Below are 137,430 nucleotides of genomic sequence, written 5' to 3' on the forward strand. Positions count from 1 at the left end.
GTTTAGAGAGTGTGTTTGGGAATTAAAGGACTGTACAGCAAAATCCAGCTTCCCTGGGTAGGTACCAAGGTCTATGTGACTCCCCCTGCCACAAAATCCTCAATGCACAACTCAGTGCAACCTCATGCCCCTGCGATGCTGCTCCCAGAGGGTTCTGCCCAGTGCTGCCCATGACAATTACCCTATGTGCAAGCAGAGCTCCTGGTGCTTCCTGCCACTAGACAGTGGGCATTCATCTTCTGGCTGCCCAGGTTACCAGGTTCCTTCATTTAACTGAAATTGCTTGTTTATTTGTAGCAGAAAGCCTCTGAGAGAGCAGAGAAGATGGAAGTGGAAAAGGGCAGCAAGGATGGGACAGGCCAGGATGGCCCACAAAACGTGTCCTTTTCCCACAAGCCACAAGTCAGCCCTGCTCAGGCCAGGCTAGCTGTTGCTGAAGAGTTATGAGATACCAAAGGCAGGTGAGGCAGCCAGGGACCAGCTGCTGGGAAAGCAGAGAGAGGGTCACACATCTCCACAGCACAGAATATTGTAAGCCTTTTGTGCTTCCACTGCACTCACACCTTGCCTGTGTCTTCTCCTACAAACCAGCTCTTGAGGAATGGAAGATGTAACACATGCACATGAAATATCAGGGTATATTAGTTGCAGGAAAGGGCAGGAGAGCACCATGATATGGTCTGGGATTTCCCTGCGGCTGTTGGAGGACTGGTTTTGCTAGCGGGACCTCTGCTGGGATGAGATGAATGGGAAGCAGGATTAATTTGCAATCCCTCTTACGTCAACACTTGACAGAGGACTTAATGACTGGGATTTCCCTCTGATTATCCTGGGGGAAATGGAGATCATTCTACCGGCTCTCGCCCAGTGTCAGGCAAAGAGCCATTCTCAGGCTGTTTGAGTCTCTTCAGAAGTCAGGAATAAAAAGTGTTTCCTGTGAGCAGCAGCAATGAGTGTCCTGGCACAACTGTGGTCTGAAAAGTATACTTAAACAGGAGCATCTTTTTCCTCAAAGCCTCAGCATATTCCTCTTTCGTAACTGTTCTGTAGCTCAAAATATCCTGTCCTGGCAGCTGGTTTTACTTGCATAAAGAGGAAGCTGAGGCCCTCAATGAGGTCAAAGGGAAGAGCACCCTGTCTAGACCAACATCCCTGGGGATTTCAGCCCCTGCCTCCTGGAAAACCCCCTGGTCCAGAATTGCCCTGGTGAGTCAGAGCCACTTGCACAAAGCCAGCACTGAGACAAACTCCAGAGCTATCCCACCACTCTGACACTTCTTGGGAAGGCTTCTGCAGGGCAAAGAAAATTTCCACTTTGCTCTTACCACTTGATCCTCATCAGCTCTTCATAGCCATGCTGCAGGATGGATGAGAACCTGTGATTACACATCCTATCCATCTTCACTGTCTGTTTTTCCATTCCCTCCAGACAGAATGCGTCCCCTGTGCAGCTCTCAAAAGGCCTGTCTACTGATACTCTCCATATCAGACATCGCAATGGCCAGCCAGGTCTTGGGTGCTCACTGAGACAGGCACGCTGGCAAGGCTCACATGGCCCACTGGCCTTCGTACGATGCTTAGGACTGACTTGTGACCTATGGCCAACAGTGAGTAAAGCAGTATCCCCAAAGTACTTCTTCCCTGGGTTTTGGGGTGCCTCCTGCAGCCCCACCCAGCCCAGCAGCTCAGTTTGCCTTTGCAGAAGGAACTCCTCAATGCAGAAGTTGCCCATCTGCACCTAGTGGCCACGGAGGCTGTGGTTTGGGTGAGCCATCCTGCCCCCAGAAATCTTGCTGTAGAGGAGTTACTAATATTCTATTGCCCACGTGCCATGCTGACTAGCTTCCAGAGATAAGTGTTCTGCTCATGTGCCTGTGGAGAGAGGGGACTTCCCAGGCCTAATTCAATGCTTCCCATTCCTGCTTTCTTACACACCAATCTCTGCCGAGGCTATGAATATATGCTGCTGAATCAGTGTTCATCCAGCCAACTTCCCTTTTTCACAAGGGGAAATATTTATAATCTAACAGTCAAGCCACCACACAGTGCAGCTGGTGGAAGACGTCCAATAAACATCCCATCTAACTGCTGCCTTTGCTGCCAAGCCTCCTCCTGAGAACTGGTGACTTGAGTAGCATTCAGCTGCACTGTTGTTGATATACAAGAGCTAATATTCATTATGCCATTTGTTAGATGCTGGCCATTCTGATGAGTTGCAGGGAGGAATGTTCTTCATGCTAATCTTCAAGTAATCAGCAAGGTTGTTCTGAGTTGAAAAAAATATGTCAGTCTGGAAGAATTAATTAAGTGTTGTCTTCAGTGGAGAACCTGGCCTGGTACTCTCCATTCAATCTAGCATTAAGAAATCTTGGAAATAGATAGTGTTGCTGCACATAGATGTCCTCTTTTTATTCTTACCAGGTGATATGAGGATAATATCATTCAGAAATCATGTCTCCGTAGCTACAGCTGAGATTAGGTTTGTGTTTCAAATAGAGATTTGAGCTCTCTATTGTCTTGGTATTTACTCCCCAGTGTTCTTGCACTTACTCTCTATGTATAAGAAGGAAAGATCTAAGAACAGACAGATATAAATGTTAAATATCTGAGAAGTTAAAAATAATTAAAATTAGCCCTTGAAGAAATATAGCCTCTAGTAACAAAACGTTTTGACGTTTAATCATCACTGTAGTAGAATAATAAAAAGACTTCAGGCTTCCTACACAGTAAAAGCTTCCTGCTCTAATGTGCAAAGCCTACACAAGAGTGTTTATTTTTTAAATTCCTGAGTATTTTTCGCATTACTTTTGACATGTGAAAGTCTCTCTGGATGGTTACATTAAGAATTCAGTTCAGAATTCTTCTTTTAAAAATGCCACTGAAATCACAGCTTGTCTTAACTGGGGATCATTTGGAAGAGTTGCCCTTAGACACACTGATACTCAGTCTTTGCCTGGTACCTAACCTGGTACATTTCCTCATCTATTTCCCTCAGTTGCTGTCTCCTCGCAGCTTAGGCAGCCACTGTCCTTGAGAGTGAAATCGACTATGTTCCCATCAGGTACAACTGGAGGACAGGTTCTGTGACAGGCTTGCAGTTACCAAAATCTGAAACTGATTTTAAGGAAATACCTTTACAGACATTGGACTGCAGATCTGGAAAGCACCTGATTAAAGAGTTCATCAATATTAAAAAGCTTTGAAATTTATATGGCTGGCAGAAAGATCCAGTTTTTTAAAAGTGAGTGTATGTTTTAAAAAGGACAGTGAGTCTTCTTCTGAGGGCCTCTAACTCACAGTCATTTGATGCTGAAGTAAATATGTCCTTTCTGCTATGGACTTCGCCATTGTCCTATGCCATATCCATCTCTAGCCTTTATCAGAGAGAGGACAGTGGAGGAGCTAGTCTGAGTGGTCTGGAAGCTGGCCTGGGTGTCCCCAGCAGTTGGCAGGGATGAAGTGAGTGAGGACTCAAGCTGAGCTGCAGGGAAGTGGACCTGGCCAACCACCTCTTATTTAAGATGCTGTACACTGGGTAAGGAGACAGCTCAGTCAGACTTGTGCAGAGCAACAATGCACAATGTAACTGCTGATTAGAGCTTGATTTCAGCATAAATTCAGTTTGAAGAAACCTGGACTGGGATTTATCTCACCAGATTTAGATATCTCGTTCAGGATGAGAAGACCTCTCTAGGATAATGTCTTTCTCTCCATTGTTTAGAAAGGGGCTGCAGCCCCCAAGGCCCATGAGATGCAGAGATAAGCTTTTAATCAGATGGTTCACAGCTCTGGTCTTTTAAGAAAAAGTAATGATAAAGTTATGCCCCAAACATTAAATGTACTCTCTTTTGTGTTGTTTTGAGCTGGCACTGTGATTCACAACTGAAAGAAAAATAATGGTGTGACTTAACATTGGACAGTTTGCCTGTTGAGACAAGACAATACCCCAAGCTTCTATTTTTTTAGAGTCATGGCTTAGGTAACAAAACCTCTTTTGTAGAGATTCTTGAAAGCCTGTGTAAACAGTAATTTGTTACCCACCCTGAGCAGAGGCATGTTTATCACAAAGGTCAGAGGAGGACAGGGCTGGGAGTTGAGAGGAGGTAACAAGGCAGCTGCTTCTTGCAGAGGTTGGGAGTTTCTAGGTGAACTTTGTATTGGTGTTTGCTGGAAAGTTAATCCCAACACAGCTGTTGGTGAGCAGGAAAGGCCAGCAGGCCTCTGCTGGACAGGGAGCTGGCATGGTGCATGCTGCTGGGGCTGTGGGAGATGCGGGGCTTTGCCTGGAGCCATCTGTTGGGAATGGAAAGGGATATGGGCTTCCCTTGAGTTCCGGGAGGGCAGTAGGTGAAAGTTGCCGGGAAGTGAAGTGGGAGATCACCTCAAAAAGCTGGGAGGCTATTACTTAAAAGCTGAAAACCTGCCTGGCAGTAGGAAAAGCACTGGGGAGAGATGAGAGAAGAACTGCAAATGCTCACTTCCTCAAAGTGGTTTGTGTGTGATTGAATCTGGCTGTCTTTGATGAAGGATGTTTTGTTTCCCTAAATGAACTCCTGTTTTAGATTAAGCCCCATACACTTGATTTCAAGCAATTCACATGCTTGCAGGATTTTGAAGTACTTTGTAGGAATAACTTTAGTCACTGGGTGAAATGGAAGCAGATCTATATAAATATATTTTAACAATAATTTGTCTCCTCAAAGGATTCAACTTAAATGCTTCCTGATATCTAAAGGTTGTTTTGTTCTATGCTTCTTATCCAAACACTATATATTTTAGCTATATGGCCAGTACACAGTACATGGGATCTCTGGGACAGATTACAGGAGAGGTAAAGCAGTGCAACGCTGTTTTATGGCTGTTTAGCCACTGATTTATTTTTAGTTGATTGAAAAACATTTCTGTCTGGATTGTGATCGTGATGGTGACTGTGAGAGTTATATCCCAGCAATGAGTTCAAATATAGCCCCTTAAAATAAGTGGCCTTGCACTTTCCAGAAGTGGTGGATGAACAATTTTGCATGGTTAGAAAAAACACTGATTAGCATAGTAAAGCATATGTAATTTTTATAGAATTTTCTCAGTATCTGGTAGTGGATTGCCAGGTGCAAGGCAGAATGCAAAAGGATTAGAGCATAAAAGTGTAGAATAGTTTTTAAGGGGAACATTGTTTCAACTTTTTATTGTCCAAAAGAAGAAAATGCAAAAATGCCACAGCAGCTGACGCAGAAACAGTAAAAAAAAGGTCTAATTATGTAATTCATACACATTCATACACATTGTTTCACAGAGGGAGCAAATTAGTGTTGTTTTCTGCCATTTACCATAGATAAAAGATACATTTTGGTATGGCAGGAATTGACTACTGCTAACACTCTGTGAAATTTGTCAGTTAGGAAAAATTAGAAATTTAGTGGGAAAAGGCATATTTTCTTCAACGGCCTTTGCTGCCTCAGACTATAGAGATATTCAAAGGTTTTCAGTGCTCTTCTGCTAAAACAGAACTGAAAGCTGAATAATTCATTGATCTCTTTATCATTTTCAAGACAGCAATAAAACTGCATTAGGGATATTTGGAAATATAAAAGATATACACAAACAAAATGGTTTGAATTTTGTCAGTGTGTCGTGATTGGCAGCATTAATATTTACTTTGGGGATACACCCATTCGTCTATGGATTAGTGCCAGCGAGAACGAATACCTGCTTCCAGCTGACTGCCGAGCTCCCACAATGCTTAACACAGCAGATTGAGCTAAAATAGGTCATCGCTTCATCTGGAAAGTTGTGTAACAAGTTATCAATCTCTCCTTCACCTCTGTTCAGTGTTTCTGAATTACAGGAAGCATTTCATTTTGTGAGCCTCCACTATGTGGAAACATTAAGGCATGTCCCTGCAAGACTGCTATTTCCTAACCTGCAGCTGAAAGGATCTTCAAATGCTTTCCCTCTGCTGTAAGTTACTTTGCACACTCAAGGGAGATTGCCCCATTGCAGGCTTAAGTGCTTTAAAGAGCCAAAAACTGGGGATTGTGAAGAGACTCACGGCATCTCTGTACCATTTTCTTTCACAACACACTGAAGCACTGAAGGATCTCTGAGGGGTTTTATAATTAGATCTGAACTTGCCTGTGTGGCAGTTTCTAGAATAATGCCTCCACAGGAGGAGACTACAACAGAAAACAGGGGATAAATTTGTTGGTCATAAGTGTAACTCATCTAAAAATGTACCATGACAAAATGGCCACAATAGGAAGGGACTGTAATCAGTCACATATTTGCTCTTTTATGGTTGAGTTCACACTTTGATTTTAGAAAACAAGGGTACCTTAACATGAATGAGCAGTTTTCTCTGGAAAATAAGGCATTATTGAATGTTTTAAACATGATAGAGGGCTGGGTACCTGTCATTGGTTTGAGGAGTGTTCTGCATGACGAGATTTGTCATGCTGTGCCTATTTCATCAGGAATTTTATGGTACAGCATTTCATATCTTCATATTCTAATAGTCTGTGTTTCTTAAAGTTTGTGAAATAATAGCTATTTCTGCCTTAAGTGCTGCAATGGAAAGAATATTTTCATTATTCAAATATACTTCGACATATTGCAGAAAGAGCAAAATATTTATTTTATTAGGTTACATTTCCAAATAATTTAATTGTCCAAGTAAGGGAAGGTTTGTGAACTGATAAGAGAAATAAAAATGTATTGAAATGTCCATCAAGTGACTGTAAATCCCACTTCAAACAATAAACTAGAGCTTAAAGTAAGGGCAAAGGTCTAGTGCTGGGAGGTTTTTGTTGTTTTGGGGTTTTTTTTGTGAGGGTTCTTTTTATTTCCCTCCAAGCAAGGAGGTCACTCCACCACTGTACATTTGGGCTTAGTGCCATTTCCTGCAGGAGGGCTTCATCGTATTTTCTCAGTAAGTATGAGCACAAGCAGGCAAAAGTGCTGAACTGTTCTTTAAAATGCTCTGCAGGTGAACATCCAGACATGAAATTCACTGCTTAAAGCCTCTTTAGATTGAAGGTTGTACCAACTCCTTGTTATTGCTTGTCATTAAAGACATGTTTTGACCAGAGAGGGAATGCAGCTGGTGATGTTTAAGGAATAAAAGTGGAACAATGGTGTCATTTTTTTTTACTCAAGCTAATAGAAATTTTTAAAATATTTTGCTTTCTAGCAATGTTACTATCAATTTCTTTCTTCCTGCTTTTCCTTGCATCTCAGCACACCCAAATATTTGCAGCTGATCCTAGGAGCCGACTGCAACTGTGGTGATGATAACCACGCACCTGTGCAATTTTCCCCTCCCTGTTCGCCTGTGTGAAGGCAGGTTACGCTGCAGAGCAAGTCACTGCTCCCGCTTGTGCGTGTTCTTCCTGGCAGCCCCACTACCAACACGGGAGGCCGGGAACAGAGGCAATGTGGTGCCAGGGGGAAGCAGCAGCCCAAAGTTGGTCAGTGGTTACTTAGTGCTACCTTCCTAAAGAGTAAGATGTATCAAGAGAAAAAAAAAAAAAAGTAGATCTGAGTACATGCTGGAAAGGGAGAGAAAAAAGTAATGCTCTGTCTTCAAAAATAATCATAATTTTATTTGCTGTCAAAAACACTTGGATACTTCTATCGAATGGCATTCACAAGGCACTGATTCAAAGAAGCAAGACATCTGATAAAACTGAATTTTCTTGTGTGAAGAAATCAAGAGGGAAGTTACTCAGAAATAAAAAAACGCATGCAATAAACAGCAAGTGTCTCTCCCAGCGAAGGACTTCAGCTGCGAGGCAGTCTCAAGGAAATTCAGACTGCTTGTCCATCCTCAGAATGCTCCTCTGCCTCAGAGCAGGGTTTGGTTTTGCTCTAATTTTCCAATTCTTTAACGAGCGAAACCGTTGTTACTCGTTACCCTCCGTTATTACTGGATTAACTCCATTACTCATTTGTTTCATAACGAAACAGCCCCCCCGAAGGGCCACGCCTCGAGGCGCCCAGGCCCGTACCCCGCACCCCTCAGCTCCGTCAGGCCCCGCCCCGGCCCCGCCCCGCCGTGACGCAGCGGCGGCGGCGGCGGCGGCGGTCACGTGCGGCGGAGGCAGGCCCGGCCCGCCGCACCCGGAGCCGCCGCCATGCCGCTGCCGCCGCTGCCGCTGCCCGGCCGCCCCCGCCTCGGGCGGGCCCCGCTCCTGCCGCTGCTCCTGCTGCTCCTGCTGGTGGGCCCGGCGCGGCCCATCTCCTTCCAGCTGCCGGGCAAGGCGCGGAAGTGCCTGCGGGAGGAGATCCACCGCGACACCCTGGTCACGGGCGAGTACGAGATCGGCGCCCCGCCGGGCTCCTCCACCGGACCCTCCGCCAACCTCAAGGTGCGGCCCCGGCCGGCCGGGGGGGCGGGGGTGGCCGGGGCGGGCGGCGCGGCCCCGCCTCCCCTCGCCGGCCGTGCGGGGCGGGGAAGGAAGGAAGGAAGGAAGGGGTGACGTGTTCCACGCGTGACACCGGCCCACGCGGGAGCCGACAGCCGCCCGGCCCCGGCCTGCGCCGCACCGCGGGACTCGTCCTGCGCGAGGGGCCACCAGCCCGCCCAGCAGCTCCGGGTGCTGGGCAGCGACGGACCAGGGCAGCGTTTTACTTGGAGCCAAATACGAGCTTTTTCTCCCCAAAGATCGCGTTGCAGCGGCCCGTCCCGCCATCTGCCATATAATCCGCACACGATGCAGATTATCCGGCGCCTGGCGAGATGGGCCGCTGCGATAAAGCTGTACCGAGGCTGCTGACACCGTGTGAGCAGGAAAGAATTATGGTGACGTGGCCTTCCGAGGGCTCCCTCCATGCGTAGGGCTTGGCACAACGGGATCCTGGCACAGTGGAATGGGGGCTGAGAAACCAGGTTTTGGTACACAAAATGGCTATTCTCATCTTGCTGTGTCGTGGCTTGCATGGATTTTAGGTAGGCAGGTGTTTGCTGCAGGGAAGAAAATGATCCTGAAGGATCTTAAGGAAATACAGGCTTGGCAGAATATACGTGAATAATACACTTGTGTGACAAGTAGCTATCAAAACTTCAACAGCTTCACTTTTAATTCAACAGCTTCACTTTAATTCTGCCCACAACCTGCTTTCCCTAGGCTTTCTTCAAATTCCTACGTAGCTGAATAAGGTCTGTTACTACGTAGTCAGTTCATAACAGCCTTCTGTTCCCTTTTCTATTTCTGTCTACATTCCCAAGGGTTTCAGTAGTAAGCATGCAAACAAACAGAGGCAGAATGGTCTGCTCAGGAGTTTCTGAACTTGGTGTTCTTGAGTATTGTAGACGTTCTGAAGTCAAGTTGCCTTTCCAGCATCTGCCTACCAATGCCCGAAGGCCCTGGGTTATTGGCAGTTGTGCTTGGTTATGGCTGGAGAAGGCTTCTTCCAAAGCCCTGCTTTTTAAAAAACCTTGTTCTTCTGTCCTTGCATAATTTGTAAGAGGAAACTTGTCTGTGTATGGGCAGAGCCAAGCCGCGTGAAGGCTTTAAAGTGTTGATGTAGTATTTGCTGGGTAAGGCACATGTATTTCAGATGGAGTGCCATGTTCCCATCTGTCTCTTACTGCTTGTTAACCAAACCTTCTGGTTCTCAGGTTGCCCACTCTTAGGTCAGTTGACCCCAAGATGTCTTCCAAAACTCACTTTTATCACACAGGACTTATCTCGGGAGGTGATGGTGAACCAGTGAATCCCATGTTTAGGTCTTAATTGGCTTTGCTGATGAAGCTGATATCTGGGTAGTACTACTTATAGAAGTTCTTTCTTGTTCGAACTATAAAATAATTAAAAGAAGCCCTGTATAGTTTGAAAAGCTACAAAGGACAAAAAAATAATGAACGCAATTCTTGCTTTCCTTCTTATGGGTCAGGTATGCTGGGTCCTCCCAATATGATGGGCTTGTTATAAGTGCTGAAACCCCTCTGCTAGGTGCCTGCTTTCTCTGTGGTCTGTGTGGGAAAGGTCAGTTCAGGACATCGTGGCTGTAGGTACTCTCTGTTCTGCACTGGATGGTCTGCTTTGGCCCCTTGGGTTGGGCCACCGAACAGAGGAGGGAGGAGGTTGGTACTTAATTCTGTCCGGGCTCAGTTCGGTTCCTGCCGGTGAGCTGAGATGTGTGTGTGTGTGTGTGATAGCCCAGCGCTAACAGTGGCACCCTCTGTTTTGGAGGAACCCGTGGGCTCTGCCAGCTGGCTGCTGCGGGGGCGTCGGGCGCCTGAGCTCTCACTTGGCAGCCACGTGCCTCTGGCCCATTGTCGAGCCCGACGGTATCGGGCTGTTTGTCAAGGGCAAACAATGCCCTTTCTGTAGGGGATTGCCTTACCGTAAATAACGTTAGAATAGCATGAAAAATCCCTTTCAGGTCGACTCCCCCACAAGCGTTCTGGCTGGGCTATTAGCAGCTTCTCCCGCCCTCGCACACCCGGCTGAATGGGCAGTGTATTTGGCTGATTTGGGTAATGCTATTCAGTTTCATGAAAGCGGATAGCAGAGCTTTTACTCTCTAGAATGCTGTTCATGAGCTGCAAAGGGCAAAAATTGATCAAGCTGCATAAAGAGTAGCTCTGGTGCCTACCAAGCCATGGGGAAATAGTGCTCAAAATAATGGGGGCATCTGAGAGCTATGTTGTTGTGACTGCCTGTTGTGATGGAGGAACAGGTGTGCAGAATGTATGGTGTCACGCTGCTGAGGCATCTTGGTTAATCGGGACCGCTCCACTCAACAGCATGTGCCATGTGGTGGCCAGATCACAGGCTTTTACATGTATTGGCATGGTCAGACACACAGTCCCCTACTGCAGATGGGCCTGCTCACTTGGGCCCAGTGCTTCCCAGTGCCTGGTGGCTTCCAGGCAGGAGGTGGCTGGTGGTTTGTGGCAAGGGGATGGCAGCACAGCTGCCTGTGCCTGACTGCGCAGGCGTGCTTTCATCTGCTTGCTGCTTGCAAACAGGTACAGCGCTGAGCAGGAGCTGCTGCAAGGAGAGCAGTGCTCCTCATTGTTCTCAGATGCTGACAGCATATGGTGCAGGGGCAGCTACAACAAATCCCCTAACAGGCAATTTTGGGATAATCTGTATATACAGGAAGCTTGTTCCTGAAGTCTTGCCTGCTATGGTTTATACCATAAAGTAGATGAAAACTTACATACTTGATCGTTTTTCCTGCCTAATGCAGCAACTCTCATCCATGAGTAGGTTCACATTTGTTTCAAGTCCAGTGACAGAGAGTTTATTAGGTGCTTTAATAAGAATAGAGAGCGTTTCCTTAGAATAGTTCTGAGTACATAGCCCTTTTGCATGGCCTTTGTACAGGGAAAAAAGGGCTGGAGTGAAGTAAAATGTCTGACTTACTTTTTCCGTGCCACAAATTATTTTGTGTACTTTTGTCTTATATACCTTTAAAATTATTCCCAAGCTTTTTAGTCCGTTCATCTCTAAGACTTTCAAAGATCCGCTAGTAATTTTAGTGTCTGTGCTGTTTCAGACATAGCTGTTAAAAATTAGAGTAGAGGGAAAATGGGAAGCATCTCAGTGGAACACACATTGTTCATTTTCATGCAGTGTTGTAACACCTTCCGTTTTTTTTACCCCTCTCCCTGGTCAGAGTGTTTCAGCTGGATGGAGCCTTTAATTGAGCACAATTATTCTCAAGTTTGCGTCATGAAATGTGTGTCCTTTCTTTTTATACTCTTTGTTGAAGCATTTTTGTAGACCTTCCACAGTTTTTGCCTATTCTTGGTAGTTTTATAGACTTAGCTCAAAGCAGTAATTATTCTGTCTGTGTAGTCTGAATTGTCCTCTGAAGTGGCCACTTTTATGGATCTTGGCACCCAAACCTTGTGTAACTCAGGGCCACACTCATAGTTCATTTCTAGAGGAACAGATGTACCCTTCTCCATTTCATCTTCTGGGGAATGTTACCCTTTTGTCCCACAAGTCTTCTCCCTATCTTTGTTGCTATGAGAATTTATTAATTTTGCTTGGAAAATAAAGGCAGTGAATGACAGTTTGGTTCAGCTATAGTTCTTACATGTAGTCTGTAGTTGGGATTCATAGGAGGAAGAGAAATTAGTGTGGGTTTCAGTTTGGGATTTTTTTTGATTTGTTGGTCAATTGCTTTTTCGTGGTGTTTTTTTGGTGGGGGGTGTTGTTTTTTGATTTATTGGTGTTTCTTTTGGATCTAAGAGTCAATAATTACTTATAGTCACTCTGTCAGCTCCTGGTGTGTGGATGATATTGATTTGAATTGATATCAGTTGATGTAGTCACAAAGATGGAGGGAAACTGTTGGAAGGAGAAAGCATCAGATCCAAAGGGGAGGCTAGGATTACTCTTCCTGCACAGGCAGCATGAGCTCACGGCAGCAAAGTACTGTGTTTCTTACCTTCATTGTCTCTCTTACAGATAACTGACTCGGCTGGGCACATCCTGTATGCCAAGGAGGATGCCACCAAGGGCAAGTTTGCCTTCACCACTGAAGACTATGATATGTTTGAGGCCTGCTTTGAGAGCAAGCTTCCTGTGGGTAAGTGAAATGAAAGGTGTGCTGGCTGTTTCTAGCTTCTGATCAAGTTCATGTAGACATGTGGATTAGGAATACGAGTAAAGTGATCCTGAGTGTGGTCCACAGAACACTTTTTGACTTTTAAAGCTGATTTTCAGGAGCTTGTGGCCAGTCTCATTGCAGAACATCTTCTGTCTGTGTTGCATTTGAAGTAGAGTAATCCTCTGTGACTGTTGTGTAGAGCACTTGGGTTTCCTCTGAAAGAGGAATCAGGCATTCCTCCCACAGAGGTCACCACAGTTGCAGCGAGTGGCAATACCAGTGAGCAAACCACACTTCTTTTGCCAGTTTCATGCTTCTCTCCACCTTGCAGTCAAGCCAGGACAGAGCTGGATGCCATCATCTCCAGGACCTGTCTTTCACCCCAGCAGGCCATTTCTTCCCCGTTTGGTAGAATGTGATCTATACACAATGTGTTCTTGGCAGCTATCCTGCGATAGGTTGACGACCATTTTATGAGGTTGGACAGTGTGAGTATAGGGAATGTGTCCTTAATTTGCACCCACAACTGTTCTTGAAGTGGTCCATAAAGGGAAGGGGAAATGAGCAGGACGTCAGCTTTGCATTTGTGCTACAGGGATGGTTGCCTAACGAGTGCTGAGGCTTGTTTCCTGTGAGTGTGACGCATGTACTGCTTTGAATGCCCGTGCTCAGCTTCAGGACAAACGTGCTGAAAGTGGCCAACATGTGGGCTCTAATCTCATCAGTGGTGGTGTAAGCACATGCAAGTTCGTAGGTGCTACAATCCTTTTATGGTTACTGTCAGAGTTCTACTCCTTGGGTTCAGTTTTTCTTAGGTCTTATCCTAAAAGATCCCAGAGTGTTTCACAGAGCATTCACTAGCAGCATTTCTCATGTCAGTTGAAATTCAGCTGCTGTTTTGCTGTTTCTGCTCCATGTATAAGATGCAAACAGTTTGCAAGTTGAAGGGAACTTCACAGAAAGAGAAGGCTATATTCTTTGCTGGGTTTGGGAGGGATCTGGCTTGTAACACCTCTTCTATTTTACAGATAAAATAGTGACCTCAAATGGTCAGGATTACATTTTTATTTTACTCCAAAGGTAGGACTTCCAAATGTTCCTTAACACATTGAGACATGCAGGCACTGATGACTCATCTGGGAGTCACTCATGCTATTTACTTTCCAACACCTGGGTGTTGGAGAAGTCTCCAGACAGTCCTGCAGATCTTTTCATAGCTTTCATGTGATCACACACTGAAGTGGGGAAGGTTTCTTTCTTTAGTTGTGTCTAGACTCTTAGTTGGGTGCTTTTGAGCAGAGGTTTCTTGCCTAGACTGAGCCCCTTACAACTGTTTTGATTGTAGCAAATGTTTGTTCCCTGACTCCCTTGTTGCAAGTTTGTTTTAAAGCTTTCAGTATGGTTGAGGATTAAGTATTTCTAAATGCAGCTTCTACCTTGATGACCTGTGGGGTGCTGAGATGCCAAAATCTAGAGCTCATCAACTGAGCAGCTGGATCCTCTTCTGGAGGCTTTCTTTTTTTGGGCTTTCTTTTTGGACCCAGGTGCCCCAAATTCCACCTAAAGTATCTCCAGATTTTCCATGTCTGTGCTGGAAGTCAAGGAAGTATTAAAGTAAGGGACTTTAAGACACTGTGGGGCTTGATCTTCTGCAGGACTTGGTTAAGGTACTTGGAAAGAAGTAACCACATCACAAGGAAGTACCTTGTTTGCTCTATAGACTCAGCATGGGAGTGGGGGAACTTACCAAGTCTGTTTAATTCCCATGTTTCTCTTTAAAGGTTATGGTTTTTTTCCCAGTCTCATCAAGTAAGTAAGCAGGACTTACGGCAGCCGCCAAGGAGGATGTTTGTGGAGTACTGGAAGAGATAGACTGTTGGTAGGGGAAACCTAGAGCTGTTGGATCTGAGGGGTCCAAGCAACTGGTATTTCTCCATCCCTAACCACAGAAATGAGGAAGAGGAAGTGAGAAGGAGAGCCTGTATTGAGGGTTCACCTTATCAGAGTGGAGGAGTTCTTAGGGTGCTTCTTGGAGCTGTGGGTATTTGCATGATGGGCTTTTTACCTCTTCCAGGCAGAATGGTCCTGTCTTCCTGACCAGTGAGTGCTCTGTTCCCAGGCACATTTACTCTCCCACAATAAGATAATCTCAGATGAACAGCCAGGCCTCACTGCATTCTCCCTCTAGGGCTCTTCTGTGTGCTAATCTTTAACTGTTAATTTCTAAATGCTCCTTCTGTAATCCTTCTCTTCCCAAACTTTCTTAAGTGTTAGGACTCATTTTTTCTGGAATTCCTGTGGGAAAACTTTTTGATGTTCAGTTCAACCGTCCTGCTTTCCCACTGACTCTGCAAATTAAGAGCTCCCCTAGTTTCCCAGAAAACAGTTCAGTGCTTATGTGAGATGGCCTCTTGAAGACCTGAGGAGTGTACGTATCAGTTTAGTTCATGATCTCTGAATCTTGACTGTTTTTCTCTTTGCTGCTGCTCCAGCCTGCTCTGCTGAGCTTTGGCTGCAGGAGAAGCAAGGGGTTTCTGAGGATCTGATGAGTATGAAGGGAGCTGCCTTGGGCTTAGTAAACTTACAGAAGAGCAGCTTGAGTTTTTCCCTGCCAGTTCCTGACAACATTAACCTCTTGCAAAATGTCTCCTCTCCATCCCTTTGCACCTGGCAGCTTTAAGGTTTCTGGTTTCTTACTGCCTCTTGGCAGCTCTCCCTTCCAGTCTAGCAAATTAATTCTTCTAGTTCTGTTCTTCTGTTCACTGGCCTTTTCATCTTTCTCATCTCTTCCTCCAAGCTTCAGCTCTTAACTCAAGTTGCTATAATTTGGGCACCATTAAAAAAACCTCTCACTTCACTGTGTGCTGTGAATTTTTTTCTGCAGCTACTGTTGTCTGTCCTACCTGCCTGTCTCCACCCATGCTGGTAACATGTGTGGCATAAGCAGTCAAAACTTGTGGTTGGGGAAAGGAGTATGGGGGGGTCGTATGCAGCCTGTATGTTAAAGAACAGTGCTGGGACTTCAGGGTGTTCTTACAGTAACCGGTCTTTTGTAAGAAAACAACAAAATTCTATCCTAATTGTAATTAACTGTTGGGCTCTTATATAGTGCATTCCCATAAGGAAACTTAAGAAGCGGTCTGTAGTTGATATGCACCATCTTATCAGTAGATAATTCATTGTCCTGCTAGCAGTAGAAAGCGATTCTACTCTGGTGTTGAAGAGCTGTTCAATGAGTGGGTAGAGAAAAAATTTCGTGTATCGATACTTGGTTGTATCGAAGATCTGGAATATCTTTCTAGCTCCAACTGGAGTGACCCAGCATAACCTGTACATTGAATTTGTTTGTGGACTGAGGGAATGCCCACCTGGCAGCCTTCAGAGACAAAATGTGAGTATTGGACATGGTCCTGCATAGTGACTCTGAAATTCATAGTTTAAGTAAATTCAGACCTTGTGTTTTGCTGTCAGCCAGTTGAGGACAGCTGTATGTCCCAACATGCTGGGATTTGGGAATGTGTTACATACAGGCATTTTCTTGGTGGGTGGTATAATATAGAATGATGCTCAGATAAGCTGATGTGCTGCATGTTTTAGAGTATCTGATGTGACTATCTCATATATATTTTTTTCCTCTTGCGAATGTTCTCAGATGTGAGAGTTTGTAGCAGTTGAAAGAAGCTGTAAGCCACAGGTTTCCCTAGCCTGGGGGTTACAGCCTTGAAAAATACCTACTCTGCGAGTGACTGCAGCCTTATGTGCTGTTTATGGGGCTCCAGCTGGCAGCTCTCTGAGGCAGTGTTTTCCCAGCTTCAGAAGCCTCTTGCTCTCTTGGGGTTTGCATTAGCAGTGTGGTTCTTGGGTATCTGAGATGGTTGATAAAGGGATTGCATTGGCTTCTGCAGATACTCCAGCATGTGAGGGTTCAGTAGTCCTCATTCAGTTCCTCAGTAGGAGAGTTTATCATCTGCTCCTTTGAATGTAAAGTCATTTACAGCCCCAGTAACCTTGACAAGTTGCTGGTTCACTTCCTGTGAATGTGGGCTTCCCAGTTGACTATTTGTCCCTCTGATGACTTGTCTGTCATTAGGCTGTCTCATAGCAGCTGGTGTTCATGTTCTAATCCTCTGCAGTTTTTACAGTGATTTGCATCCTGTAGGCACTCAGTGCTTTTAGTTACAGCTTGTTCTCATTATCTTTGGAAGGCTCTCCTTCAGCCAGGATTCATTGTGAAGTCTCTGTATTTTTAGGCTGGACTGTGCTGCCTCCGCAGTTAGATGCAGACATGGAGGGAGGGGAGGGATTTGAGTTCTTCCTCACTGGTGGGAAGAACTGGTGATTTCCTGGCAGGCTGAATGTTTTACACAAGGAATCCTTTCATTATGCTTCCAGGAACAGGGAGGATGCCGGACCAGCTCGTGACTCTGGATATGAAGCATGGCGTTGAAGCAAAGAACTACGAGGAGGTATGTCCCCTGGCTGCCTGCACTGCAGGCTCCCCTTTCCCAGCACTCACGTGATGCCTTTTGTAGATCTGGGCTCGTGATGGGAAGCTGTTTTCCCAGCGGTGATGAAAGCCTGTCTGCAAACTACAATTGCAGTGAAGCTTTGTGTGTTACAGGATGGAAAAAAAAAAGGCAAACATCAACTAGAATTGATTCTGTACTCTGGGAACTGGAGCCTAATGTGTGAATTTCTTTGCTAGGACAGCATGACACAGCTTCTAGGCATAGGCATTAGAGGCAACAAGACACTGAGAGGTGAAGTTTCCCCAGCCCAAGCAGCAGAGGTTTTTTTAGGTTAATATCAGACCCGCTCTTAAAGGTCAAGTTTCATTGTTACTGTTCTTACCTTCCCGACTATAAGGTGTACTGGCTCAGCAGGCCTGAAATGGTGCTTGTGTGTTTCTAAGAACTAGCAGTGTATCAATGTAAAGGTGTTTGGCATAGTAGTAGCTGCTGTGGAATGGCTATTTGGTTTGAAGGCGTGACATTGGAAATAGGTGTAACAGCCTAAACATTTCCATCTTAAGAGGACATAGCTTGTTTAGACCCAAGAGCCAGCTGTGTAGAGTAGCAGTTGCTTTGTGCTGAGACAGTCCTGGCTGGTTTGGATACTGAATTTTCGTGGCAGCTGTCATGCTTTTGGCTCACTAGAATTTGAGATCAGTCATCCCCCAGTACAGAGCCTGTGCCTGAGAAAATGAGAATTACTGGTGGAGAAAGAGTCCTGCAAATGCTTGCTGTGTCCACTGTGCATAAGAGCATGGGAGATGCCGTAGGGAGGAGAGTGGGTTGCAGAAGAGGCTGTGCATGGGTCCAGTTAGAAAATTAACAAATTTCTGACATGGTCATGCTGGTGTTTTTATATCCTTTTGAACTTTGGGCTATCTGGACTTGCATGGCTTGAGTTGGTTGGGAGCACTTCCTATGTGGAGTGTAAGGAGGTGCTTGGGGTCAGGGAAGAGTGGAGCAATCATGGCTTAAGCAGTCTGGAGCACATCCTACGTGGAAAGTAAAAATGTGCTTGGGATCAGGGAAGAGTGGAGCAGTCATAGGGCCAGCTGTCTGTCAGCCTGCTGCTGAAGGATTGCAAGAAGTTGAAATCTTACGGGGTGAATCCCTGAGAGTGTTAGTGGGGGGATTATGATGGCTATATTTACAGAATCCCTTTAAACCCCACCCCACAGCATAGTCTAGAGTTACATTACTGTAGTGCTACCTAGAAGCACTGTTGCTGTGCAGAAAGGTTCTCGTATGCCTGTGTATCTGCATACTCACTGGTTGTACTGGTAAAACTGTGTTGGAATAAATGCATCTGTTATGCTCACAAATGTAGTTAGATTGAGGAAAAAAGGTCCATGGACAAATACAAGAAAAGAAGAATTTAGACTTTCAGTCCCACTTGATGCCAAATGCAGATCTTGGCAGCCCTGGCAAGCATCCTTGACTTGTGAGGACTTCTAATAGTGGTAGACTGTATTGAGCCTTGTTGAGTGGCATGTCTACAAAGGACTCAGACTGATTTATTATTTGTACAGCTGCTATAGATGTTTAACCACACTGCTTTGCAGTGTGTTTTCTTTTTTTTCACCATCTCTCTTAGTTTGCTGTAGTAGTTGTGAGTTTTGACTTGACAGGTTGCTGTAAGGTGTCAGAGGGCAGGGATGTTGCTCGAGTTTCTCTCCTGGAAATGCAGCCTTTTTGAGCCTTTTGCTTGCGGTGTTCGTTTGTTGATGGGTACCAGTGACCTGTTGTACAGCCCCAGTTCTTCTTGTTGGATTGCTGCAAGGAGACTTAATTCAGGGAGTTTAATGAGGGTCACTGATACTGTCCAAGTCTGGCTTCATAAACTTTCATAGATCCAGACATTCTTGGAGGAAAGCAGCTGGAATAGTGAGCTGGATTAGAAAATCTAACTGTAATGTCATACCTTAGTTATCTGGGTTTGGGAGGAATAACTTTATCCATTCAAGAAGTAGAAATGAAGATAGGGAAAAGTGAAAAGATTTCTGATGGCACTAAGAATGCTTGATGATCTAGGTTCTTTTCCACATCAGCTACTCCTTGACAATTCTTGGCTATAGTGTATCTTCTTCTGTGCTAGGAAGAGAGAAAGGCTTTGACAAATCTTTTAAGTGACCCGTGGGAACCTCATTGCAGTTGTTGTCTTGGTTCTGGTGGTCCAGATGTTCTTTTTAGGATGATGATGTTCCACCATCACAGATGCTTGGTGGGCTTTGTTACAAAATCTCTTGGAGCAGCTGTGCATATTGGCTTCATTAGGGGTAAAAGATTCCAGGACTGCCCAGGGAGGTTGCGGTATTTAAGGAAAGACTGGACATGGTACTTAGTGCCATGGTCTAGTTGTCATGGTGGTGTTAGGTTGGACTGGATCGCAGAGGTCTTTTCCACTCTAATTGATTCTGTGATTCTCTGATTCAGGATACACATTTTGGAATACATGCAGGACTAAAAGTAGCTATTAGATGTTTGTAGCTACGCCTATTAAGAATGGCTGAAGGGATGCAGATGGAGCAGATAAACCTTGTTTTTTCCCAGTGGAACCCTTGTAGCCTTCTGTGAATGAGGAAATGAGCCCTCAAGGAAGATAATGGATCTGGTCAGTGCAAGGCTAGCTTGTCAGTACAGCTGCCCCAAGACCTTGTGTGTGTTACAGACTGGCTGCTCTAGCAGTGTCAGCAGAGTCTGGGCCACAGGCATGCCCAGATGCTGGTGCCAGTTTTTCAGCAAAGCTGTCTGCTGGCAGATATGTGTCCAGGCCACAGGGTTCTGTCATTACAACCTATTGGCTAGAAAGCAGGAGGGGGTTAACCTGCTGCTTCCTACCCCTCCTCTCAAACACACTCCAAACTGACACTGCTGTGCTGGCAGAGCTATAATATACAGCTTGCCTCAGCATAAAAATCCTCAGATGATTGTTTGGTGGCTTGCTGCTTGCCAGGATACGTGTGTCATGTGGAGACCCTTCAGTGGAAGGGCTGATTAGCTAGCACTGGCCTGGTCACGAGCATCTCTTCAGCTCTTGCTCTGATGTCCAGGCAGCTGCCTCTGGAAGTGGCATTTTGGGGATACCTTCATGCTGGGTGCCCTGTTGCCTGCCTGTCAGTGTGGATCACTGAGAGATGCCATCATGCAGCTTATACCTGAGTAATCCTGTGAGGCTGAGACTGGTGGTGAGCTGCAGGTGTTCTGTGTGTTTTCTGTAACTCATCTTTCTTCTGCTGCATTACTTGGGGACGCAGCATCTGGCCTTCATGGCAGGGGCCTGTCACTTGTTGGTAATAGTGACAAATTCTGTGCAAGAACCGCAGTTGCCCAAACCTTGCTCTGGAGAAGTGGCAGGAATTGCAGTTAGCTTCAAGTGTCCTTGTGTCACAGGTTTTATGTAACGTGTGTGTGTCAGGTTACAGCCACAACTGGGGCAGAGACACATGTCTGCACATTCAATTTAAATAGTTGCTGTTGTGTGCTGTGCTTTCTAATTGAATTTTGCTGTGGGTTTTTGTTTTTGGATACCAAGCGTGTGAGCTGTGGGACGGGGGCTGGGTGCCGTGCCCAGAAGCGATGCCTGGCCCAGCGTTCCTGAGGGAAGCGGGTTGCTCCCGAGGGGGGCCGGGCCCGGCAGCGGCCCCGCAGCGCCACCCGGTGGCGCGAGGCGGTCGCAGCGCTTGGTGGCTGCGGGGTCCCTGCCAGGAGCCTGTGCTTCCCGGGAGGCTCCGTTTGAGAGGTAAAAGTCCCGAGCTCTTGTGGGATAATTAAACCGCTGCTGCTGGGAACCGGGCTGCCTGGGCTTTCCGGGGCATTAGCAAAGGGAGTCTCGGTGCTAACAGCCTGTGTGCCTATGGAACTGTATCATACGCATATGTAAGTTAGTCACCTGTATCTCAGTCTGTGATTTATACTCACTGGAGGTTTAGTCATGTGGCAAGATCTTCTACCCACTCCTCAGAAGCCAACTGTGAATAAGTTAACATTAGGCCGAATAAGGAAGAAGTGTGCTTGTGTGCATGCTGTGCTCTTCCATTGTGTAGGAGGAGTAGTAGGAAAGTGTGTTTCTGAAAATAGGTGGGAGAAGTGATAGTGTTTTATGCAATGGTAGTTTCTGGCTTGTAGAGGTATTTCACGAGGGGAAGGATGCCCCAGATCTGTAGTGTGTGGGGAGGAGTGGTTCAAACTGGCAGTAAAAAACCATGTGGGAGTTTTTGGTTTTGGTTCAGTGATTTGACTTTTCTGTTTTCTAGATTGCTAAAGTGGAGAAGTTGAAACCCCTGGAAGTAGAATTGAGGCGCTTGGAAGATCTTTCAGAGTCCATCGTTAACGACTTCGCTTACATGAAGAAACGAGAAGAGGAGATGAGGGACACAAATGGTGAGAGACCATGTGCCCCTTCAGAGGGATGAAAACCCCTTATTTCTGCTAAATGTGTTATTAGGTCAACATTTGGAGATCAAGTCATTATAGTGGTCTCTGCCTGTTCTGTTCCTAGTAAGGGAAACCTGAAGTAGTCCCTGAGTCTTGTTGTTCTGTCTCTAGAAATCATTTCTTTCTGTCTCCATTCATAAAGTGAATTACTCTGTTCCATTCAGTGTTGCCCTTAACCACAGCTTCACCTTGTTCCCTGCTATTTTCCTTCTCATTGTTCCCTCTCCTTTTATTCTCAAGTGCTGCTGGTCCTCGGATGCCCTCGCCTTCATGCTGTCTTGCTTTTGCATGTGGGAGGAGAAGTCGTCCTGGGAACTTTGCCATCTTTGGGTGCATCCTGTGATGCCAGACTCAGGTGCAATGGTTTGTTATCTGTTTCAGAGTCGACAAACACCCGGGTTCTGTACTTCAGCATTTTCTCCATGTGCTGTCTCATCGGACTGGCTACCTGGCAGGTTTTCTACCTGCGTCGCTTCTTCAAGGCCAAGAAGCTGATTGAGTAAAGGAGCAAATCTTCTTCCCCTTCCTCTCAGACCCAGCTGGACACCTCTGGGACCTAGCCATGGCCCCCTGGAGCCATCTCACAGATGATACCCACTGACTGGAGCTTTTCTGGAGGAACTTGGACCCTAAAGGGGGAGGGGAGCCTAAACATCAGAGGCAATGGGGGACTTGTGAAATCCTGTTGGATGTTGAGGGTGGGGGAGGTCGTGATGGGTTTGGGTACTCCTGGGGCAGCGATTAAATAAAAAAAGATGTTTCCATGACAGCTGCAGCAAGTTTTTTGCGCTGTCTATTCTCCTTTTATAATCATGGCTTGATGATGTCTCCCATCTGTCTGTGACTGCAGTGTTACTCAGAACCACTTGACCCTGCTGCACTCTTTAAGTGGCATGCAGGTTGCTCTGGGGCAGAGCAGGGGAATCCTGTCCTCAACAGCAAGGATCTAAGCCTCAAGCAAATGGAGACAGGATTCATCATTCCAGCAGGGCCTGAGGATAGAGGGTCTTCCAAGCTTTGGTCCCTGTCATGGGCCTCTGTGTTTCTCCCTGTGGGAGCTGGTGTCTTTGTGCTGACAGGTCAGAGCGCTTGAGCATACAGTGATTCAGCCTGGAGGAAGGGGAGCCTTCTAAGGCGGGCTTGGAAGTGTGTTTGAGCTTGGAAAGAAGCCTGCTTTGCTCAAATAAGCTATCCAGCCTTGGTCCCACCCTTCCCCCACATGTTTGTCTTGGATTTGCCTCTCTTGTTTTGAAATGGTGCAGCAGCTTTCCTGAAAGCCTTGGTCAGGAACAGCCTTTTATGCAGGAGGCCTTGGTCAGATACAGTCACAGAGCAGATGGGAGCAGGTCATGCTAGGAAACTTGGTCTTACATTGAGCAGGAGACTTCTCATCTATCCAGGCAGCTGGCTGAATGTTACTTTCTGAGACCTCAAAGCAAGGTGAGCTGATGCTCACATGAGGCATGAAGGCCTGTACCCTGCATTGAGGTCTGAGGGTACAGTAGTGCTGTTTAGGGTAGCAGAGGAGTTGGAAGAATGTGGATGAACTGAAAAAAGGCAGTACAGAGTGGGAACAGGCTAATTCTGCATCTGAGGGGGCAGTCTGAATTGTGCCCTCAACGGAACTATTTTCCTATGCAGTACTAGACAGCAAGAACCAGCAGCTTCTCACCATTTCTCAGCTGTCCAGATGGCATGATGTTAAATAAACCAGGCTGGGAAAAAGCAGGCAGGTTAACTTCCTGGACTTAACTTGCTGCAGTTTTTAGGCCATGATTACATTTCTTTCATTGTCTCTGCATTCCTTCAGAGCAAGTGGTTCAGCAGCACAATTTTCTGGTGTCCTGTGTCTAGACACTTCTGGGTAGGGATGGGGTTGTCATGGCCCTGGGCCCAGCCTAGCAGTTTCAAAAAAGCATAGTTTTATAATTTCTGGCGAGTCTGATCTATTGCTGGGAAGGAAACAGTTGTCTGGGGTGAGGCAATGGAAAAGAGGATGTAAAGATGATCTCCTGTCATCTAAATACATTAGTTCTTTGCCATTCCCAAGTTCCTGGAGTTGTTAGTTCCACTGCAAGTACTTTGATTGCTTTTAATTTGTTTGGTTTTTGATAAAGCCATATTAAGATCCTAAGTCCACTCCTCTGCCCTTGCATCCATTTTATCCTTGTACGTCTTTGGAAGCTGTTACAGTGCAGAACAGCAGCAGTGCCACAGGACTGAATTACAGAAGTAATTTGAAGGTAGTTTTAGGTTCTACAGTTTGAAGCCTGTAGATCTGTTAAGGTTTTGCTTTTGATTTTATATAACTTGAAAAGACGGTACAAGAAAGGGGCTTTTCCTGTCTTGTCTGTTTTGATATCCTCTCCTTGTCCTTATCTGAATACAGAGTTATCTTAAAAATGGTGGTGAGGCCTTAAGTTCCCCAGGTGACTGTTACACCCTCATCGTTCTGGTGTTATGTTTTGATCTTCACTGTACTGGTGTGGTTACTGGGGAGGAGGTACAGAGGTGTGGATTTACTTGTAATGATTGGTTGGGGGACTTTTGTCAGCTTTCTCAAATAAAATTGTTTGGGGGAAAAACAACCCACCTCACCTTGTTGCTGTGAGTCTTGTCCTCTCTGTGCTTGTTCCTACAGACTGCTGTTTCCTGAAAGTTGACCTGTCATATGAAGCAGCAAGTAAACAGACTCCCCACAAGCCTTAGGCTTCTCTAGTAACAATTAATTCTAGACTTGGGAAGGGTGCACAGGCTTCTCTGTGTAGTGGGACCAGGACAGCAAGTAAGGTGTCCTAATACAGGTTACCATTTTTTGCCTTTCTCCCTCCCCACCTCCTCATTATATCGCTCTATGTAGAGGAATTTTAAGGCTCGTAGTGAAACAGGGCTGGTGCTCTAGGGTACAAGATCCAGTTTTTCACCATCGGCTCCCATGTAAAATTTAGTTCATTAAGACAAATAGAAGTACTTTCAGTTTTGTATTTTAGAGGAGACTGAAAACTGTTGCAAAGATGAGTTGGTCCTATGTGAGTGGCAGAGACCGAAGAGAGTGGTTAGGTATTTATTGGAATGCTGTCAGATCTCCTCTGCTGACCCTGCAAGCCTTTTGTTAATGCAGTAGCCAAGTGATACATGCTGCTAACAAGACTGGGGACACATAAATGCTAGGTAACTAGTTAGTATTATCGGGGAGAATTTCAGGAAGGGAAATCCGCAGATCTCTAGATAAGGATTAGCCTCTGCAAGTTCTTTCCCGGATGAGTATTTTGAGTATGTGAAATCATACAGCTGCTTGCATGCGGTAGGTTGGTAGTGGAGTCTTGGTTGTTTTACAGCACTGCAGATGCAGGGCTGGTGTCTTCATTCCATTTCACTTCTGGGAAATAGGCTAAAGTTGAGCTGTTGCAGATACTTGGGTCTGAGCCCATCTTTGTGTGTGACAGATGCATCACTGGTGAATCGATGATTGCCTGTAGCAAACTGCATCAGACGTTTCCAGCTTCTCCCACCCACTTGTCAATGTGACTAACGATTTAATTATCACAGTACTTAACACAGCACGTGAGCATTCCTAAATAAGGTTTATCTTTGTGTATTCCCCCTCCTGCTCTGCCAGCGTGGGCTGCACCCTGTACAGGGTGCCCAAAGCAGCTGCTGTTTGCGTGCATGCGTGAAGGGATGAGCATTTTACACACTCATTTTTTGTAAGCTGCTCAGGTTTGTGAGAAGTAAACCAAGTGTACAACATCTGTGTTTCCTTCTAACTGGCAGATGAGAGACATTTGATTCAAACTAGTTTGGCAACTGGTCAAGATCATGAGGGGATTCCCACCCATACATTTCAACAGGTCCTGAGGCAGAGGTTTGGGAAAGTAGCATGGCCTCTCTTTACCTCTGTCATTTCATGTGATGTATTTCTGTCTCCCGTATCTTTAGTTGTGTCCCTCTGCAGTACTTGTCTTTCAGATGCCTGAGATGGCCATGCTTTTAGGGAACAAAGTCTTTGGGAAATGAACTTCCCTTATGTTGAAGGTGGCTTGTTGGGAAAGAGAGACCACAAACCTGAAATGGATAGATCTTTCAGAGGAGAAAAAGAAGGCTGGGTCTGGTGAAGACTACAGGAGTTCAGCATTGGCAGGTTTTTTTTCTGCTGCCCTTTCTCCACCGTGACTTGTGCTTGTTTTTTCTTCCCCCAAATCACTGCATGTGGTGGTGTGGTAGCTCTGGCAGACCAGAGGCAGGTCACCTTTCTCTGAGGAGGTTGGAAAGAGCAGAGGACTTAGAAAAACTGCCAGTTGGCTTTTCTTAAACCTTTTTGTAAACCTGACAGGTGAGCCCAAGCCTTTGCTGCTGCACTAAAACACTTGTATTTGCTCAGTAGTCTTTGTAGGAATCCTATTTTGCTTTGCACTGGAAGGAGTGGCAGGAGGTAGAAGTTTCCCTGTTTCAGCTGCAGCTGAAGTGACTTTCTGCAAAATGGTAGTAAGATTCCTGTTCGCTCCTTCTATTGCCAGAGGTCCGTGTGGTTTTTCAGCTCAAACTCAATGCATTAGCTTCTGCATTTGCAGCTTGCTGACAGCCTGCCAGAGGACCTGTGATATCTTGGTGTCCATCCCAGTGATCTTTGCTATGTTGGTTTAGCTCATGTTTGGAGAAAGCTGCTATGTCCTAAAGGACTCATCTGTCTTGTATTTCAGTTTCTGCAATAAAAAGTACATGTTGAATAACTTCCTTTGAGGGCACATAACCCCCAAAAAAGCAATGACAGGACCATGCTCACGTTGCTTTGTCTCACTTCTGTGGTTTCCTGTCACTTAATTTCCTTTCACAGCTGGTATTCCTGAGGTAGCTTTCCCCTGAGCTTTTAAATCAATTGCATTATGTGATCTCTACATAAACTCTGCACCAAGATGTTCTGTTGGAATTGTAATGGTAAGAACTTGTTTTTCCTTGGTTATTTGGTGGATGCTGTTCCTACAGCTGCCAATAGACGAGGCAAGCAGAGGGGACCAGGTGCTTGTGTTTTCCTGCTATATCCCATTGCAGCTCTGGTCTGACCTGCTGCAGAGTTTTACCCTCTAGCATTTTCTCACCTATACCAGCTGCTTGGGCTTTTATTTCCCCCAAGTGTACTTCGTTTGGACAATCTTCCTTCACACATAAAGTATTTGCTATACATATATAACTACATTTTCATGGTGTTGTCTTCTTAATGATAATCAACCATGTAGATGCCTTGTCACTTCTTTCTCAGCGTGGGCTGATCTTTGCTTGGCTTACTAATATAACCAGTGTACTACCTTGACTCTGCAAACCATGAATGAGATCTTTGAAGTAAGGCAGATGCTTGCCATGATTTGGTTTAAATGGCAGCTTCCTTACCCTTACCCAAATTCATCCTTCAATACTCATTTTGCAAGAGGCAAAATGACACGTTGCCCCTTGATGGGGGCTTGATGGTCTGATTTCTTTAAATGCTTGAGTAAAAAAATACAGTGTAAAGTGAGAAATGCATTCTTCAGTCGTATTCCAATAAACCTGACTGAGTATCGACTGCTACTTACCTTAGGGGCATCTTGCTGGGAGAATTACTGCCTGCTTCTTAAAGGGTAGTAAAGGCAATGCTGTGGGGTGGCTAAACCTGATTGTAGCTACTATTGTAAGCATTTTATGGAAGAATTTGTAAGGTACTGTAGATAATAATGGTCGAGATAGCTCTACTTTTCAAACAGGAAAAATGAAGATTGATTTTTTTAAATTAGTCTTCTGATTTTCTACAACTGTTCCAAATTCCTTAATCCCATTTTCATGAGATTTTTGTCATGCAGATTTTTTTTTTTTTTTTAAATTATTACTATTTGCCAGGTGACATTTTGCCAAGTACTCTCCTTGCAAGGGAGGGAGTAAATGATCCTTAGCAAGACACATCTGAGCTTTTTCATCCATTACTGCAAGCTTCTTTATCCCAAAACTGACATGCTGTCTTTGCTGCTCCTAAGGACATCATCTTTGTAGGGAAATAGTTTCAATGCACAACAAATAGATGTTGATATATAAGTTACTCACAAATAGGTGCGTATAATGCTGAACAGCTCTTTAACCTTCAGCACCTTGCAAGGAGCATTGCTCATTCTTTCAAGCATCTTCCTAAGGTAGTGAAATAAGAGCTAACTGGGCTCCATTGTGCCTGGGTTTAGGGCTTTGTGCTTCAACTCCTGAAGTCTCCTGTAAGCGTTGGATCATCGGTCTTGAAGAGAACATTCTGCATCATTCAACTCCACTTTCCCACCTGTAGCTGAAAATAAAACGTTGAAATGATGATAGTGTGCATCATTTGTGAAGAAAATAAACGACAAACCTAAGATTAGGGTTGCAAACACTTCTTCATGACAGAGAAGTCATTGCAGCTTCAGCTCTAAAATATTTATGAAGCTTATAGTTTATTTCTATATCAGAGAGAGAATCCACGAACTGTGAGTGGCACGGAGAGGGAGATTGCTATGCTTTATTAACAGTGTGAAATGTGTATCCACTGCAAGTGCTCCAAGTGCTCCAGCAGATCTTTGTGCTTGGGGTGCAGTCGTGGTGTTTATCCATGCGTATGTTCTCCCTTGTGTCAATTATTTTCCAATAATACATATTATGTGTAGCATGGCTAAGCAAAAAGAAACATTAGCATCTGTACAATAAGAAGCAGTAATTACTTTTTCGATACAAATCAGTTATTTCAGGCAGTTTTTTATTCTTACAAGCTTTTTAAGAAACTAACGTTGAACGCTTGTCTTCCTGGGAAGTGAATTCGCGCACCGCCGCGGCTCTGTGCGCCCCGAGCCCGCTCCCGGCGGCGGGCGGGGCGGGGGCCGGGCCCGGCGGGGCGGGAGCGCGGAGGTCGCGGCGGCGGCAGCGGCGGGAAGCGGTTCCGGGTCGCCGTCGGGAGCCGACATGGAGCCCGCGGGGCCGCGCTGAGGGAGCGCCGGGCCGAGCGGGGCCGCCATCGCCATGTCGCTGGGCGAGTACGAGCGGCACTGCGACTCCATCAGCTCCGACTTCGGCAACGAGTCCTCGGGCAGGGGCGGCTCCCGCGGCGGCGGCGGCGTGCCCGGCGAGCAGGAGGAGCTGCACTACATCCCCATCCGCACCCTGGGCCGCGGCGCCTTCGGCGAGGCCACCCTGTACCGCCGCACCGAGGTAGGTAGGCGGCCCCGGCGGCGGGAGAGGGGCCCCGCTCCGCCGCCCCCGCCAAGGGGCCCCGGGGCCGCTCCGATGTGGGCGGGGGCCGCCGCCAGGGGCCGGTGCTTGAAGGCGCCGGTGCCTGAGGAGCCGCAGCGGGGTTCGGCCCCTGGGGTGACCGACAGCTGCCAGAGTGACACTGACAGCCCCCAGGATGACATCCCCCGGAACCCTCTGAGAATAGCTCGGACACGAAGTGACAACTTCAGCTCTCAGTGTCCAGGGGTGCAGGGTCTGGGTTTTGGCACGTTTGGGTACTGCCAGTCTCTGGATCCCCTGAAGTTTCGCAGGGAGATGTGGAGATTCTTCTGACGCTAGTAGACTACTCATTTTTCTATGTTTTGTTCCAGTCACAGAGGACATGGGGTCATCTCATACAGGTAACTCGCTCACGTACTCAGCATTTCAATGTAATCAGGGGAGACTGGATGAAAAGCCACTCCTCTCGTTGCTCCCAACTCATTTAATACCATCCAGTTCAATTGTAGTTGTAGTTTTTAGCGGCTGTCAAGGAAAAATAATTGATTTATTTCCAAAGGGAAGTTCTTCAGTTTTTTTTCTGGCCATCTTGAGGTGTTATGGCTTGGGCAATAAGTGAACACTGTTCGCTTGAGAGGTCACTCATAGCATGGCTGACAATGTGTGTGGGCCTAATAAGGGCAAACTAAATTAATTCTTATTTCCTTATTGGTTTGCTTTGCTTTTTGTTTTTTTTTTTTTTTTCTCTATGCTTTTTCCTTTGAATATTTGTAACAGCTTATGGTCTTGTACACTATCCTACAGTTACAGGATTAAAAATACAATGTTGTCCCTTTATTGAACGGGAGTATGTTTAGTCTTTATTGAAATAAAACAGACCCTGTGTTTTTCCCTTGGTTTGGTGTTTTGGTTTTGGTTTTTTTTCCCAAAGTGAGTATTGGCCAGCTAGAAAGATGGCTTCAGGCCGTTGCTATTTTTAATGACAAACAACAAACCTCAAAATGTAAGTTGTTAAGAATATTTGTCTGAAATCTGTAAGAGACAGGAAAGTCTTTTGCTTTTCTTGATATTTTAATTTCCTGCTGTAAAGGCACAGACTGTTTTCTTCATAACAGTGTCTTTTTAATTGAAAGATGTTTTTGTGTTTCAGGATGACTCACTTGTAGTGTGGAAAGAGGTGGACCTGACCCGGCTGTCAGAAAAGGAGCGTCGTGATGCTTTGAACGAAATTGTTATCCTGGCCCTGTTGCAGCATGAAAACATCATCGCATACTACAATCACTTCATGGATAACACCACGCTCCTGATTGAGCTGGAGTACTGTAATGGTGAGATCCCTACTCCCGTTTATAAAGAGGCAGCTGCCATGTGTCCAGGTCACCCTCCTGTAGAACCTGCAGCAAGTATTTCTGGGGTGTCATCTGGAGAGCAGAAGAGTAGAGGTGAATTCTGCTGCGTAGCTCCTGAAGAAGGGACTGAGAACCCTTTTGATTTGTGTCTCAGGTGCTAAAAAAGGAAGCCCAGTAGGGCTAGGTTCACTTCTGCTAGTGGAGGTAGTCTATGCAGTAGACGATTTCTTGAGTTTTCTGAAAGGCTTGTGCACTGGAAGGAGTGGGTTTTTGGTGATAAATGCTTCTAGTGCACCTTGCTGTGTTCTTTTAGGAGGGCAGTGGGAAAAGACCATGAGTACAGAGCTGGGCTGTTTTTTCAATACTGTCACTTAAATAGTTTTATAATTTGGCAGTTATAAATCAAAGCTTAAAAATCTCCTGGTACACTGCAGTTATGGCTTTTTCCTGCCTTCTGCTTTCAGCTTCTACATTTACTATTAAAAAAACACAAACAACAAACCTGGTCCTTCTGGTGGTGGAGAAAATTTTGAAATTCTGTCCAAGAGTAGCTTAGATGGTGGTGTTTGGAGCTTGCAAGGGAAACAGTTGTAGCTCAGATGGAGCAATAGAAGGATTTGGTATGAGCTTCTGACTAGCAGCTGCTCTTAGACAGCAGGAAGAGGAGCCCATATACAGCTTACACTGCTGGAACAGGATACGTGCCTAGAACTTCAGTGTGGTTCCTGTTTGAGTGAGTGGGACAGCTCCCCAGGCTAAGTATGTGGTGTTTGTATAGGGCTTGCATTAAGCCTTGGCTCATTGGTAGAAACATTTTTTGCTGGAAAAGGCTATCATCATGTTGTGATCACCTTATACAACAGATTGCTTCCACTGGAACAGGTTGGAGAGCATAACAGAGTTATGCAAAGTCTTTTTGAAGGGTGTCAGACACCCTGGTTGACAGCTTGACCAAAGCCGTTTTTTCTTCTCTGCTTTTTGTTGTTATGGAGGGTGGAGTCCAGTGTGAGCATAGGGGAATGTTAGCTCTTTGAGGCACCTTTTATTTTAGGGGTTCTCTCTGTGTGTGAGTTACTTACTTGCCCTGGAAAGACTGCATGCTTGAGGCCATTATAAATTTGTTGGAGAGCATAGAGAAAAGCTGCGTAGTATTGATGTCTGTGCACATTTGTAAATGCCTCTGTTGGCTTTGGGATAATAACCAAGAGATGAGTGTATAGCTGGTGTTGCCTGAATGTGTGTGAATGGTACAGAACAAGGGACATGAGAAAGAGGAAATCTTGTTTGGACTTCCATGTAGTGGTTTTGCCAATGCATTAATAGTTGTTTCTTTGGCTTTTTTTTTCAGTGTACAAACCCAAGATAATTTGTGAGTAATTTTTAAAGTAAGACTGGACTAGTCACTGTCAGACATTCCTCAGAATCCAAAGGTTTTACTGTTTAATTGGCTTGTCTCTTCTGAAGATCCAGAAAAGAATTTCAAGTTTCAGTAAATGTTGCCCCTATTTTACAGAAGAAGAAGCCAAGTTATTGATTTTAGTTCCGTGTGTATATCATGGTACTGTAAGACTTGGATTTGCCATGGGATAACATCAGTGAATACAAATGAAATATATTTGGGAAGAAATATCCTATAAAATACTGTAATTGAAAAGAGAATAATCTATGTCAGAAGGTTAGATGTGATTAGATAAAACAAATACTAAATTAATTTTGTTTTCACATGTGTGCATAGACACATGTTATATGTATTGGTTATATGAGTCAAGACCTAACTTGTCTTCTTGTGTAGGATTTTGGTAACTTAGTACCTATCGTTTTGGCTGCTCTTTGGTTCAGAAAAGCTGCAAAAAAGATGGGAAAAAAAGAGAGATGAAGAACACAATTGACTAAAAGCCTGCAAAGTTTGAATGGTTAGAGCAGACATTTATAAGAAGAAGCAGAAGTAAATACTTTGATTAAATTGTGAATGTGAAGAGTGATTTGTAGCTAATTTGTAAATGTGAATGTAAGGCAGAAAAAAAAATGTTGGGAAGTTACAGCAAGGCTGAATGAGAAGAAATTAAGAGAGGGGAATCTCAATTAGAAAAATCTTCCTAACATGGAAGTTTGAATTAAGTCCCTCAAGTAGACAGCAGAGTCATTGCAGCCTGTTTTGGACATTTATCACTTGACAGGCCCATGGAAGTCATACAGCCAAAAGCTGTCTTGCACCATGGGAATGGTCCTGGTGATCCATTACAATTAGGACATAATATATGATAATTGGGAATTGGAATGGCAACAGGAGGTGATCAGAGTTTTGGGATTTACTGTTTGGATACTGATCTGACAGGGAGTATGTCTACCTGCAGCCCTCAGCATCATTTCTTTTAGCTCTCCTTGATTTTCAGTCTGCTGTCTTGAAGTCATGGGGCACCCTGAAGATTCTGCTGATTTCAGGCTTCTGTTAGTGGTACTGCTGTTGTCAGTGCTTTGTGAATTCTGCACCAATGTTTTTGGTAGGGCAGATAAAGGAGAGGCCAGTCAGAGCTGGGCAGTAAGTAGCAAAAGACAGTAAATTGTGCTTTCAGGGACTACTCTGACCTTAAAATTGTTTTCTTTCTCTTTTTTAATGTGTTATCTATATATATAATGCTGAACAGGACAATCTCACGTGATTTGGTGTAAGTTAATGCGTGTTTACATGCCCCAAGAAAAACTTTAAAAAAGTAAGTAAAATGTAGAGACTGCTGGCAGAGCTTACTGATTTGCTTCGCAGAGAGTATTAAAGGGTGCTGTTAAAGATTCATCTCTGCTTAGCCTTGATTACACCACTGAAGTTCTTAGATGGAAGAAGAACTTAGTTTTGTGGATGCATGACCAGTTTAAGTGAAGAATGCTGAGAGAGAGCTGTAGTGATTGATCAGATCTCTTAGGGGATTTGAGTATTCCCAGCAGCACTTGAGCAGAGTAACTGTTGCCATTAACTAAGATGAACCTCTGTTTTTCTCACTCACTTATAATTTCAGGAGGGAACCTCTACGATAAGATTCTGCGACAGAAAGACAAGTTATTTGAAGAAGAGGTAATTTGGACTGGTTTGAGGGAGCAGTAGGGCTGGCTTAATGTTCTGGGGATCTGTAGGGTTATTTGAGTATTTCTTCAAATTTTTTTTCATTGTGATGGTGGGGAATTTCTGTGTTTATCTGGGGGCTGGCATCCTCCTGGTTCAATATTGTAAGCATTTATGGACTATCCAAAACTTATTTTAACTGTCTATAAGCAGTACATAGTTCCAAGGGAGGAATAATGAAAGAGAGCTGGCTTTCTTCACCTTACCATCTTGGCAAACATTTAACTTTTAAACCTCTTTCTGTGTTTCTTCCTAGTGGGCACTCTACTTCTCTCCCTTCTTAATCATTTTGTAGGGGGTTTTTTGAGTAATTTCCTTGAATCTGTCTTACTATTCTCTTTTTCTGTCTTTATTTTATTTAAACGTACTTTCTGCTGTCTGCTTTCACTGCATGCTGAGCTGATTAATGATTACACTTACTTGTCTTATATAGTGACTTCTAAGACTTTCTGGCTTATGGAGAGTATTTAATGGCCACAATTCATATTTTGGAGAGCACAACTGTAGATGTTTCCCAAGTGGTCATTAGTTGTCATTCTTAAGTCTTTTCACTTAAATCTGTGGCACTTGTCAGGACAGACACTACAAATGGCAGTAGAACAATTTACCTATTGGAATATCTTTTTTAGAGATTTCCAAACCAGGAAATTCTAAAATTTTCATACTCCCGAAAGAGCATCTAAATGGTATGGCCAGGCCCTCTTGCTGTGCCTCAGTGTGACAGGGACAGGTAGGGTTTTATGTTTTTTTATTTTTTTCGAGCCTCACGTAATGCTTATATTCCTACCTATGCAGATGGTGGTTTGGTATCTCTTTCAAATTGCATCAGCAGTGAGCTGCATTCATCGAGCAGGAATTCTTCACAGGTAAGTGTGGCATGCAGCAAAGCTGAGGTAACCAGTGCAGGTCATGGGGTGAGTGAGGAACTCCTTTGTTTCTTTGTTTAAAGCAAGCGCCAACCTTCTCTCCAAAGTGTAATAGGATCTCCTAGATGTTAAGTATCCTTTTTTTATTGGGCTAGAAACCATCTTGTGATAAATGTGCAGGAAATCTTGTATTTGAAAATGGAACTGCAGCTGTGTGAACAAAGAGTTTATCCACATAGGAAGGCAGTAAATTTGCCCTTTATTGCTATAGCACATAAATGATGTTTGTTAAAGTGGGTAGGAAGAGCAGTTACCACAGGCCAAAGGTACTTCCGACCTGTTCCACAATTAATAGCTGCAATCCAGTGTGTACATCATTCTGTAATTCCTGGAGGCTAGTAGTGATGAAGACTTTGCATTTGTCCATTGCTGCAATATAACCCATGTGAAGATTTGTCCTGCATTTGTCTGAATCTTATTTCTTTGGCCTGTTGCTTAAGGACCTAGTACAGTCTGTTAACTTGTAGTGGTAATTTTGACAGTTATTCTGAGATTTTAATGTGTAGCTATTTACCTTTTTGTGTTGCCGTTTTCTGTTTGGGAGCAGTAAATTTCATGTCTTACGTGTGTTTCAAGGAGGCTGTGATGTTCTGGGGAGTATTGCACGTGTAGACAGACACTTCCAGCACAGTTGGATCGTGTGCTGCACTAACTTATGTGCATAGCTGGGTGAGGATATTTTCTGTAGGATAGCGTCCTGGCTGCTGCCATTCTGAATCTTTAGTAATTGGCAAGCCTTGCTAATGAGGGGTTGGTAGCCTACACTCAGCAAAGTAGTGCCTAAGTTTTTGGCCTAAAGCAGATGTCATGTCTGTCCTGCTTTGCAGTGATTTCCTACTTATCACTTCTGGACATGTGTGGCCCCAAATCCTTCCACAATAACGAATGGAACAATTATTTAAATGTTTGCAGTGATTTCCTTCTGCTGCAGACATTGTCAGAGTGACCCAGAACTTTGCGATGCCCCAAGTGGATGAGTGCAAAGTGCTGCTTTACTTGATGTTTTCCTGATCTACACTGGGAAGTTGTTGATGGTACGTCAGGAAAAGAGGGTGTTAAGGGTGCTATGAAGTGTTGGCCATGAAAAACATATCATGCTGCAGGGGCTTCCTCTCTGTTTCCAGCCTCTTGTGTTGATCTGTGAAACTACATACAGATTACTCTGTCTGGGAGAGAGTGTTTTCAGTGAGTTTTGGAGTTGGGGGTATTTGTGGCCATCAGCCTTTTGATCTCTTGGGCACAGTATGTCATAGAATCATGGTATCATTAAGGTTGGAAAAGACCTCCAAGATCTGAAGAGTCCAACTGAGCACCACCATGTCAACTAAACCATAGCAGTAAGTGCCATGTCTACTTGTTTCTTGAATGCTTCCAGGGATGGTGGCTCTACCACTTCCCTGGACAGCCCGTTCCAATGCTTAACAACCCTTTCAGTGAAGAAATCCTTCTGATGTCCAACCTGAACCTCCCTTGGTATATCCTGAGGCCATTTCCTCTTGTGACAACTGTCACCTTGGAAAGGAGACTGACCCCCATCTTGCTGCAATCTCCTTTCAGGCAGTGGTAGAGAGTGATAAGGTCTCAGTGGAGCCTCCTTTTCTCCAGGCTAAACAACCACAGCTCCCTCAGCTGCTTCTCATCAGACTTGTGCTCCAGACCTTTCACCAGCTCTGTTCAGAGAATCAGCCGTTCTGCAGCACCTCAATGTCTTTCTTGCAGTGAGGGGCCCAGAACTGAACTTGAAGTGTGGCCTTGCCGGTACTGAGTATAGGGGAACAATACCTGCCCTGGTCCTGCTGGACACGCTTTTTCTGATACAAGCCAGGGTGCCATTGGCCGTCTTGACCACTTGGGCACACCCTGGCTCATGTTCAGCTGCTGTCAAGTGGCACCCCCAGGTCCTTTTCTGCTGGGCAGCTTTCCAGCCATTCTGCCCTCAGCCTGTAGCACTGCCTGGGGTTGTTGTGGCCCAAGTGCGGAACTTGATATTTCACCTTACTGAACCTCTACAGTTGGCCTCAGCCTATCGATCTAGGCTGTCTAGATCCCAGTGTAGAGCCTCTCCTAGCCTTCAGCCCATCAACACTCCTGCCCAGCTTGGTGTTGTCTGCAAACTGACTGAGGGTGCACCCAATCCCCTCGTCCAAAACATCAATAAAGATATTAAACAGGAGTGGCCCCAACACTGAGCCCTGGGGAACCCCACTGGTGATTGACTGCCAACTGGATGTGGCACCCATCACCACTATGCTCTGTACCTGGCCACCCAGGCAGTTTTTAACCCAGCAAAGAGTGCACTTATACAAGCCATGGGCGGCCAGCTTCTCCAGCAGCCTGCTCCTGCATCTCTAACATTTCCTTCTTAAAGTATGTCCAGCCTTCCTAGACCTCTGTGTTTTTAAGAGCCATTTCCCAAGGGACTGTCTGAACCAGTGTCCCAAAAAGACCAAAATTTGCCCGCCAGAACTCCAAGGTGGAGGTTTTGTTGGCCCCCTTACTGACTTCACCAAGAATTGAAAACTCTGTCATTTCATGGTTGCTACCTAAGACAGCCTCCAACCACCACATCTCCCACCAGCCCCTGTCTGTTCAGAAATAGCAGGCACTGCCCCGGTAGCCTTGCTAACCAGCTGTGTCATGAAGTTATCTTCCACACACTCCAGGAACCTCCTAGACAGCCTCCTCTCTGCTGTGTTGAGTTTCCAGCAGACATGCAGCAGGTTAAAGTCTCCCACAAAAACTAGCGATCATGAAACTTCAGCCAGCTGCTTATGGAATCTCATCTAGCTCTTCATCCTGGTTGGGTGGTCCTCCCCCTGATTCTCACCCATAGGTAGTGAACCATATCGTCACTGACCTTGGCCTCTGTGCAGTCAAAACGCTCCCTAAGGTACAGAGCCACCCCCCACTGCCTCTCCTTGCTCACCTGTGCCTTATGAAGAGCTGCATTGGAGCACTCCAATAGTGCAAGTCCACCCACCACATTTCCATGATGGCAGCCGTGTCACAGCTTTCCTGCTGCACAGTGGCTTCCAGCTCCTCCTGTTTGTTACCTGCATTGTGTGCATTGGTGCAGATGCACTTCAGCTGGGCTATTGATTTCACCCCCAACACTGGCATGCAGCCCACAGCCTCATCTCTAGTGAGCCTGGTCTTATCTCCTTCCCCCTTCCAACCTAGACTTAAAGCCTTCTCAATCAGCCCAACCAACTCATGGACTAGAATCCTATGTTGTGTTATAAAGAGTACTTCTTGAGGGGTAAGGACATTATGCTTAAGTTCTAGAGTGACATCTGTTTCACACCCTCTGTGTATGTGTTTATATTTGCAGACGTACATATTCATACTTACACTTACGTTTTTAGTGAGCTCAGGGACTCCTGGCTTGGGTCTATTTATAAAACTAGCAAAAATAAGATCTGCTCAATGACCTTCATATGAGAAGAAACTGAGAGGGGGGGAAAGAACTATCTTTGATCTGCGGCCTTTACATGGGTGTCTGGAGCCTGAGCTTTTGAAACTGTGTTGTGTTTGTGTGGGGAATGTGATAAAACATGGATAACTGCAGTTGCCCCCAGTACTTGGGGCAAAATTGCCTTTGGAGAGCTCTGTGTATGTGCGTGTTACAGAGTGCTGGCAGAGTAGCAAGTAGCTCATTTTGGGGGGAAGGTGTAGTAATGCATGGAAAACTGTGAAATCTGAAAGTGTATTTGAGTGTTTGAATTTCTTTTTCTTGTTTCAGAGATATAAAGACATTAAATATCTTTCTAACGAAGGCAAACCTGATTAAACTGGGAGACTATGGATTGGCAAAGAAGCTGAACTCTGAGTACTCTATGGCTGAGACTGTGAGTATCTGCCATCTTTGTGTGCAAACCGAGTTGTGTTTTTCTTTCATCTTTGCATGTCTTGCAGAAGACCAGGGACGCTGTACATTCTTGCTGCTTGTTTTCTGTTACTTTCCTTTCCCTCACCCCTCCATTTCCCTCGGTGTTATGGTATCATAGCATTAAAGTTGGAAAAGACGTCTAAGGTCATTGAGTCCAACTGTTAACCCAGCACTGCTGTGTTCACCACTAAACCATGTCCCCAAGTGCTGCATCCACGTGTTTTTTTGAACACTTCCAGGGATGGTGACTCAGCTACTTCTTCGAGCATCTTGTTCCAGTGCCTGACCCTTTCACTGAAGAAATTTTTCCTAGTGTTTTATGTAAACCTCCTCTGGTGCAACTTGGGGCCATTTCTTCTTGTCATGTCACTTACTACTTGGAGACCAACACCCACCTCGCTACAACTTTACTTCCTAACTTTGTCTCACTAACTGGCATATTTGCTGATGTGTTGCAGCCTGCAGTTATATTTGCTCCCAGGTTACCTCTTGGAGGTCTGTCTCTCTGGAAAGCAGCAGTAGACTAAAGATAGGTGCCACTGTGGGAATAGAATTGTACTAGAGCTAGCGTAGCCATGCTAGAGAGCGCTACTCTTCTTTCCCTTTGGCATGGAACTGAATCTGTGAATGCGAAGGCAGTGCTAGCTGAAGGACAGAGACAGCATTATAGTCAAATCAGAACAGCGCTCTCCCTCTGGGCTAGTTAAGTCCAGCTTAACATATTAAATTAATTTTGTCATGCTGCTGTGCTAACAGGTAAATTTTACCTCAGGCGGATCTGAGATAGCTTGGATGTGCATGCCTGACATTGCGCTGTGCCATAGGCATGTCTCATATCTCTTTAATATCCAGGCTCTGTGAAGAAGCAAGAAAGGCACTTGTGCTTCTTATGGGAACCAGGTGTATGGTTTATTGGTAATGTTCCTAAAGGGGGGCAAAGCTTTATAGGAGAGATTAATTCTACCAGAAGGCTGTCAAGCTTGGCCTCGTTCCAGACCCTGCCAGAAAGCATTTTCACAGCCAGTTTTGACACAGGGTAAGCTGTATTGCAGGCACCTAAAAGGTTCAGCTTGGATTTCTCAGCTCCATTAATTTCTCTGGTGAGTGTTAGGCTTGGAAAGGGAGACACTGTCTGGGCTTCCTATCTGCTAAAGGCCTTTATTATAGTTTGGTGCACAAGCCAGCTCGCACTTCCCCTTACCAGGCTGTATTATTCGATTAGATGCCAGGTGTTGGTGTTCTGTTAGGATGTGTAGTTAAATATTTGCCACTCCCCTTCCAGAACATGAGCACTATTGTGCAGTTCCTCTGTAAGTGGGAACTCAAGGCTACTGCATAAAGCCATCACTAGGCTGGGCTGCAGCAGAACCACTTCTGTTTTGACACACTTCTCGTGGCCTTCTGGCTTTCAGAGGCAGTTTGCTCTGTGCTATGAATTTCCAGGTTTGTTTTTGCCTGTGTTGTCTGTATTCATCTATACCTACTATACCTGCAAGTATTGTTTTTTCCTTTTTCACATACAAAAAATTTTGAACTACACACCTTCCACCATATTTTGGGGGTTTTTTTGCTGGCTATGCTCTGGTCTAGTTGCTCAATTTGTAACCTAATGACCAGTGGCAGACTGGAAGTCATTTTTTTGGGAAATGAGTGCAAAACATGTTATTGTCAGTATTTGTAATTGTAGCAGTCAAATTGTGATTTTGTAGAATGTTCACATCTTGCTTACTAAACACTGATTTCTTAATTTATCATTCTTTCTCCCATTTACCCAAGAAGATATGGAAAATAATCTGTATCTTACAGAAATCTTACATTATCCTTTGCTTAAAAAAGGTTTAGGTGCAGTGTCCTAGTGCTCCATGTGATACTCCAGTTCTTAGGGCTTCTAAACCTTCCCAGGGCCAGGACTCTGTCACGCTCTGTAACAGAAAATGGGAGGGAGATGGCAGATTCTGAATGCACCCATTTGATATACAGTGTACTAGCAGAGTCTGATGAAGGGCAGGCTTTGTAGTCCTTGGAATTTTGCTGAGAGAGTTGAAAAGAGGTCATCTATAAATATTTCTCCTTTTTCTAAATTCTGTCTCATTTTATTTTGCTGTCTAGTTTCTTTCTAAGGAGTGAGCTCCATTCATCTGGAAGCTCCATTCTTAAATCTTTTATCATGTTTGTTCTGCATCTCCTTGTTGTGACTTTGAGTTAAGCCACTATTTCTGCAGTACCCGGGAGATCTTCTGTATTTACATGCACGGTTTTGGATTTTTTGTGTGGCGGGGATATTTGTTCTACACAAAACAATCGTTCAGGAAAGTCCACTTCTGAAGGGAAAGCCTGTTGGGTGGGACTCAAGCCAGCTTTCTACATACTGACCCAAAAGGAGCCCTTCTTTTCGTTTGAGACAGAGCAGCCTTTGTCCTGGCAGTATCTTGTGATCAGAGTGGCTCCATAGCTAAGGTCTGGCACCTGTATTTGGAAGCTTTGCTAGATCCCTTTTTCTTCAGCCTCGTGGGATGATTTCCATGTCAGTACATAAGGCCCTGATTACCTCTAAATGATGTGTATTTAAGAGAGGGGAAAGTCACTGCTGCGTTTTTGTGACTACTGCTCTATTGAGAAGTATGTACTACATCAGGTACATGAGAAGAGAGGTGTCTAGGATCTTTTAGGAAGCTCAGGGAAAGACAGGTTTGTGGATGAGAGGGGAAGAAGTGTGCTTATTGTTCCCATCCCTCCAGCACATTAGTGAGGTATATCACTTCAAGTGCTGTGTCAGAGCAGTGTCTAGCTCTGTTCTGTATGAACGTAATGGGTACAGAGCTCCTGAATTGAAGGCTGCTGGATCATTTCTGATTTTTAAATGTTATTTTTCCTAGCTGGTGGGAACTCCATATTACATGTCCCCAGAACTCTGCCAGGGTGTGAAATACAACTTCAAATCAGATATTTGGGCTGTGGGCTGTGTCATCTTTGAACTGCTTACTCTGAAGAGGACCTTTGATGCTACTGTAAGTCTGCAAACCATTATGGACTGAATAACCTTATTTTTTTATTGTCCTAAGACTCAGACTTGGCTCATAGATTTCGTCAGCTGTGTTTTTCTTTCAATGTTGTTTAAATCTGCCAGTTAAAAAAAACAGTGGCCTGAGAGTGACAGCTATAGTCAGAGAAGATGCATAATTTCCCTTACCCTTCAAGCAGATTTCCCTTCTGCCTTCATGCAGCAGCCTGTCTGGCTTCTGCCAAACCCACTCTTGTCTTCAGCCCAGGTTTACTAGTTGCAGAATAATAACTGTGCTAATTTGTATCATGATTGTGAATGAAGTATCCTTTTGACTACAAGGAGGAGGTTTGTGACCGTGTAGTCTTTTTGCTCTTTTAGCATTACTAGCTGGGAATTTTCTGTGTAGCAGTTTGTAGCAAAAAGTTCCAGCCTTCAGATTTCATAGGACCTAATCCTTTTGCTCTTTCTCAAAGCTTGGTTGCAAGAGAAGTCTGGTCAAGCTGGCGTAGGGAGGGTGAAAGGAGCATTGCTGGCTGACACATGTGATTTGCCAGCTTGTGCCATGTCATGGGAAAAGCTGCTAGTTGCCATAGGCAAGATTTTGTAACCCTGAAAGACATGATGTGAAAATACCATCCTTGCCTGACTTTCTCTTGTGGTGGCTCTTGAGGACCTAGCAACTTTGCTGCTGTGCTGTGTTTAGTGGCAATATGCAGCATAGGAGATTTCATGCAGAGAGAAGCCTGTTTTCCCTGCACTGTTAGAGAATTTGGTGAAAAGCTGGATGTTGCCACTAAGTCCTAGCTACCAGAGGTACCATTTCTGCAGGAATTGTTATTAGGTTTCTGGAGAACCTGCTAGGCAGGGAAGAAGAGAGATGTGTCCTGATCAGAGATGGAGGAAGAAAATAATGGTGGCCTATAGCATCTCTCCCCATGGGACACATTGTTCTGGTTCCATTATGTCTGGTTTCTGCCTAGAATCCCCTGAACCTTTGTGTGAAGATTGTACAGGGAAATCGTGCCATGGAGGTTGATTCCACTGTCTACTCCTGGGAGCTGATCCAGATGGTAAACTCCTGCCTTGATCAGGTGGGTGAGATACTTTCTAATTTTCAGATACCCTTTCCCAGCTGTCTCAGCTGTGGAACTCAGGGGTGAAGGGGAATGACATGCCTGTTTCAGTATGTGAGCTGTTGATGCAGGGTAATTTTTGTGAGGCCTGAGACATCTCTAAGGATGGACTTTCTCCAGTCCTCTGAAAGCTTTGTCTCAGTCCTGCAGGCTCTGGAGGTGTGCTGGGTTTACTCTGTTCACAAGTATTTAATGGGCTGGCAGAAGCAATTATTTTTTAATGCAGTGCTGTGGAGGTAGGAGCATCACGTCAGTGCAGTCTCTTAAGGCTCTGGCTTTCTGTAGGGAATTGATTTCTTGAAAGCAAACATAGTATTAATACCTTTGGAGCATGCAAGTCCCTCCTGCACATCTGTAGTATTTTATCCCTATTCATTCTAAATATTTGAATTAATTCCTTTCCCTTCTGAAGGGAGTCAGGGAAAGAGGTCCATGCAGGCTTTAATGAGGTCTTCTACCCCAAGATTTTGTTGTAGATGATGAGTATTTCGCAGAGAATTACTTGTTGCTTCCTTCTTTCAGGACCCAGAAAAGAGACCCACTGCAGATGAATTGCTTGAACATCCCCTTCTCAGCAAACGCAGGAGGTAATCAGATGGTCTTGCTCGAAACCTGGATGGCTGACAGGGAAAACAGGAGGGTTTGTGCAGGCTGGTGGTGTTTATGCTTTTATAGCAATGTCCTTAAGTGAATTTAGTCTGATGTGAGGCAGTTATTTAAGTACTTCATTCTCTTTAGGGCAAAAGTGCATTTTTGCAGTCTTGTCTTCTATCTGATGTTCTGTTGGTGCATGGGAAAGGTTTCTGCATCCTTAGAAGCTGTTGTATTGAGAACCTTGAGGTATTCCATTCTGAGACTCTGAGGAATGCTGCTTTCTACTCTTCAAATTTCTGAGAATGAAGAGTCACAGAGATCCTCTTGTAGTCATTGGAAAAAGCCATTTTGAATATATATATTCAAAATATATGGATCATTCAGTATAGAGACCCTCACTTTTTCCTTTTGTTGCCTTCCTCTTTGGGAGAGACTTGCATTGAAAGTGGTCCATTTTTAGCTTAGTTTGACCATCAGCCTGCACGCACTATCTTGTCATGAAAGGTGGATGATAATTCTGGGCTGTTTCTGTCCCATGTTGGTTTCTTTGGGAACAGCAGACTTAGTCCTTTATATCAATACTCTTTTGCATGATGATCAGCAGAGTTTGAGTTTTGTCTTGCTGTATGCATTGGTAAAAGCCCAAATCCTGATAATATTTAGCCATTTAAGGTTATTCTTGTGCAATATGGGTATTGGTTGGCCACATTTTTATACCTACGTAGTTTGTTGTCCTCAGCTCTCCTGGAAGTTTGTTAGCTGTGTGGTACATTACTTCTGCCCTATTTACTTTGTATTGCTGTGAGCTGGTAAACAGCTGCCACATTTCCTCCAAGAGGCAGCAGCATTTTATTGGAAAGGAAAACACTCTGTGTGTGCTGCTTGTCAGTATATTGCATAGAGCAATGTTGCTGTTTCCTAAAATGCTTTTTCTCCCTTGGCAGGGAGATGGAAGAGAAAGTCACGCTGCTTAATGGGCCAAATAAGCGACCAAGGTAATTATTTAGACATGCTTGAAAGGAAGCATGGAGAGAACAGCTCCCCACAGAAGAACTGGGACTGTCAGCCTCTGACAACTTTAATGGAATAGTGTAGTTTAGAAGTTCCCTGAATGCTAGAAATCTGACACAGTTGTTGCATGCTTGTCCTGTGTTTTACTCTGCCTTTTATATCCTACTTATTTGTATGGCTGGAGCTGTACCTCAGCAAGTCCCATCCAGCTCTAATCTGTCCTACTGAGGATGTAGTCTTCACAGCCTACATATCTGAATTGTAAAGTAGATCTCTCCTTTCACACAGATTCCCTTCAGCAGGAGGAATATGACTGTCTGAATGATGAATATTACATTAATATAAATATCTTCTATAAAACTTGGTATAGCAGAGGTTCACCACAGTTCCCAGCAAACCTGTAAGCAGGGTTGCTCTGTGAAGCAGATAGCTTCTGTGAGATGCATAGCTGGTTGTCTGGTATTTATCAGATAGAGTTTGACCAATTTTTCCTCATAAACTTGGAAGTACTAACACTATCTGAGCACCTTATGTGAAGTTGTCCCTGTTCATGGGTTGTTCAGAGTTTGCTGGAAGAACAGTTTTTGAAAACAAAACCCATGAACGGTTGTGAAGAGGAAACTGCTAGACAACAGCAGGAAAATGGATGATGACAGGGAATGCAAACTCAAAAGCATGTGTATTTTGTTTGGGGGGGTCTTGTGCAGGTCAAGTACCATGAACGAGGCTCCCATTGCAGTGGTGACTTCACGCACTAGTGAGGTGTATGTTTGGGGGGGTGGTAAGTCCACCCCCCAGAAGCTGGATGCCATCAAAAGTGGCTGCAGCGCGCGCCAGGTGTGTGCTGGTAACACTCACTTTGCTGTGGTGACAGTGGAGAAGGAGCTCTACACCTGGGTGGTAAGTGAGACAAACTGCAGGAGGCGAGTAAGAGTGGGAAAGGAGGCTTCACATCTACTGCTGACCATTCACGAGCCTGTTTGACTCAGATGGGCAGGAAGCTTGGAAAGGGAGAAATCTGACTGCAGTGGACACTGAGGCTATCTGATTTGGGGCTGACCCAAGTCTCCCAAGGCAAGTGTGTTTCTGGGAGACATTTTCCATTGTGACAGGAAGTATCTTGGAGACTTGCTGTGCCCTTGAGGTTTGTAGATGGTGGTCTTGTAGGCCCAAACACTGAGTCAAACATCTCTCCATTCCCTTCCTGACTACTAGACAGGCAGTGGAGACTTACTGATTCTCTGGCCTTTGTATTTTTGAGGAGGGTTTTTCAAGATCAGAATGGGTGGGATGAGTGACCTTTTTGCAGTACAGTTGTCATCTGCAAGGCAAGTTGTGTCTGAAGGCACAGGCATCTTATGCTAAACAACTCTGCTTTTTATGATGACTGGAAATTCTGGAATAGTTTAAAGTGAATAAAAAATGTCGGCATATAATGCATTTTAAACAATTGAATCCAGTCTTCTCAGGTTTAGATGGTCAGTGGCATGGAGGTGTTCTCCATTTCCAGGCTTCCATGGATTTTTGTATTGATTATACAGACTCTGTTAAGATAGATTAGAAGATAAGTCAGTGAGAAAAGAAAGAGATCCAAATAGGAGAACAACTTGGACTAATTTGCTGGATATTCCTGCAAGAACAGCCACTGAAAACTTTCAGCTGGCAATTAATAGTTTCAGTTTCAACGCTACTTGTTTTGTTTTTCCTGTATAATTGCTATGTCAGGCCACTTCAGTGACGTTTGTTTCAGGTTATGCATTTCTTTGCAGCTGTTAGGATTTACAAAAGTAGCTCAAAAATCTTAAGGATGAATTTCAGTCCTGCAGTAGGGAGCAGGTTCTGTAGCCTGGCAGAAAGGAGCAGGGGTTCCTCACCAGCTGGTGTCCTGAGACTGGATGGCTCCTTGTTAGTGCATCACTGCCAGAAAGCCTGTGCTGCCACTGAGAACATTGCCTGCTGTGTGCACAGAGATAGCAGTCTCTTCCCTAGAGTAGACAGAACATTTCCTCTTGCTCCTTGCAGTCTTCTGTTGTTTGTTTGTGGTGCTGTTAACTATTGACACCATCTCTGGGATTGTGGAAATGTAACCTCACTAGGTGTTTCTGTCTTGCAGAATATGCAGGGGGGCACCAAGTTACATGGGCAGCTGGGACATGGAGACAGAGCTTCCTACCGGCAGCCAAAGCATGTTGAGAAGCTTCAGGGAAAAGCCATTCGTCAGGTGTCCTGTGGAGATGATTTCACAGTGTGCATCACGGGTGAGAGCTGGAAGTCCTTTGGCTCAGACTATTATGGATGTGTAGGCATTGACAAGTCCCTTCACTTTTCTGAGCTGTTGGAGGTGTTTGCCTTCACCATCAGATTAGCAAAGCAGCTTTGTGCACAAAGGAGAAAGCCCCATATGCTACTCATCCCTCAGTTTTGAGGATAGTATCAACATTATTACATTTGGGATAGATTATGTCTCAACATTTGAGATATTTCAACATTATTACACAGAGGAAGATACTGACTCCCAAGAAAGATGGGGTTTTGCTAAGGATGTGCTCCTTTTTGGTGATAAAGCTGGGTGTTGACCACAAATCCACGTGTCTGTGCAGAGTCTCTGCTTTTACCAGTGCATGTGTTGCCTCCAAACATGCTCGTACTAAAGATAAAGACAGTGAAGCCTGAAGTCAAGAATGTAGATGTGTTTGAAACTCTCTTTGGACTGCGTGGGGAAAGAATCACCCAGTGATGAAAAAGAATGTGTATCTTGGATTTGCTGTTTAATTCAGAATGCTTGACACCTGGTAGCTGTCTCTAGTTCTAACCCTGTTCATGCTTTTTAAAAGATGTGTTAGGTGTGGTGTTGTCTATTGCAGAAGAATTTGACTCTCGCTTTACCCATGCAAATGATTCTCAACGAGGTAGTTTCAAGCTTATTTTGCCAGTGCTGAAAAGGCAGAGATTTGACAGAGATAAGCTCAGGTGGTCATTTTGAGGAAGGAGTGACTTAGGGAGCCACAGAATCAATTTGTGGGTTACTGTTAAAGAAAGTGGCAGGTTCAACCAAAGATTTTTTGGCACTGAAGTAGCTGCAGGTTGTCAGGTAAGATCATCCATCTTAACATGAACAAGAAAGGACTCCATAGTCTCCTGATGACATTCTTCTGCACTAAAGAGGGTGACTGCAGAAAAGAAGTTGCTCTGACCATGTCCTAAGAAGTTAATATGCAGCCTAACACAAGCTCTGTGTGCTGACCAAGCTTCCTTTATGTCCTTTAGATGAGGGCCAGGTGTATGCCTTTGGCTCCGACTATTATGGATGCATTGGTGTTGACAAGGCTTATGGCTCTGAAGTGCTTGAGCCCCTGCAGCTGGATTTCTTTCTTACCAATGCTGTGGAGCAAGTCTCATGTGGAGATAACCACGTGGCAGTGCTGACAAGGAACAGAGAAGTCTACACGTGGGGCTGTGGAGAGTACGGTAGGTAGAGTCTCCCTGATCCCTAAGGGCACTGGGGCATGCCTGCCAGAAAGTGGCTTGGTGCAGGTGTGTAATGCAGGGCCTGAGTGAGGGCTGCCTGGTACATACCCTGGGGGCAAAAAACACTGTTTCTTTGGGACTTTATTTACTTGTAAAATTGGGAACTGGAGACTGAAGCCTTAGGACTTTACTCTGGAAGGCTCTAGGCTGCCACTTGGCTTCCCTGTGGGTAGGGCAATGGTTCTGTGAGTGGGGTTGGATTCCCTTGAGGATTGGCAGGCGATGATGGATGTAGGGGAGCAGGGAGATTCTAGTTCTGTAGGGAGATTCTTTTGGGACTATGGAGAGACAATACCAGCTCCTAGATATGGGCACCTGGTGAGGCCATTTTTAACTGCAGTATTTTCACGGATGCAGGACGCTTGGGCTTGGATTCAGAAGAAGATCACTACACCCCTCAGAAGGTAGGGCTATGACTACTCAAAATCCACAAGGGCATAAATCCAAATGAGTTGCTGTTTGGAAATACTATCTCTCTGAGGCTCAGGTGGTTTTTTTGAGACATCATCCAGTTTGCAAGGGTTTTAATTTTGCTTTCTCACTTCATTTTGCTTCATTTCTCTGCTAGAGATCATGGCAGAGTCATACCACTCACGAACCGAACAGCATCATAGCTTAGAGCTTCATTGCTCTGATTTCCATGATGGAACTGGAAATGCTGCCTTAATGTTGTAGAAATCATAGTGAGAACTACCAAATGGCTTACCTTGGGTCTGTAGGGGAAACTCACAGCAGTGCAATTGCTGCGAGTCTTTGAATGTAATATAATGAGTTAAAGATTAAGTTGAAAGTAAAACCCTCTTGAAATACAGTGCTGGGGTAACTGAAAATAGAAACAAATAAGGATGTGCCTGGAAGCCAAATATCCGTGATCACACAGATCACACAGTATCACACCCACACAGCACAACCACAAACCCAGCCCTGCTCACCCAACTGGGTTTGGTGTTTGTAGGCCCCATCTGGCCAGGTTGACCATGCATCATGTTTCAGGTTCCTGTGCTGGTCACTGGTGTCTGCCTTGAATTTCTGCACTGTGACCGGAGTTTCCATATGCTACAGGCTTTATGGTATTCTTACACCTTCATTCAAAATAACTGTGTTGGCTATTGATAGTGTCCAGACTAGCTGTGCTACTGCTCTACCCCCATATGTTTTCCATGTGCCAGCTTCTGTGTAATAGGTGTTGGGATTTTTATTTTCTTAGGATGTGTTTCTTCCACCTAGGTGGATGTTCCGAAGACCTTAAACATTGTGTCTGTTCACTGTGGCTGTGATGGAACTTTCCTGCTCACCCAGACAGGCAAAGTCTTGGCATGTGGACTCAACGAGTTCAACAAGCTGGGCCTGAATCAGTGCACATCAGGGATAATCAATCATGATGTAAGTGCATTTGGATCCCTTTCATCAGCTCCCAGCAATCAGTAGCATATGGGGAAGTGGAAGTCCTGTGACAAAGTGTTCATTAGCTTTGTGCCAATGCTTTAGTTCAGTCAAGACAATGGATACTGGGATTGTGGGAAGAGGCAATTTGTTCCTCTTCCTCAGTTTTCTGTCTGCCCTGTGGGCTTATGTGAGATCTGAGGTAAAACACAGTGAACTGCTCTGTGGTGACTTATCCAATGATAGGGATTCTGGCAGTTCATTACCATGCTTGTGTTAGGACTGTCTAGGTTTAATGTCATGGTCAGACCTGGACCTGCTTGAGTAGGCTTTAGCTGATGAATGTGTGGTTTTTTTCACTCTGTGCTTACCCACGTCTTTTGTCAGACATACTGTGAGGTGCCATACGCCACTTCCCTTACTTTGGCCAAGCAGCTGTCCTTCTACAAGATCCGTACCATTTCTCCAGGGAAGACACACACAGCTTCTATTGATGGTGAGAGCCTTGTGCATTAAGAACTGAATGTTGGTTGCTGAATTACATTACATCAACTTTGCCCTTTCAGCCTGGCCCTTGACACTGGGGGTTTTGCTCTCGGTAGCAAGGTTCATGGCTGCTCCAGGAACTCAGGATTCCTGTTTCTCAGCAGTCTTTGTTTCCTGGCCAGCTGAAGCAGCAATGTCAGCCTTCCTGTTTTATTAAAGAGGAGAAAAAAGTTTTGGGAAGTATCATGCTCTGGGCTAGCAGAGGAATAATTTATGATCAACTTAGGCTTTGCTCAAGCGACATCAGTCAGAGAGCTGTGAGGAGTCCCAGCCCCCAGCATCAGAAAAGGGAAGCAGTGGGAGAAGGAACTGGGGAGGTGTTTCCAGGCTAAACCCCATTCCTTTTGGCTGGTACCGTTCCCTTCCAGCCTGGCTGGCTGCTCAGCAAAGCCCTTCCTGTTCATGGGCTGTTGCTGCTCGTGCTCTGTATGCATGGCTGCTTCCAGAGCTGGGCCCTTGCTGTGACTGTCTCCTCCTTCTTCCTGTCAGAGCGAGGCCGCCTGCTGACCTTCGGCTCCAACAAGTGCGGACAGCTTGGTGTTGGGGACTATAAGAAGCACCTGGGAATAAACCTGCTGGGAGGCCCCTTGGGGGGTAAGCAGGTGATCAGGGTTTCATGTGGAGATGAATTCACCATAGCTGCTACTGACGGTGAGTGGGTCTTTGCCAAGTTGCGGTGGGTTATTTTAAACTTAATCTGCAGAGTGGTTAACTGGCTCGCACTGATCATTTCCTTTACCAGCCCCGCAGCACATTGCCGAAATAAAGAAATCCTCCTAGACTGGGGCTGTCTTGCCCTGGTAATGGCCCCAGTGCAGCCCCAAGTATTTGCTGTCCCTAAGGCTGTAGAGTACTGACTTGGTGGCTGTTGTTAGGTTTGTTATTGGTTTGTTCTCCCACTGTCAAAACTGAGCTGGTGGATTAGATACTTTGGGATGGCAGTTACAGCAGAAAGACTGATCCTTACAGTAATTACAGGCCGAGAAGGAGGGAAGAAATTGAGCCCCTGAATTTCTCTTTCCTCAGACAACCACATCTTTGCTTGGGGTAATGGCGGGAATGGGCGTCTGGCAATGACATCGACTGAGAGAGCTCATGGCTCAGATATTTGTACCTCGTGGCCTCGGCCAATATTTGGATCATTGCATCATGTTCCAGACCTGTCATGCCGTGGCTGGCACACCATCATCATTGTTGGTAAGTGTAAATTTAGGATGAAGTTTTGGGATCTTGTGTATGATGATATATTCCTTGCCAGGACTGAGAGTATAAATCCTGCTTGGGAACAGGCCAAATTTCTGGGAGGAATGTGGCAAGCTGCTCTGAGCCATAGGCCTGCAACACTGGCTTTGTAGGAGTTGTCTTGCTTTCTGTGTGGCACTCAACCTGAAAGCATGCTTCTCTCCTTGCAGAAAAGGTGTTGAACTCTAAAACAATACGATCCAACAGCAGTGGTCTATCCATTGGTACTGGTAAGTAACCTGCCCTGGGGAGCTCTGTTTTAAGTCCATCCAGTGGTTAGCTTGAGTGGATGAAGTTTGGTCTTGCAGCATGCTTTCTCTGTGTTTGAAAGGCCTCACAGAAGAGCTCAAAGGGAAGAAATCTAGTTGGTGCCATGCATGGGAAGGGACGGCCCAAAGCTGAGAAAGCAACAACTGAAACAGAAGAGAAACAACATGGGTGCAGAGAGGCCTTTGTGGTTGAGGAACTTCAATTTGACAAGGAAAAGCTGAGAGGAATTCACTGAAGGGAACTGATGTGGGAAGGGGCTCTATGGGGGTAGTTGCTGGAGAGATGGAGTCCAATTTCTTGGACCTGTGAGAGGGCTGGGGCCAAGAAACTGCAGAAGACTGCTGCACACAAGCCCTCGTGGAGAGGTCTGCAGGGAGTGTTAGGAGCTAAAGTGCTGAGGGAGATAATGCTAGCATGTGCTCTCACCGTGACCATACAGCACAAATTTATGCATCTTCTCTGTTCCATCTGGGGTTTGGCAACAGGAATAGCAGAGGTGGGAAAAGTATAAGGTTTTCACTTCTGTTTGCTAGTGGCTCAGAGCTGCACAACTGGAGGAGGAGAGGAAGAGGATAATGAACAGGAAGCAGAAACCCCCAATCCCAGTGGAGGCTTTCGGGGAACCATGGAAGCAGATCGTGAGCTGGGGGGCTGGATCAGCACTGCGGAAGCTAAGGGAGGCAACAGTGCTGACAGCAGCTCCTGCCCTGGCTGGCTGCGGAAGGTAACGCGGTTTCTCAGAAATGCCTTAAAATGGGGATCGAGGCTGGGAAAATTGGGTGGCCCTTTCCACCTTTGAGGGATGCTCTGATAGGTTCTTAGAGCCGTGTTGTACGGAGCCCTTAAGGCCTCACTGCCTGTTTAACCACAAGAGGGTGTTGGTGCATCGACTGAGAAGATGAAATGAGCTGCAGGAAGTTGGCAGTCCTGACAGTGCTGCTTTTGTGTATCCAGGAGCTGGAGAATGCTGAGTTCATCCCCATGCCTGACAGCCCCTTTCCACTGAGCATGGCTTCTTCAGAGCCTGAGAAGGAGACTCTTCCTTACCAGAAACTTCAGGGACTCAAAGTGGCCTCTGAGGAACCTGTTGGATTAAACAAGCCCAAAACGGAGCCCTGGGTAAAGTTATCCAAGTGAATGCATGGCTAAAAGCTCTTGGGGACCATAAATGGCAATGTTTGAATTGTGGGAGAGCTGAGAAGAGACTGTTGGATTGGCCTAATTCATCTGGATGAGGAAAAGAGGGCTGGTGATAATCAGAGATGATGCTGCAAAGAGAAAAATTCCCAAGGATCTAGAACACAGAGCTGATTCGTGGTCAGATTTAAAGTAATGAGATCAGTTCTGTGGAAAAATGTGCTTAATGCAATTGGAAAAAAGAAGCCAAGGGCTCAGAAGCCTAGCAGAAAATAGAAATTTAGAAAGCAGAATTTTCTGTGAGATAGGAAGAAGAATTGATACAGAAAATTGCTGAAAAATTACAACCTGTGGGACTACCTAGCTCCAGGAGTTTTCTGTCCCAAGAGGGGAGACAGATCCTACGCTTAGGGAAATGGGGGTAAACTAGATGGATTTTGGTGATAGGAGGATGGGAACAAGCTTCCCAGGAAAAGGAGGAAGCTAGCAGCTTTGTACAGAAGACAGAAGGAGAAGTAGCTTGTTGACCCTGGCTGCTAGAAGTTTGGCAAGCGGGGAAACAAGATAACATGCTGAGCATGTTTTTTTCTTGTGGCATATACAACTCCTGGCCTTGCACTCAAACCTGGCCTGACTTCTTTCCATATCTCTGCAGCCTACTTGCCTGAGTCCAACCTTGCCGTGTGGTGAAGGGAAGGATGCATCTCCTGGGACAGGCTGCGTGTGCAGTGCTCTGCAAGTGGAGGTGACACACCTCCGAGGCCTGGTTTTACAGTGTCTGGATGATCAGAAGAAACTGCAGCAGGAAACCATTCGTCTGAGTGCCCAGCTCCAGCGGTTCTGCAGGAGGATGGAGGAAATGCAGCAGGTGAGAATCTGTCACCTGAGTGCACATCATGCTCAGGGCTCACCATGCTCCTGCAGATTGTGGAGGCTGTGCAGAAGGAAGCAGCTCTTAACAGCCATCTCCATCAGAGCAGAATTTGGTGGGACTAAGAATGGTGCCTGTTTCTTGTATAAGCTGCTGATGCAGGCTCTAATAGTAGCAAATTAGGAATGAAGCCAAGAAGAGTTTCTTCTGAGGATAGCCCACTCTTTGCGGGACCTGGGATTTCCCTTTATTTCTCCTGATGAGAAGGGATGGGCAGTCAGATGTTGCGAAGGGCCACAAATGGCTGTGGAGAATACAAACTGGGCACTGTGCAGCTTCTAGCTTTTTTGCAGCTAGTCCTGGCGCTGTTTGGGTAACTGCTGTGTGTTTTGACAGGTGAAGGTTCATTCCAAAGGAACACAGACTACCAAAGAGGAGATGGAAGTGGATCCGAAACCTGATGTGGATTCAGATTCCTGGTGTCTCCTGGGAACGGACTCGTGCCGCTCCAACCTCTAGTCTCCTGAGCCCACTGGGATCCATCTAACTTCACAGCACACTAACTGAATGCAGAGAGCGGCTTTTCTGGCGTCAGGTCACTCGCAGACAAGGAGCGAGGCCGGAGGCTCCAGAGCAGCACCCATGTACGTTTGATATGAACTAGGAGTGAGTTTGAGAGGGGGAGGGCCCTTGAGCTCTAGGCCAGCTCAGTGATTGAAGCAGCAGCAGCTCCTCTTTTTACCTTATCTGTCAGTTCTGCACGTGAGGCAGAACGGCCCCATTATGGCGATGGCTCCAGTAGCAGCTTGTGGCCCTTTCATTGTTTCACTGTTTCCTGGGAGCTGCCTTTGGGACCCCAGTATTCATCACTGCATCTCTAGATGAGAGGAGGAAACATGTTTTGTACTGAAGCTGGCTGAACCCTAAGATTCGCCACCTTCACTTCAGAGGGGTGAAGGACTAGGATCCTCTCCTTACCACATGGTAAGGCCCCGCCGGTGAGGCTGCTTCCCTCTGCTCAGGGGCAGAGGGACCAGCGAGCGTATCATTCTGGAGGCAGTGGAGATGTTCCTCTTAGGGAGATAATGGCAGACAGCATGTCCCTGGCCTTGAGGCATAGCTTCTGGCCATATGGCTGTGTCCACTGGTCTGTAGAGACAGAGTTTGAAGGCTGTATTCTGGGTGCTGAGGGCTTTCCAACTTCCAGGCAATGCACCGAGATGAGTGAATCAGGTGTTTCCCGTAGCAGTAGTGGGAACTGTCTGAGATGAGATCTGTAGTTCTCAGTTTCAGACCACCTGCTTCCCAACCAGATGCCAAGCATCTGGGCCTCAGACTAAGTTACCCGTTTCTTGCTCCAGCTATTCAACTTTGTTTGGGTGCCAGAGTTTCTGGTTTCTTGGCATAAGCCTGTAGCTGCTCCCTGCTTGGCTTCTCTTCTGCTCAGTCCCTGTGCCTACGCTCTTGTGTGGGTGTGGGAAGAATCCGTGTTTTTCCACTCAGTGTTTTGATGAAGCTGGAATGCCATTTCCTACCCAGAATAGGTCACTACTGCTGTGGTCACAGGATGTAGCCTTCCCCAAAGACCATGAATGATCAAATCTCAGTCCGGAATTCACCTTCTTTCAAGAAGTGAGAAGCTTTCCCAAGAAAATTGGAGATGGGAAGAGGCATGGTCCGATGCTCAAGATTTCCTCATTTTCTGTTAGAGAATTAGGTTAATTTTATTCCCCTTAAATTTATTAGCAAACTGACTGTGAAGTAAAGCTTATGGGATTGGTAGAATCCCTGGGAGCAGCTAGCTTCCCCTGCCATACATGGCGCCTCTAAGGAGTCCTGCGTTCCTCTCACCTTTGCTGTGAGAGTGGGGTTGTGATTTCATCAGGCTTAAATGATCCCCATCAATGGCATGTTACTAGAATTGCCTTAGGTCTACTGGAGGTGGATATCGTGTCACCTCTGACAGATCTCTTTTGAGATTGTTCCGGGGCATCCAGCATTCCCCGTTTGTCTCTAGAGGTGGATGCCAAACCATTTGCTTGTAACGTAATGCTCCTAAAATACTTCTTTAGTGCCCATTGCTAGTATCTGGGAGCTGAATCAAGTGCCATCTTCCCAATGCAGTGTCCAGGGCAAGGATCGTTCCAGTGTGCCTGTCCATTGGTACCAAAAGCAGGGCAGGAGAGCCCTCCTGGGAGGGGGTGAGCCTCAGGTACAGCCAGGCTTGTTTGCCCTTGTGACTCTGCTCTCCTTTCCCCCGTGTGTGTTGGAGCCAGTTCTCAGTTCAGGGTCCCGGCTTGAGGGTCGTTGGTCACATTGCAAACAGTGCCTTCGAGGAGTGAAAAGTTGAGCCTGAGCCATGTCCAATAAGCAAGCACCAAGCTGATGAGAGTCGCTCTTCTGCAGTGCACTGCTATCCTCATTTCTCAATGCTCTGCAGTTGGGAAGCTAGGTGCACAGACTGGATTCCCCTTGGATCTAGTGGAGGATTAGGGTTCCTGACAGAAGATGCCCTGTGCTCCACAATCTCATATGTGCCTTAGAGGATTCACGCTATCCAGGTTGTGCCTGTTACAGACCACAGATTTCACACCAGCCAGCTATGCAACAAAAAAAGCAGTTTAAAGGTAGCACCTTTGTCTTGGGCTGAAAATGGAAAGGCAGGTGGGCAGAAGTGCCTTCGAGCAGTTTCAAGCCCTTTTTACTTCTCCCCTTCTTGCAGTGCTAGCTCTATATGTGTTGGTCTCCTGCTAGTATTGCTACTGAGTTGTTGTAGTGGAACACAACTTACGCCTGCTCTGACACTCTAGCTGAAAACTAGTTTGTCGTCATCTTTCATTGAAAGGTTAAAGGGTGGAGTGGTTTGGAATTTCTGTTTAAATAAATGTTTAAACTCATATTTCTGTGTTTGGAGTTTTTTTCTTGTCTTTTTTTTTCCGAGAGGGGAAAGGGAAATATGTATACAGTTATCTGGTTTTGTGGCATTCTGGTTTTGATTATTTTCTTTTGCTTATAGAAAGAGGGTGAAAGGGCTTTTAGGTTCTTTCCTGTGGTAAAAAAAAAAGTCAGTTTCTGTGTCCCTTCATTTAAAAAAGCCAACAACAATCAAACAAAAAACCAATTCTTTTCTCATACTGCTACATCTCCTCCTAGTGACGTCAGGAGCTTTTGTGTGTGTGTGTGTGTGTTTATTTCCACAGTTTGAGTGCCAAGTGGGGAAATGAGTAACAGGAAGAAAGGCTTAAAGGGAAGAAGTACCTGCTTCTCTCAGAAGAGCTTCACTGATCATTAAGGCCTACAGAAGGGAGAACCTGCCTGACACCTGCTCAGCCAACTGCTCCTGCACTATGCTTAAAGCCTGTCACTTTTATCAGGAGTTGTATTAAATTGTGACTTATCTTGAAAGGCGGAGCAGAGTTAAATACTTAAAATTCACTAGAGGTGTGGATGCTGAAAATGCAGCATGTCTCTGAGTGGGGGATTGTACTGCAGGAGTAAAAGAGGAAGCTGAGCTGGCGTGAATGACATGGCTTGAGTAGAGTCAGGGTGACTAAGCATGATAGCAAAGCAGCACCCTAAATCTCTGTGCTGAGCCTGATACTTTGTCTAATATGTTACTAAGTTTTAAACCAGTTATCAGAGACTTTCTGGATACTGAAACAACAGCAAAGAGGGGAGAACTGCCCACAGTTAGCTCCAAAACAGGTAACGAATGAAGCCTGGTGATTTAATATTAATAACTTTTTCTTAATCTACAGTTTCAGTCTTTTCAATCTCAGTGTTAGCTATTTACCTGCCAGTTATGAGAAGTCCCCAACACATGGGCTTATTTTACAGCATCAAATGCTTTTCAGTGTGTATCCACATGTCACCATTTACAATCTGCTGACCTTTAGGGTCCACTAAATATAGTCAATAAAACATAGTGCAAGGGAAACAGTTAATATTAGAAGACAGGCAGTGGTGCTGAATTTTTTAACTAGTGTGTTCAATTCACTTATACCTTTCATGAATTCAGGGAGGCTGGCATAAAGGTTTCAGTTTACCCCTTTCCTACCTCTTGCTATCCTGTTTTTTTGAAACACTGCAGTTAAAGCATTGGCCTTGCTTCTCTGATCAGTTTGGATACAGCAAATTATTTTCCCTTCTTTTGAGTCTGCTTTTTCTCTCAGGTTTGTACACTCATTGTTGGCCGGCACAGTGCAGCAATGATCCTTTCTGGAACCTTCATGCTTTTCCAGGATGTGCCAAGGGATTGATATTTCTGCTCACATATCTATAGGACAGAAGCTCTCCAAGCTCTTTCAGGAGTCAGGTTCACACATTGAAGGCCGGAATATTTCTTCATATTCAGCTTCTGACTATTCCAGCTTAATCTCATTGCTTCAGATCTTTCCCTAGGTTCCCATGAGCTGCTGCTCTGCTACCGGAGGACTTGCAAAAGGAGCCGCTGGAGTTTTTTTGTTCCTTGTTCACTTCTTGTTGCAACTTTCTCATACAAAGTAGTCTTTCTTACTGTGAGAACACTCTGTGACCATTTAAAATAACTTTTACACAAGAGAACTAGTTTAATATATTTAATAATCAGAATCTAGAAAAATCTCGGGAAGAAAACAAAGAAGGGATATGTTTTTGTCATAATTCCCTACCATTGCAGCAACCAAGATGAATATAAGCAGATGACTTAAGGAAGGGTGCAAGCTTTGTTTTTTAGAAGTCCCTAGCAACTTGGCCTGCAGGAAAACTCCATTTTTAAAAATACTAAATCTGAATGTGATGCTTGTTCTGTTACCTCAAGGGCCTGGTTGGTTCAGCGTATCCCTGTTGTTCTATACACATGAATTGACATATGGATTTGAACAGTAAGTGCCTGCTAGTGCTAGGTTTTCTAACCCCTGGAATTTCTGATCCTGAGCTTCTTTTGCTGAGGAAAGGGACATTTCTCGTAGGGCAACTCAGGGCACAGGTCAAAGTATACAAGTTCTGTTATTCAGCTTATACATCCTGAGCTGTTCACTTGCTGTACATAGAAGCTTGCAGCCAGTGCTGAGACTACAGAAAACACAAATGTCTATTGCTGGGAATTGGCAAAAAACAGGTAGGGAATCAGAGCAGCAGGTACAGCTGGGCACTGCCTCATCAGCGCCTCCTCTGTGGTGGAGGTGGGGGCCTATTCTTTATGTTCTTGCATTTGGGAATGTGTCTCTCGGCTGCTCGGGGAGCAAACTTGCGTCCACAGTAGGTGCAGGCAACGTAGTCTGGATTTTCAATGGGAGGCAATGGGGGCAGGTCCTTCCCCCCCTTAGCAAGGATTTGCTGCACCTGGCGGGCCTGTGAGACGATGTGGATGAGAGCCTCGTGCTTCTGCTTCCAGTTGTTCTTTCTGGGTGGTGTTTTACTCTGCAGAAGGGAAAGGCAGTCAGAGCAACTGGGACCACCATCAGCCTCCACTCTCAAACTCACACTCAGAGCCCAACCCATGTCACCTGGTCCTGTGCATTCCCTGTTGACGTAAAACCCAGCCTGACAAGCTCAGTCCCACAAAGGGAATCAAAAAGACCAGCACGAAGGAGGATGTAAAGGAAATACTGATGGAAACACCAGTATTTACAAAGAGCTTGAGGATAACTAGAAAAGCAAGCAGTAGGGCCAAGGAAGCAGAGAGGGTTCCTATATCTGCTTTGCAGGAACAGAGCTGCATGTTTCCACTACCTTCATTTTAACAGACTGTGTTATTATCTGGATTTTCAGTCAGCTCCCTGCAGCCCCTGATGTCACAGAGCTTTACTGCAGCAGAAGTCTGCATCCTAACTACAGCAAAGAAGTGAGCTTTCTCCAGTAGTACACCCTTGACACATTATAAAGCTAAGTCAGGACTCCTGCCTCCATCTATGAGATTGCAAATGGATCTATTAATCCATTTGGCAAGAACCTTTCAGAGGCAATAGCTGGATTTTATCCCTTAGCCTCATGTACATGGGAAGGTGCTTGCGTCTCAGTCAGATGTTGAAGTGGAAGGAGTGTGAGCAGTACATGTGGATCCAGGGAGGCAAGGGACTACACATTACCTGAGGACTCCTTGAGCTCTTCCGCTGCTGATATTGTTCCAGTTCTGTTCCCCTAGCTCTGGCCTTGCTGGAGTCAAACACTTTCCTCTTGGAGTCTTGGTTCTTGCCACAGATACTCATGTGTTTCTCAAGCCTGGTGCAGAGAAACTTACGTTTGCAGAAGCTGCATTGTCCAAACCCCACCTGCTCCGCAGCACTGGCAGACTGCATGGATAGCATCTCTGCAGATGGGTGGTCATCAGAATCTTGGTCTGAGAGGGCAGAGAGAGAAAGGCTATGTTTTGGGGCCAGTTTTGAACAAGAAGCTAAATGCTCCATGGGTATGTTGTCTTGCATTTTGCTGTTGTTTGTTTTGTTGTATTTTGTGGCCACCAGCCACCCCTTGAATTTCCCCACAGCCAGTTCTTGGGGGTGGAGAGTGGTGTCAGGCTTGGGGATAGTGTCCTCTGCAGACTGTGCTCCACTGAAGATCCCGACACCTGGCCTGTCTGCAGCTCTGAAAGTTTTCTCTTCAGGGTGCCTTGTGGCTTTTTGCTCATGGGTCCTTTCCACTTCACTGTCTCTTCTCTCCACTACCTTGATACGCTCCTTCTCTCTTTGAATCCTCCTAAGTGTCTCCACTGTCCTCCTCAGCTTCTCTCCAAGAATGGCCTTTTTCTTTTGAATTGCCTCTTCTAGGTTCCTTCTATCTGCCTCCAGCTTTAGGATATAGGCCAGGTCTGTCCTGTATAGATGGGGGACTGATGGTTCAGGCTTTCCTACCCAAGGGCGGAGCACTGCAGCTAACTGAGACCTCCCTGCTGGAACCATCCCTTTGCTTATTGAGCTTGATCTACTATTTGGAGCTTCCTGCACATACGGGGGACTTCCAGTGCTGAGCAGTGGAGCACTTGCACTCTTGTGGTGAGAAATTGGTTGCAGGGGATATGCACGGTCCACTCCTTCTTTCTGTCTGCCTAGTGATTCAGCTGACAGAGCACAGGCCTGGCGGATGAGATACTTGCTCTCTGGTCTGCCTGAACAGAAGCCTCCATGCCTGGGTCTGTCCTGAGCGCTTTCTGCAGACATTGAATAGGAATATCTTCGGTTCTTTTGGGCACAGAGATCTTTTAAACTTTCCTCTTTGTCAAGTATGAATCCATGCTGAAAGTTGTTCTGCTGGTGTTTTGGCTGGGAACCAGGAGCAAGCTTAGTAGCTGGCGCCACAGGAGCCACCGGTGGAAAAAAAGCCATTCAGCGCCTGAGAAAGAGCCTGAGGTTAGAAGCAAAGCCATTACAGACAATTTTATCCAAAAACTGGACAAATCTTCTCCTAATAGTTTATGCGTGGAGGCTGCAGACAGAGGTTATAATAAGTATTAGTGAAGGTTTTGTAACTTCTCTGCTTTCTATAAATCTTTACATTCCTTCCATTTAGGGAGCTCCCATGCTGCCTCTACTGGTCCCAACGGTTTATACAGCCAGAAATAAGACACACTTTTATTTCTCTTTCCGTCTGAGCCCTGCCTTATCACGGTAGCAGCAGAAATACACTGCAGTGACAGAGGTTTCCCTTAACGTGTCCCTCCAGTTCTGGCAATGTGATCCACCAGTATGTCACACAGATCTGACAAGCAGGAGTCCGACCAAGCTCGGCACAGTCTTCCTGTGGCTCGTTCCACCACATCCCCCGAGGTATGTCGAGTGCTCACGCCGCGGGGCGAGCGGGGTTACCTGCGGGGCTACGCCCGGCGCTCCGCCGGCCTCCCTCCTCGGCAAGCTGCGTCGCCACACGCTGCGCTTATGGCCCAAGAGACCCCTCCGGCTTCCCGCGGCTCCCGGGGCCCGGGCGCGGAGCCGTGCCCGCCGCGCCCCCCGCCGCTGCTGGCGGCTGTTGCCGGGAGACCGGCGCCGCTCCGGCCAGCGCGCGCCCCCGGACCGCTCCCGGCCGCGAGGCCGTTCCACGGCGGAACGAGCGCGGCGGCCGTGGGCGGGCCTAATGCATTATTCATGAGCCGCCCCGTATGCATTATTCATGAGGTGGCGAATGAGGGCCCGGCCCGGCCCCGCTGCGGCTCTTCATTGGCCGCAGCAGGGGGGCCACGCCCCCAGCGGCCGGCAGGCGGCGCAGGCGCAGCGGGGCGCGCGGCGGCTGCAGCCGCAGGCAGGGGAAGCGGGAGGCAGTGGCGGTGCCGCCATGGCGGAGGACGAGGGCTTGGTGTCCGTGGATTACGAGGTGTCCGGCAAGGTGCAGGGCGTGTTCTTCCGCAAGTACACCCAGGTGCGTGCCGCGATCCCTCAGGGCGGGCTGCTCTGCCTGCCGGCGTGCGCCGTGCCCGCTATCAGCCCTCTGCGGGCGCCTTGGAGGGGCCGAGCCGCGGGCGGGCGGGGTCGTGGCCAAGGGCTGAGCGCTGGCATCGCGGTGCTGCTGGCAGCCCGGCCGGGTTATGTAAGCGTGACTGAAGAGTGAGTTTCAGCCGCAGTTTTTCGCGTGAAAGAATATGTTTAGTACTCGAGTGAATCCTCTGCTGCTTTCCTGCTGCCTGAGCCACAGGAACTTCCTCGGAGGTCTGTGTCTTGCCAAAATTGGCTCCTGGATGCGAATGTTGTTTTATTGCTCTTTTGCAGTTTGGATTAACCTCATTTTGCTTTGCATTGTCTTCTCAGGGGGAGGCTAAGAGACTGGGGCTTGTTGGCTGGGTCCAAAATACCAGCCACGGCACTGTCCAAGGGCAAATCCAGGGTCCAACTGCCAGGGTGCGGGAGCTGCAAGAATGGCTCAGAAAGATAGGAAGTCCCCAGTCCCGTATCAGCCGAGCAGAGTTCAGCAATGAGAAGAAGATCAAGGCGCTGGAGCACAAGGAATTCCAGATTTTGAAGTGACTTTGTCCAGGAAGAAGCAAAGTCTGGAGCGTGAGCTGCCCTCACGGAACATTTCCCCTCTTCCTCACTCATCAGTCAGCCAGTGTTCAGTTCTAGAGAACTTTATTTTATTGAATTTCTAATTTATTGTTTTGCTGCGCTGTTAGTTTGATGCTCAGCTTTTCGCAGAATTCTGGTGGGTAGAGGAAGAGCTATGTTGTCTCTGTTGGAGGGGCTGTTCAGGGGCAGAACCTCTGTTTCCAAGTGTATGTGGTTTGGGGAGTTGTACATGAGATAAATCTGAAATATGTAGAGTGTGGTGTTCGTGTGAAGGAAATCACAGGGTCAATGCTGATAGAAAACCCCGCTAAAAACATTATTTTTGTGCACTAAATGCCTCAGAAACAATTTATTGTATTCCAGAACTTCACATTTTCTGTAGAATAAAATTGCTTGGATTTCACCTCCTGTGTGGAATGGGAGTCAGATGGAGGGGCTGAGTGGATGACGGCCCTCGGAGCGGGATCTTGTTGCCAAAGCTGCCCCCTTTCCCCGCTGGGTGCCGCCGTGCGGGAGTGGCCCGGGGGAAAGCGTGCTTCCCGCAGCCGGGCCGAGCTCCGGCCTTTCCCGGCCTCTGTGGGCCGGGTCGGGGCGGGAACTACAACTCCCGGCGTGCATCTGCCCCGGCTCCGCCCGCTCGCGGCTGCGCACGCGCCGTCGCCCCCCGCGAGGAGCCCGGCGGCCCGGCGCCGTTGGTCTCGCGCAGCGGCCGTTGCGGGGCCGCCCCGGTCCGGTGCGTGCTGAGGGGGCGAGGGCGGGACGCGGGAGCGGGGCCCGGGCGGCCGGGAGGAGGAAGCAGTGGGCCCTCCGTCTGTGAGGGGAGGGCGCGAATAGCGTGTGGTGGCGAGCTGAGCCGCGGGTCCGCGCTGCCCTCCTCAGCCCCCGGGGCCAGGGAGCCTCGGGAGACCTGTGATAGCGGCGGCACCGGATCCCCAGGGACGGCAAGCAGCCCCCTTGAATGCCACTAGGAAACCAGTAGGCGCCAAGGATTGGAAACAGTGGGTTCTCTTTCGCATAAACAGGTTCCTCTTTGCCTGACACCCATTCCCAAGCTTGCTTTACTCCTTTCCTGGATAAGTAGCAGCAGATGCTATTTGACCAGGGTGAACCACTGTGAATTTTTATGGGGACGTAGAGGTAAAAACAGGAATAAAGCAGCTTTCTGCCCAGTTCTTGGTGATGCTTACTCTATAATTCTGATGAAAATTTCAGTAGAAACCTTTTGCTTGCAGGTCCTTTGAGTTTTGCCTCATATGGTAGGAGTTTGATTTGGGCATGTTGAGTTTGAGAACACAGTATGTTGTTAGTAAGGAGCTTAGACTCAGGCTCTGGCCATTTACCCTAAAGGCACTGATGGTGTGTAGTCAGAGCCTGAACATGAAAGTAATCACAGAAAAAGCCTCTGAATGCCAAGAAAACTAAGAAAAGTGTATTTATGAGGGTGAATGAAATAAATGAAAGTCTTTTCAGGTTTTTAATTTGAATTTCTTTAATTTCTTTTTTTCCTTTTCTCTCCATGTTTTAAGGAACATGGAGCAGTGAGCTTCCTGCAATTTCCTGTGTTTCTCATCTATCAGATTTTGACATGATCAAACGTTTGGTGGAAGATGTGCGAGCCAGGCTGCGTTCTGGAGTCACTGTTAACTCACTTGGACAGTGTGTTGAGGAGCTTGTTCTCAATAGCATTGATGCCAAAGCAACATGTATAGCTATCAGGGTGGATTTGGAAGCTTTTAAGATCCAGGTGGTGGACAATGGCTCTGGGATGGGGAAAGAGGACTTAAAGGCTATTGGAAAGCGCTACTTCACCAGCAAGTGCAGTTCAGTGAGAGACTTGGAGAACCTGACTTTCTATGGCTTCAGAGGAGAGGCTTTGGCAAGTATAGCCAACATGGCCAGTGTAGTGGAAATCTCATCTAAGACCAGCAGGACAGCAAAAACATTTATGAAACTGTTTCACAATGGGCAAGCACTGGAAGTATGTGAAACTGAATTGAACAGACCAAGTGGTGGAACTACAGTCACTGTGTGCAATCTGTTCCATCAGTTACCGGTGAGGAGAAAGTGTATGGATCCTGCGCTGGAAATTGAGAGAGTGAGACAGAAGGTAGAGGCTGTTTCGCTAATGCATCCTTCTGTTTCCCTTTCTTTAAGAAATGATGTTTCTTGTTCTATGGTGCTTCAGCTCCCTAAGACAAGAGATGTATACTCTCGGTTTTGTCAAATTTATGGACTGGGCAGATCCCAGAAGTTGCGAGAAATAAATCACAAGTCTGGAGGATTTGAGATAAGTGGTTTTATTAGTACTGAGGGACATTACAATAAGAATATGCAGTTCTTGTATGTGAATAGAAGGCTTGTTTTAAAGACAAGACTACATAAACTAATTGATTTTTTATTAAGAAAAGAAAGCGTAATTTGCAAGGCAAAAAGTATCCCTGCAAGCCGACAGGCTAGTTCAAGTCCAGGTTGCCATCGCTGTGGGCCAGAGTTGTACGGGATCTTTATTCTCAACGTGACCTGTGCGTACAGTGACTATGATGTGTGCCTGGAACCTGCAAAGACTCTGATTGAGTTCCAGAACTGGGATGTTCTTCTAACTTGCATAGAGGAAGGAGTGAAAATATTCTTGAAACGAGAGCATTTATTTATTGAACCGTGTAGTGAGGACATCAGAGAATTTAATGAAGATAATGACTTTTCTTTGCATAATGCCCCAGTTCTGAAGCCTTCAATTCTTGATGAGAAGAGCATCCAAGAAAGTTTTAAGAAAGCATGTAATGAAATTGTTGATTCCTATGAAATGTGTACCTTGCAGTCAAAAGATGTCAAGAGGAAATCCATTACTCAAAAAAAAAGTTCAAGTCTTATGGAGTCAAGTAAAAATATACAGGAAACTGCAAATGCCCCAATTCAGAACACTGCTGAGTCATCTGATCCATGTAGAAACAATAAAGCAGAGATTCCATTGCCAAGCAAAGATGACACCGTTTCTAATTTAATTAAATCTAATACCTCAGAACAGGAGCCAAAATACACTAACAGTTCCCAGAAAGTATTTGATACTCATTTAAAACCTTCAGAACATCTTCGTTCCTCTTTCAGTGGAGGGGCCAGATCAGAAATAAGAGATGATTGTGGTGACCTAGGGGATTGTGCAGAGAATAATATAAAAGATGTGGGCAGCCAGCAAGGCCAAGTAATACGGGAAAGCAGTAAGGTCCGTGTGTTAAATAAGGATGTTATTCAGTCACTGCCTGAGAGAGAAGACCCTACTGAAACAGCAGTGGGACCTGAAACTGTCTGTGGAAGTTCATTAATGAGACTGTGTAATGAAAGAAGAAACAGGGAAACAGCTGAAGTGATAGATGATGCCAGACGAGGGGCTGTTAGTTCAATACCATTAAAGTTGTGCCTTACAGGCCTCATAAGAAGTGTCATGCAAAATGAGCCCCCACGTGACTATGAACAAACAGAAACAAGTCTTCAATTAAACACACAATGTAGGCCTGGCCCTGTCAGTGCCAAAGATATTTTTGGCCACAAAGTGAATGTTGTGATTCAGTCTTCAAATGCTAAGGGTATTTCCGGTAATACAAATAAAGAATATACAGCTTCTTTTACCAGAGAAGTATGCATGACTGATGGTAATGAGAACAAACCTTTGTCACATCAGGTGAGGGAGAAGATAGCTATGCCTACTGCTACCAATAAAAGACCTTATGAAACATTGAATGATACGGAATTGCCGCAGGCAACTTCTTCAGGTATTCCTTGCAAGAAAATTGTTATTAAAACCACTAGAAAACAGATAGCTGTGCCAAGACCTCAGCCCTCTAAGAAACTGAGCTTGTCCACACAGCTGGGATCATTAGAAAAGTTCAGGAGATATTATGGGAGAATCAAATCTAGGCTACCAACACCCATGTCAGAGCAAAGTGAATTTCATCTCCCAGTTCTTAGTTCAGAAACTAAGAGTGACTTTTCTAAGAATGAGAATGACAATCATGATAACTTCAGCAGTTGTGAAACTCCACCTGCAGAAGATGCAGATTCTAATAATACTAGCCAAGGTTTTGGTTCCTTGGAAAAGACTTTATTTTGTAATGGAGAACTGTCACAGGACAAACGAGCCCTTTGTCAGAGTCCTTTGACATTGTCTGATTACTCTCTGGTTAGTAACAAAAATACAAGTTGTAAAAGATCTTCAGGATCATTATCATCCAAACTATCCAGAATGAAAACTGATCACAAAGAAGTAGAACAACTTGGTGAACAGTTCCAAACAGACTCAAATAGAAAAGATGACCATTCTTTTGATCTTGAATCCTCAAATGATTTTTTGTATAATGTTTGTCAAACATATAAATCCTCGTTGGAAAAAGTGAGAGAATCTAAGTCCAGCATTTCTAAGGGGCCTGCGTGCTCGCAATCAGATGGTGTGATAGCAGAGTCTATGAAGAGTCCTGTCAACTCATCACCAGTCAGCAGTATAGAAGGAGAGTACACAGTCTCTTCAGGCACTGTTTTATCATTACCTGCTAAAAATGATTGTACTAATATAATCTGTAATGATAAAAGTACATTAGGTGAATCCTCAGAACAAAATATGAAGGATACTGAGGTTCCCCATGAGACCTCACAAAGGAACTTGGAATTCTCTGCCGACAACACAAGCACAGCCAATCCCAGGAATGATTCCTGTTGTTCTGTCTGGCTGCAAGATTTTGATGCTTTATCGGGTAAGACAATATACATCAATAAAGCAACTGGACTGAGCACCTACAACACTCCTCCTAGTGAAGGATTTCAAACTGCATGTGTTCAAGATATAACAACAATGGCTGTGAATGTTGTTTCAGAGAATGGTAAGAGGGGTGGCGGATGTAAAAATGGGATGAGGAAAACTGTTCTGCTAGGTGCATGAAATAATCTTGCTGGCAGCAGCTGAGAGTTTATACTGAAATAGTCGCTGGCTTATGGATAATAGCTGCATGGAAAACAGGAAAGCATTGGGGACTATGGAGACAGTAGAACATTAACAGTAAAGATATTAAAAGATCATTTTTAATGAAATGGTAAAAAAGAAATGTCAGCATCATGTCAGTTAACACATAGCTGGCTAGTTTCCATGGGGCATCCTGACATTTGCTGTGATAACAGTTACATATAATTGTTGTCACATATAAAATGAGAAACATACTTCAAAGTAAGCATACCAGAAAAATACTGTGTTTTTTACCATTTTGTTCTAAATGGTTGTATTTCTAAGAATGTGTTGTTACAGAGAGCCTCATATTAAAATTTTTTCAAACTGCATACAAAATTTAAAGCAACCCTTGAGAGATGAATAAAAAATCTAACTTCATGGAGAATGTGTAGTCTCCTGTCCATGGAGTTTGGAAGGCAGGCTGTTCTTTCACACTTTGTAGCAGATGTTGTGCAGCATTGTTGGTGTTTTGATGGTGGACCTTTTCCGCTAGTGAAAGGACACTGTATTGTATTAGTTTTTCAGGGGCACGGTGTTCATGAGACTTCACTGAACTATCTGTTGGGTTTTGAGTTTCTGTATCTTCCTAATCTAGTTTGTCTGTCTAGTACTGTCTTTGATAATTTTCCCTTCAAGGGATATATCTATGTTTGCAAGTTGTTCTTCATTCTGTCTATAGGCAGATTTTATGAGTGAGGATGTAGCCATTCCTTATGTAGACTCTATTTTCTGCCTCATAATTTGTTTTGGAAAAGTCATTTGGACTTCTTTCTAGATAGTTATCATGCAAAAAATTTGTCTAATCAATTGTCATAGCCTTTGGTTTGTTCCATTTTTGTCTGTTACTTCCTTCTTTGTCAGCAGTCACAGAAACACTGCTGCAGCAGGTGTTTCAGTTGCTGTGCTATTCCCTTTTATGTATAATAATTGATGCCAATAGTTTTTAATATTTATTGTGTTCTCTTGAAGAAAATTTGATGCAAATTTTTGTTAAGTGAAACAACTTGCAAGCGCAAATATACACTCCTTGACTAACATTTTAGTTTCTGTGGTATACCAGTTTTGTTGCCCACAGTACTGTCTAGTAGCCAGCCAAAGCCATGAGATGTAGCACTTGACCTTCTATCTGAAATGTTTGAATAGTGTATTCATGTTTATGGGCATAATACCTCATGTACCCTTATGCTTTCAGATGATGTGTAGTCTGTAGGCTTTGAAGACATATATTGTATTGCATCTTTGTACCTCCCATGGCATTGTTTTTAGCCTTAGCAGTGGTGTTATTCTCCATTGTATCGGTGGTGCCAGTCTTTCTTAACTCTTGTCAGCTCTTTGGGGAGACGTCTGATTTTATTCTTTTCTTAGTTTGAGAGCTGGACCTCCAAAACCTTCACAAGGTGTTTGAACTGTGGCTAGATCCTACAGATCTTAGGTTTTCAAAGTTCCACAAACATGTTCTTTCATATGTTTTTGAAGCAAAGGATGTTTGTTCCTTTCAGCCATAGGAATAAACATAACTGTATCCTAACACAGCATTCATGTCTCTTAATGTTGAGCACTGTTTTGGTCTGTTATTAAGACCCAGGAGCAGAATGATGTCTTTACTTGTATGCTTTCATTTTGCTTTTTAGAATAGTGTCAGTAATCCCATGGTCTTCACTTAGAATTTCATAGCCCCATGATTTATTAAGAATAGTATCTCATACACAATTCTAGGGAAGTTACACTGCTTAGCAGTAAGTGGAAGTAGGTTAAGAATAATCCATATCCTCTTTTTCATGACAGCAGTGGCTGTCTGTCATCTTTTCCAGTCACAAGCCATGTGCTCAACAGAGATGTTAGATTTTGTAGGTTAGACTCAGGCATCTTGGCACTGATTAAATTGATTGCTACGGGAAAATTTATCAAACTTCATTTCACCATTGGAGGCCTTTTTGAACAATGCATTTGTAGTAGGATACTATACTAGCTCAACCTGGTCTTTGTTGTTATGCCAGCTATATTTGCAACTTTTGTTCCTTTCATTATGCTATGTCATTATACTGGTGTATCTTAATGGTCTAACTGAGGCGGGTGAAAATGAATGCTCAAATATGATAATTGTATGGGGTTTGCCTGCATAAAGTATATACATTATTATCCTCAGCACCTTTTCTGATACTACTTGTCAAAAGAATCATATTAATAATGTCGCTGCCAAGTCTGAAGTCTCACCTGCATTGGAGCAAGTCAGTCCTGACTTTATGAACAATGTATATCTTGAACAAGGATTTTCCCTGCAAGAAAAGACAGGGAGGTGACTCTTTGTCTATTACATGTATAAAATACTGGACTTGTGTTGATACAGATGGTAGATTCTTCTGTGAACTTGAAACATAATGTCTTTTCTTGACAATAGTTATAAAAGTTCTGTCAGAGTCTAAGTTAGGCAGCATTCTTCAATTTGCCACAGTTTACCAGGAACTACATAAGGCCATTTTGTCTCCTCTGGGTTTTGTGACAATGGGATGCTGAGTTACTCTGAGTGCTGGGCTGCCAGTTTGGGTTCTCGAAAGGATTCTCAGTCCCCAGGGTCACTAGTCCTCACTGGAATGGAGCCAACAGTCAGGAGTCTATGGACTGGCCTAAGATTTTATAGAGCCTTTTCACACTGAGCTTATCAGCACACAGCTGGTTTTCTTTGGCGTTATCACTCTGTCTCTTTTCCTGAATGCACACCCTTAATTTCTTGGTAGAAAGGAACTTTATTAATTCATTATTATTTCACAAAGAATAGAAGACTGGATTGTACCAAAGGAAGGGTGAAATGTTTACCAATGTGCTGGAAATCTGAGCCACTTTTCTTAATACTCTTGATAACAATACAAGTTTGTAATATTAAATCATTTCTGGATGGGTGGGAACATATTGACATATTGTTGGACTAACTCTGTTATCTCATGTGGGCTCACTGACTTGTAGTTTTCAGTTTTACAAATTCCTGATAACTGTGTCAAGTATTGATGGGAATGGTGCTAGACCGACAGTTTTGCCACTCCTTAACAGAGGGAATTCAACAGTGTTTTGATCTCTGATAGACTGCTATATGTGTCCTTTTTCTTTGGGGAAAACACTTCTGATTGCACTAATTCTGGAAATAATTATTACAAGTTTAAAGCACCAGCCAATTTTTAAATACAGTCCTGCAGAAGCCATGGTAATATTTTTACATTTCCCAAGGCACGTATATCTGATAATTCTCAGCTTTTTACTATGTGTTGTTATTTCTCAATATTAGGTTGCAAAATCTGTGGGATACTAGAAATTTTACAGGGCTAAGCACATGCTCCTTTATAAGAATATAATAATTATATAGCTTTTGTAATTTTGCATGCTGCTGATTATGCAGCAGTAAATTTATTTTTTTGTTTAGGGTTTCAGTTCAGATGCCACCCCTTTAGAAGTGAGATTGTGCTTCCCTTCCTTCCTAGACCTCAAAAAGACAAGACTCAGGCAAGCCAGAATCTGAGAGGTAGGGCCAGCTTTCCAGGACACAGTGTTCTGTGGTAAAAACAAATCAAAGAATTCTCCCAGATGTCCCAACAGGAACCCAGAATTACTCAAGGTCTGTTAACAATGGGGCTGTGTGAGTCATCTTAGATCTAGAACTGGAAACAAACCTTTTCGGGTTGAGGGCAGGTTAGGGGATACTTATTTACAGGATGAAATACCCAGTTCTTTGTTGAATTATGTCATGAGTTTAAAGAATAATTACTTACTCCCTTCTTTGTACTCATTCCAGCCTTGGAATGTGAAAAATAGCTTCAATCCTCACACTTTTTTTTTGCGGTGGAAAGGATGAAATAATCTTTTTGGTATGTAACTTTGTCCAGAGGGAGTGGGTAGCTAAAGAGGTCTTTCTTTCTCTACCATCCCTCCACCCCTTTTACAGGCCTATTGAATTGTGCCTGCAGCATTTTTAGGGGGCAGAAAGATGCACATTGCCCTTCCTAGTTAAAACAGACAGTACAGAAGCCATGTTCCATTATTTATTTGTACACTCTCCCCTTTTTATGAAGGAAACAATGAAATCATATTTGTGTGAGGTAGAGGTACCCAGTGAACCTTTTATTGACAGATGGTCATAGTCCCTGTATAATCTATTTGTTCGTTCCTAGATGCTGAAGGGGAGTCTCTCCAGTCACTGCTTTTGGAATGGGATAATCCTGTTTTTATTCCCTGCCCAGATGTAAGTATTACCTTGCATCTCATGCTGAAATAGGAATAATTTTAGATTTTTGTTATTTTCTGACATTGGGTCCCAAATTGCAAATGTAATGATTGTTGCATATAAGTTATCCAGAGATATATTACACTATAGACCTGACAGTTTTGGTTTTTATAGACTGTTTAGGTGCAAATCATTATTGTGGATTTATTCAAAGAGAAACAGGTATCAGGCTAATCTTTCATTTTATGTAATTTCAAAACCAAAACATTGTAAAGTATCTTTCCCTCTGTGTAGGTAGTCATCTTAAAATTAAAAGTTATCGAATGGCAAAATTGTAATATAGTGTCTCTCTGCTTTGTGGACAGAGAGAAAATAACCCGGATTTGAACAGGTCTTAAAAGTGTATTTTACCATAGCTGTTTTTATAGCCTGGCAGGATTACAGCATGTGAGAGGGAAACAATGTTGGAGCTTTTAGAAAAACTTCCTTTGCTGTCATGAGGTAGCATTATCTTTAATCCTCATGTTGTGTGTGTGTAAACATATGTATGTGACCATTTCCACCTGCAAACAATAGGCATGGAGCTGCAAACCACCTGCTGGTGAGTTTCTGGAAGGGAACAGTTCTGTTCAGTCCTTGAGGTGACATGTGCTCTGACTCATTCTGGGGTAATACATCCTCTGTAATGCAATCCCCTGAGAGCTCACGTAGGCTGATAATTAACTTCAGCTTTTGACAGGTACTTGGAATCAGCTGCATGCATTGAAATTAGCAGGTAATAGCCAGATGGGAAAAATAGATGGGGATAGAAAGAGAGGGATTGCCAGATGATTTTTTTAGTTGGTGTTATCCTTGTGTAGAAAGCTTGGTTTGTGAAATGCGGAGTTATTTCCAGTTTTCATTAAAGCTAGTTTGTTTGGAGTATTCACTGTGTGTGTTACGGAGTTTTTTGCCATATCGTTGGGCCTTTCCCTGATCTGGAATGCTGTTTTTACAGATTGCAGTTGATGTGACCAGTGGTCAGGCTGACAGTCTGGCTGTGAAAATTCACAATATCTTGTATCCTTATCGTTTCACCAAAGACATGGTTCATTCAATGCAGGTACAGTATAATTTATTACTAGTTTTCACCCCCAAATTCCCACTCAGCAGATGGGATTTGCTGATGTTTCTACCTGGTAGGAAAGAGATATCCAGAAAAACATTTCATATTCCTAATTTTCACAAGCACTAACAGAATTCTTGGTCATGTGATACCAGCAGACGTGTGTCATGCCATATCTTAGTATCATCTATCTGCCTGTGACTCTGAAATTACTTGACTAGCATGGTTAAATCAAAATCAAGAGAGAGTCCTGTTACTGCTGCTTAGAAACATTATTAATTAAATGATAGTTCAAAATACAGCTTTTGTATTTGGTGTAGACATTTGCTTAGTTCATATTTCTTTTAAATCTGTGAACTGTATCTTCCATTTTTATTGACCTTAGAAATTTAATGCCTTAGCAGAGTGATTTAAAAAGAAAATCCCAGATTTAATGGAAAAACTTGAAATTTTGCCCTAAGATTTATGTCTGCCCTTAAAAGTGATTTTTGAAAATGGCATAATAACATCAGGTTTTACTGTTGTAGTGCTTTTTTAATCAAATGTTTTGAATGTTAGCTCATAAGCTAATGTAAATATATGTCTTCAGCTTACATATTTGATGGTTTGCCTGGGTAGAAATGCCAGAGTGGATTCTCTCCCTCTCTTGCATTCCAGTGACAAGAGGCTTATTGGCCCAGCTAGCACTAGTCTTATGCAGTCAGGTGGCTGGCTTTGAGATTGCAAGTTCTGACCGTGTGAGGCGTGGTAAGGTTCATCTCCAGGGTAGACAAGGATCCAAATTATTCCCTTACTTATGTTGTGAGTGCATGAATAACAGGAGTAAATAAAGTTACTATAGTGAGTAGGTTATGTTTCACCAAGACAAGAGAGGAAAGATGGAAAATTGAAAGTACCATTTGTCTGTTTACTCATAGTAAGAACTGTTCTTTAAAACTTACTGAATGTTTCTGTGATTAACTTCACCTGTGTAATGTTTTCCTTTCTGTGTTTTTAAGAAGGCAAAAGTAGAGGAAATTACTACTTCCTGTCTCTGAAAAAGCTAAATCCTGCCTTCAGTACCCTATAGCAATTTTGAGAATCTCTCTACAAAAGATTAAAAGCACAAAATGTTGCATCATGCGACAGGAAAATAACAAAAAGAATCATGAGTCTTGCATCTCTGCAAAGAAGTAGAGTCATCCATTAATTTTTACCTACCAGGTGAACAATGCACATGTTGTGAAACAGAGAATTCAGGGTGACCTCTATCTATGTGACATTGGGAGAAATTCCTCCATAACACCCTATTTGAGATCTAACAATAAGATACTGAAAGCATTGTGCACCCATCTCAGTATTGCCTGTTGCTCTGGTTGATTTCTGATGCTTGAGGGGAAGGTGGAATCAAGTCACAGACGCAAATTCTACATCAAAAAATGAAGGGACAAATTGCTTCCTGTCTTCTGCAGTTGATTAGCAGGTTAAAAAAACGTTGTTTTCATTCTCTTTTGGTGATACCAACAAATCAATTACTCAGCGTCACTGTGCACAGCTTTCATTCCCAACTCAAGGAGGTTTCTACATGACCATTTAATTCACCTTAGAACAATTAGTGCTCATGCCCTTATGACTATCTTTGAAAAAGTTTACCCAGATTTTTTTTTTCTGTATTTTGAAACTTTCTCTTGGATCCAGAGTAAGCTGTTTCATGACCACTTAATGGTCATTTGACCTTCTGCCAGTATTATCTTTTATCTTAAATGATTTCTGCCTTTTCCATATTTAGCCCCCACTGTATTTACAAAGAATAACTCTATAGCTTCTCAGTCTAGTTTTGCTAGGCCTTTTGGATTAGGAAAGATGTGGCTTCCACTTGTCTAGTTGTCCTACTAGCTATTTGTTGGTCTTGATCCATTTTGATTGTTGTTTCTTTTGTTTGCCTTCATTTAAAAAATAATTTTACTGCTCTGTAATGAGTTTTCTGAGTATCTTACAGGTTCTTCAGCAAGTGGACAATAAATTTATCGCTTGTTTAATTAACACCAGGAATGAAATGGATGAAAAGGCAGGTAAGACTGGTTAATAGCATGAAGTTGAGGTGGCTGTCAAGTGGACTGCAGAGGGAGCACTGTCCTATTTGTAATCTCTTCTTGCCTTGGTTGATATTGTTAGTAGAGGAAAATCTTAGTCTTTGCTTGAAATTTCTTGGATCTTCTTTATCTTTGTTTTGGACATTGTTGAGTGTTCCTACTGCCTTCAGATTAATGTTATAAAAATAGATTGTACTCAAATTGCTAATATCTTTCAGGATCTGTTCACAGTGTCTGGATGTATTCATTGTTGAAGCTCTCTGAAGCTGTACAAAAAAGGCATTCAAAATCAGTAGTTTTTGTAACATTTTAAAAGACTGTGTCAAACAGAACAGTTTATGGGTGACCTCAGCTCTCATTCTGAAGTTAGATAAAGATGTCGATAGACAAAAGTTTCTGACTCAATTTAATTGCCTAATTTAACCACCATTTTGGACCACTGAATTTCTGTTCTGTAGTAACTTTATGTTCTGCCAACACAGCCTCCTCCTCACTTTGTTTCTGTGAAACAGGCTGATACTTATCTTCTAAATGTGGCCTCTGGGAAGTGGTTATTCTTCCTAACCCATGCGATTGTCTGGTAAAAAGTTGCCTATTTCTCATCTGTTGTGGTACATTTTTAGATGGAAACCTCTTGATTTTGGTGGACCAACATGCAGCTCATGAACGGATCCGCTTGGAGCAGCTGATTGCAGGTGAGGATTCAGGTGATCTAAGAAACAAAGATAATCAGTGCACAGAAAAGTAGGAGTGAGCTATCTGGGATGTACAGAACCAACAGGATATTCATTTGTCATCTTTATCCTGATCCCTAGAAGAGTGCAGACATTCAGTATCTGTAGCAGTCATAATATTGGCAGCTGAAAATTCTTACAGCCTTTCCAAAAATAAAATATATACTCCCTATCCACAGAACTATTGAACTAAAATAGTCCTGACATAATGAAAGAGCAGGAAGACTGATAGGAAAAACAATGAAGAGGAAATAGAACAACATCAATAAGTTTGTGTGGTTATACTGTGAAGAATAAGACATGGGATGCCGAGTAAAGAGCATAGTTCATTTGGTTCCTTTTTAGCTGAATACTGTGCTTAAAGCCTGAAATTTCCACAGTCTGACTGTTTGCAAAGGGATAATAGTCTTCTGTGTAAGCTCATTAGCCATTGGTTTCAGTGTTAAAAAGCACAATAGCCATCCATCAAGTACTTAAAAATCATTGACCTTCTCTTACATCAACAAACACTGCGCAGTTCCTGCAGAGTGTTCCAGGAACTCTGCTCCTTTTGGTCAGGTACTGAAAAAAGGTAAAGACTGAAGGGAGAAATGCTTAATGAATAGTATTTTAACTCCATTTATATCTGACTTTTCTGTGGAAAAATTGTTCTCTCTGAGCTGAACCAAATATATCAGTAGGTTTTTTTGCTATTTAGGGTGACTCTTTTTTGGAACTGGTGGGAAAAAACAAAATGGCATTAACCAACCCTTCCCCAGAGACTGGATGTCTGGTTTGTGACATTCCCAGTCCTCCACAAGTTTCAAGAGAAGGCATTCTGTGGTCACTTTTTAATCCAAGCAGGGGATTACTTGCCAAACCAGAGGGTCATTAAGGGTAATGCCTCCATAAATATTTTAAGAGGGATACTTCTAAATGTTTCATTCACAGATTCCTATGAGAAGGAAGCTGCAGCATGTGGCAAGAAGAAAATACTGTCATCCTCCATCTCTCCCCCTTTTGAGATTGAAGTTCCAGAAGAGCAAAGAAGATTTCTACGGTTAGTAATGACAAATAGTTCTCAGTTTTTGGGGATGGCTCTGTTGACCAGGAAGATCTCTATGTATTGCTGGGTTACCATGAAACTCAGGAGAAAAGCTGTCGATTCTTTCCTGAGCTCAGCCCAATTGGCTCTGTGCTGAGGGAAACAGATATGCTTCTTAGGCACGTTGTTACAACATCTCAAGACAAAACCCTGGGGTGTGCCATTTCTGTGCCTTTGCAATGTGCTCTGATTTCCCTGGGAAAGTAAACCTTCATGTGTGGGCCAGAAGACGGCCCAAGCAGTTTCCAACTGTTCCTCCTGTCTGGGGCTCAAGACTTGGGAGTGCACAAAGGAGTGCAGTGCCCATAGTGTGATCTAGGTACTGATTTTACAGGCACTTTTTGAGAAGAGAAGGATGGGGTATGAAAAGTCTGTATTGTGAATCCTTCAGAAACACATTCCTTTTTCCTAGGTGCCTGCCAAGAGTAACTAATGAACACTGTTTCCCAAATGTTTCAGAATGGTGGCCTAGCTACAATAGGATATTTAACTTTTGTACTTCAAGAGTTTAGATACATATTTATTGTTGGACTATTGCTGACCTGTTGGACACTAATCAAACTTTCTTTTCTCCTAAATCCCTGTCTGTCACCTGCCACATGCATTTGTGGGGTTTTTTCAGTGTATTGTTCTGAATTTTCAGATGAAGTTCTGTCAGTACTACCTCGTTACTGTTGTGGGGGTTTTTTTTGTGATTCCTGTGGCAAGCTCTACAGCTGCTGATTCAGTCCTTATTAAGATTGTTGCCTATTACAGGGATACATTTGCTTAGTGTTGTTCACAGTTCAGTAATATTTGGATGCCTTTGTTGTTCCCACCTCTCAGTTATGTTCTTGCTAACACCACAGTATTTGTAATGCTTCTTAGTCAACTTTGATTTATTTTTGCACTCATCTGTGAATGTCTTCCATTTCTGATAGATCTATTTTAGAGAATGGATGGCTAAAATTGAATACAATATACCAAGTGAGAGAATCCCGTTGATTTGTACAGTAGCTTTGCAGCTGTGCCCATATTTTCTGTTTATTATATCCACACCTGATATTTTGTCTGCTTTTTTGGCTACTGCTGCTTGCATGAGCTGCTTGTCTGTTGATGGTCATGACAAAGAAACACAGAGTAGTGGGGGTTATTTTTTTAATTTGTGCTATTTATGTAGAAGCCAGCCAAAAGTAGAAATAGATTAAGTTACTCCTGATAATTTCTATTTGTGTTTAGGAGCAGTAATTCAATTTTTCTGCCCATTTTCCATTCATCCTACTGATTTCAATCATAATTTTTCTACTTGTTTTAAATTCTGATGGAGTTAAACTTTGTCTCCAGTCTCAGCTGACCTAAATAAGTTTGTGCTTTCTGCAAATTTGCTTGCTTGACCATGCCTCTTCTTTTCCACATCATTAATAAACAATCATGAGGATATAGATCGGGACTTGTGCTGAATGCTGACCATCTGCCAGCATACCTTGCTTCCGTAGTCTCTAAATCATAATAGATGTTGCTTCTCTATCCATGACAACCTTCTGCATTTCCTTTTTAAGCTGCTTTTAAGAGGTGGCATTAATGGCTTTTTGAAAGAGCTAATAAATTCTGAGAGCTACTTTTTTCATCAGGTAAATAACAAATATTCTACAAAAACGAGTAAGGAAGTAAATCAAAAAGGTATGTGTTTCTTCTAAGGACACTGGTTGAATATTCAGCACAGAGGGATGCCAGTTGTGTTTTTCAGCAAGAAGCTTACTGGTCCTGGCTTGCTAGTACTTACTGTGTGACTTTATAATTTTTCAGTCTGTATTAGCAGTTCATCCCTTTGCAATTGCTCTGTGAGAATATAATTACAAAAAAGTTATGATTTAAAAGTATTATGTGAAAATCTAAATTCTGGTGTTATTGTTACTGTCAGACTATAACTGTATTCTGTGGTAAAGTTTGGTGTAATGAAATAAATTAGCTTGTCTAAAAGACCTTTCACTTCAGCTATGCTTACAATTTAATTGTTCAGCTGGACCTCTGGTTCACCTGCAGCTTTGGTTCTGTTATTTGTCTACTAAGCATTGTAGTAATGCATTGTTCTGTTGACTCTCTTGAACTTCCTTCTTTATTTTTTCCCTTAATAATAAATTTAAAAAAAATAGAAAAGCCCAATTGACTTCAATAGCTGCTTGGATTTTGTAATTTCATTTACAATGGGCTTTTTGTCTTCCTGTGCGCTTGCTGAAGGCTATACATGTCTTCTTTTTTTGAGTAAAATTTCACAAGTCATCTTCATATGGAGGTTAATAATGGTATTATTTTCATGACTGATTTTAGTAAGTTTAGATTTGCTTCTTTCTTTTTTTGTTCAAAGAATTTATTTTCTTGAACTAACCTTTACCACCTTTGTTTTAAGTGAATATTCCCTGAATTAATAAAGTATATATTGCTACAGTTGTTTTCATTTGGAAGATAAGTTCTCATCTGTCTGTGAATTCTCAATCTCATTTTCGTGTGTATTTTTCCATCCACAGGCTGACATATGTCATAATTAACTAGAGGTTGTTCTTTCCTGTGTTCTCTTTGCTTAACAGGATATAAAGTTCATTAAACCATCATAAATTTCTTAAAATATTTTTTCCATTTTAAGTATTTTCTAGTACGTGTCAATTGAAATCACAGTTCTTTTAGATTAGACTTAAAGTAGTCTTAATGCTGTGTAATTTCAATATCTGGAATGTTTGCATGGTGAACCAGACATCTCGTGCATCTTCAGAAAAGGCAGATTTATATATTTAGAAATAAAGCCTCTCTCCACATGATACAGGAGCTCCTAAATCTTGTGGTTGTGGAACATGAAAAATGCATGGTTGATTGGAGTGAAAAAACATGTCTGAATGTAGGCTGAAAGGGCAAAATTACTTGGAATCTCATGAGGCATGGATTTTGAGATGGGAAACTGCTACAGGAAGTAACATAAGGAAACCATATATGTGGATTACAGAAATACTTACATGTGCTGTGGAGTCATAGATACAGTGGTTGATGTCTTATTTCTGTTGGGTTTTTTCCTCAGATGCTGCTACAAGAATTTGGAGGACTTGGGTCTTGAATTATCGTTTCCTGAGACAAACAGCTCCTTGATTCTTGTGAGGAAAGTGCCAATGTGTTTTATAGAAAGAGAAGCCAATGAATTACGACGGAAAAGACAACCTATCACTAAAAGTATTGTGGAGGTCAGCTGTGGATATGGGTGAAGTTATGATAGTAGGTCTTGTTCTCTATTCATGGCCCAGGGTATTACAGGATCTCTCTTATGAGCGAGACAATGAAGTCCCCTGGCAAATGTAAGTGCCATCCCTTTTAGTAGCTAAATAGTCCCAAAACTGAAATCACTGAACTATAACTGAAATGATAGGAGACTGTATCAGACTTGGACTAGGGGAGAAGCTAAGAAAAACTGTATATAGCAAAGATACTCCAACAATTTACTGCACATGGATGCTTGAATGGACAGTAAATGCTTGAAGGAACAGAAAAATTATTAAATGAAGGAACAGTAAAACGAATAAATCCTAACAAATAATATTTATGTATCAGCAATATTAAAATTGTTTCCATGAATCTCTACATGGGCAGTGGGGTTTTCTAAAAACCACTGTTCTAGATGTTCTGCAGTTTGAGGGAGAAATTCCTGAGGTGATTACTTGCAGTTTCCACTGTAAACAGTTCTCCACAATCATAACTGCTCATAAACTCCTTTAAAATTGTTTCTGGAGCACCATACTCAGACATTAGGCTGAGTTCTGAATCAGTCCAGTCTTGCCATACATCTCTTTTGATATGAAAATAAGAAACAGAGAAGACGATTAATTTGATTAAATTTTCTCTTCCAAACTTGCTATAATTGGGAAGCACTCAAAATGCACCATCCTCATGTGTTTTGGGAGCCAAGAGCACTCAGAGTGGTGGAGGAGGGTTCAGATCTGTGGGTCACAAACACTCATTCTTTGCAGATGCCTCAAGATCTCATGATCATTTTGGCATATCTATTCTGCAGTCCTTTTTATTTTAATTAGATCTGGTAGCACCTATTCGGGATTGATTATGAATTAAAATTAAATCCACATGAACTAGTTATTATCTGAAGAAGGGCAGCTTTTCAAAGATAAAAGGCATTCATGGTAGTCTGAGGTATGAGTTCTGTTATGCCCATTCTGTAGGTTGGAAATGTGGGACTTCCACCTAGATCTTTCACACTGTGGTCAGTGTACTACCAACAGCATCACTTTTTCTGATTCTGGCAGTCACACAGTAAATTATACACAGATGTGAACAAAGTAGGGTGGGGGATAGAAGGGAGAAATAGCAACTGATGACATTACCTTTTTTCTTTCTAGGAGCTTATTCAAGAACAAGTTGAGGTGAGTTGCTGTCTACTTCTAAAGTTGACTATTACAATCCAAAGCTTACTGTGTGAATCAAAGGGTGCGTGTTGAGCTTCAAATGAGAGAGTGGACTAGATAATCCCCCAGCTTTTCCTCATTTTTAGTTTCCTTTCTGTTACAGTTACTTTTTCTCATATTAGATGAAAAGTAACATGATGTTCCCTTACTGCTTTTAGCTAGTGCAGACCACAAGAGGAGGAGCACGAGGGACACTGCCTCTGACGTTTCTGAAGGTGTTAGCTTCCCAGGCCTGTCATGGTAGGGAAATTGTACTTTTCTTTCATTCTTTCTCTATTTTCAAACCTTTCTCTCTATACAACACCCTCCCTGGGGCAGTGTTTGGATGGTTTGCAGCTATTGCAGGGTTAAAGACTGTGCCTTTCTTAGGGATGAGGAGATAATGTTCATGGACAGCACCAAAGGATAAGCAGTACTCTACCAATTTTTTAATGTATGGGCCTAACATACTTTCCAGCCTTCATGTGATTCATACAGTTCTGAGATGCATTCATCTGTGTGAACTCTAAACCATTCAAATAACAGCCCTATGATGGGCCCAGGGGGAAAAGTGCTGGAATCTGCTTGAAAGCGTGCAGGAAATAACACTTAGCCACTCTCCCCAGATTTTTAATTTCCTTTAAGTATCACAAGTGGTAGTTTAGGTGTGCCTGCAACATTTCAAGTATTTTTGGAAGGAATGCGGTAAAAATTTGCATTTCAGGGAACTGTTGCTTTCCAGCACCTGGCAGTGAGCAGGCCTTAACTGGTGTAGACTGCAGTAGCTCCAGCCTCTTGTTGCAGTTCCTGTGCCATATACAGTACCAACAATATCACACTGAAAGGGCAAATGTGAACCAGAAGTATCTGTTTTCTCAAGAGTGTCACTGCATTTACAGTTGGCAGTCAATGTTTTGCGTTTTTGTATCTAAAAAAGTCCCGCAGCTGAAAGGCAGATTGCAGGTGGTCTTGTGCATCTGTGAAGGCTAAAGTTTGCAAACACCTCTGAAATAACTCCCTAATGTTCTGCTTGAATATCCTCTGGATGCCTTTAAGTGCTCACTTGAGAGAAAGGACTTAGTGGCAGGGCTAGCACTTGATCTCGGAAGTGGTACCTGTCAGTGGGAGCCACAAAGAACCACTAAAGCCTACGAAAATGTTATTAACCATTGTCTTGGTTTAATGCTTTTTGATTTGTGATTTTTTTGCATCTTCAGCTGTAACACATACACACAGAAAAGCAAAAAAGCCTATTTGCCTCTTGCAACATTACCTGAAACACCAAAGCCTAATAATCTTACCATCCATCAGACTTGGGCTACCAGAAAGTTTAAGCTATGGAAAGCTGATCTCCTTATACAACAGGCTGTTTAATTGAGCTAAGCCCTAAGTCTGCCACACTGCAGCATTTGGGTTGCCTTTACAGCCTGTCAGCTTATCTTTGGGAGATGCCTTGTTTTCACTGGAAACCACAGCTGTAGAGGGAAGTGGAATCCTCTTTGGCAGCATGTGCAAGAATGCGTATCTCTTTTTCAGGAGCTATTAAGTTTAATGAGCATTTGACTTTAGAGGAGAGCTGCAGGCTTATTGAAGCTTTGTCATCTTGTAAGCTGCCCTTCCAGTGTGCTCATGGGAGACCTTCAATGCTGCCTCTTGCAGACATAGACCATCTACAGCAGGAAAAACAGGTACTGTGTGAGACACACCTCTGGTAATCTGTGTTCTGGGTTACCAGAGGCACATCATGTGTGTGTGTTAGAACTAGGATCGTCCGGTTTGAAACCATCACCATTGGCCTTATATTACTTGACTTTTTACATATTGTTACCAATAAAATGAAACTTTAGGACATAAACCATCTGTCCTGTAAACACTTCAGCAAGGATCTTACCATATATTATTTGAATGGTCACATTGACTTGATTAATGTCCTTAAGGTTAAGCATACATTTAAAGTGTTTGCAGTTTTTAAGTGTAAAACTTGGAAAACATGGAAATTCTGCTAGTGGCAAAGATGCTAATTAAACAAATGCTTACTTTCCCAAAGTTTAAGATGCTATAAAATGGGGATAAAGCACAGGAATAGCAACATTTCTTGTAAAATCATAGAATGGTTTGGGTTGGAAGGGACCTTAAAGATCATCCAGTTTGAACCCCTCCTGCCATGAGCAGGAACGCCTTCCACTAGACAAGGTTACACTTAAATTACATTTAAATCAGGTTACATTTAAATTTAAAACAAAATCCTTACTCCCCCGTTTTGCTGTTACTGTGCTTTATTGTTCTTAAATTGGATTCTGTTGAAAGTCAGGCGGGACTTTGAATTAGATATTAAAAGAACCTGGGAATGACTGTATTAGGGGAAAGAGTATGGAAGCATTGAAACTTATTTACTCAGTTATGACTTATGCTTCTTAATTTTTCTCCTTCCAGCCAAAACCTAATTTGACTAGATTGAGGAAGATGGCACGAGCATGGCAGCTATTTGGAAAAAAAAAAGAACCTATTTAAAAAAAGTTAAGACTGTAGACTGCAACCACTAGAAGCATTGGTATGATCCATAAGCCCTGTTGTTAAACTACAGTACCCTGTATGGAGCCAAGTTCTGAGCCAGTGCAGTCACCAGAGAAGCAGAGACCAGCCAGGAGAACATGGCAGGAGGAGCCCACCCTTGGAGCCTGGAGAAGCATCTTCAACATTAAGGAATTGTGCTGTAAGTCTGGGCCCTATATCAGTGCTGGACTGTTGGGTGCAAGGAATTGCAGCCACTTGCAGTTACTAAAGCAAAGCACTTTTTTCCTGCCAGCACAGCATAATATCATAGAAAGGGGAGTTTTAATTACTGTATTTTATAGTACTTTGAAAATTGGAAGGTATTTCTTAATAAAGTTCACACTAAACTCACTCCTTGGGCTCATGGCAGTGAGGATCATGGAATGAGGATCAACCAGCTTCATAATGTATATATAGGCCAACTTAGAATCAAGAAACATTTAACTTGGCAATGAATGACACACCCAGCTGCTTTCTCCAGCTCCTTGCAGTTTGTGTTCTTGAGTGAGAGATTTCTAAATCCCCACACAGCCCCACAGAAATAACTAAATAGTTAAATATCCATTTTGAAGACAACTGTTGATGGATTCCGACTCCTATCACATTTGCATGTGAAAGCACACTGTAAAGCCTGCTACTGCATCATGTAGTGAGTGCAGGCAACTCACTACACTGGTAAAACTCCTGCTAGTTAAAGAAACAAAACAACTGCATAGGGAAAATGTGCTTAACAGTGAGATCACTGTAAACAGCCTTTATTGCAGCGTACTTGGAAGTAACAGCTTAGCTGCCCCAGAGTTACATATATATGCCTTGCTATTTCAAAGTGGGTTAGCAGCTCCACATGCTTTCTGACACAGCACAGAGATAAAAACCTGTACAAGGGCTGTGCCTTCTTTTGCTTTTGGTTAGGAAAGACATTGCTGAGCAAATTCCCCACTGGCTCCCCACAGCAACCTGTCTTTGCAACATAGACTTTGATTAGCTGTTGTATCTTTCTAAAGAGAAAGATGGGAAGAGTCTCAATAGCGATGTGCTTCGCAGTATTAGAGTTCATAGTCATCTGGATGGTAGAGCTCGCTCATGAGGCGGTAGATGTAGGAAGGTGCATTACCCCCAATGTTAGAAATGAAGAGAGTAATGAGCTCTGGAGGGACGTAGTCAAACACTGGGCAGTGAACGTTGATCTTTGCCAGGATCTCCCCTGTAAAGTGAATAGCAGCAATATCAGTCAAAGCAACTCAAAGTACATTTAGCCTTCTGCACAACTTCCTGCGTCCCTAAACAAACTGGCTATGCACATGCCACCCTGAAGTCAGTACTTCAACATCCTGAATACTTTACAACTTCTTCACTGATGTCATTGAATTACAGGTATACAGCAATCTTGAATGAATGGCAAAACTCTATTCTGGTCATTTTTTCTGGTAGAAACCCCAGACTCCCTCTGATGTAGACTGACTAATTGCCAAAAACCCTACCAATATATAATACAAGAATCCTCATACTGCCAAAGTTATTTAAAGAAATGCTCTGAAGGCCAATCTAAAAACTGGTGCCAAGCCTGCTCTCTTCATTTCAAAAGTCTTCGTCACATAGAAATGGGCCTTTGAAAGAGACTGCTAACTAAAAATGGGCTTGGGCGCTGATGCCTTTCTAAAGATGGTGCTTGTGTAGGAAGCCCATGGCAGAGATACTGTTATTTCAATGGCTGTATCATGTAACAAAGTTTCAAGAAGTTGTAGGAAAGAAGGGAAGCTGCCCTTGGTGTTGGGCATCTGTCCGGCCCCCCAGGAAGCTGCTACCCCACCTGGCATCATTATCACCATCCTGTAATAAAACACTGATTGTTTCAGAGCAGAAGCAAAACTGCAAAGACAGTGTTCAAAAGAAATTCTTTTTCTGTACTTTACATAGTATACAGTTATAAAACTGGATGGTTCACAGCACTCTTTTCTGCCAAAGACAGTAAAAAAGGATTTTCTGTCTTGGGTTATAACATAGCCTGATGTTTAATTTTTTATGTGAGTTATAAAAAAAAAAAAATTGTGGTCTGAACCGGCTTGACCAGATGTATAAAGAATAACCAGTACCTTCTGTGAATGGCAGCACTTCCTGTGGTGACACAAACTTGTGGAATGAATCTTCTTCATTAGGGAACTAAATGAGAAAGAGTACAGGAAGATCAGGAAAAAACCCTTACCTGATTATCCTAGTGTAAACAGATCCTGTCAACTAATGCAGAGGAAGATGACTTGCCAGGTGATACTACCTCTGTTTACAATAATTACATAGTGCCTGCGTCTAGAACCTCTCTAACATTTATAGATGAAAGGTTTTCCTCAAAGCTTTTAGAGCCTTCTGTGCACGGCTGCCCTTGCCAAAGCCTAGGGAACTGGAGAAGTGACTTCCTCAGTCTGCAACTTCATCTGAAAATACTGAAAAAGTACTGAGTGTAAGAAAGAGTTTTGAGTGTCTTATTCTACATTCTCTGCCTTTCAACACTAATGGTACAAATTGGTATCTGTCATGGTTGAGGAAAAATAAGTATGGCAATGCCAGTCTCATCAGCCTAGCCAGTGGTCTACATCCTTACACCCACTGTACTGCTTTGCACATGTGGCAGAGGACGGTGCTTCAAGGAGATCCTGAGGTGTGCCAGATTTGGGTGAGGATCTCCTATCTGAAGTAACAGCACTAGATGGGGGAGATGGCTCATTGACCGACCTTGCCTTGTGACCGATGGTGCTCTCCACCCTAAGCTCCCACAAGTAAAAGCCCCTGCAGGTACAGTCCTGAAGAGCTGCTGTACTTACCTGTGGTGAAAGCTTGAACATGGGGGCACACACGATGAGTGGAGTGGAGTGGTGCTTAGCTGCCAGCGCCAGAGTGTGAGTCCCACTCACAGCAATCAGGGCGCCATTGGCCAGGATTGTCTTCGTACCAATGATGACCTTAAAAGGGCAAATCAGAATTGGATAGCATGTTCCACAGCAAACTGGGGAAGGAACACTTCCTGCCTCGGACCCTGACAGATGAGCTGGAGGACTGTGTCAGTATAGCCAGCCAGCCAAAGGCTGGAGTTATAGGACAGCTGAATGCCTGATCTGTTTCATCTGGCACTGGCTCTGCACTGAGACGTTCCTCTCTAACAAGAGCATGACTCCAGCATGGAGAGGCCAGCACAGAGAATTTCAGAAGACAAACGTATGCTCTATTGCAGGGAACACCAAGCAGAAACTGGGCTGTGGTTCCTGTTGTTCTACAGACCTACAAAGTAAGCTTTGTACAAGTAACTTGACTGCTCACTGCAAAAATTCCCTTGCAGTAAAATAAGAATAATGTAAAGCAACTTAAAATATATAGATAAGAATTGATGTGGCTGGATTTTAATATGTTACAAGTACTTTTTTTTTTCCCCCACTTTGGGGTGCCAAAGTTTGCAGTTTTCATCTCTATAAAGTACAGAACAGGTCTGTTTAAAAAAGGCAAACCTTGGTGATTCCCTTCAACAGTCATCTTCTGTTTCAGGCAAAGGGGTGTTTCTTCCCTTTGGAAACACTGCTTTTTGTTCCACGTCCTTTGAAAGCTGAGGTTAATCCTTTGAGGCTGTCTGGCAACTGTAGCCACTAAGCCAGAAAAACCTATTGCCATGCAATCCGTCATCATACTGACTTGGAGTTCCACACTAAATCTCCGCCCCAGCAGTGAACAGGGACTATTACAATTTTGAGTCTTCAGTGAAGAAACACATCCATCACTGCTGGGACTTGCAGCTGATTTGAGAGGCCTAAGCACCCAACCAGCCATGAACTCCCTCCTCCAGTGGAGCCCTCCTTACCTTGTTGACTCGAGACATGACAGCAAAAATAGCTGCATCACTCATGACAGTAGTTTCAATATTCTCTTTAGACAGTCGGACAGCCATTTCATGACCCTAAAAAGAGGGAGAATCCAATTGGTTCCCTGTGACATAGCTCCTGCAGTGCAATTGCAGAGCTATCAGCACTCAATTCTTGTCTGAACTGCAAAAATACCAAGCGACGAAACCCGAACACAGCCCTTCATCTCAGGGATACTGGGGTAGGATAATGAGCTGTCTCCTGTCTCTTAACTGCAGAGGAATTTCCGTAATGTTCATCTTGATTCCAGTCCGAAGATTTCAGTAAGAATGTGCAGGACAACATGGTACCGGGAGAAGACAGCCAGCCTAGGCCTTACCTGGCAGAATGGCGCACACTCTGCCACGATGACCTGGAACTTCCGCTTGCGAGCAGCTTCCTTCAGGAAGGCCTCAACAGTGCGTGAGTAGCCAATGGTCATGATCACCTCATTGGAGTGAATGTGCTCCAGTGCCTGCATAGCGATGTTGTCAGTGGTACCCTCTGTAACAGAAGGAAGACATGAGTGTAAAAGCAGCCAGCAAAAGCAACATTTGTGCTGCTAGGACTGTCCTCCAAGAAGATAATTTTTCACTAAAGCAATGTTATGAGCACTGGTAGAGCAGGAGCAGCTTTTCTCCCCATTCTTTTTGCCAGTGTAGTGGGACCAAGAAGCTGGCCCTTGAATGCCCCATGCTCCCTAGCTATACCCTCCCCTATATACAGAAATAGCTGTACTGAAAACTCCATTGTGAGGGGAGTGGATTGTGTCAGCACAATTCCAGATAACCACCAGGCCCACAAAACTTCAGCAGTTTTGTACTTCAATAGCGGGGCAACTTGGGCCTCAGAAGGTGCATTGGATACCTGATTTGTCACAAGTATCACAGAAAAAGAAAATTGTATCACGATTCTTTGTGACAAGGGTCAGGTTATATGTGCACAGAGATTATGGTCCAACCTTGGCATATTTTTTACACTCTTCTTCAGAGGACTCAAGACTTCCCAGAAGACCAAGAGCACAGGCCAACAGTCCCCCATATCGCTCCTTCCACAATCTACCCATCTCCTTGTAAGCCAAAGAGGACTCATTTTAAGTCCTGGGAGCAGCAGGGCTTCAGTCCCTTAGTTCCTTCAGATTAAGCCTCCCAGATCCTTATTGTTTCCTTTTCACCTAGAGAAGAAGGAATTATCTGTCCCATCCCATAAGAATCTTCACTCAGGAGCAATTCAGACCCATCCATACCTAGCTCAATTAGCATCTCATTAATAGCTTCAATAACATTAGCTCTGAGGGAGGGGTAAGGGGTTCTGAAATCTTCGCTCAGTCCTCCAGAAGTCAGGAGTTTGTGCAGGGATTCTTGCTGGTCACTTTCCTCACTGCGCCCATGAAGCCTGTGGAGAGAAGTGGCCTCTTCAGCCTCAGGAAAGAGCACAGGGTGACAGCCAGGCTGAGCACCGTCCCCACAGTGTGCCACGCCTGGATGTGAAGAGACAGGAAGGAAAGCCACACACAGGAGGCACACCATGCCACACCAAAGAGCTTCCCTAGCTGTCTCAGCAGAAAAGCACCCAAATCTCTGCCAAAAAGTGCCTTCTTAAGTCACGTGCAAACACTGCTGTCCACAGACAAGGAGCAGGCTTGCCGCTACTGCTCCAGTAGGATGGACCCCCTGGGTAGAGAGAGAGAAAACAGCCCAAGGACAGAGCACTGTTCTCATGCACCCACAACACCTTCACCAAGTGGTTTCTAAAGAGACAATGTCATCACCCACGGTGAAAACAACAGGGTTTCCTTCGATGTTAAACTCCCTGAATCCCTCTCTAGGAGAGGTGGGAAAAGGGGGTGATGGAAACTAAAGGGGTTTCACCAAAGAAACTTAAAAGCGAGGTTCTGGGCTTTCAGAGAGATACAAGGAGCAAGAGGGGCACTTTACCTGCCATATTCCTCACGAATGACCTTCAATACTCTTCGCACCATATTGCCCACTGTTGTCTCCGACGGCTGGGCTGCTGTCATCCTCTGGCCCTCTGTCCGGATCAGATCCATGAGCTCCCCTGAAAGAGGGGAGGGCCTTGGTTATTGCTGCCCAGAGCAAGCCCATGTGTGCATCAAAACAGTGCACCCCCCCTCAACATCCCAGGGCCAGCAGCTGCTCCAGCACAAGGACCACAGCACCAAGAAACAACAGGAAGGGGCGAGCAGAGAGCCCCTCACAAAGCAGCCCGTTCCACTGGTGGGTTTTGCAGTCGGAAACGCTTGGTCATAACACAGACTTAGGGAAGACCTCATCAGTGCATTTGGTCTTTCCTTTGAAAGAGGAAACCACGTGCTGCTGAAAGGTCCGTGCTCGGACTGACGCCGCTGAGGGAAGAGCAAGGCTGGAACAGGGCAGCTCCTCAGTAATGCCGCCCGTGACCACAGCAGGCTGGGAAGGGCTCCGCCGCGGCAGGACAAGCACTGGGAACCCGCTGGTCTCTGCTAGCGAGGCCCCAGCTCCCGCGGGCCACAGCGCCAGCGGCGCCGCATCGGGCCCGCCCCGGCCTTGCGGATCCCTCCGCACTCGACAGCCGCGATCGGGGCGCAACTGCCCTCCCGCGGCTCCCGCCGCCGCCTCGCGCCCGGCGCTGGGGGAGCCGCACCCGCCCGGGGAAAGCGCTGCGTCCGCCCGCCGCCGCCCGGCCCTCACCGGCCCGGCTCCATCGCCCGTGCCCGACGATCTTCCGCAGCAGCGACAGTGTCTGCCGCGCCGTGTCCTCGGAGCGCGGCCGCTCCCCGCCGCGCCGCAGCCGCGCCGCGAAGGCCTCGATCTGCTCGGAGAGCTCCGAGCCGCGCTCCGCGGCGCCCGGCATGGCAGCGGAACTTCCGCTTCCGCCGCCCCGCCGTCCCATTGGTGCAGACTGCCGAACTCTGCCCGCCCCCCGGCGGCCGCTCAGCCAATGAGAGGTGCGTCCGGCGGGTGGGCGGGAGCCGCTCCCGTATCCCGGGAGACGGGCGGTGCCCCGGAGCGCCAGGGAGAGCGCGCATGGACGGGTTTACTTTGGACCGGGCGGTGCGCTGCGTGTAGAGAGCCAAAGCAAATGGGTTGGGAAAGGCGCAGTTCCTGGCAGTCCAATTGTTCTTGCTGGCAGAGCCAGAACCGGCCCTGGATAAGGCAGGAATGTAGCTCCTTTGTGTCTAGTTCCTGGAGCAACGTGTCCAGGGAACAGGCAGGAGCCATGGAATAATTCTCATTGCTGTACTGCTTTACTGTATCTCTCTGCTCTGTGTCCTGTTGTTTCAGATTAGGAAATCAAAGCAAACAGGTTTATGCTGGGAGCTTTCCGTGGCTGCTTCATGCAGAGGCCTGTAGGGCCTTGGATGTTCATGGCATCTTCTTTGCATTCATCTGGTTACCTTACGACTTGCCCTGCAGCCAGCTCCTGTCCAGGGTCTGTTGGGTCCCCAGCAAGATACCAACAGCTGGTGTGTTCTGAGAACTTAATGCAGGTGATTTGTCACCCAAAGCCTGCAGGGGACTGAGCGTCCTTCCATACCTCTCTCTTCCTCCTGCTTCCTCAAGTGTCCCTGTGTGCCTGGAAGCCACAGAGCCCAGCAGCCTGGGGAAGGAAGCTCACTGTATCCCTCCAGTGCCTGGCAAAAGGCAACGCATCTGGATTTGGCTGTATGTGCCTGTGGGGTGCTGCAGCCCTGGATGGAATTCAGAGTTTTGCTCCATGATGAGCTTGTCCCATCCTTTGCCCCTGGAGAAAGTCAGTAGAGGGTGACAGGGTTTGCCCAGCTATTGGCTCCACTGTGCTGGGCCCCACTGTGCCAACTGGGCATGTCCTGGTTCTCTGCTGCCTTGTCTCCTCCTTCTCCTCTGATTTAGGTGTGTGTTTTTTTCCACAATGCATAAATCGGAGTCTCCCTGGAGCAAGGCCTGCATTTGTGCAGGGAAACCCCATTTCCCCTTTGCCCCTCTGCACAGCCACTTGCAGGCAGGGCTGTTGACGCTGCCTGTGCCCATTGGCTGCCTGCTGCTGCCCATGCAGTGCTGTGTGCCAGCTGCCTTGGTGTGCAGAAACAGCTCCCACACATGCACCCAGGGACCAGGACATGTGGATTGGCCAGAAAAATAAAAATCATTGTGTTGGAGCATTCCTTTGTTTGTTTACTTATCTTGCTAGTAAACAGAGCAGCTTTTAGAGATTAGGCAGGATGGAGAAGAGGAAGGGAAACCAGGCTCTGAGGTTATGACCTCCTTGTGGATGCTGGGCTGTTTACATTCCCTACTTTGGTCCCAGTAACTACTGCAGGACAGTTTTTTCCCAGAGCTTTGCCAGGCTGCAGAGCTTTTCCCGTTTGTGCTGTTTCTGTCCTTTTCCCTACAGCACTTTCTGCTGGGCACTGCTGCCACAGCTAGTTCAGGCGGCTGGCAGTCTGGTGTCCCTTGAGGGACAGAGTCCTGCTCTTGGTCTGCTGCCTTGTGTTTCATGAATGAGAGCCTCTGAATGGGGATTTTGGGAGCTGTTAGCTCTGTGTAGCTGAGCTGAGCCAAAACCTGTGGCTCTCTGGAGAGCTGCAAGGCAAACCCCAGGCTGCTGAGAGGGACCATGGTTACGAGACATCTAACTGTCACTAGCCAGCAGCTGCTGTCAGGACCCAGTGAGTTAGACAAGGAGTGCCCAGCAGGACTGAAAAGGAGGGATTGAGGAGGAGGAGTGGCAGCAAAGGCAGCACAGGCAGTGTAGCGCAAGTGGGGAAGGAAAGATGCATGTTGGTGCTCTGGGGTACTCCGCTAAAATCCCACTGCCTTGCAGGCTGTGGCACTTCGGCAGAAGCGATGGGGGGTGGGGAGGTGCATCCCTGAGTAGCTGGATGGAGTCTCACCTGGTGGTCCACAGCTGCTGGGTGTTATGGAGCAGGACCCTCCTCTGTTGCCACAGGCACAGGCAATTGTCTCCTGCCCAGTCCACCCTCCTTCCTTTCCCGGGTGTACCCCGGGTGTACCCTGGGGCAGAGTTGGTGGCTGCAGCTTCCCAGCTGGTGCATAAGCAAGCAAGGAGGCTGACACAACTGCAGACAGTGCTGGTGATGTGGACAAAAGAGCTGAGCAGGGAATGAGCTGGCCAGCCGAGCATGGCAGTACGGTTTACGGGCCTGCAGAGGAGATGAAAACTGTCTCATCCTTGGAGAGCTGCCGGTCTAGCCAGGATGGCATCCTGTTCCGTACCATCAGGGCTGACTGCTGGAGACACTGCTTCCCTCCGCCCAGGGAATTCTGCATCCCTGGGGGCTGAATGTCATCCCCCAAGTGGTCATGTGAGGGAGGACGAGGCAGGACAGAGGCTGGGTAGAGCCTGGGAGCACTGGAACATCGTGTGCTGGGAGGCTGTTTGGATTAGAAACTCTCAGCGGATAAGTGGGCTGGATAAAATGCCAGGGAGGGGAATCAGTTTGCTGAACTCTAGTCATTGGACTTATCTGCAAGAGTCGGGTAAGCAAAGTGAGCTGCTCATGCTCAGCACAGGCAAAGAAAAGGATCCAGCAGAGGAGAGCCAGCTGAGCCATGGCCCTGCAGGAGCAGCAGGGCAGGCTGTCAGCATGGCATGGACTGTGAAGACTGCGTGGGAGACATGGGAAGAAGCGGCATTACTGCTGGATGCCTAAGCCACTTGCTGAGCACAAGTGACTGAGTTAGGGAGGTCATAGTGCATGGGTGTGGGGGGAACACAAAGCATGGTCTAAAGGGACAGATGCGGTAATGTATCTTTGATGTGACATGACTGCTCTTTGGAAAACCCATGCTCAAAGGCCTGAGACAAAAACAAGACCAAAGCTCTTGCAGTCTCAGATGTAGAGGCAGGAATGAATCTGCTGAAGGGAGCCCAAAGCAGTGTTTTCTGTTTGCTACAGGGGAGAAAGTAGGTCACTTAGTAAGTGAAGGGGATAGAAATGATGAGCTGAACTGAGTGTGGAATTCATGTTTAAAACTCAAGCTCCCAGGGAAAGAAAACAAAAAGACCAAACAGCTGGTGATCAAATGCAGGTATGTGAATAGCTGGAAAGCTGAGCTCTGTGGCTTTGCAGGCGCACGCACACGTTGTCTGAGTCATCGGCAGTTTTGGCATGCTTGAAATTTGCGTCTGACGATGCAGGTACCAGGGCACGTTTTCTGCTGGTCTTTGCTGATGACTCTGGTAACAACTGTCTCCTGAACTGGTGATCCTCAGGAAAGCCTGGCTGCCATAACTGCCTGGGTGGCCCAGGGGAAACAGGCAGGGCTTGCTAAGGGGAATAACAGGATGGATTCAGTACCTCAGGTTAGCAAAGGAGTTGGTGCAGCTCCTGGCCTGGCCAGCTGTGTGTACGTGCGCTTGTCTCTGCCTGGAAAATGGCTGCTGTCTCATCCTCACGTCAGCACAGCACACACAGGCAGGCCAAGCCCATAGCCAGACCCTTGCCGTACCAATGGAGTCCACAATCCCTACAGAAAATGAGTAGGCGGTTCTGAATCTGGCCCAGGGACCGTCTCTCCTGCCAGAAAGTTTGTAATTTGTGCCCCACTCCTTTTAGGGGCCTTAAAAATAGAGACCAAGGCTGGGAAGCATGGCTTTTCTAGGACTTGTAGAAGCAGCCCAGGCTGGGCTGCCTCTTGCTCTTCCCAGCCCCTGGGAGAGGCATGGGAATCTGGTGTCTGAATGCCTGCCCTGGATGTGGAGCTTCACTCGTCGGCTCATTCATCTATGGCAGTTGCCCAGGTCTCCCCTTGTGATCCAGGCAGCTGGAGGCAGCTGGTTCAAAGGCCAGGCTGCTCAGGAAGAGGTGAGGGAAGTGTGGGAAGTCACTGCATGTCATGTACGAAAACAAGTTCTAGCAAGGGATGAGGGAACACGATGCAGAGCTGGGTGGGAGCTGTTGTCCTCAGCACTGTTATTAGCGTCCTGGACCTTCATACCCTGAAAAGGCATTGACTTTTTTCGGTGACACCAAAGGCACAAGTGCTCAGAAAGCTCAGTGGCACCATGCAGGTGTTGGCTGTGACCCTGCCACCACTTCGAGGGTGCATGGCAGACTGGCTGGGCCACAGAGGAGGTGCTGCTGGGGGCTCATCCCTCCGGGCTGGCTTCAGAGAAGCCCCGGAGCAAATCTGGTGTGGCTGCAGGAAGCCAGGCCCTTGGAGTGAGACAAAGTGCGGCCCGGACCCTTTGTGGTCACCAAGGGGTCCGTGACACCAGCAGTCTGGGCTGCTTCCTGGTCACCAGCCAGCTCCCTGCAGTTCCTCTGCTCACGCGCTCCCGGCGCTGCAGCTGGCCCCGGGCTTGCTTTGCTCATTGTCTGCTGCGGGTGATGGCAGCTATTCAGCGGCTGCCAGGTTTCAGGGAAAGGGAGAGATGAGCCACTCCTCCACCCACATTCTGGGAAAGCCTCTAGGATGAAGCCCTGCCGATACACACGTTCACTCTCCTCAGCAGGGAGAGTGTGCTGTGGAGCTTAGGTCCCCCTCCGCCCGCATCCCACATCCCCCCCTTATCAGCAGGAGTGATGCTGAGGAGCAGAGCTTGGAAGCAGCCGTGGCTGCTGCCGTGTCCCACACAATAGTGGAGTCTGCTACACTCCATCTCCTTGCCAGAGCCAGGCAGAGTCTTGCCATCACTATTATTTTGCTTTGTGTCAATATTATGACAACTAAAAGCAGGAGAACTGCATCCACATGATAAGCAGCCAGACGCTCTGGGCTGGGTGTGGATCGGGCTCCAGTTTGGCAGGGGAGAAAAGCGCCTGGCAGCCCCTGCCCACCGACCGACTGGGCTGGGAAAGCTGGGAGGTGAGGGGCAGCAGCAGCAGAGCAGCAGCCAGTTTGTGCCTGTGCGCCTCTCTTTTCTGATCAGTGCTCACTGCCCTTTCCCCAGGGTAGATGAAACGTGATAAATGTGCAGAATTTGCTTGATTCTCTAGTGGAAAAGTAACCTCTGCCTCTTTCCTGAGGAGAGGGCTGCTCTGCTCCTGCTGGGAGAGTCTCACCCCTCCCACGGTTGCCATACCCTGTGCCTCCAGCCGGTGTGGGCCCAGGGTGCTCCATCTCTGCTGGTGGCAGAAGGTCATGCACACTGCTGCACCAGTCTGTGCTGGCCTCAGCCTTGTTTTTCCCATGCACAGCACTTTACTGCTGCTGGAGAGAAATTCCTGCAGGCTTTCTGGGACTTGAAAATGCAGCTGCTACTCAGGGCTTCAGGAGAGGAACTTGGACGGAGCAGGGTGAGCTGTGCTGTGGTTACTATGTCCCTGCTTCCTGCTCTGGTTTCTCGGCACCTCGCACGCGTGGGGCTGTTGTTTTGGCACGGTAACTGTGCTTGCTGTTGGGGCTGCTGACAGAACGCTTACCTGTAGGCACCCACGTATGCTTGGGGCTGTGGTGTGGCTCTCCAGTGCCTCACCCTGCTCCAGGGCTGTGCTTTTCTGCAAACACCCGTGGCCTGACCAGTCCCTGCAGTGTGGGGCTGCCCAGTCACTGGCCATTGAGCACTAAGCTGAGTGACACTAGTCTGCTAATGCTGATCTGCTCCCGGAGCATTGGCTGGATGAGGGCCGTGGCTTCCCAGGGCTTAGGTCTGGCAGTCTCAGGGACATCCTTCTTGGTAGCATCGTCCCTGCCCCCATGGGGGATTTACGTCTGAAAGCAGTACCCAGGCTTGCCTGGGTCCTCTGCCTGGAGCACTCTCAGGCAGTCCTGGTGCTCATCCCATGCCCCTCCAAAACTCATGTCTGACCTAGGCCAGGCCCCAGTGCTCGTGACCCATGGGGACCAAACCCTGATGTCCCCAGGCACAGGGCTAGACTGTCAGGTGCTTGCAGTTTTGGTTGTGGGTCCTCAGGGAGGCTGAGCTCCTCTCCTCAGGAACCAAAACAAACACCAGAGTTCCTGCCACGTGCGGCCGGGGCTGACTAAGGCCGGACGCTTCCGCCTGCAGTGGTGGCCGGGGCTGTGAGCCACCACCATCGGACTGCACGGCCCGGCCCATTTCCCCCTATTGTCAGCCTCCCCCTCAGCAAACACATCCCCCTGCGCACCTGGGCTGGGAGAGGCACTGACGCCGCCACTGCTCACCATCATGGACAAGGGATGTACTGTTGAGGGCATCTCGGAGTTGGAGCTGCTGCAGCACAGCTCTAAGGAGTCCTTCAGGGCCCAGGTGCCCAGGCAAGTTGTTTGCAAGCTGTTTCCTTGAGGAGCAGCACTGACCATTCAGGGGTTGCTGGTGCAGCTCTGCTCTGCCAGCAAGGGCACTGGAGAGCCCTGCATTTCTCAGAAGTTGGCAGCGGTCTCCTGAGAAAGAGGCCTGGGTTCCCTGTGCCAAGAGGCTGGAGCTGGGGAAGCCCCAGCCAGACCATTCCCGTCCTCACTCTCACTGTGGAGACACAAACTGCAGATGATTGACTTGGTTTATCTCAGTGCTAGCCGTGGACTGGCTCACTGATAGTGGAGCTTAGGAGACTCTCTTAGAAGAGATCACAGGACCAGGGAAAGCAATCAAATGAAACAGCGAGGGTGAGACGGGGGCTCTGGGATGATGGGCAGGTGTGAGGAGCCCAGTGCCTCACATCCTCATGCTGCTTTGACCTCGGGAGTCCCATCATAGTGCAGGACATAGGGAGCTGCTGGCGGGGTTCTTGCCTACAGGGGTCGAACACAAGAGGGTGACGGTGCCAGGCACAGTTTGACCCTTCCCTTGGTAGAAGCCTATAGCTTTGAAGAGACTGACTTCTGTGTCCTAAATAGCACCAGAACAGAAATAATACTCTGAGGATTTCAGAGGTGTTCTCTGAGGGCTTCGGGGGTGACACAGGAGGCCCTGGCTACAGTCAGCTTAAGAATGATGCGGGGACAAGTTTTTGTTGGGTTCTTTACATGGGAGATGCCAAAGGTGAGATTTTGCAGGGGATAAGATTCCTGTGAGAGAACTCTGATGCTGAAATTGGGCTGTTTTATTAAAAAGATGACTTAGAGGGACCTTGCCTGCAATGAGAAAGGTGGGGGTTTGCAGCAAAGAGCAGCTGCTTGCTCTGGGCTCCTTCAGCACTCATGGGCAGCCAGGGGCCCTGCTCTTGCCCCTCACCCAGAAGGTGTAGGACGCATGGAGGTGACCCTGTTCCCAGGTAGGGCTGTGCCACGGCATGCTTGCAGCTGGGAGCCAAGGCTGGCCTTCCCCACCTGGCAGCCAGGGCTCACCTGCAGCAAGGACACATATTTCCCCACCTGCCTCCTTCCCCAGCTCTGTGAGCAGGGCAGGGAGGTGGCACAGGCAGGCAGTGGCACATTCGAGGTGATGCTCTCAGTCAGCAGCCACTGCACGGGGCTCCCTGCAGGGGAGACATCTGCTCTTTAAGGAAATGTCTCTATTTGCCTTATGTCCCCGGCTGGTTTCTTGAGCTTCCTCTGTCCCTTGTTCCCAAAGTGTATAACTCTGCTTCCCAGAGCTGAGTGGGAGGCAGTGTGAGGGATATGCTGCTGCATTTATAGCATCGACCTCCAGTCCTATCCTGGCAGCTGGGGAAGGGGAGATTTGGCCCCCTGGGAAGGAGCATGGCAGAGAGGAAAGCAAGCAACTGTGGCTCCAGCCAGCTTGATGTTTCTCCCATATGCAGGGAGGATGTTGCTGATCACAGGTTACCGGTGTCCAAATATTATTTCTCTTCTCCTGTCTCTGTTCCATGCTGCCTAGAAAGTGGATGCTCATCCCAGGAATGTAAACTCTGCCCAAGGCCTCTGAGGAAATAGCTTCAGACCAGGAACAGGACTGCACTCGGCAATTAAGGGCTGGTCTCCCCAGCCACACAGCTCCTGGGGGGAGAGCCCTTTGCTCCAGTGCCAGAGGCTGGCCTTGTGTCTGAGAGGTGGCCCCAAGGGACCTTCCTGCAAGGACAGGCATGAAGCCCTGTGTGGTCATGGTCTTTGCAATAACAGGATTCTCTCTGTCCAGTGAGCTGGCAGCAGCTGCTGCTCAGGGCGGCCTCTGCTCTGGGGTGGGAGGAAATGCTCTCTTCACCCCCATCTCACAGCCATCCCTGGGGAAGTGGGGAGGGGGTCTCCTTGGCCCAGGAGGGTCTGTAGGGTGGCAGAGAGAGAGCACAGGCATGCTCCAGTCACCACATTAAGGATGTTACCTGCTCTTTGCTGCCCAACCAGGAGCAAGAGTATGAACAGGCACTGAACACTGCCACAGCAGCCCCCGGCAGCTGCTGAGTAGGTGCTGTGCTGCTGAGTGATGAACTGCAGCACACCCGCTCCGTGGTGGGGCTGGGATTTGTGTGCTTATCTCTGCAGCATCTCCATGCTAATTTGCCATGCCTTGCTCCAGCAGCTTTGTCACATACTCCGTAGTACCAATACCTAGAAGCTCCTGATAGAGCCCAGCTCCTGCTGATGCCTGAGTCACTGTCACTTGCATGGCCCAACGGGGCTGAGGACAGGCAGCTGGCATGTCCTGCATCCCCTGGGGACAGATCCCACAGGGTTGGGAGCAGGCCACTGGCATCCTCATGCCACAGGGACAGACCTCACACAGTGTTGGGTAGGGAAGCCCTGAAGCAGCCTCCTCACACTCCCAGGAGGACAGAAACGTGAATCATGGCACGGACACAGAGCCCGTTATTTCCCTGGGACCTGCCTCCCACGGGGGATCGTGTTGCCTGTTGGCATCTCATCACACCTCCCATAGTTCCATCTTTCCTGGCCTCTGGGGCTTAAAAATAGAACAGAAAAGGCCACAGAGCTCCTTTGGGTTGGCAGCAGGGTTTGACCCCAGACCTGCTGTGCCCCCTCCCCTTCTGAGCTGCAGACCAGAACGGGGATGCTGTCCTTGAGGCAAGGGGGGCTGGAAACCCTCTGATGGGTGCAACGGCAGGGGCTGATGGAACAGGCACGGGGCAGCTTGAGGGGGAAGGGGGTAGGTGGACAGTCATGGGATGTCTGAGTGGGGGAATCAGTAGGGGAATGGAGAGGATGGGTGGGAAAGGGGCTGTTGTATGGGTGCAGGGGAGCCGAGTGGGCACAGAATGGCTGGATGGGCGTGGGGCAGCGAAAACAGCAAGCCGAGAAGCCCACCACAGCCCCGGTGGTTCCCGCCGGCCGGGGATTCACCGGGCACGGGCCGGTGAATAGAAGCGCCGGGGCAGCCCGATGGAGAAATGGCCGGAGGCGGTGCGGGGGCGCTGGAGGAGGGGGCTCCGCTGTGTCCGGGAGCACCGGCCATCCCCGCGGCCGCCGGGGCCGGGCACCTGCTCCCGCCCCGCGGCGGGGCCGGGGCGGAGCAGCGGCGGGGCGGTGGCGGTGAAATACGGCGGCGGAGCGGGGCGCGCTCCCATGGCCCGGCGGCGGCGGAGGCGGCACGGCGGGGCCGGTGGCCCGGCGGCGAGGCGGCATGCCGGGAGCGGCACGTCGGTAGTGGCGGCGCCGAGTCGGTGCCGGGGAGGCGGGAGCGGCGATGCGGCTGCTCGGCGCCTTCCTGCGGTTGCTGGTGGCCGGGACGCTGGGGGCACCGCCCGCCCCGGTGAGAGCCGAGGGGTGGAAGGGGGGTCGGAGCGGGGGTAGCCCGGTCTCCCGGTGCCGCTGCCCGGGGTGGCCGGGACAGCTCCTCCCGGCGCTGGGTGGGGGGCGGCGACAGGTCGCCCTGTGCCGCCCCGCCAGCGCTCGCCTTTCCCTCCCTGCAGGCCCTAGAGGAGCGGGGGACTGCCAGCACGGAGTCGCCCGGTGAGTTGGCAGGGGGCGGCTGCCGGTGCCCCGGCTGGGAGGGGGCAGCAACCCAGGGAAGGCTTTGCGCAAGGCCGGGGCGCGCTCGGTAGCACCCGGCGCTGTGTTACCTCCGGAGTCCCGCAGTGACAGCCGGGGAGACAGCGAGGAGCTGTGCCGAGGCTCCGAGCAACCTGATTCCCCCAGCCCGCCTGGCGCATCGGGCACCGCCGCGGGCCGGAGCGGAGCGCAGCCCTATCCCTAGACTGCCGCCCCTCCGGTGCCAGCGTGCGAGGTCCCGGGTGGGAGCACTCCGCTCCAGCTCTGCCTGCTGGAAAGCCGCAGGGGACGGCTGTCTGGCCGAGGGGGGTTCGAGGAGCGGGTGAGCCCCTTCGCGGCGCGGCAGGGGATGACTAGAGTGCCTGGGCGGGAGACGGAGCTGGCGGATAGAGGGAGAAAGTGCCTATCGGGGTGGCTGTGTGAGCCCCTGAGCAGTGATGTGCACAGTAGGGTGACGGACTTACTGGGAACACAAGGGGGTCCCTTGCGTCTCTGTGCCCTGTGGTGGCTGCGGGACCCCACCGCAGCTGCTGCACCTGCCCCGGCAGCAGCCCGGCTGGGCTCTGCCTCTCTGGGCGCCTCCTTATAGTCCCTGTCCCTGTCTCTTGCAGTCCTGACCTTTCGGGAGATCTGGAATCGTAGCTTCTGCCGGCCTCTGGAGCAGCTAGTGGACGTCATTACCGAGTTCCCCAACGAGGTGGAGTACATTTTCAGACCCTCCTGCGTCTCCCTGCAGCGCTGTGGAGGCTGTTGTGGGGACGAGGGTCTCCGCTGCGTCCCCGTGGAGACAAGCACAGTCACCATGCAGGTACGTGCTGCTGCTGCGGGGCCGTGGCTGTGCCAGAGAGGTGGTGGGCTGCTCACCAAGCGCCGGGAAGGTGAACTTGCAGCTTTGCATCCTCTAGATATTGTAGCAGTGTGGCTAGCAAGAGAGAGGAGTCACAACTGCTCAAATGCATGCCAAGCCAGTAGGGTCCCTCTGCCTGCTCTCTCGGCTTGCCCCTGAGGCCAGGTGTCACCCCTGGTGGTACTGGCCTCACTCCCTGCTTCCCGGACTTCCCTCTGTGTGGTCTCTCTTGCTCATTGCTGTCATCTTTCGGACCTTCCCTGTCCTGCAGAGGGGCTGGGGGGTGTTCCAGTTGCCCACGACTGCCTGCTGGGACAAAGTAGGTACTGCCCTTGAATCAAAGGGAGGAGTGAGGCTCTTCTGTATCAGGTGATGCTTGGGGTGGTGCTGACAGTGAATGCCCCCACGCTGGGGCATGGTGAGTACGAAAGATTGAGCCAACCGTGTTTTCAGTCGCCACTGTGTGAGCTGGGAGATGTGAGGTGGGAGAACCTGGGCCGTTGGACTCTTCCCCATGTTTCAGGCAGCAGTTGTCCTCACACTGCAGCCCTTGCACTGAGCTGCCAGGGATCAACTTATTTGATCAATCTGCTGATGCTGCAGGGACCAGGGAAAAGCTCTGCTTTGTCATGGATGATGGACTAGGGAGTGCCTGCAATAAATCACCAGTGATTTTGGTCTCTCCGGAGTTGAAAGTGTGTTGGAAGGCAGGATGGCATTTTCCAAAAGCTCTTGGCTGAGGTGGATTAAAAGCCTGGCATGAACAGGAGGCAGCTCCCCAAGCACAGGTCTCCCTGTATGGGAGGGATCCTGCTGCTGTGTACAGGGTGGCAATGCCAGACACTTCTGCAGGGGCTAGTGTGGATCACCAACGATGAACATACTCTGTAAGGCCTTTGAATGTCCAACCTGAACTTCAGGCTGGGCTGTGGAGTGACATGTGACAGGGCAAATCCTGTACCCCTGGACTGGGGAGGCACTGAGGTACTGACTCCAGTCAATTCCAACTCAGTGCTGTAGAAAAGGGATCCAGGAGGAGGCATCAGCAATGGGATTGGTCTGGAAAATATGACTGGGGGGATATTTCTGTCAGAGAAGGGAGATGTGCAAAGGGGTCAAATATGTGAAAGCTCTCCAGAAAGGCAGAGGCTGAAAAATCTTTTCTAAGGCTGGGAAATCCCAAGACCATGGGACTTAAATTAAAGCCCTGAAGACATGGGGCAGCACCAGCCGGGGCAGCTGGGCCTGGCCAGTGCTGCCTACGTGTGGAGGTGGAATCTCTGTTGTTGGAGGTCCTGAGGAACAGGTTAGACATGCGTCTTCCCAAGAGGCTGGGGTGGCAAGGCAGTGGCGCAGGAGCCCTTCCAGCCCCCTCCTGCTGCTGCCTGGGAAGTAACCTTTGCTCCTCTTTCAGCTCCTGAAGATAAAGCCAAACGGGGAGGCACCCTATGTGGAGATGGCGTTCACCGAGCACAAGCAGTGCGAGTGCAGGTAGGGACTCCTGGGCTCCAGCAAGAGTAACCCTGCCAGATCACCCTGTGTGTGGAACAGGGATGCCCTGTAGGCACCCTGACTGTGCTGGGACCCCTTCTTGCTGTCTTTGCACTAAGGTTTGCTGGTGCTTATAACCTTTGTTCAGCTGGAGGCTGCACCACATCTGTACCTCCTCCCCACAGCCAAGGGATTGTGTGGCATTGTGAAGACGGGTCAGGCACCATGCACCATCTGCAGGGCTGTGCTCCCCATCCCTGCAGCTGCCTTGGCATGCCTGGCATATGCCAGGCATATATCTGCCTGTGGGTAGTGAAGGAAGGCTGGTGGCTCTGAGGCAGGTGTTTGGTGTGTGACAGCATGTCCAAGGTGGTGGCTCAGTGGGGATCTCCGTGGCTTAGCATGCCTGAGTGTGACTGTGGCCCGAAGAGAAAGCTTGACAGCTGGGTCTTGGGCAACCATTTAAGGGAAGATGCCCCATAAAGACCTGGGAAGCAGAGGTTTACATCCAAGCCAACAAATGAAAGCTTAAAACATGCAGTGCCAACCTGGCCCGGATACGCAGAGCTGGCCTGGAACGGATGTCCAGCACCAACCTGCCACAGACTTCTAGCACCTAGTCAGCCCCTTGGGGTGCTCACCATGTCCCAAAAGTGGTGAATGCCTGCGCAAGATGGGGCCTGTGCAGTGCTGTGGGAGCAGGACTGCAATGCTGTGGGAGCAGCTCCAGTGCTGCCTGCAGCTGGTCCTTGCAGTAGACTCCAGCATTGCCTGCATGAGGGGTCCTGGTAATCACTCTTCGTCATGGTGCAAGGGTGATTTAGTATTGCGAAAACTGGGGGATGAGTGTGCTGCTGGGCAGCCAGTAGACATGATCCTTGCCTGGAAGAAGATCCTGAGGATCCCTGGATTGGTATTCCCCTGCAGCTGTATGAGCAGCTGTACTGGAGCAGACCCAGCTCCACACTGTCTCTGTCTGGAGCATCTGTCAGTGGATGCAGAAGGGGGAGTGGGAAGAAGCAGATGTGTTACTTGCCTCCTTCTCTGCTTCCAGCTATTTTCCACGCAGGGAATTTCCTAATCGTTTTGTGGTTTCCCTACCTACGGTAACTCCCAGGGGATCTCCAATGAGCATGTGTGCAGGCTGCCTTCTGCAGTAGTTTTTGGCTTCTTTCTAAACCGCTTTCCACACCTGTACATCGCTCGCTTTTGTAGTTTAGTGCAGGCGTGGTAATGTCCTGGCTGTGACCCCTACGGGGGGGGTGTGTCATGGCTGAGAGCCACTGCTGAGACTTTGCAGCAGATCCCCCATGTTTGTTACCCAGGATGTTGCATCTTGTTTAATTACAAGCTCTGTCACAGAGAGCAGCTAAGACTGAACTTGCCCTCCCCAGCCTCATTGACAAAATGCCATATCCCCAGGGTTGTCACCCAAGCTGACCAGCCCCTTTACTGTCTCTGCCTTCTCTCAGCCTGCTGCAATCAGCTCCTGACTGAGGGGTTGATAAGGTCAAGAGAAAAGATATTGGGTCTGTTTTAGACGTGAATGATAACAGGTAGATTGGGCTGTGCACTGGGGCGTGTTAATGGACCACCTCCTGCAGCTCAACATGCAGCACTGCCCAATAACCACTTCACTCTGTCTTTTTCCCACTCTGCAGGCCTCGGCAGGACCTGATGAGGTTGGGAAGGTAAGTGAAATCAGGGGCATTGTTACTGACTGGGATTGTGGGTCTCATCTCCCACACATCAGCACTTCTTGTGGTACTTTCCTTTTGAAGGAGGAGGTCCAAGGGCCGAGGTAAGAGAAGACAAGACAAGAAGGAACGGAAAGACTGTGAACTGTAAGTGAGCAGGGGCAGGTATGGGTGGTGTCTTCTGGGTTAATTTCCTGGGGATGAGAGTCTTCATTAAGCATTTAGATCTTTACTGACACTGTAAGAAGTGAAGGGTTTGTGCAGAGCAGACACAGAAGAAAGCAGGAGGGGACAGTGGGTGGCTGTGGGGAAACACACCTTTTACTGAAGACTCAGTAGGTACTTGGTAGTCTCCAGGCTCAGCAGCTCAAAGCTGGGCAGAATGGGGATGGATGGGCTGGATGACTTGATGGTGCTTAGCTCTATTGCCATCACAGACCATGCTGGGTTTCCTGGATCCATGAATTTCCAGTTTCAGCCTCCTCTTGCTGCCAGCTGCTGTCCTTACTGCTGTCCTTGACTGATTGTTGTTTCGGTTACTCTACTCCTTCCGTCCTTTATCTCACTTTCTCAAACTGCTTGCTGTAACAGCACAGGCTGGACTCATTGTGGGCACTTTTGAGGTATGACACCTGTGGCTAGCACTTTCCTCCTAGCATTTCCCTCTTTTGTCTGGAGCCTGCTGTAGGGGGCTCAGCCTGCACCAGCCCCACCGCCCTCACTACTCCCCATGAAGAGGCTGCCTGCAGTCCCTGCCCCTGCAGTTCCGTGTCAGAGGGACCAGGCACAAAGAAGGGGATCCAGGGCAGGGCAGGTGAGCCTGGAGGTCCAAGTGTCCCTTCCATCCTGGCAGTGCTCACCCCGTGCCATGCTCTCTTTGCAGATGTGGCACACCACGCAGGTAGCCTCTGCCTTGCCCCCAGCCTCGCTCCCGCCACCTGGGTTTGAGCCAGCTGCCTTTCCCCCAACATAGGGGACTTGTGGAGTCATGTCCCTCCAAGCTGCAGTGGGGAGCAGGACTCCGGCACGGAAGAGCTGACTGTACTCTTGGTTGGCCCTGGTGGGAACACAGCCTGGAACCAAGGACTCCCTTGCCCCATCTGCCCCACTGGCACCAAGAAAAAGGGACTCGTGACCAGGCCTGGGGCTGAAGATGAGGAGCTCAAGCAGTGTGTTGGTGTTTGAGGACATACTGGGGGCAGTGAGGAGCAGAGCGGGTGGATGTGCTGCTGGAACCGGCTGGGGAGGACAGAATGATGTGGGAGTAGAGATGGCTCACAGGGCTGCACCTGCAAAACCTCTCTGTCCTGCCAGCACTCTGCAGCTGGGGAGGAAGGAAATCTGGGGCAGGCAAGGCTGTAGGGCTGCATCCGTCCCAGCTTTGGCACAGGGCAGCCCAGGCAGGTGCCAGGGAGCTTGCCTGGGAAGCTATTCTGGTGGGGAACAGAAGGGAACTGGGCTCCTCGTGTATTCACAGCCACATCCCAGCTTTGCCCTGCTCAATAAAAGCTGGTCAGACATGGGAGCTGGCAGCTCCTGTCTGCTTTCCAGCAACTGCAGGCAGGTAACTTCCCCATGGGCACCGACTCAGGCTGGAGGAGGGCAGTGACCCAGAGCATGTTCCCATCACCTATCCTCCAGCACCCAAGGGACTGGCCTTGGTGTGATGCTGGAGATGGGCAACCAGCAGGTTGCTCCCTGGGCTGGGGGCTATCCATGTGCTGGAGGTCAGGTGGGTACTGGGAGATCCTTGGGGGAACTGCCCTTCCCCTCCGCACCACAGTGTGGGACTGGTACCTCTCCCTGTTCACCATCCCCATCCTGTTCTCACCCCAGTCCAAATGTCTGGCTCAGTGTCCTGTCCTCCCTGGCAGGGCTGATGCAAAGTTTAGGGCAGTGGAGGGTAGGCTGCCCATGGGCCTTCCCACTCAGGAAATGCCCCACCAGGGGTCATTTACCTGACATCGGGACAGGCTGGCCTGGGGCTCCCATCCCTTACTGGGAATACCCTCAGGGTATAAGGAGCTGGTGCTCTCATCAAGGTGGCTGTGGGTACTGCTGTTTCCTGCTTTCCTCACTCAGCCAACTCTCTGCCCGGGTCCAGGGGGAAGCCACGGCCCCCATTTTTCCATGCTTTAAGCACTTCTCCAGGACTCTTCCTGTCCTCCTCATCCTGCTGCAGGGGGTCTGGGGCTGCCTGCAAAATGCATCCCATGCTGGTCTGTGCAAGCCATATCCTGGAGCAGTGTGTATAGCTGGAAACCCTAGGGTAGAGTTGGGCACCCACATGTTTGTGGGGCACCCCTGGCACTGGGTTAAAACAAAATCAAGGGTCATTCTTGAAAGCTTCAAACAAAAGACTGAAGGGCAAGATCTGCAAATGCCTCAAGGTTACCCTTAAATGATGGAACCTGTGGTTTATTCTGCTCTGAGGAACAAGGTGGAGCCTAACGTAGCAGGAGCTGGGGTCCGAGGCGGCTCCTTCCCACATCCAACAGGGCTGCCTGTAACAGGGGTTACATTGCAACTCTCTAAGCCATAATGCTGGTGTTGCCTGAGGCTGGCACAAGGAGATGGGCACAGGGCAGATCCCTGTCAGGGAGAGCTGGCGGTGGGTGTTGAGGTGATGTGAACCTCCATACTGCCACCATGTAGCAGGGAATGGACCAGGTGACTTGCACCTGTGCAGCTGGGCATATCCTTCAGGAGCTTGCTGGATCCCTTTTGGATCCCATTTCCAGTTCTGGCATCCACAGTATCCTGGAGCACAGCCTACATGGGCTTTGCCTTGAAAATGGCCCATGAAGTTCCTCCTTCACTACCTCATGGATGAGGGGAACTCGCTGCTCCCCTTCCCACATCACTCAGAGTCTGTGTGGAACATGTGGTGTCCTGTCCTGGTCCACACAGGCTTTCCCTATCACTGTGTGTCATTTCTGCCTGGCTGGTTGTGCTCTGAGGCCAAGGAGAACCATGTGCAGCACTTGAGGATGTATGTGATGGTTTCTGCATTGTTTTTAATACCCCAGTAGTGTTAAACCTTTAAAAAAGGACGTTACATAAATCCAAGTATGTTAATTAATAAAAGTAAGTTTATCAAGACTGATGATTAGGATTAAACCAAATTCAAACACACGAACACACAGTGGCTTTTCCAAACAATTCCTGGTGTCTGGTGTCTGGTGTCATCTCTTTGGTGGCTGCCTGGCACTGAGATATTCCAGGCAGCTCTGCCCATCAGATGTGGCAGGGCCAGGCATCTGCCTTGCACAGCCCCCCTCTGTTGCTTCTTGCCCTGCATCACCCAAGCCGCCTGGGTAGTGTGTGTGGCTTTGTCCCCTGCTCCTCTTGTGGCATGGGGTGTTGGACAGCAGGAATGTGGGTGCTGGGAGGGATGTGGCTGTCCCACTGCAGCAGTGATGAGCAGAATAGTTGGGGCAGGGCAGGAGCAGGGGAAAGTATCACACAAGAGGTTTGGGAGCTGCATCTCCAGCTGTCAGGGCTCCCTCCAGCTCCACGGAGGTAAAAGGAACCCAGTGAGCCCTAGCATGAAGTTACCATGACTACTGCAGGCATCACATGCCCAACCGAAGTGTTAACTCCATTCCCTATCCCTGCCAGAGGGGAGAGTGGCAGGGACTTGAGCAGGACATCACACCCAATGGAGGTATGAGAGTGGGGACTGCTGCTCTGAAGGGGAGAGCAGGGCTCCTGGCTTCAAGGCTTGTGTCTAACACCCATGTTTCCTCTCAAGGGGACCAACCACTGTCCCCACTGCCTGTCCCTGCTCTGTGTGCTCCCAGCTGTAGCTTTTTTATACCACTAGCTGCTGGCAGCCTTCCTTGGGCACAGCAGATGTGTGAGCACTCTGGCAAGGTCAGCTTCATCTGCAGAACTCCATACCCCCAGGCACTGCAGAGCAGGGCTGTAGGAGGAAACTGGTGCCCTTGTAAAGGGGCCCTGAGAGACCCCAGCTCCAAAGCCAGCAGCATTCTCCATGGACAGGCAGAAAACCTGCTCCAGCCCCAGTGCCCCCAAATCCCTCATCCTGTCCCTACTGGTGTACCCCTTGCAGACAGGCAGCTGTCCCACAGGAGCATCACACCACTGGGTTATCAGCATTCCTGGGCTCCCTGTGTCTTCCAGCCTTACAGGGCAAAGGTTTGTTTAATAAGGCTTTATGAGCCAGAGCTGCAGTAAGATGGTTTAGGAGGATAGTTATAGGGAGACAAAACATAAAGCGGCCTTACACACCAGGAACAAAATATTACGTTTTTTGGGAAGTAACTGAAGGTGAAGTGGAGATTGGCCCAGAGATGTGGCATTGTAGCTGATGAAGCCCTGACGTTAAACCATCACTGGTTACCTCTGGTCTCCCTGATTGTAGCATGCCATCAGATGCCACCCACAGCCTCTCACGGCCATGCCGGTGCAGGTCTCCCATGCCTCCATGCAAATAAAGAAGCACTGAGGTCCTAACTTCTCGATTGTGACTTACAAGTCTTTGGCATCCTCACAAAGTTTGGCATAATCCTGCCTGCTGCAGCCAGTGATCTTTGCAGTTTCAGCATATTTTAAGCTTTTGCCAGCTCTCAAGCGTCAATTTTAGCCTGTGAGAAAAAAGGCAGCTCTCACTCTTGTCCCTGTTATTTGTGCTGGTTTTCCTTTGGCAGTTCCCACTTCCCAACAAGGACCACAAGCTCTTCAACAGGTTAATCTAAAAGTAATCCCCCAAATTTAATGTCCTCAGTCCAGCACTGACATACAAACTTGGAAGCCCGTAGGTAAAGGCAGTTGTGCCTCAGAGCTGGTACAAATCTTCCTCCCTTGCAAGGCTTTTCCTCACAGAACCATCCCTGGGGTACTTCCTGCTGATGCCTTTGGCTCACTCTCTTCTGGCCACTTCAGAGGTGTTTGATGACAAACTTAATCAAGTTTTGTATCCTCCCAGCAACTCCTCTTCGCACATCTCTCTGCCACCATCACCCCAATACCTAAAACACTCTACAGATACATTGTGCTGCATTTGTAGTTTACCTGTCCTCTCTGTCCTCTTCAGATCCACACAGATCTCCTGAAGTCAGGCAGGTGAGTTGTGCCAGCAGCACCCCTGCTGTCATCCCTGACTGCTTCATTTCTTGCCTGCTCAGACTTTTCACTTGAAGGACAAGCCTCCAGGCTCTGGTGGGAATTAAAAGGCCCCAGAGACTGTGGGGTATAAATGGGCCGGGCAGAAAAAAATGGTCTCTGTTAGGAAGAGGTTGAAAAAGGAACCTGGGAGCATTTTGAGGAGAAACCAAAGAAGCAAGCACCCATATTATATTTGGGCAGGGAGTTGTCTTACGAAGCAGATGGCTTTGCTTCCTCCTAGACCTGCCCCCTGAGGCACAGTTAATACTTTCATATTCCCAAAGAAATGGTCTTTGTAAGAGAGACAGTATTTGGTTGGTGGATGCTGAGCTGAGCTGTGGGCACAGGCTCTACTGTCCTGTTCTGTTGCTGACAGACTGGGCTGTGCAAAAGAGCTGCCCAAGGGACCTGAGCCTGGGGAGATCCCCTGCAAGTGTGTGCAGTAACCACAGGTATGAAGTAACCACAGGTCAGCCACAAATGGGTGCCCTCTCTGCCAGTCCCACAGCAAGTACCAGCTCCAGCAGGGGCTGAACACAATGAGCAACCAGGCTGGTGTGGCTGTGATGGCACAGCACAGGGCCAGCTCCTGACAAAATTAAAACCCCAATCTTAGGATCATTTCTTATTGCAATGGGACATGCCCATAGGCTAGCAAGGGATGGACAAAGATGCAGGGGCCTCCATCTTCCCAAACAATCCTAGCACAGTTTTTCTAAGGGTATCCCTTAGATTTCATTCCAGCCCTTCTGCCTTTGCAGGTCCCCTGCCACTCCTGTGGTTAGGCAGTTGTTTAATCTGGGACCAACCATCGCACAGACACAGCAAACCAGCAGGACAGTTGGCAGTAACCAGCTCACTCCTGGTTCAGCAAATCTCCTTCACTAATAACTGTAGTGATCTAGCAGGCCCTGCAAGGACTCCTGGCCTTCCAAGAAAAAGCCAGGCCAGGAGGGCAGGAATACATGTTTCTAGGATAAGCCAAAGACTGATATTTTCCACATGCAAAGCGTTCGTTAAGCACCATCTGGGATCTCGACTATGCTGTTACTTTACTGCACCTTAATGCATTTGTGCTGATGTTCCCTCTGCTGTACATTTGGAATAAAACCCAATTTTGTAAAACCCTATGAGTCTGCAAGAGCTGGTGGAAGGGTTGGCTGAGAGCCCAGTGTCAGGGCCAATGGCACCCACTTGAGAGATGAAATCGGGAAGAGCCACGGGCACCCTGGGCTGGCCATGATGAAGTGGCAAGACACCCACCACCTTAACTGTGGCAGTGGGGAGCTGCTGGAATGGGTGCACCTGTCGGGTGGCCGGCAGAGAAAAAGGCTAATTAAAACACAGCTAATTATGCGTTGTGGGAGGAAGAAAACGCGGCGGCAAAAGCAGCTTTTAATGAACGGGAGCTTGGTTAATTAAGGGCAATTAATGGTGAATAAGGATGACAATAAAGCAAGTGGAGCGACGGGCGCTCACCGCGCATTAACCGAGCGATGGAGCGCCTGCCTCGGGCGGGGGCGGGACCCCGGCGGGGGGACCCGGGCACGGACCCCGCGGGGGGCGATGGTGATGGTGATGATGGTGATGATGATGGTGATGATGATGGTGATGATGATGATCTCATCCGCGGCCAATCAGCGCCTCCCGCCCCTGCCGCGCCCCTGCCGCCCCGCCCGGCGGCGCCGGGGGATGCTGGCGCCCGCGCTACCCAGGTGCGGGACCGCGGGGGCGGCGGAGGCGTGGGGCCGGGGGCCGTGCCGGCGGGGCCGTGCCGGTAAGCGAAGGGGCCGGGGCGTGCGTCGCTCCCCGGCGGAGCCCGCAGCCCCGCTCCCGGTGTCCCGGCGGCGCGGGGCGGCGGCGCGGGGCCATGAGCCGGGCGGAGGCCGAGCCCTGCTCCCGGGCGCTGGCGCAGGCCCGCGTCTACCTGGGGCAGCTGCGGGGCCGCGTCGTCCTGGCGGGGCCCGAGGGCGGCGGGCGCCGGGACTACCTGGTGGAGGCGGCGCGGCAGCTGCGGCTGGCGCTGGAGCGGGACGTCAGCGAGGACTACGAGGAGGCCTTCAACCACTACCAGAACGGCGTGGACGTGCTGCTCCGCGGCGTGCAGGGTGTGTGCGGCCTCCCGGGGGCAGAGGACCGGGGCATCCCTCCGGGGACGCCAGCCAGGGGACCGGGGTATTCATATCGGGAGTCCCCTGGGGGGCCAAGGTATCCCTACAGGGAGAATGACAAGAGGAGGGGGGAGAAATCCCTCTAGGGATTGTCGTGAGGGCACTGGGGCGTCAGTCCAGGGAGTGCATTCCTACCGGGAGAACGGTGAGGGGGCTGGGGCATCCGCCTGGGGGCTGTGGCCAGTCCTCCGGGACCGTGCCAGGCCCCTCACACCCACCCTTTGCTCCGACCGCAGTTGACCCCAACAAGGAGCGTCGGGAGGCCGTGAAGCGGAAGATCACCCAGTACCTGCGGCGCGCCGAGGAAATCTTCAATTGCCACCTGCAGCGGGCGGGCGGGGGCAGCAGCACCGCCGCGGTGAGGGGCCGGCGTGGGGCCGCGTGGGCGGCCTGGCAGCGGTTCTGTGGCGCTGGCAAACGGGGGTGGGGGTGTGGACACGCAGGTAAAGCAGCCCCAGTGGGCCTCCTTGTCTGTCTGCCAGATGCCACACTAAGATGGTGTAGAGAAAACGGCAGGTGCATCAAGCTGCAGAGTGTCCTGGCCTGCCAGTGGCTGCAAGGGAGCTGGCAGCTCTTCGCCCTGCCTGGATCAAGGAGCTGAGGTGGGCCCAGGTTGCCGAGGGTGCTTCTAGGATGCCACCCTCCAAAGCGTGTGTGCTTAGCTTGCTGCCACCATACCATAGTGGGTATGGACATTTTTGTGGAGACTGAAGCCACTGCAGGGAACCACCCTGTTAAATGTTAAAAATGTCCTATTCCCTGTCATCATTCCCATCTGTATGGAAACCAAAAACAATGGCTGCTTTCTGTATTGTGGGAAGGAGGTAGTTAAAGAAGGGAGAAGAGGGCGAGGTAGGGTGAGGTCAGAGCCTAGTGGAAAGAATACAGGGAGAAAGACAACTACCTTCCACACAGATCCCCTTAGTGTTGAAACAGTCCAGGTCTAGCTACAAATTTTGGTGTGATTTTTACCTCTGCTGCAAGTGCAAGCTTTCCCTAAAAAATGTAGAAATCCAGGGGGTGGCCAAGAAAATGGTCCAGCTGATGTTAGAAATGAACCATGGAGTGTTGACCAGCTAGGCAGTATTGCTGCCCGCTCTGGAAAATGCGGGGACTTTTTTCACACACTGTAATGGACAGCAGCATTTCAGGGTCCTTCATCCTCTTCTCTTATCACCTTGCAGGGCTACAGCAGCCTGCGCTTCCGGCCAATCAGGACACTGAGCTCGGCAGTGGAGAACCTGAGACGGTGTAAGGTTGTGGGAGTGATTGATAAGGTAATGACTTGACCTGGAGATGGGGGATGAGGCTGGGGCTGGACCAAAGGGAGCATAAGCTGGAGGGTTCTAGCAGTTGGAATGGGGGTGCCAGCCCTCAGCACATCCATCAAGCAACATTGGGGTATCCATCCATACCATTCCCACCCAGAAAAATTCACAGGAGAGGACTCAAGACCCCTTAAGGAGTTATTTGGGAAATCTGTTAATGTCCCCATTACTTTTTCTTACCAGAGCTCCCAAGATACTTACAGGCAGGTTTATGCATCTGGTTCTTTCCCACATATGGGATTGTGCTTGATGCCCAGGTGCCATGATGGTGGGCTCCTGTGGATAATCTAGGCTTCAGCAGAAGCTGAGCTATCTGGATGAATAAACTAATTAGAAGTTCATTATCTTGGGGTGAAGATGCCAGACTTACTGTATCCACACACGCACTGCACATTGCTCTCCACTGATGTTCACACATCTCAGTTTGTCAGGACTGATGCGATCCTCCTGTCCTGCTGAGGCCCAGGTTTGAGCCCAGCGAATCCCCCCCCCCCCAGCCCAGAAAGAGCACTGTGAAACCCTTGAGTGTGGAGGAAGCAAAACTGGAATGGGAGCCACCTCTTGGTTTAATTAATTTCCTGCTGCTTGGCTGCATGGCTATCTCCTTGCCAATAACCTGTGTTTTGTCTTTCAAGTCTAGGGGTCTGAGCCCCACCAAACTCTTCCAGTTGGGTGGGAGCTTGTTTCAGTTCCAGAGTTGAGTCCCTTGGGTCATTCCTGTAGGCTGTGTGTTGGGTCACCGCTTCTGACCAGTACTGTGTATACTGTCCCAGGTGCAGATTGTCCAGGATCCAGCCACTGGTGAGACCTTTATACTCAAGGTGGGTGTTTTCAGTTTTGTCTGCCTGCTTCTCCCTCTCAGGCTGGGGCCACCTTGTCCAAGCAGAGGAACAAAAACCAGCAGCTCTTAGAGGCTGGATGATGTTCATGGTTCAAAAACCTTCTTTTGGCTGCCTCAGCCATCCTCTGTGATCAGAAGGGAAGTGGTTCTCCTTGGTCATCCGTTTCTCTTGACTTGTAACGCTTCAAGCCCGTGTTAATCTGGGTCAACCTCTGAAACAGATTGTGGGTGAGGTGTGCTCAGCACAAGTCCTAGAGTATTTTTCAGTGCCCTTGGAACTAACAATGAAGGGCTTCAGTAACTGGACAAGGAGGATCTGGCAGGAGAGGGAGAAGCAGCATTTCCAGGGGAAGCAGAGAAAGGGCTGGGATGGTAGGTTCCTGCTTGAAGGGAGCAGGGCGGTTACAGAGGAGTCACTGCTTGACCAGCTGTGCCCTCTGGGCCCCACAGTGCAGATGGAGAGTGCCCTACCTTGGCAGAGCTTTGCAGAGCGCTGCTTTATCACAGCTGGGTGCTGGGGCCTGGCAGACTCCGTATGAGCTGCAGGTTTGAACAGATGGGGAGCTCCTTTGCAGCTGACAAGGGAGCAGCCATGGGGCTTGGCAGAAGGCGCACTCCCTTCTGGCTGGCCTCCAGCCCTGCCAGGAGCTAGGCTGCATGGAGTCCAAGTCCCCACCTGTAACACCCAAGTTACATCCAAGGACACACAAGTCCTGCTGTAACACCCATCTACCTGTACCTCCTCAGAGCCTCCCCAAATCCCACGTTGAGACCCGTGAGCGACAGACCATCATCCCTCATGGGGTCCCCTTCATGGTCAAGCTGTTGTGCTACTATGTGAGTGAGGACTCCATCTTCCTCCATCTGGAGCACGTGCAGGGTGAGTGAGGACAGCCTTGCCTCCCATCTGTAAAGCATCCTGGTTTATCCCTAACCATCCTTCCTTTAAAATCTGAAATGTTTCTCCTACTGTTTTCGGACTGTTTTTTATAGTGATAGTGTAAGCTGTCTTCTTCATAGAAGGGTGGTGAGTACCAGGGCTTGGACACTCCATGGACAGAGCTGCTCAGCTGTGAATTCCAGGAGTTTGATAAGAACTTACTGGGGATGTAACCTAGAAATGGGCCTATGGAGACCTACAAGGAAAAGAGGTTGTGTGTGTGGGGGTGTTATATGGAAACTAGCCTTAGTCTTTAGAGAGATGAGCCACTGGGCCTCATGGGAGGGAGCGGTGATGCCTTTAGGTAATGATGTGATCCACCATCTTGAAAAGAAAAACCTCTTCATTTTACTGGCATTGACCATAACAGGAAGGTGATGGAGAAGGAAAATGAAATGAGGTAGTTCGCTTGAATGTTGTAGAACAAAACAATCTTCTGACAAGACATTTATAAAGCATTTTTTTGTTTACAAAAGGTCACACTGGATTTTGAGATCATATCAAAGAGAGGAGATGGAATATCAGGGCGTAAGGGGCAGTGAGCATACTGGGATTTGGGTACAACAAGGAGGCATCCTTGAGGCTTGTCCCAGATCCTGGTGAAGAAGTATGACAAGGTGGAGGCTTGTCCCAAGGAGCTTATTTACTCTCTGCTGGTTGAATGGATGTATAGGGAACAGCAGCTGGAGTCCAGTAATGACAAATGGAGGCTAAGGTGTGTTGGAGAACAGGCTCTACTCCTTGGGCATTGCTATAGAATAAGTTTGCAGAAAGCAGCCAGCACTTAATGTAGTGAGGCTGGGAAGGCCTGGTAGCATGCTGTGGGCTCCGGAGCTTGCTGCTCTGGCTCACTGCTGATCCATGGGCTCGTGCCATGCTGTGGGAGGTCTCTGGCATCTCTGTCACACAGGAAGGAAAGTCTTTCAGAGGAAAGTGGGGGTGGCAGTGGGATCAGGAGCATCTGTAAATATGTGGCTTGTCTGTGATATGGAAGTGGCAGAGCTGGGATCAAGAAGACTGTGCAGAATGGGGAGAGGGCTGCCAAAGGAGGAGAGAATGGGACTTTGGTGTGCCAGGTCCTGGGGAAGGTGTGGCATTGGGCATGGTGTGCCTGTAGGGCAGGAGTGTATTCTGCATGGACTTGAGCTTTGCTGCTGGAGACATAAATGATGCTCAATCACATCCCCACTAACCTGGGCCTGAATGGGCCATGTCCACAGTGGGGGAACCATGGATACTTTCTGCCTCATCACTTGTTCTCTTTCTGCTTTCCAGGGGAGACACTGTGGTCTCACCTCCGCTCTAAGTACTGTGTCCAGCAGGACTCTGCATATTCAAACACCATGCAAGCCCTCAGGGACCATGACACAGCGGATGGTGTGGGAAACTCCCAGGGTGGCAGCCAACTATCCATCTTCCCTGTTTGGATAGGCAGTGGCCTCCCAGGCTCTGTGAACTACTGGGTATTGGGAAACACTGATGCCTCACTCCCTCAGGAGCAGTCCCCTGACCCCACAGACTCTGGCTCAGGGAACCACTGCCAGCTTCTCCTGGCTCCTGCCAGCAGCATGAGGGCTGCACACGGAGGACAGGATCTAAGCGTGACACAGACTGTGTCTGGTGTTGTGGACCATTTTCCAGCAGCGTCAGCCAAATGTCCTGGCCACCTTGCCAGCCAGGGCCTGGTTGTCTACCGACAGAATGATCTAACTAGTGGCACAGGCTGCATATCAGAGAGAACAGCCTCCCAACAAGGCCCCAGGCTTCCCCAGGGGCTTGTCCCTGTACCAAAGACTGTGAGAGGGGGCCAGCCAGGGGCAGGGCAACTGCCAACTCAGAAAGTGTCTGAGGCCTCCCAGGCTCAGCCCCTCCTGACCCTCGGTGAGAGGCAGCTTCCTGCAGGAGCTGCCTTGTCCAGCTCTGGCAAACCGTCTGTGCCTGACTCAGCTGTGTGGGAGCCCTCATGGGGAGCAAGCCAGACCTGTGGCCAGCTCAGCAAACAGCCACCATCAGGACAATGCAGGGCTTTGGCTTCCCATGGGCACAACCGGAGAGCGTGGGCTGTAAAGGAGGAGCAGGTGCAGCTGTGGGCAGCAGAAATCCTCCTGGCCTTAGAGGGACTTCACCAACAGGGTATATTTTGCCGGGATCTCAACCCCAGGAACCTGCTGCTTGATGTAGCTGGTAGGTAATACCCCATACTGCTGCCCCAAGGAGAAGGAAATTGGTCTCTCAGCTGAGTGACTGCTGCTTGCCCCATTTCCAGAAAATGTGGACTTTCTTGAGGTTACTTTAAGGGGGGGTGGGAGTCTGGGAAGGTTTGGATATTTCTGAAATTGGAAGTGTGATCTCACTTAGGTTTTCCAAGTAGTTATTACAAGAAATGGCTCTGCAGCCGGAGCATCAAGGGCCATAGCCACAGAAATGCATTGCCCCTGCTCCCACGTGGGGGTTGGCTGCCTGGGAAATCCCAGCATGGGGAAGCTGGGACCAACTGAACTGTGCCTGAGGTTAGGGGGACTAGTGGGTTAGTTTTCCCCTAGTTATAGTAACTGCCTGCTGGGGGTGTTCTGGAGCTGTCCCATCCCTCTGAGCCATGGACATTGCTGTCAGTGCAAGTCCCTGCTCAGCTAGCAACATCTGGGATGAATTGGAGAGCTACAAATTGCTTAAGAAAATGAAAATGCAGAGTTTTACAAGGTGAAAGCTAACCTTCTCCCCCCTTCCCCTTTAAAATCTACTTCTTTCCTCACCACAGCCTGCACTGAGATCTGTGAGCTCGGAGCCCACCTAAGCAGGCTCACCAGCTCTGAGTGCCTGTTTGGCACCTCAGGCAAGCACTGGGAGGCCAGCGGGGGGATGTGTGGTGCCAGGGGATGCTCAGTGCCTCTGTGTTCAGGGTGTGACAGGGGCCCAGTGTCTGGCGTTCCCAGTGGCAGGGATATGGCTTGGCTTCACGCTATGACCAAAGTCCCTGACCTCTCTGCTTTTGACTCTGGTGCTGCTCTGCAGGTCATGTCCGTCTCACCTTCTTTGGCCAGTGGACAGAGGTGGAGCCCCAATACTGCAGCCAGGCACGGGAAGAGCTCTACAGTGCTCCAGGTAAGGGATGTGTCCCCTGGCTTCTCCAGCTCTCTGCCCAGTGGCACCAATTGGAGAGAAAGGAATTCTGCAGGCAGTGAGATGTGCCCAGCACAATGTGACCACTGGTGCTTGCTGCCTCTAGCCCTAACCCCTCTCTGTCTCTTTCTGCAGAAGTGGGGGGGATCATGGAGCCCACTGAAGCAGCTGACTGCTGGAGCTTTGGCTCTCTCTTGTATGAGTTGCTGACAGGAGTGGTAAGAGGCTGAGGAGCTGTGCAAGGAGGACAGGGGAGGAGGAGGCTCAAGGGCTGCCTGCTGTGTAGGGCTGGGAGGGTGCCTTGCCCTGCTGGCACCTCAGTTCTTGGCCAGGTTGCTTTAGATGTGTGATTCCCGGTGCCTGTGTATGGTCTCTATGTGTTAAAGGCCCTGGCTTTTAAATCCTGCTGTGTAGGGCTGGGGTTATGTGGCAATGAAGACTCAACAGGGTGCTCCTACCCTCCTTGGTGCCTCTGCTTACCATCACCCTCTGCTTCCTGCAGCCACTCTCCCAAAACCATCCATCAGGGATTCAGCCTCACACCCAGCTGCATTTGCCAGAGGGCCTCAGCCTGGCTGCTACATCGCTGCTCACCGAGGTGAGGGGCTTGGGTCGATGGGAGGGAGAATGGGACTAGAGGCTGGGGAAACGCAGGGTCCAGCCTGGGTACCTTTTCCAGTGTCCCCATCTTCCCATCCTCCTGTCCCATTGCTTTTCTCTGCAGCTCCTGCAGTACAATCCAAAACAGCGCTTGGGCTCTGGAGGAGGTGGCATAGCAAAGCTGAAGTCTCACTCCTTCTTCAGCACAGTCCCGTGGAACAAGCTGGTGGGCTAAGCAGGCTGTCCTTCCCCCAGGAAGCTGGGCCCTGGGCTGCTTCCCTGGCACTAGTGACCCCAGGTGGCACTGGCAAGTCTGCCTGCTGAGGAAGGTTTGCCTCAAGGGCTGCCCCGAGGTGGGGCACACAAGGTTTTGCAGCCTTACATGTTCTTCTGTCTGCTTCTGTTTGTTGGCATCTCCAAAGAGGAGGCAGCAGGCTGGGCCAGGCTGTCTTCTCCTCCAGGTCCTCCCTGGTGGTAAAAGGAACCTGGGTGCCCAACCCCAGGAAGCGGTGGTGTTCCCCTTCTTGGGGCATCCCTTCCTCAGCTCAGCACCTCGCCCTGGAATGCTCTCGTGTGTTTTTTATCTCTGCTGCCCCCCTGCTCTGTTACTTTTTGTGGCTTTCAAATGCAGCCCCTCCAGGCCCTGCTGGCTGGAGCCCAAGCCCGGGGTCTCTGCCCCTCCCTGACTGCATGTATGTGTGTGGGTCTTCCCTTGCTGTGGTGGTGAGACAACAAGGAGCCCTCTGCTCTTCTCTCTCTCGCCCTCTGAAAAAAATAAATTACTCCATATCGCTTGGAGAAGTGTCCTTTTGTTTCTGAGCTGCACCAGCCAGGTGTAGGCCAAGCATGCTCAGTGAGGGCGAGCCCCAAATCTGTTTCTGAAACCTGTCTGGGAGCCCTTGGTTGGTGTCACCCCCAGCCATCAGCAGCCAAAACCCAGAAGGTGGCACTGAGTGCCTGGCCTTTTGCCCTTCTGCTCCTGCCTGCCTCACAGCCTCTCAGGGCTGCACAGCTGTATGGCTGCAGCTCAGATGTGGGAGAAATGCACAGAGTGCCTAGGTTTTCTTCCACCCTTTTGGCATTGTTACTTCTTGTGGCTCCAGCCTTGCATGCCTGGGTGCTCCTTTCCTCTGGCAGGACAGCAGCCCTCGCTGCCATGCTTTGGGCATGGTCATCCCTGGTAGACCAGTGAGGATTGAAAGGGGTGAACTCTGACAGCCAGCACAGAGGGAAGGAGGCCGAGTGTACATACATTCAGGATCAAAGAAAAAGCAGCACACGCACATGTGTCTGCTGACAGCCCAAGGCAGAGGCTGCCATGCTCAGCTGTGCAAGTCAAAGCCTCAGGCTGGAGGATGAGCACGAAGTGGCAGCGGTGCAGTTCTGACCCCCCTCTCCCAGCACTCCCTCACACTGCTCACTTATCTCCCTTAGTAAGGAATTACTGCTACCAGTGCCAGGTCTCTGTGGCTAGCTGGTTCCAGCTCCCGCTTGCCCGCAGCGGCAAGAAGACACCCTCCCTGGCAGCAGCAGCAGGAGCGCTCGTCCACCAGAGGGAAGCAGAGCCCTGGAGAAACCCATCTCCTGCCACGGCAAAGGTACGGACACCTCAATGGCTGTGCAGAAACCGGAGGACTAAGCACGGAGCTGACCACTAATGTCACGGCCAGAGAGCAGGAGCAGCTGAGCCTGGGGCTTTTCCTCTCCATGGCAGCCTGCACTGGCTGAATCCTCCAGCTGCAGGCTTGCACCCCTGTCCACCAGCCTCCTACTCCTGTGATTCAGGGGAGGTTCAGGAGGAAGGACCCTGTGGCCAAAGCCACAGCACGGCATCTTACAACTCAGCGCCATAGTGTCAGACATGAGAGTCAAACAAAATGAAGTTTCAAGCACAACTCTTACAGCAAGCCTTGACAGGGCAGATTAAATAAAGCAGTTTGCTAGGCTGCATAATTTCAAGAGCTTGACTGTATATTCACTTCCTGGATGGTTCAAAGGCCTCATTTATTGCAGCTCCACACAGAATCAAGGCTTCCCCAGGCTCATGTATAAAGTCAAGGTGGACCCTCTGTATCCTAAACCAGCACCGAGGCTGGGTGCAAGCAGCATTTTTTAATCAAAACCTTCTCTTTCACTCGGTTTATTTGTGCAAGAACTAGACTCTCCACCCTTCCCAGAACAAGGAAGGGTTTTTTCCTCTTCCCCTAACCTACCTCAGCCAGGGCCAGGCAAAACAGCTGACTCCGCGCTCTGGTTTTGTCCCTAGCTGCCAGGAAAATGCAGGCACCAGGACTAGGAACTGCTCTCCCTTTCATCCACATGGCAGCTGTGGGTGCAATCGTTTTCTATTAGAAATGGCTGCCCTCTTCACCCGTAGCTGGGAAGAGCAAACTATTCTCTGAAGTTGATGTCAGAGCCGGGAAAACCCTGCCATGATCCAGGAATGATTTTGTATTGTTCCAACAAGGGCAGCTCCTTGGGGAAATGCGCAGCACCACAGACAGCTTCTGCTGTTCCTCGTTCTTGCTTCCTTTCTCCCTCAGCCTTTTCCTCACTTGCATGAATTACAATTCTCCCCTGTTGCAGCAGTAAAAACTCCATCCAGCTCCATACCTGTACTTTATGAGCCTGTCCCAGGTCTCCCTCTTGGCCATCGTGCCCTTTAGCAAACACTGGGAATTCCTCACCCTCTGTAACGGTTCTGTTGCTAGACCAAGAAAAGGATGATTTCCAGCCCTAAAAAGCTCCTCTTTCCTGGGAAGAGCCAGTTCTTTGGCAGAGAATTTGAGGACAGCTGTGTTCACAGGCAGAGAAGCCTCAATTTAGTACCACCAGTGATGGGCTCAGCTCCTACTGCCTCTTTTCTCTCACCACCATGTAACAGGCCTCCTGTAACTGCACACAGGATGCTGCTGATGCCAGAGTCCTGGCCCCCTCAAACACACCCCACCTTGCAGTCGTTGCACAGTTTTATTTCATTTAAAATCCGCTGTGTTAAATATTTTTGTTACAAGTTCTGTGTAGGGGGTAAGAGTAATAGACTCTGCAGGCACTAGCAACCCCCTCACCCCTCAATTCATGTGTGCGCTATCAGATTAAGAACTGCCCCCCTCCCCCCAAAACCAGCACCCGTGGGCTGGGATATACATTACAGTGAAAGGCCTGGCCCCCCCAGCTGTGTGTCCGCTGGGAGCAGGCCAAGCCCCCGCACGCAGGAAGCCAGCAGTCAGATCCACCGCCAGTGAGCTGTGACTCAAGGAGAGTTGCTGGGGGCTGGTTCTCACCCCCATGTGAAAGGGTTGTCCCCAGGAAGTGCTACCTCCACAGAGGTCACGGGCTCTGCCCACCCTCACAGGAACATTCATGCCACAGTGACCGGGCTAGTAAAAGACAATCTCCAAGGGAAAGCAGGGGAGATGCCACCCCGTGTTACTGTCTGTGGAGGGAGTGTAACTAGGGCGCTGCCAGAAGCATGACACCTACCTCAAGCCCTGCTCTGACCAAAACTTTTCCTGCAAGTGGCCTCAGGGTCAGACCACCCTTGCAAGGCAGATGAGTGTGAAATATTTTCAAGAAAAACATGGACAGGACAGTAGCCTTTCCTCTCCTCTCCCTCCCAGAAACCTTAGTGCTAGGCAATAAAGCTGAACCCGCCATGGAGGGGCAGGGAAGGGTACCCTAGCACAGCAGCAGCAAGCAGCTTCCAGTGGTATAGGACAAGCTAGAGGTGAGTTTGGTGCTGAGAGGGAGAGGATGCCACACAGATGGCTCTGGAAAGGCAGTGCCATTCAGTGGTTGGCCCACTACATGGCAGCTCTTGTGAGATACTAAACCTTCATTAAACAAAACAGGAAAGGAGGTAGGAGCTATCCCCGTAATTCCCTCTGGGACAGCTCCAATCACAGCGGAGGGAGAAAGACTGGAATGACTCCTGCCAGTTCCTGAATGCCCTGCATTGTCCCTGCTGGTGCTGCGGCCCTGTCCTGGGTGGGTTGTGTGGGGGTGTGGCTGCCCTACAGGTCGAGCAGCAGCACGCGGGGATCCTCCACCGCTGCCTTGATCTTGCGCAGGAAGGTCACAGCCTCTCTGCCGTCGATGAGCCGGTGATCGTAGGTCAGTGCCACGTACATCATAGGCCGCACCTCGATCTGAGGAGGGACACGGGATTAGTGAGCTCAGCGCTCCTGCCTGCATGATCCCCTCCTCTCAATTCAGGGAAGACCTGGCTTTTTCCCGCCCTGAATCCACGGTTCAGGCCCTCCTGGATGTGTTCTGCCTGGCAAGGTTATCTACCCACCCACCCAGGCTGGGTCCAGGCCACACACAAGATTAGGTCCCTTCCTGGAACTGTTCCTTATCACAAAGGCTACAACCTCCTCCTTCCCACACCTCAGCAGATTATAACCAGTTTGCCCCCACACAGATAGGACAAAGTCCCCTGCAACAGCTGAGGCAAGTAGGAGGGCCAGGCAAAGGTGCCCTATAGCCATTAGTCTCTGCTCCTCCTTCACAGTAAAGCGTTTTAGAAGTGACACCAATCCCTTAGAAAAAGGTCCTCAATCTGCTGAGCCCTCTCCTTTGTTCAGTAAAACTCCCTGTGCAGGTCCACCTACCTTGCCTCCCACAGCCACAGGCCTGTCAAAGATGGCATGCATGCCTAAGATGGCAGACTGGGGTGGGTTAATGATAGGTGTTCCAAAGAGTGACCCAAAAACCCCACCGTTGCTGATTGTGAAAGTGCCACCATCCATGTCTTCAATGGCCAGTTCATTCTTCCGTGCCTAGAAGAAAAAGTGAGGTCTTAGAAAGCCACACAGATCACAGAGACCAAAGAACAAGGGTTTGGACATTCACTCTCTCTAGGAATAAATACTGTTTGCGAGAGTTTTGCTTATTGATTTGCTCAGCTGAAAATCAGCACAAATTGCTCGAAAATGCATCCTGTCTTTAGAGCTGAACATGTAGTGGCTTTGGGGAAGGATTCTCTCGCCTCGGCTCTCAACTCATGCTTTTGCAGGAGACAGACACAGGGACTTCTACACCAGGGCAGTTCAGCCTTGGCCTCTAAAGACAAAGGTGAAGACACACAACATCACTAATGCATAGACTGCAGTCTTCTGGAAAGGCAACAAGTAGAGCTGTCCTAGAAGGCAGAGGCACAGCCAGACATATAACTGGATCACTCCCCACAGCACAACTCAGTGTGTTAGAGGTCAGAGATGATGACACAGAGAGACCAAATCAATACATGCCAATCCAGCACTCCCAGTTCTTTCCATTCCTCCCAACCCTCTTCAGAAAACTTTCCTTACCTTCTCCCCCAACTCGTAGATAGCACGCTCTATGTCAGCAAAGTTCATGTTTTCTACATTCCTAACCACAGGGACCACCAGACCCTGGAGAGAAGCAAAGTCCATGAATAGTAAATTCAGTGCAGTGACACATAGATAGCTGTCATGGGGCAGGAACCTGGACACAGCCCTGGAGAGTTCTTGCCTCCCCCTCAGCCCACAGCAGTGGTTGGCAGAGCTGCCTCACACCCTGGCAGCCTGACAGGAAACCTGACATGACACACATCAAGGGCTGACACCTTAAACTGAGTCATCATCTTTGCCTTTTTTAGCCTGTATCATAAAATCAACCAGGTCTGTCTGCATCCAGCTCCACATTAATTCCTGGGTGACGCACTGGGATATTTCAGCTGGCACCTCTTTCTCTCACCTCTTTATGCTGGGCATCCCCTAGACTTTGGGAGCAGTGACAGAACTTCAGTCCTTGTCAAACCTCTGCCTCATAGCAGAACCTTCTAATCAAGATGGTTACTCACTAATTCAACATCTGTAACTCCATCCCACACTCTCCCTGGACAGAAAGATGTCTGTGGAACAGCACAGCGAAGTTAGCCAAAGGACAGGACGTTCAAAGCCTTTACTGCCTATGTCATGGATTTATGACAAAAGAGGGTTTCCCTAATTTGGCCCGACTGATTAACAACTGAGATCTATACTGACCCTGTTACCACATCTCTTTTCAAGATGAATATAGTGGCAGAATATTCTCTGTCCTCCATCTTCTCTCAAAACCTATCTCAGCAGTCCATAATGTATCAGATGTCTCATTTATACAGTAAGTCTTATCAGTTAATTTCTGCTGCACCAGAGCACAAAGCTGAGTTGGCTCAAAGTGTATGACCATCCCATACCAAAGGCTGCAGGAAGCACAGACAAAGCATCCAAGGTACCTACCCGGGGAGTTGCTACAGCAACACTGATGTCCACATAGTCCCTGTACACAATCTCTTTGGTCGTGTCATCAATCACTAGAAAGAGAAAACCTTGTGTTACATATGCAGAACCTAGGATCAAGGGTTTGGCAGGCTACAAATCGTAAAAACTTGCTCATGTCTAGCTTTAACTAACTCCAGAGAAGAAGGAGCCGTTGCTGTACCTGTGGGAGAAGCACCAGGACAGACAGAAAGGAAACAGTCCACACAGCTTAGTCCCCCGCAGTTATTCTCCCCTTGGTTATTCTGCTCCTCTGGATTTCAGCAAGCACCTCTGACACCCCCAGGAACTGCACTGTGCCTACAGCCGTACACCACCTGTACACCAAACAGCAGGCTCTGCCCTCTGCAGGCTGCCTATGCATGGCCCCAGCCCCACTCCTGGTCACCCTTTCCTAATAGAGTACCTCTTGGCAAGCTGTCCTCTACCTACGTAAGTGGCTTTAGCAAAATCAGCTGCAGCATGCAGGACTGTCCCCCTTTTTCCTGTGTATTTGTCTTGCTTCTCCAAGCTACTACTCCTGCCATGGACTTGGCCATTTACTTTCCCACATTCTGCCACATTCTCTAGACATGCAAGTCATCAGCAAGGGTCCCCACTCACCTGCATTCACAACAGGCTGGTCCTGCAGAGCAAAGGCTGCAGCTTTCACAAAAGCTGACATGAAACCTAGCTTCAGGTTGTGCTTTTTCAGGAAGGTATCCTTGTGTACAGTTCTCATCTCCCGGATGTTGCTGCAAAACACACGGTAACACTGGCAAACAGGGAGTCCAAGAAAACACTGTTCCCCCACTCTGTAACAGATTTGTAACAGCCCAAGGATACAAATCTGCTCCACCAAGTGGGCAACCTCCAGTCTGCTGAAAAACCCTTCACGTATCATAGGTACTGAACATGGCTCTAAGGTTCCTGCCAAAGGATCAAACAGAAACTGGTCCTGGACCACGAATTCCACAAGACAGGGTAAACCTGCATGGCTCACACTGCCAGGCACAGAAGCAAGATGGGGCATGGCATATTTCCTATTTAAGCCTGATGTTGCCACCTATCCTCTGGCGTGGCACCACAGACAGCAAATACAGGTGTGGCTGGGCTGACATAAAAGGGTGAAAAACTGGGAAATACCAACAGCAGAAAACATGCAGGAAAGGAAATCAAAGTGATCAAAGGAAAATACCTCAATCACTCTGCAAGTTCAGCACCAGGCAGCACACCATCACCTCTGTACCCAACTCTCTGGCTGTGGGAGTTGAGTGAATATGAAAAGAATTGTCCCAGGTGCTACAGTACTGGGTGCCAGTCCACCCACAGCCCTTAAGCAGACATATCATGTTTGCCCACTGCTTCTATTAATCAAAATTGAGGCCATTTACAAAACATCAACCAACCTGTGGCTGCAAGCGCTGCCTATTCCAGGCTAACACCAGATGCTGTGGAATCGCATGGTTCATCCCTTCCCCCTTCAGAGACCTTGAGTCTTTGAAGAGACAGTTTCACCAAGGAGCAGGGTTTTCCATGGTTTAGAGTGTTTGTTTTCCTGTGCCTAACCTTGTTTAGGGTTAGGATTACCGCCCAAAGACATTAGTGCCTCCCAAGACACAAGGACCGCAGCAATGAGGAGGCAGCTTGCTATGGAACTGGCTCATTACAGCCTCCTCCTTTCAGACACTGACCCCCATGGGAAGCAGGAGGCCCCAGCACAGGTCTTCACGAATCAACTTCACAGTAATCAATCCAAACCACATTAACAGATGCAATGAGAGCCCCAGGCTGGCGTAAAGCGACACCTCAGTGAGCCTCTGAGAGGAGATAAAGCTGCAGCACTTCCCTCCAATCAAGACTATTTTGCCAGACTTACTGTTCTGAGACCCAAATATTTACATGTTTTGTCTTAAGGAGTAGCATAGGATTTCACAAGGCAATTTGATTTGGGCACAATTTCCCCTTAATGCACTGTAACATAAGCTGCCCGCCCTCCAAAGACATTAGTGTGCTCAGTCCACGCAAGCGCTTGAGTCAGGAGCCCCCCACCTGCTTGAGGGGATGGGGAAGGGTGCTACTCTGTCTCTGGAAAGCTGTACCATCTGACAGCAAAGGCCTCACACCTATGCAATGCTCACCTGAAAGGCTGATGAGCCCTGGCCAACTCACTGGAAGTTAAATACCTCCAAAAGCAGTAACCTGGTGGAGTGGCAGAAAGCAGATGCTACATCTTGCTGTCTTCTAACAGCCACTATATGCAAGTGATACTAACCCCTCCTGGTCTTCTGCTCAACATTTACCAGTCTTCCACCAAAAAGCCCACAGAAAAGGAACCAGAGACTACCCCTATTACAAGCAGCAGATGACTCCCAAGGAATGACGGGCCATTAGGAAGCTATGTATCCCCTCATACCACAACACCAACATGGTCCTGAAGAAGCTGTGCAGACTGTGGTACACACCTAAGAAAGAGGTCCTAAAAGACAAGTTGCCAATCTCTCCAAAGAGAACCTGCAAGGTTTTGACTGCTGTTTAAAGGTGACTGTCTTCACCTCTTTCTACTCATACAGGGAAAAAGAGGTTTGCTCCTCACCTCATATCAATCTCATTGAAAGTAGTCAGCATGGCACAAGTATTCTGAGCCTCTTTCAGTCGCTGAGCAATACGCTGACGCATCCTATTCATTTTCACCTGCAAATTAAAAAGGTATAAGCAGAAGCTGCCTCAAGCTCATCCAAGGGCAAAATGCACAAGAAACTCAAAAGGCCCTTCTCTTGCCATCTGACTGACTACTAACAGATGCCTAGGGCCAAGGTTTTCACTCCAGGTAAGGAGCATGATGGGCTGAGGAGTTTATTTCACTGCTCAGCTCAACATGCACTTGAAAAGCAGTGCTGAAATGCATCACAGCATAGCTACTTCTGACCTCTACATTCCTCAAGACCTCCAAGCATGCATAGCTTTCCATGTGCCTAACATGAGAGGAGCAAGACTGCTAAAAAAGCAGGTTGCTCAACCATGCTCTCTTAAGAATGCACACGGCAGCTTCAGCAGCCTCAACCCTTTGCTGAGGGCTTGTGGACAGACCAAGTGGATCACACTGAGTCCTTCTGTCCTCAGTCAGCAGAGCTCAAGACAAGACTTTTGCCTAGAAAAGACCTGTGCCAGATTGGTCCAAGCTCTTCCTCTATACCACTCATTAGTGGTTCCCTCATGTAGAGAATTTTCCCATCTGTCACAGCTCTGCTGAGCTGGGTGTGCACAGGTAGATATGGACACATCCGGAAAACTCAAGGCTTATGCCAGAACAGATTATCACCTAGCCAAAGAAGTGCTGGCAAGGCCCTGTTCCCACAGCTTACCCTATGCTCTGATCTGGCACCTTTGGTGGGCACTGCCGCCCCAGGAGGGGCTGCCGCTGGGGCTGCAGCCGGCTTCACAGCAGACACTGAGGGTGAAAAACACATCAGTCAAAAACGGAAGCCAGGTAGAAAAAGCCCTGAGGTAGAAAGCACATTTGAGCTTCTTGCTTAAGCAACACAGTGTGGCAACAGCCTTGAATTAGGCTGGGAACGTTCCAGGCATAGCTGAGCAATCCAGTCTAGAGCATGCAGGGCAATACTGCGGGAGGCCTTCACCACAAATGCCTCTATTTGCTGTCTTTAGTTTTACACACTCTCCCCCAAAGAAGAGAGGCTCGAGAACAGGAACAAATGGCTGTTGCCTCACCTGGTTTACTGTCGATGGGCTGAGTTGACACAGGCGGCACTGGTGGCATTGTAGTGGGAATTGCTGCTGCAGTGGTGGGGGGAGGAGCAGGTGCAGCTACAGGTTCAGGGGCTGCAGGAGGAGGAGGGGCTGCTGCTGGTTTAGCCTTGGCAGGAGCAGCTGAAAGAAAAGGAAGAACCATGGTAAGGGCACCAGCTTCCACTGGCAGAGATCTGTGAATCCAACCAACCTAACAAAAGTAAACCCTCAGGCAGAGTGCCTTTATGTGCTCAGCACTACTGAGCTGACTGAAGTCACCACAAGAGAAAGTCATTGCGAAAGTGTTCTACTCATTGACACCCTTGACCTCACTTGAGCAGGAGACTGGATGCTACAGAGATGTGGGCACAGAAGGGAGTTAGGGGAATTCTCAACTAGTTACAGCTAAGAGCTCAATCTCCTCCAGAGGGAACAAAAGAGAAGATCCCCCTCAGAAGGACTAAAATTATACTTTTCTAATGGACAACAGAATAGGAGTATTTTCTTCCAGTTACAGAAGCAGACGGAGGAATTATTTAACCTCTCTCAGGATCCCTCTAAATGCTTTGCTTTCATCTGCAGAAAAAACTGGTGGAAACACAAAGGCCTATGCAAGTTACACATGCCTGACTTACCTCCAGTTTTCCTGAGTTTGAATAGAGGTGTCCCCCCTTCCACTTTGCCACCATCGGGTACCAGAAGGGCTTCAATCACACCAGCTGCTGGGGCTGGAACTTGCACTGATGTCTGAAAAAAAAGAACATCAGTGAAATTTTCCCAAACACTGGTTGGAGAACAAGTGCCCAAGAGAAGATGCCAATATGTGCAGACACACATTGTATTTGGCACAGACAGCAGCTATGTCTCACACTATTTGCACCAGCTTTCACACCCTCCACCGGGATTTTGTGCCAATAGTTAGAAGTTTTAGGAGATGCTGGCAGCGGAACGTATAGCCTGATCTCCAGGGTACAGTCAAGGGTACTGACCCACTGCCAGCATCTTCCTGACAGCAAGGCTGAAAACAGAACTTGGCAGAGAATTCAGCAAGAGCTTCAAGGCTTAAGAGTACTTTAAGGGGTGGATAAACTTAAAGCCTAAATTTAAAACAATTTGAAGACAACCTATGGCTTGCAGATTTCTCCTTTGTTTAAATGCAAATAGGTTTCAAAACTTAGAGCACTCAGATTGGAAGGAGAAGTAGAATTACAACTCCAACAAACATCAACACCAGTGATGATTAATCAAATGGATGAGTAAGGGTTATCAAGAATTCTCACTTAAGGCACAGCAAGTTTTCATACTAGATGAGAAAAGCTTTTCTCCATGAAGAGAGCAGGAGACACAGTCAGGGCCCTGCAGGCTCTAGCAGCTCTTAGCAGGAGAGAAGCCATACAGGGTACCTGCTACAGAACTAGAAAAAGTTTTGGTCCAGAAACTCCTACCTTGTCTGTTTCAATCTCACACACCACTTCATCTTCTGCCACTGTGTCTCCAACAGCTGAATAACAGATATGAAGACCACTGTGAGGAGGCAGGTGTGCTCTGGCCTCCCCTCTTTACCCACAGCAGCTTCCCACACTAACCCATAACTTTATCACCCCAGTTCTCCACAACTTCTCCACAAAGAAAAGACTAGCTCAAACAATCTACTGCACAGTTAAGAGTCTGATTCCAGCTTAGGTATCTTCCTTCATCCAACATCACAATCACCCCTGACAGAGAGGTGATGAGGCAGTAACTGCAATCCTTACCCCTTAGGAGAGCTGCAATTAAATGCCTCATTTGTCACAGACTGCAAGGCACAGAGCAGGATGTCAGCCAGTGAACTGTAATGCACCCCCAAGGTGTCCAACATAGCAGTAAGTGATAAGAATTTCAGGGAAGAGGCAATTGCTTACCTTTCTCCCACCTGACATCTCCTTCTGTGACTGACTCTGCAAAGGCTGGTGTGTTCACCGTAACCACGTCATCCCCTGTGAGAGAGACAAACAGACTTGACTGCATTTAGAGCTAAAAATTTCTTCATTGCTTCATTCTTGTTATCACAACTCTGCTAAAGGGGGTAGGCCATCAGACATCAATTGCTATCCGTCTCCTTGCTTCAACACTGATCAACATTTAAACACCAGAGAAATTCACATTTGACTGAAAGCCACATTGTGACACGAATGCCAGACAAAATCTTTAGGGCCCTGGGGATATAAACCCTGAGTCACCCATGCAGGCAGGACAGCAGTGAGCCTTGACCAAGGACAGAAGGTAGCTTGGGCTGTTGGCAGGACAGCAAGAGGTAGCAAAAGAAGCATCACACTAATTCCTGACTTTTTACTTACTATGGACCGCAGTGGTTCTGAAGTAGCGGACAGTGAAGACACTGGAGCTATTTACTCTGCAGAAAGAGAGAAAAGTATGAACACAGAAGAACATTCCTCTGCAGGCTGCCAGCACCAAGCTCTGATGTGAAAGGCTGCTTGGCTGTTCTGATGTATTTGTTCCAAAGGACTCCTACTTACTGTTCAAGCTGCAACAACCCAGTAAGAAAGGAAACATTACATCCTACCATCACTAGTGCTCTCAGAAATTTAGTGAGAACTGACATGTATGGAATTTTAATTTAGACAGGCAACCCAAGAGAACCTTCCTGGTTTAAATACTAATTAAAGGGTGACCTGGCCAGCCCACATAATGTCCAAGACTAGTGCAGTAACCATTTTTTTACCTCCAGATTAGGACTGTCATCTCTACAGAAGTTCTTAGATTGCCCAAAAAAAAATTAGAAAAGCATCATAAATTGCCTATGGCAACGCATCCAAAACCCACCTATTTCCCTCCACCATGTTTCTTCACAGGGAGCTAGCAATCCCAAGCATTCCAAAGGATGATTTTTGTATCTACTGACATCACATTTGGAAAACCGAAACAAACGTGCTTTAGCATTTCCTCTAGCACAGGCTACTTTGTACAAACAGACCAGTATTTCAGGCTTTTATGCATGTACTCTTATGCTTATTTCCCCAAATATATTTTATAAGATCATCTCAGTAATGCAAACCCCGAACAACAGCTCTGTGAACGACCCCACTTCTCCTGACAGAAAACCTACCAGGATACCATCATAGAGCAAACAACACCTCTGGTCAGATAATCAAAGAGTAGAGATCCATTTATCGCTAGTTTCCTCATTCTCCTCCCTTCCCTGCCTCAGTATCTGGTTGCAGACAAAGCTTGTTTTCTAGATTTTGTTAGGGCTAGCTCCACGCTCCTATGATGTGCACAAGGATTTCATGACAGCCAACCACGTTCTGTTTCTCAGACCTCAAATCTTATAATGGCTAGAGGAGCCCCAGTCTCCCCATATGACAGTTTTCCTGGGGATACTTACACAAGCTTCCTGCTGTTTGTGTAAGCCAGTCCTTGGCTCCCAGACACCCCTGTGAATGAGAAAGGAGTTACCCACAGGAATACTATCCAGCTGTCCAGCCCTCAAGTATCCCCATCAGATAAAAGAAGGCAGAGGACACCACTGCCCACCCTGAAAGAAGTTTGGGACCAAGTGTGGAATACATCCATGCAGAGACACCTGAGTGCCATCAAACCTGCCCAGAGCTTGCCAAGAGCAGTGGTCTTGTCTTCATCTAGATTTACAGGGATGGGAAAAACAGTTATAGCTTGACAACAAAGCTAATAACTTTGAAAAGGGTAAACAAAGCAGCAGCTACCCCATTCAGAGCAAAACCAGAAAAGAGCTATGAGGAACCACCTCCAGGACTGCTGAGTTACTCACACCCATACAAAGGGTAGGAGCAAGGTATCAGCCCTGTAAGGGGCACCCGCAGGAAGCCTCACAGTCGCAGAGACAGCTAAGGAGGAAAAAAAGACTGAAAAGAGGGTGTAGGGCAGAGTAATGAGCCACCATCACCCCTCTTCTCTGCCCATTCCCTGTCCAGAGAAATTGTTTTCCAAAACTCGCAACAGGGAAATACTTGCACAGCTTCCCAGTTTCACATACCCCACTGTCCCCTTCCCACACTGCTCATATGCCCTGACACTGCAATTTTTATTACGAACTGAACTCCTTTGTCTCTTACAGGGTACTGAGCAGTTTTCCAGACTGATCTTAAAGAGAGTCAGCGTAGTAACTGGAGAAAATAATTATCTCAGTTACACAATGGCAGAGGGAAGAACCATTTCCCCACTTGATTTTTTAAAAAAGCAATACAATTTCTACATCATCCCCTACTAAAGAGTTTATATTGGAACTCTAGAAACCAAGAGATAAGCAGATTTAACTGGTTTCTCAAAGAGGAATCAGAAGTGAGTGAAATAATGCTATATAAACACAGTACAGCTAGGAAAAACAGAGCTCTAAGGAAAAACAGTTTAAACACTGAAGTGGAGTTCACAGGCACACTAGATTTGACATGTTACCTAATATTCACCCATCATTTTCAAAAGAGTTTATTAGAGAGCTAGGGCTCTGCAACAGCACTTCACTGCAATGCTTGAAATACATTGTGCTGCTGCTGTGAAATCTTCACCAGAGCCAAATGGATCAAGCAGCATGTACATCAGGCAAGCGAGGCACTCCCATGGAAACTTAGCTCATTGCATTGTTCTTCACAACATGACTGACAGAAATAAACCCCAATCAGACCTATTACAAACCTCCATCATCAGCTCTGTTCTTTCTAGGTTGTCTGAAATGAAATAAAAGTGTAAGACTCACCAGACAAAGGGCATCTTGCCAGAGTACAGTTCCCCTGTCAGAGAGAAGAGGATGTATCAGTATTGCAAGAAGACATATCCATCCTAGAAGGACTTTGGTTCTTCCCTGAGATCTGAATCAGACACAGGACCCACCATTTCCATGCTCCAGTCTGCAGGCATGGCACTTCCCCACTGTGTGCTAAAGCAGAAGAGCACCTATGTCCTTCTCTTTCCTTTGTCTCCTCCCAGGGTGCTTTACGATGCAGTGATGTTAAATTTGATGCTTTTGTTTTTCAGTTCTGGCTCCAGCAGTTTTGACCTTCTCATGCACACTTTCCTCTTTAAGAAGGAATAAGATTTCCAATAAAATTTGCTATGAATGAGAAGGTGAAGGGTAGCTACCGGATATGATGAAAAAACATCCCATGATGTTTACTCCTACGGTCATGAATGCAGCATCTAGAGTTTTTAAAATTTTTTTCTAAAGCTATGGGGCCTTTGAACTCCAGAAGGCCAGAGTTCCTCTCAATGGCAAAATTTCTACTGCTGTCAGTAAGCCAGGAATTCCACATTCTTCGATGTTTCACTTCACGCTTGTGTAATCATTGACTGCACTCCTAGCTCAGCATAACAGTGCTCAAAAAGCAGAAGACATTTCAAGATATTCCAATTACTTCCCCTACTGTTACTACATATTTCTCTCACATCAAACCTGCAGGACAGAAGACGCTAACTCCTCTTTAAAAGTAGTAGGAAAATAGCACTGTAACCACGACTGGCTTAGAACAACAGCAGCTCAAGAGCTCAAAGCACCCTTATCCAGCAGCTAATGTAAAAGTTAAGATTTCCTTCACACCATCAGCATGTGAAGTTTGTATACAAGCCCTGATTTCAGCTTCAGCAAAGCAAGCAGGATGGGATATAACTGACATTAAATATCAAAACAATTTGAGGAGCTGTGTGGCAAGACAACACAGATACCAAGGACCGACAATATATTTAAGCTTGGCACACCTCCTACAGGACTGAGTGCTGTAGCATACAAAACCACGTTCAATGAACACTTTGTATCAAAACTACTAACAGGCCTGGAATCAAGCGCTTGGTGGTTTAATTATCCAAGTATAAATGGATTTGGCTTCTTGGATAACAACATAGAGTCAACTCAATGACCATGGGACAATTCAATAGGGTTATGATTAACTGTGCCAGGGATGCAGGCAGCCAGTCTGACTTACTGCTAAGCTCCAGTACAACACCATGCAGCTACCCTGCTTGCCAGTTCACTGCAGGGATCAACGATCCTGAACCAACAGTCCTGCAAAACCAGCTTCAGGCAGGGCCTGCTGCAACCCCTGCCCCAAGTCTGGCTGGGTAAGGGGAAGCAGGAAGTACTGTGCAGACTTTGTAGAGTCATCTTGAATGCTACAATGCCTAATCTTGGTGCAGCACTGGCCCCTGCTAATTCAGATCTGGTTTGTGAAGAGCCAGTTCTAAGCCAGGATCAGTAAGACAAACGCCAACTTAACTCCACCGGGTCAGCTGTCTAGAGCACCACAATCCTCAGCACTCTGTATTGATCATATTTTTCTCACCTTCTGTAGTGTCCCAGATAACATGGGGTCAATCACAAATAGAGTATCAAGTGACTTGAGTTCCCCTCTACCCATTAATGTTTTCCCTGGTGCTTTATTAAAAAAGTGGTTAAAGGCTTTCCTAGCATGCCAGACAATAAATTATTAAGAAAGGAACAGCCTCAGACTGAAGCAAAACCAGACAATTTTATTTGCCCAGGACCAGTTTACCGTGGAGTTAAAACAAACAAACAAAAAGTTCAGAAGGCCTGTCCTAAAATAAATCACTGTGAGAAAACACATCTGCAGCTCTCTTCCATCAGTGGTGGCAAGTCTGTGTTCTACAACTGCAGCAAATTAAGGGAAAAATTGCTATCACTCTACTCTTCATCTTTTAGGTTAAGAAATTAGGGAAAGAGCTTAAAGTGAGGAGGAAGCCACTGATAAAAGATAATGAGATATTCTGCAGAACTGTTGTGTGTCTCTCCCTTAACCACAGTACCTCAGAGACGGATATGCAGCTTCAGGAGACACATGACAGGGCTACTTCCTGTTCCATTTTTTCCCTGAAGGAATCATTCTGACTGCACCCGTTTCTGGAGCACCGGGCTAAATCTGCCCTCTGCCTTCCATTGGGACTTTTTCAGCAAGAATGGAAGTATTTTGGTTTTGCTACCTGGCATTAGCACTTTGGGCCACTTTAAAAAGTGGGGAAAGAAATCTTGGTCTAATTAGCCAGTGACTCATGTACCAAGTGATTAATTTTTCCCTCTCGTTTCACGTGACTTCTCAGAATCGTTTTTCTAACTGTTATTACGTCAAAGTGACCCTGGCACACACCGCCCCAGGCCACACCTTTCAAGGAGCCATCACCTTCCAGCAGGCCACTACGCACTGAAATAAATGATGGACTACATTAACTAAGGAACAGCCTGTATACCAGCAGTGAGGGACCAGTTCAGGTACGGAATCTGATGAACTTGACAGTGCAGCTCGTTTCAACACAGGCAAACCAGAAGGCCAGTGCTGTGCAGCTCCAACAACAGGCAAAGCAGCAAATGGTTCTCCAGCCATAGCTTCTTCAAAGCAAAGCAGCTGCTGCTTCGACAAGGATGAGCACAAACCACTGCTACACACAAAAACCCCACTGCGTGGCTTTCATGGATATCAACACAATTATATATAGCATGGGAGGGCAGATGCCAAGATGGGATGGAGATAACAATGCCGAGTGGTGAAGGATACTGTTACTAAGACAACAGGATGAAAACTCCTCCAGCATGAGGGGAGGATCAAACAGAGAGGACAAAAGTTCTTTACGAACTCCTCCCCAGATAAACAGAAGGATTTGATTCTCAAAGCATTGCATGCAGCTCCTGACCAAAACAATCTTTCCCAGACTAGCTCTTCTCTGGACTTCTTCATGTCATCCTTAAGTGTCTGTCTGCCCCTGCCTTGAGTCTTACGTGCTACAGGCTTTTGATGCACATTCATGGTTTCTCCTTGATGTATGAATTCAGGACCTTTTCTTCTTTTATAGGCAGTCAAACCTTCCTCACCCTCATTGACTCCACTCTTCTCCCATTCAATCCTCCACTTCTGAATTTTGTACATGTCTACTGTTCCCACTTCTGCCATCAGAGGTTTGCCAAGTTCTGAAATTTCTTTCTGTCTCTCCAAAAAGCATGTAGTACACCACAATCAAAATTTACTTCCCATATTGCTGCTCAAATGGAAATCAAACTACTACTACAACTTTTCCAGTACATCTAACAGGTTAACTAGCATTCAACCTAAAACCTCCTATTTTCAGACTAGTTTTGTAAAAGGTCTGAATACTCCATCTGACTTCTCCCTGGTCTGTACAATTACACAGCACCACTAAGAGCTGACAAAGTGTAAATATTGCTAAAATGCCATTTTAATAAGCTTGTTTAAACTGTATTATAATCAATTTGTCTCTACAGATATGTATAGCACACTGTAACTATACAGTTACTTGTAAGTTGTTCATAATGCAGTTTTACATGTATACACACATATTTATAAACACAAACCTGTCACTACCTTACAATCAGTTGTCAACATTTGCTTGCCTACATTTACAGATGTCTAAAATCAAGTCTCATGCTCTAAGGCTCCAGCTGGTCACTGGAAGAGAACTGATCTTTCTCATCCTGTCGGTATGCACATATATGTGTGTGCACATGAAGCTGTGCATGTTTGCTATTTAAATGGAAGATGTGTCCAGCAGTCACTGAACGACAGGACCCAGCTGGCCAAGGGCAGCCCCAGGGTTAAGTAGCTATTGGGCTCTGTCAGCCCACGCTGCAGCCAGCAGAGGTTACCGCCGTTTGCAGCGGTTCAATGACTGCCCTGAAAAGCGAGCACAGAATTCAAACAACAAACCAGATACCGGTTTGCTGCCGTTCCCGCACCGGGCGCACCCCGGCCGTGGGGGTCTCTGCCAGCGCAGCCGGTGGCTGCCAACAGCGAGGGCCCCAAACGCTACAGCCACTGACAGGCGGGGACAGCGGAGCCCGAGAGCGGCGGCGCTCGGAAGCCCTTCCCGCCGCTCAGCGCTGCCCGGTGCCGCTGCGCCGCCGCCCTTCCCGCCGGGCCTGGCCGGGCCGGGCCGGGCGGCAGCGGGGCAGCGGCACCCGCTGGGAAGGGGCAGCGCCGCGCTCACCGCGGCCCCTGCTGAGGGGCAGCCTCGCCGCCCCTCCCCGTGCCCGGCTCTGCCGTGTCCCCGGGGCGGCGGTGCCGAGCGCCAGGCAGCAGGGGACGCGTCCCGGTGCCCTTGGCGCCGCCGACCTCGCCCGCCCAGCCGCCGCTCTCCCTCGCTGCCCCGCTCCCCGCGGCCGGTGCCCGCGGGCCGTACCTGTCGGAGGGCGCGCAGCGAGCGGCCCAGCGCGCGGCCGAGGCAGCGGGACCGCCACAGCGGCACCATCGCGGCGGCGGCGGCGGCGGCGGCGGCGGCGGGAGGGGCCGCAGGGCGGACACCGGAACCAGGCCCAGCGCGAGCCGGAAGCGCGCGGGGCCGGACCAACCTCCTCAGAACGAGGGGAGCATCGCCAGCGGGGGGCGGGGCTGTGGGGCAGGGCAGGCCGGGGACGCGGGGCTACTAGTAATATTCCTGTGTAGTACCGTACATGTAATAATACATGTGTGATCACATTCTACATAATATAATATGTCATATGTTATATTACATATTTTTATGTATGGATTACACACATATAAAATATCTGTGTGTTACATATATTTATATAAACACATGCATCTGTATATATAGATGTTATTATACGTAATAATATATGTATATGTGTAATAAATAACCCTATGTATTACAAAGAGTGCCGTTTCATGACGCTCGTCTTTGAAGCAGCCCCAGGTTGCTGCAGGGCAGCTGTACCCATGGTTTTCCTGCTTGCCTTGGCAAACCGTGCGGCTGAGCTCGTGT

General features: G+C 47.4%; 9 protein-coding genes across 13 annotated transcripts; 6 read left to right on the top strand and 3 right to left on the bottom strand.

Annotated features, from left to right (window-relative positions):
- The first annotated feature begins 8,111 nt into the window (after window positions 1-8,111).
- Window positions 8,112-24,106, top strand: TMED10 (transmembrane p24 trafficking protein 10). The gene is made up of 5 exons (XM_048307291.1): window positions 8,112-8,360; window positions 12,423-12,543; window positions 16,957-17,030; window positions 21,329-21,455; window positions 21,891-24,106. The coding sequence occupies exons 1-5, from the start codon at window positions 8,127-8,129 to the stop codon at window positions 22,010-22,012; spliced, it is 678 nt and encodes a 225-aa protein (XP_048163248.1). The 5' UTR covers window positions 8,112-8,126; the 3' UTR covers window positions 22,013-24,106.
- A 4,332-nt stretch (window positions 24,107-28,438) lies between these two features.
- NEK9 (NIMA related kinase 9) lies at window positions 28,439-55,616 on the top strand. 2 transcript variants are annotated; one of them, XM_048307699.1, is made up of 23 exons: window positions 28,439-28,700; window positions 29,093-29,122; window positions 29,872-30,049; window positions 33,082-33,137; window positions 33,981-34,051; window positions 37,854-37,959; window positions 40,877-41,008; window positions 41,985-42,095; window positions 42,660-42,724; window positions 43,676-43,726; window positions 44,450-44,642; window positions 45,856-46,000; window positions 47,010-47,210; window positions 47,628-47,674; window positions 48,498-48,653; window positions 49,041-49,149; window positions 49,689-49,850; window positions 50,226-50,396; window positions 50,612-50,671; window positions 51,245-51,435; window positions 51,666-51,830; window positions 52,504-52,716; window positions 53,116-55,616. In XM_048307699.1, the coding sequence occupies exons 1-23, from the start codon at window positions 28,512-28,514 to the stop codon at window positions 53,236-53,238; spliced, it is 2,925 nt and encodes a 974-aa protein (XP_048163656.1). In that variant the 5' UTR covers window positions 28,439-28,511; the 3' UTR covers window positions 53,239-55,616. The 2 variants fall into 2 exon arrangements, with proteins under 2 accessions (XP_048163656.1, XP_048163657.1); XM_048307700.1 differs by lacking the exon at window positions 29,093-29,122.
- Window positions 55,617-57,267: 1,651 nt separating this feature from the next.
- On the bottom strand, window positions 57,268-60,734 carry ZC2HC1C (zinc finger C2HC-type containing 1C). The gene is made up of 3 exons (XM_048307701.1): window positions 60,501-60,734; window positions 58,788-60,027; window positions 57,268-58,119 (listed from the first exon to the last, which is right to left on the bottom strand). Exons 2-3 carry the CDS (start codon window positions 60,018-60,020, stop codon window positions 57,859-57,861), a joined length of 1,494 nt encoding a protein of 497 aa, XP_048163658.1. The 5' UTR covers window positions 60,021-60,027; window positions 60,501-60,734; the 3' UTR covers window positions 57,268-57,858.
- A 64-nt stretch (window positions 60,735-60,798) lies between these two features.
- Window positions 60,799-62,091, top strand: ACYP1 (acylphosphatase 1). Its single transcript, XM_048307703.1, has 2 exons — window positions 60,799-61,047; window positions 61,434-62,091. Exons 1-2 carry the CDS (start codon window positions 60,802-60,804, stop codon window positions 61,647-61,649), a joined length of 462 nt encoding a protein of 153 aa, XP_048163660.1. The 5' UTR covers window positions 60,799-60,801; the 3' UTR covers window positions 61,650-62,091.
- Window positions 62,092-62,132: 41 nt separating this feature from the next.
- MLH3 (mutL homolog 3) lies at window positions 62,133-83,202 on the top strand. Its single transcript, XM_048306165.1, has 11 exons — window positions 62,133-62,421; window positions 70,836-70,906; window positions 71,886-71,990; window positions 73,972-74,044; window positions 74,689-74,760; window positions 75,730-75,838; window positions 78,930-79,089; window positions 80,254-80,277; window positions 80,478-80,559; window positions 81,835-81,986; window positions 82,732-83,202. Exons 1-11 carry the CDS (start codon window positions 62,133-62,135, stop codon window positions 82,807-82,809), a joined length of 1,215 nt encoding a protein of 404 aa, XP_048162122.1. The 3' UTR covers window positions 82,810-83,202.
- A 371-nt stretch (window positions 83,203-83,573) lies between these two features.
- On the bottom strand, window positions 83,574-89,611 carry EIF2B2 (eukaryotic translation initiation factor 2B subunit beta). The gene is made up of 8 exons (XM_048307702.1): window positions 89,423-89,611; window positions 88,670-88,790; window positions 87,979-88,127; window positions 87,073-87,236; window positions 86,693-86,788; window positions 85,668-85,805; window positions 84,945-85,011; window positions 83,574-84,055 (listed from the first exon to the last, which is right to left on the bottom strand). The coding sequence occupies exons 1-8, from the start codon at window positions 89,583-89,585 to the stop codon at window positions 83,898-83,900; spliced, it is 1,056 nt and encodes a 351-aa protein (XP_048163659.1). The 5' UTR covers window positions 89,586-89,611; the 3' UTR covers window positions 83,574-83,897.
- Window positions 89,612-99,114: 9,503 nt separating this feature from the next.
- On the top strand, window positions 99,115-109,798 carry PGF (placental growth factor). Of its 2 annotated transcripts, none has more exons than XM_048305635.1 (7): window positions 99,115-99,266; window positions 99,427-99,466; window positions 100,117-100,313; window positions 101,767-101,843; window positions 103,505-103,534; window positions 103,625-103,687; window positions 104,424-109,798. In XM_048305635.1, exons 1-7 carry the CDS (start codon window positions 99,201-99,203, stop codon window positions 104,443-104,445), a joined length of 495 nt encoding a protein of 164 aa, XP_048161592.1. In that variant the 5' UTR covers window positions 99,115-99,200; the 3' UTR covers window positions 104,446-109,798. The 2 variants fall into 2 exon arrangements, with proteins under 2 accessions (XP_048161592.1, XP_048161593.1); XM_048305636.1 differs by having other exon boundaries at window positions 103,625-103,644.
- A 645-nt stretch (window positions 109,799-110,443) lies between these two features.
- RPS6KL1 (ribosomal protein S6 kinase like 1) lies at window positions 110,444-118,468 on the top strand. Of its 3 annotated transcripts, XM_048305632.1 has the most exons (10): window positions 110,448-110,778; window positions 111,078-111,199; window positions 112,026-112,118; window positions 112,943-112,990; window positions 113,758-113,890; window positions 115,226-116,134; window positions 116,963-117,052; window positions 117,206-117,288; window positions 117,573-117,668; window positions 117,795-118,468. In XM_048305632.1, exons 1-10 carry the CDS (start codon window positions 110,541-110,543, stop codon window positions 117,903-117,905), a joined length of 1,923 nt encoding a protein of 640 aa, XP_048161589.1. In that variant the 5' UTR covers window positions 110,448-110,540; the 3' UTR covers window positions 117,906-118,468. The 3 variants fall into 3 exon arrangements, with proteins under 3 accessions (XP_048161590.1, XP_048161588.1, XP_048161589.1); XM_048305633.1 differs by lacking the exon at window positions 115,226-116,134 and having other exon boundaries at window positions 110,444-110,778; XM_048305631.1 differs by lacking the exon at window positions 117,206-117,288 and having other exon boundaries at window positions 110,445-110,778.
- Window positions 118,469-120,621: 2,153 nt separating this feature from the next.
- Window positions 120,622-136,954, bottom strand: DLST (dihydrolipoamide S-succinyltransferase). Its single transcript, XM_048305634.1, has 15 exons — window positions 136,849-136,954; window positions 132,413-132,446; window positions 131,069-131,117; window positions 130,020-130,075; window positions 129,585-129,659; window positions 129,129-129,184; window positions 128,319-128,430; window positions 127,666-127,824; window positions 127,299-127,384; window positions 126,530-126,627; window positions 124,558-124,688; window positions 123,916-123,989; window positions 122,983-123,066; window positions 122,284-122,451; window positions 120,622-121,818 (listed from the first exon to the last, which is right to left on the bottom strand). The coding sequence occupies exons 1-15, from the start codon at window positions 136,915-136,917 to the stop codon at window positions 121,684-121,686; spliced, it is 1,386 nt and encodes a 461-aa protein (XP_048161591.1). The 5' UTR covers window positions 136,918-136,954; the 3' UTR covers window positions 120,622-121,683.
- Window positions 136,955-137,430: the final 476 nt, after the last annotated feature.

This window comes from Corvus hawaiiensis, chromosome 6 (genome assembly GCF_020740725.1).
Source record: "Corvus hawaiiensis isolate bCorHaw1 chromosome 6, bCorHaw1.pri.cur, whole genome shotgun sequence".
NCBI lineage: Eukaryota > Metazoa > Chordata > Aves > Passeriformes > Corvidae > Corvus > Corvus hawaiiensis.

Coding starts and splice junctions, on each gene's coding strand:
- ACYP1 (XM_048307703.1), top strand. CDS start 60,802: ATGAGGTGGCGAATGAGGGCCCGGCCCGGCCCCGCTGCGGCTCTTCAT. Junction 61,048..61,433: donor TCTTCCGCAAGTACACCCAG/GTGCGTGCCGCG, acceptor TTGTCTTCTCAG/GGGGAGGCTAAGAGACTGGG.
- EIF2B2 (XM_048307702.1), bottom strand. CDS start 89,585: ATGCCGGGCGCCGCGGAGCGCGGCTCGGAGCTCTCCGAGCAGATCGAG. Junction 88,128..88,669: donor ATTCGTGAGGAATATGGCAG/GTAAAGTGCCCC, acceptor TTCTCTCCACAG/GCTTCATGGGCGCAGTGAGG. Junction 85,012..85,667: donor TGTTCAAGCTTTCACCACAG/GTAAGTACAGCA, acceptor TTTCTCATTTAG/TTCCCTAATGAAGAAGATTC.
- PGF (XM_048305635.1), top strand. CDS start 99,201: ATGCGGCTGCTCGGCGCCTTCCTGCGGTTGCTGGTGGCCGGGACGCTG. Junction 99,267..99,426: donor TGGGGGCACCGCCCGCCCCG/GTGAGAGCCGAG, acceptor CCCTCCCTGCAG/GCCCTAGAGGAGCGGGGGAC. Junction 99,467..100,116: donor TGCCAGCACGGAGTCGCCCG/GTGAGTTGGCAG, acceptor TGTCTCTTGCAG/TCCTGACCTTTCGGGAGATC.
- DLST (XM_048305634.1), bottom strand. CDS start 136,917: ATGGTGCCGCTGTGGCGGTCCCGCTGCCTCGGCCGCGCGCTGGGCCGC. Junction 129,660..130,019: donor CAGAACCACTGCGGTCCATA/GTAAGTAAAAAG, acceptor TCTCTCTCACAG/GGGATGACGTGGTTACGGTG. Junction 123,067..123,915: donor TTGCTGTAGCAACTCCCCGG/GTAGGTACCTTG, acceptor GCTTCTCTCCAG/GGTCTGGTGGTCCCTGTGGT.
- RPS6KL1 (XM_048305631.1), top strand. CDS start 110,541: ATGAGCCGGGCGGAGGCCGAGCCCTGCTCCCGGGCGCTGGCGCAGGCC. Junction 112,119..112,942: donor TTGTGGGAGTGATTGATAAG/GTAATGACTTGA, acceptor ATACTGTCCCAG/GTGCAGATTGTCCAGGATCC. Junction 113,891..115,225: donor CCATCTGGAGCACGTGCAGG/GTGAGTGAGGAC, acceptor TCTGCTTTCCAG/GGGAGACACTGTGGTCTCAC.
- ZC2HC1C (XM_048307701.1), bottom strand. CDS start 60,020: ATGGCTTTTTTTCCACCGGTGGCTCCTGTGGCGCCAGCTACTAAGCTT. Junction 58,120..58,787: donor AGAGCTCAAGGAGTCCTCAG/GTAATGTGTAGT, acceptor TCCCTTCTGCAG/AGTAAAACACCACCCAGAAA.
- MLH3 (XM_048306165.1), top strand. CDS start 62,133: ATGACGGCCCTCGGAGCGGGATCTTGTTGCCAAAGCTGCCCCCTTTCC. Junction 74,761..75,729: donor CTTGGAGCAGCTGATTGCAG/GTGAGGATTCAG, acceptor TTTCATTCACAG/ATTCCTATGAGAAGGAAGCT. Junction 75,839..78,929: donor GAGCAAAGAAGATTTCTACG/GTTAGTAATGAC, acceptor TTTTTTCCTCAG/ATGCTGCTACAAGAATTTGG.
- NEK9 (XM_048307699.1), top strand. CDS start 28,512: ATGTCGCTGGGCGAGTACGAGCGGCACTGCGACTCCATCAGCTCCGAC. Junction 42,725..43,675: donor CTTCTCAGCAAACGCAGGAG/GTAATCAGATGG, acceptor CTCCCTTGGCAG/GGAGATGGAAGAGAAAGTCA. Junction 44,643..45,855: donor AGGAGCTCTACACCTGGGTG/GTAAGTGAGACA, acceptor TCTGTCTTGCAG/AATATGCAGGGGGGCACCAA.
- TMED10 (XM_048307291.1), top strand. CDS start 8,127: ATGCCGCTGCCGCCGCTGCCGCTGCCCGGCCGCCCCCGCCTCGGGCGG. Junction 8,361..12,422: donor GACCCTCCGCCAACCTCAAG/GTGCGGCCCCGG, acceptor TCTCTCTTACAG/ATAACTGACTCGGCTGGGCA. Junction 12,544..16,956: donor TGAGAGCAAGCTTCCTGTGG/GTAAGTGAAATG, acceptor TTATGCTTCCAG/GAACAGGGAGGATGCCGGAC.